The sequence below is a fragment of the Amphiprion ocellaris genome, chromosome 10 (genome assembly GCF_022539595.1).
Source record: "Amphiprion ocellaris isolate individual 3 ecotype Okinawa chromosome 10, ASM2253959v1, whole genome shotgun sequence".
Classification (NCBI taxonomy): domain Eukaryota; kingdom Metazoa; phylum Chordata; class Actinopteri; family Pomacentridae; genus Amphiprion; species Amphiprion ocellaris.
The window spans coordinates 13,587,543-13,697,550 of NC_072775.1; the positions used below are offsets into that span (position 1 = coordinate 13,587,543).

The 110,008-nt window shown below is 40.2% G+C and overlaps 5 protein-coding genes and 1 long non-coding RNA gene across 12 annotated transcripts; 2 read left to right on the plus strand and 4 right to left on the minus strand.

Annotated features, from left to right (window-relative positions):
* Positions 1-10,369: 10,369 nt before the first annotated feature.
* On the minus strand, positions 10,370-11,858 carry LOC111565507 (C-C motif chemokine 2-like). The gene is made up of 3 exons (XM_023265605.3): positions 11,526-11,858; positions 11,307-11,421; positions 10,370-10,833 (listed from the first exon to the last, which is right to left on the minus strand). The coding sequence occupies exons 1-3, from the start codon at positions 11,590-11,592 to the stop codon at positions 10,569-10,571; spliced, it is 447 nt and encodes a 148-aa protein (XP_023121373.2). The 5' UTR covers positions 11,593-11,858; the 3' UTR covers positions 10,370-10,568.
* Positions 11,859-16,746: 4,888 nt separating this feature from the next.
* LOC111565511 (monocyte chemotactic protein 1B-like) lies at positions 16,747-17,691 on the minus strand. Its single transcript, XM_023265609.3, has 3 exons — positions 17,489-17,691; positions 17,271-17,379; positions 16,747-17,123 (listed from the first exon to the last, which is right to left on the minus strand). Exons 1-3 carry the CDS (start codon positions 17,553-17,555, stop codon positions 16,994-16,996), a joined length of 306 nt encoding a protein of 101 aa, XP_023121377.2. The 5' UTR covers positions 17,556-17,691; the 3' UTR covers positions 16,747-16,993.
* A 10,984-nt stretch (positions 17,692-28,675) lies between these two features.
* On the plus strand, positions 28,676-30,392 carry LOC118469976 (uncharacterized). Its single transcript, XR_004846967.2, has 4 exons — positions 28,676-29,038; positions 29,712-29,820; positions 29,976-30,075; positions 30,220-30,392. It is a non-coding gene; the product is annotated as an uncharacterized LOC118469976 (long non-coding RNA).
* Positions 30,393-30,985: 593 nt separating this feature from the next.
* LOC111565510 (C-C motif chemokine 20-like) lies at positions 30,986-32,711 on the minus strand. The gene is made up of 4 exons (XM_023265608.3): positions 32,566-32,711; positions 32,335-32,452; positions 31,566-31,643; positions 30,986-31,423 (listed from the first exon to the last, which is right to left on the minus strand). The coding sequence occupies exons 1-4, from the start codon at positions 32,645-32,647 to the stop codon at positions 31,303-31,305; spliced, it is 399 nt and encodes a 132-aa protein (XP_023121376.1). The 5' UTR covers positions 32,648-32,711; the 3' UTR covers positions 30,986-31,302.
* A 4,379-nt stretch (positions 32,712-37,090) lies between these two features.
* On the plus strand, positions 37,091-65,741 carry LOC111565508 (ephrin type-A receptor 4-A-like). Of its 2 annotated transcripts, none has more exons than XM_035946118.2 (19): positions 37,091-40,770; positions 41,481-41,548; positions 44,088-44,285; positions 44,555-44,665; positions 45,066-45,420; positions 54,469-54,624; positions 55,280-55,801; positions 57,072-57,196; positions 57,336-57,495; positions 57,599-57,710; positions 58,585-58,643; positions 58,853-58,966; positions 59,084-59,269; positions 59,347-59,408; positions 60,356-60,565; positions 60,933-61,109; positions 62,957-63,159; positions 63,303-63,488; positions 64,737-65,741. In XM_035946118.2, exons 1-19 carry the CDS (start codon positions 40,455-40,457, stop codon positions 64,852-64,854), a joined length of 3,438 nt encoding a protein of 1,145 aa, XP_035802011.2. In that variant the 5' UTR covers positions 37,091-40,454; the 3' UTR covers positions 64,855-65,741. The 2 variants fall into 2 exon arrangements, with proteins under 2 accessions (XP_035802011.2, XP_023121375.3); XM_023265607.3 differs by having other exon boundaries at positions 37,096-40,770; positions 62,957-63,144.
* A 9,969-nt stretch (positions 65,742-75,710) lies between these two features.
* LOC111565489 (phosphatidylinositol 4-phosphate 5-kinase type-1 gamma-like) lies at positions 75,711-90,789 on the minus strand. Of its 6 annotated transcripts, none has more exons than XR_002745910.3 (18): positions 90,475-90,788; positions 85,535-85,563; positions 85,262-85,351; positions 85,005-85,135; positions 84,791-84,908; positions 82,962-83,114; positions 82,160-82,459; positions 81,632-81,840; positions 81,469-81,552; positions 80,873-80,921; positions 80,596-80,680; positions 80,320-80,490; positions 79,304-79,460; positions 79,142-79,210; positions 78,508-79,060; positions 78,288-78,322; positions 76,925-77,011; positions 75,711-76,798 (listed from the first exon to the last, which is right to left on the minus strand). XR_002745910.3 is itself a non-coding variant. In XM_055014817.1 (18 exons), the coding sequence occupies exons 1-18, from the start codon at positions 90,560-90,562 to the stop codon at positions 76,796-76,798; spliced, it is 2,448 nt and encodes an 815-aa protein (XP_054870792.1). In that variant the 5' UTR covers positions 90,563-90,789; the 3' UTR covers positions 75,711-76,795. The 6 variants fall into 6 exon arrangements, 5 of the variants coding, with proteins under 5 accessions (XP_054870792.1, XP_035802014.2, XP_035802015.2 ...); XM_055014817.1 differs by lacking the exon at positions 78,288-78,322 and adding an exon at positions 77,783-77,857 and having other exon boundaries at positions 76,925-77,008; positions 90,475-90,789; XM_035946121.2 differs by lacking the exon at positions 78,288-78,322 and adding an exon at positions 77,783-77,857 and having other exon boundaries at positions 90,475-90,789.
* Between the last annotated feature and the right edge of the window lie 19,219 nt (positions 90,790-110,008).

The window sequence follows — 110,008 nt, forward strand, 5'->3', positions numbered from 1 at the left end:
CTAACCGAGAGAAAGACGACAACCGTTCACACTCACACCTACAGCCAAGTTAGGATCGCTAATTAACCCAGCATGCGTAACTTTGCACTGTGACAGAAAGCTGGAGTACCTGGAGAAATCTTAAACTCCACACAGAAAGAATCCAGCTGACCAGCAGCTTCAAACCCAGATCCTTCTTCCTGGAAGGTGCCATCGTTAACCACTGCACCACCAAGCCTCACTAACTGAAAGAAAAAGTAAAGTAAATATTTGATATTTTAAGAAAATGACACCAGTGCGCAGTAACTAAACATAGCAGCATGGCGTCTGTCAGGAATTGGAGCTGCGTTAAGTCACTTCTGTGCACTTAAAGGTAGTAAGGAGCAAAAGCAGAAGGCTACCCAACATTATTACATTTTCACTTAATAGAGAGCCAGTCAAATTTCCTGCTGTGCTGACTTGATTCAATAAAGTGAAGTGCAGGTGTGGAGAAAGTCTGTCTACCTCTAAATGTCTTTTGGAGTCTTGCAGAAAGCAAGGACTCCAAGCTGCACATGCCTGTTCACGTCACATAATATTTGATTCAAAGTTAAAATCTAATTGATTCATGTCTTATTAAACTGTAAATAGACACAAGAAGCACAGTTTCTTTCACTTTTTCTTCACACACACACATACAGTTGCAATTATGTACACAGAGCAGATACGCACGTTGGAGTGATTTGTCACCAGCTCCCTTGGCACGAACAGGCCTGCGCTAATGGACAGACACTCTCTGTGTGCTAAACAAATTAGCTCCATTACTAAGAATCAGGCAACAAGAGTGAGACAGACAGATAGAGAGAGAGGGAGAGGGAAAATCAGAGAGGTTCGAGATACGGGACAGAGGAGGAGATAAATGTCGCGAAAGGTAAATACAAGAAGGAAGCAGCAAAGGAAGCGTTCATGTAGGGTGCACAATGAATGAGGGAGAAAGCTGTCTTATCAAACACAATTTGATGTGAGTGTATGTGTGAGCCAGACTAGACATCTAAGCACTTGGAGCCCTCGTGAGAGAGGGCAAATGTGCATTATCGTCCATCCATCACTCACTCATTACTCATTCACTTACTTACACTCAGACACACGCACACACACACACACACACACAACACATGCATGAATGCTGATACGTCCTAATACGTGCACTTAACACCAGACTGGATGCGAGTGAGACACATTTATCTCCATGCAGCTGTGTGGAAACGATGCTGAGTGCGTCTGTGAATGTGTCTATGTGTGCAGGAGCGAATGTGATCCGCCAGGTTTCAGGTCAAAGCGATTCTCTGTCAAATGACTGGTTCATAATCTGATTGACAGTGAGACTACCTCCTCTTCATGTCCTCTCCTCTCATTCTCATCATTTATCATCCTCTGTTATTCTTTTTTCTCACTCTCCCTCCCTCTGTCTTGCTGTATCTTTTCTTTTTACAACCTTTTCCTGTCTGCCACTGTTTTAAATCCTCTAGCACTTTTTAAAACCATGTTTGTCCTCCCGTATGCGTCCCCCTTATCCTTCCCTCCTTCCTGTCTCACTCTTGACGATATAAACACATCATTCTGTCTGTGCCGTGATCACATTACCTGTGGTAACACAGCTCATAACCACAGCACCTCTGCCTCCTGGAAGTGTATTTAGATGTGTGTGTGTTCCTCAGTATAACCAAGTGTAAAAATGTCCTTGCCCTGAATGTTCAAAGTGAATGGAAACACAAAGACCTTTTCCTCAGTGACAACAGCACTGTAGTGGCCTTGAATGCTTTCTCTGGAATTACTACAGTCACACAGAGTTGTATGAAGTGGGAGCTTGATGCTTTTCAGTGCTGACACTCTGCATAACTACAGAAATATTATCTAGACCACCCAGTGAAAACGGACTCCTATTACATTCATAGTTTCAGAGGGTTTCTGTAAATGCTTGCATGGAATTATCTTTGGCTTTTTGAAACCTGCATGTAGTTAGGTACATTTGCATACAGCCAGGATCATTTATAGTGCTCCTCAAACCAAACAGATGGAAGAATAATCCATCCTGGAGTGTCACGATGGAAGTTTCCAGATCAATTCTGCATGTTCTGTTGCATGTCATCCTCCCTCTCTCTGAATTTATGTAGGCTCACTACTCTTCTCTATCGAATAAGGGCTAAAATGCATTAAAACACTTCATCCATCTGGCATAAATGGAAGGTTCAACATGAACAGACAGCAAACATATTCATCCTGACAGGTCACTTACTTACTCCTGCTATAGATGACATTGTTCATCTGTCAGTCCATCAGTTTGTCTCACATTGATATATCTCAGTCTGAGGCAAACTGATCTATTTGTTATCTTTCCATCAAATTTGAGAGAATTGTCTTGACAAGCACTAGATATGTTGTCATAAAAGTTGATACACATACTGCTTTTGTAAGCCAGACTTACCAGCTAATCCTGGCAGGGTGGGATACTGCGATGAAGATTGCAATAGTAATGATAATAATGACAGTTACAAATATAAGCTTTTATGGTACTAATGAAAAAGGAGTGAAGTGCTTTCCAAGAGGAAACTTTAAAGGCATTTTCCTGCAATTGAATCTTCATTTACAGAATTGTTGCATCTTTAAGAAAATTAGCTAAGAGATAAAACATCAAAAGAAGAAAAGATATTGATCCTGTGCACAAAAATCTGCCACAAACAAACACAGAGCCATTGAAAGCTCTGCAGGAAGAGATTCTCAGGGTGGCTTTGAGTTTCTCTTGTTTGTGTGTGCTATTTATTTATTTATTTTTTGATTAAATGCATGATAGAAATGTAGAAGTCTCTGACTTAGAAGTCAGAGTACGCTGATCCTCTGCTCCTGTAAGGTTGAGGCCATTGTACCCTAATCAGCAGTGCTTCCTTACCTCTGGCCAAACAACCTCTAACCTCTTCAATAGATTCATTTACAGTGACAGCAAGATGAGAAAGCAACATGTACACATAGATTTACCTTTGTCCAGAGGGGGCATATATGGAGAAACACTTTACTGGTGTCTCCTTTGACATTATCATAGCAATTTAATGATATGCTATAGGCCTCATTTAAACTCTTAGCAGCTGCTTGGGATCGATACCACCATGTCACTCAGTAATCAATATCGCTTACACACACACACACACACACACCCTGGGAGGAATTTCTCTTATCGGGAAACATCAGATCAAGCAGATACACTTGAATGGCTATCGGGGCCAGATTGACTCACAGTTAGGGGACTCATGATCAATGTTTTTGCTTGCAAGCCAAACTCATCCTCTTGTTCTCTCTCTGTGTGTTTGTGTGTGTGTGTGTGTGTGTGTGTGTGTGTGTGTGTGTGTGTGTGTGTGTGTGTGTGTGTGTGTGTGTGTGTGTGTGTGTGTGTGTGTGTGTGTGTGTGTGTGTGCTGGAGCATGTGTCCAGGGAGTGTTTGCCTGCTCAACCAGCTGTCTGCTCATTCACGGCATATTAATATTAAGATGGCGGCGGCGAGGATCAGAGGACAGACCGGCAGCTCCAGAGCAGGCCGAGTGCATCCGTGGACTCGCCTGACAACAGAGGCCCCAAACTGAGCTCCCCTGCTGGGTTCAAGAGACAAAGACAAGTGCCTGTGTTTTCAAACACAGGCCCCTCTCACCACCCAGAGGTCAGGAACTTGGAATAATCTAGCTCAAGCAGGAGGCACCGCGCTTCCTCGTGCACGTGCACACACACACACACACACACACACACACACACACACACACACATACACACACACACACACACACACACACACACACACACACACACACACACACACTAACACACACACACACACACACACATATTTAGGGATTAAAGCTTTGATATGACCCTGCTTAACCTAACAGAGGAACAAATGGTGGGGTGTCACAGGGGGAAGAGAGGGCTGTACGAAGAAAGTTTTGAAGGGTGGGACGACTACGTGGGCAGAAAAACAAAAAAGTGGTGGTGGTTGGGGGATGAAAGGGGCAATCATGTGACATGTGCTTAACAGATGGAATGCTAGAAAGCATGTTCGCTAAAAGAGATAAAGAAGAAGCGAGGGGATAAGATATGGACTGAATGGACTGTATGATCAAAGCAGACAAATAAAGAGAGGACGAAGGGAGAGGGAGACCTTGCTGCAGTGAGTTATGAATGAGCTCTGGTGGTCTGAAAGGGACTTGTGCTCTTTGATCCTCCTCTAATAATGTTGCTCAAGCACAGCCTCATTAGAAACGCCAGCACCGGAGAGAGACAAATGACTGTCGATCAGATCCGAAAACCAGAGCAAAAACATGCACAGCAGATTTTTCAACATTTTTTTGGTATAATACCAAACTAGTAGCCTATGTTTTAGCACTGTATTATCCAGACTGGGATGTCTAAATTATTCAGAGCCAACTGGCATTTTATCTTTTTGGCCTCACAGTTTATTGTATTGCCATGAAGAGCAGAATAATGTCAGCTATAGCCTAGGGGTTGCAGTGGTTGTATTTTTGCCACAATAGACTACTGGGCTAAATTTGGATGACTCTCTCAGAGGCTGTCAAGCTGCTGGTTGTCTCTCTGCAGGGAAAGTACGCCATCTAGCGCACCCATATGAAGGCCCACAAAGGAAACTGCAGAGAGGGATATCAGAAGTGTAGATCACTGTGTTCATCAGTCGTGTAGAGCGAATAAGTAAGAAAAGTGAAAAGAAGATTGAGGACTGAGCGCTGTGCTGTCTCATATGTGTTTACGTCAAGTTCCATTTCAGTGGAGAAGCAGTCTGTTGGTGATGATTCATAATGCCCTTTAAATAGTTTCTTTTTCATATAAGAAATCTCCAGAATTTAAAAATTAGCATGAGTCCTGCATGTTTTCATTCTGTTATTGGATGATTACAACGTGGTCAGACTTATAACAACGGAAAGAAAAAGAGACAACAGATGGAGGTGGTTTTGTAAGTCTTGATTTAAGGTCAGTTGGACACTCTGAGGAAGCAAAAAAGCATAAAAATGTATATATGAAAAATATTAATACTTTGTTACGATACAAACTATTGTACATCTTCTGTAAGATCCACAAAAGTCACATTCAGGTTCAGTACGGCAGCGAAGCAAGTCATTTCTGTTAATGTTAATGCGTGTCATACAGTCCTGATTTTCTTCTCACCTTTGGAAGGAGAGTAGATTTGAAAACTGAACTGAACTCTACTAATACACATTCACATCTATTCAAGATTAAAATTTCCCTAATGGAAAAAAAGCAAAGAAACTCGTAGAGCCTGTATGGAAGTCTTTAAGTTCACATTTTTTAAATGGTAAATGCACTCAAATTGTATGTTGTCGGGCAAAATTTAGTTGTGTATGTATTATGTGATATATAAATTCCACACCAAAACCCCCAAAACCAGCCAGTAGCTGTTCCCCCTGCCTGCCCAACTTCTTCCTACGTGCTGGGTTGAGGCACTTCATCAATTTTAATAATCCGTCAAGGAGGCGGAGCCTTGGCAGAGTCATGTGACGATCGGCGTTGATTTGTCTGTCTGTCTATCTGTTAGCAACATTACTCAAAAACCGACTGACAGATTTGGATGAAATTTTCAGGGAAGATCAGAAATAACACAAGGACCAAGGGATTAGATTTTTGCAGTGGTGCAGCTTGTAGTCTGGATCCACAGAATTGTTAAAGATTTCTGTATTGTTGTGAGATAGCGGCATGGCGTCGCTGTAACTATACAAGTGAACTACAAGTGAACGCTACATCAGCTGCCTGCTGACGATCAAATGATTGCGATCCTGCTAAAATTTGACTGTTGCGGACCTATCGGGACTTAACCGTCCGAAATTATACAAGGAACAAGTGTTTAAATTGTGGGAGTGTTTCTGAGTCTTATCAATTCCTGCCGCCCGCTACATATTTAGGTCACGCGATTTGGTATCCATACACAATGTACACATGCATAACACACGCCTGTGCTCAGTGCAAGGTCATTTTGTTTGTGGGTACATCTATATTAAATGGCCACATTCTATAGTGACGTTATTTCTGCCACAACTTTTGTCAAGATTTCAGCAATTGGAAATGATACGACTGAGCAGCATTGGCAGAGTACTGCACTCTCTGAGTGCTTTTCTTGTTTGTAAATGTGCACCACATGAGAAGCTGCAACATTATGGATAATAAAACTAGATTTCAACACTGGCATCCTCTGGAGGACAAAAGACTTGCAAAATCAAGAAATAATGTAAGTCCTTTCTCAGCTAGTATTGTTTTTTTTTCCTTATTGTCCTTATTATAGCAATACAGTCTATCAACAGCAACAAATGTTATTTCTAGATGAATACTGTTGGAAATGTTACAGAAGAAACTAGGCCAATCCCCATTAACAACACAAAACAGTAACAGAAGAAAAAGAAAAGAAAATGCACCCCCACCTCCCTTCTAATGGGCCCATTTTACCAAATCTGTGAGGAGGAGTGGACAATTTGCTGTCTATAATAGCACTGGCCAAAAAGAGACAGGTTACTGAAGCGATGAAAACCCACTCCATCTGAAATGATCGTGCTGGATCAGCTGTGGCATTGCGCGTCTCCCAACCGTGAAGAACTGCAGGCAGAGGGCCGTTGTAATTAAAGCGCTTATTGATTAGTCTTTGCGCTCCTGCGTCCCCTGGACCGTGAGCCAGAGGCACAGGGCGGGTCAGCCCCTCTCACAGACATTCAAATCACCTCGGAGCCACGAGAGCAATGTCTATGCTAATGTCTATGGTAATACAGCCCCCAGTTTAAGTCGATTATTGACGCTTTGCCTAAATGGACGGTTGATCCACAATTGAAGCTTTATGTGAAGGGGTCAATGTGAGAGAGATTGATACCGGGGCAAGGGGTCAGCTTCATTTCAACCCCACTGGTTTCAGGAAATGAATTGCGAATTACTTAGTTAATTGAAATATTAATTGGGAAGTAAATGACGTTTCTCAACTCCAAGTGGGATTTCTGTTCATCCCCTGGTATTGAATAGAAATACACAATATCTATCCATGGAGGCCCTGGGGAGCAGGTCAAAGACCCTCATTTGCTGAGGATCAACCTCTCGCTGGTTTAATTTCGGCATTTATATAATTTTTATAACTTTTTTCAGCCTGTGTGTGTGTGAAGACAAGACAGAGATAAAATGAAAGAAGCAAACACAATATAAGTCCCACAGTAAGATAAAAGAAGAGAATTGGTCATACATATTTGGAGCAGAGAATAACAATGGTTGATGGACCTCTGGTGGGTGCTGGTGCTGGGGGGCAAAGCAGAACATCATGCAATCAGTCTGAGAAAGGTCGGCGTATTGATCGGTGTGTATGGCTCCACTGTTACAGATCAAAAACATCTCTGCTCACTTCTGCAGCTCTAAGAATGACCTGGAGTGTACTGCTCTTTCCAACAGTCCATCCCCAGACAGCCACTGTGCTTGTAGCACTGAGGCACCAACATCTTTCAGACCCAAACCCAGACATATAGCTCCTTGTTGCAGCCCTTTATGGAAGTTTTCTGTCTGTTTGTTCTCACTTGAAACGAGCTGGAGATGAACAGGAAAGGAGATGTCTATCTGATTGTAGTATTTCCAACAAAAAAAGATGAGAAAGCCACATATCTTTATCTTCCAGAATGAATCAATAACATTTCCCTCAGTGTTGGATAAAGGATGAAATTAAAGCTTGATCTGACAGGAGCAGATCCTTTATTAAACAGGGAGAGCAGACACAGTTAAATATATCCATCTGATGAGACAGTCCTTTAATTACTGGTCTCATTTGCCACATGCCACTCACGTTGTGTCTCCACCTGTAGGTGTGTGTTATCTGCTTTAAGCTGTGCAGTAACTATTGATGTGTTTCATATCACGAAACATTCTTTTCTGATTAAGCCTGATCCTACAAGTCCCATATCGGCTGTAAGTAAGGTCACACAGCCACGATTTAGGGTGTGTGACTCATGCAGGAGTAGGTGTTAATGTATACAATGTGAACAGAAAGTAGTGGTTTGAGGCAGGGGAGTTTGGTTTTCCTGATTCCATTTCTCACATGCTGATGATGTGGGGTAGTGTAGTTTTTTTTTACAGCCCCGTGTATGCACATATGTAAATGTGTTTAAGCATGCCCTCGTGTCCATGTATAGGGGCTCGACAATGTGCTTCTCATTGCCATTTGCGGTCGATATCGGATGAGGATATGAGAGTCAGTATTGATTGTAATTTCCTGCGACGCTACGTTCCACTCTCTTGCTTTATCAGGAGACGAATTCCTATCAGCCACGCTGTCAGCCAACCAGCAGCCCTGGCTGCTACCCAGGACAACAACTAATGAATAAGAGAGGAATGAATAATCCAGTAAGGCATTTCTCCTCTGACAAACAGGTTGCCACAGAGGTGATAATGATGAGTCTAGGATATTAGGTGTGGAGAAATGTGTGTGTATATAAGAGTGCAGAGTACATCGGTACAGGCAGGTCGTTATGTGTGTGTCTGCTTGTTTGTGTGGGTTTGTGGATATAGTATGCTCTCCACTGTGTGTATATGTATGGTTTTTGTGCTTGGTGATACACCAGTCAAGTTTTCACTGACTTTAATGATTGGACATTTGGGACGACAGCTGTTTGTGTGCTTTGGGATTTGCTGAGTGAAGCAGTCAAGGGCACGAAGCCAATATTTGCCCTCCATCCTGACAACAGGTGGGCAGCCAATCAGCTGTTTGCTTTTGTTGTCATTGCAGCGCCGGTATAATGATGTGCTGAGGATCATCAGGCTGCAGATACTGAAGGTTTCCACTCTCTCCTGTCTTCTCCTCTGATTCTCACTTGTCTGTCAGTTTTTCTTCAACATTCTCTTTAATGGATTTCAATGGATCCTCTCTGAGCTGCTGTTTATCTCTCACCTTCACCCCTTCTGTATATCCCATTCACTCTCTTCCTGTTGTTTTTTTTTAATCCATCCTCTCTTTCTGTCATTTTAAACTATAAATTGAGTCCATTTTATTGTGGGTTTGCCTGGCTGCTTGGGTGAATGCCGTGTTAAAACTCCAGCACTGACACGTACCACCTTCTGGACACACTATTCATGCCCAATCTGTGCTCTATGTGAGCCCTTAAACTACTATTTCCTCGCTCCATTCAGTTTTTATGCCTTTCTTCTTGGATGTGGTCATGTGGCACAGAAATAAAACTGTCTTGTCTCCATCAAACACTACCATCCCTTTCATCAAAGGTCATGCACAGGTGTTTTCACTCATTCTGAAAGTGAAAGCAGCAAACAGTGTAAGTCCCGTATAAAACTGTTTTTTGTGTTCATTTGGGATTTTATTTTAATGTAGCAGCAAGTTTTGATGCATTTTTAAACATTCTAATAACAGTTTGGTGACACTTCTGCAGTTCTTTTACAAAATCGATAAAACTGTAATTTCTTAACGTATCTGTCTTTGAATTATGAGCCAGAGGGTAACTTCTTTTCTTTTCTACCCCTGAAAGTGAATTAGATTGAAGTTTGGCATTAGTATATAAGGAATTATATAAGGTCATCTCACAGGATTCCATGTTCTAGTTAGAGCCCAACCAAGACTATATCACACACACAAATACAGATATGATTCTTGCAGATCTACTTTAGTCTTTTGGGACTGAATCCACTGATCAACAATCCCAGTTTAACTAATTAATTTCAGTTGAAGTAGTTGTGAGTGCTGATGTGAAACCAGTACATGAATAAAAAAGTTTTCCACACACCGATTAAATCATGAGACGGATCCAAAGATGATTTTAACCACCTGAGTGAATGTATTATGGATGTGCAGCTCCATTAATAAGAAGTTCTGTTGTACTTTGGCGTAAGCTGATGCGTGTACACTATAAATCTCTGGCTTGCTGCAGAGTATACTGTTTAATGTGGTGAGGTTGGCATTCAACGATGCAGCAAATGTGTGAGGCTTCAGTAGTATTTGTAAGACTAGTGAAGCTCTATAAGAAGGGATGATGGACCACAGCGCCAAACAAAATACTGGGTTCCAATAGAAATGGTTACCCAGCTGTTTTGGGTACTCGCACACAACTGTACAAGTACTGCATAACAATGCTACTTGCACTGTTGTTAATAGGCTTGCGATATTAAACAGTTGCTGTGATGTTTCTATTTATCTAGATTGTTATCGCTGTCTATGGGTATGTCTGTGTTGGTTTCCTTTCTGCATGTTTGTTCCTGACATTTGTGTGTGAACACAATGAGGTCTACTAACATGCAGTTACTAAGAAACAGAGTTGATTCCTTGTATTTGTCAGCTTGCTCTGATTATGTTCCAGTTGTTTATAACACAAACACAAAATTGGCTGAAAAATATTTTATTGCCAACTAACAGTAGAAAAGCTCCAGATACATGATTTTCTGTTTTCCATAAACACACACACACTATCACATAAACACACAGCAAGATATAGTCATAATATAATAAAAATATATAATATTTTGCAGATATGTAAGTTTTTGTGACTGTTCATGGTCACTTTGATTTGTCTTGTGATTCCTCAGGCACGTTTTCTCTGCCCCTTCCTTCCTCTCCTGAGGGTTTTCCTCCTTCCTTTGCTGCCTCTCTTTTTGGATGCATTCTTTGATGTCATGGATGCTGCTGGTGTCATAGATGCTGCTGGTGTCATGTCATTTGTGGATCCTTCTTCATTCCGTCCCTCCTCGAGCAACGCTTTTCTGTCCTTGTTCACCTTCTCAATAGCTTTTTTTGCCTGTCGGCTTTCAGGGTCCCAGCACAGTGTCTTTCCAAGCACTGTGTGTAACCTGAAATTGATGGTGAGCTGTTAATGGCATGGCAGGTGAAATGTGGCTGGTGGGTGCAGTACAGTCTGAACAAAATCGTTTATCCTCACTTACGTTTATTGATACCTAGTCATGCAGATAGTTGGTTAAGGTTTTGAAATTTCTTAGCTCAATGTAAGAAATTTGGCATTTCAAAAATTCTCCTGTTACTCAGGAATCTATTGTTCTTGTTATGAACCTATTTTTTTACAGTACAAAGTCGTTCCAATGACATCTGTTGATAGTTTGGTTTTTGAATTTTTAAGAATGACAGGCACACTTCCTGGAAGGAGTTGTTGAATCTATTAGACATATATTTCTTTAGTGCTCTGAGCAGGATGACATATAAAATATTATGCGAAAATATACATGGGAGAGTACATGTGGACAGGGATAGTTGTTTTAAGTTTACATATGGCTAAATTCAGTACAATGTGAAACTGCAAGACACTTACAGAACTGCTCTCATGGGACAGATCCCTTCAAGCTGAATGGTGTAATTCACAATACGACTAATTGGCACTCTGGTGTCGGACCATCCGAGACAACAGTTTTTCGTGGATCCCTGAGCTAAAAAGGTCACACATAGAAAAAGGCAGATTAGGTACCATTCATTTTACTGAGACAAACATTCAGACCTCAGTCAAAAACTCCAACTTTTCTGCAGTACTCACTTGCATTGGCAAAAGTCTCCCATGTGGTGAAACAGAGGAGAGCGGCTAAAACCAGACCGAACTGCATCTTCAGAATTACACCTTGGCTTTGTCCGTCAGAGGTTCAGCGTAGAATCTTTCAGCACTTTTACAGCCTGTATCACTCACAGCATATAATCTCGCTGATTTCTGGGGTAGATATAAACGCAGTGTTGCTCACACGGCAGGCCTGATGTGTACGTTCAATTAGCGCAGCTCTCCGTGTCTTTATGAGTATTAAAGTTTTGATCTTGGCTTTTTATAAAACACAAGCCCCTTCTGCCTCTCCCCCTGCTAACACCTAACCTACCTCTATGGGGGGTAGTCACTGCAGCCACACAATGGGGAGTGGAAACTATGAGTTCACTTTTCACAAGACAAAGATGAGAAACAGTCCATTCACCACAGCCCTGCCCACAATGCAACAAGTACGTCTGCAGTATCACTGACAACTACAAACAACTATAAACACACATAGCAGCGTGCACACATACACTGATACTCATCACTTTCCTCTACACTTCACTCTGAAAGCCACAAACTGTTTCTATAGAAGTCAAAAATTTCACAGTTTGAAAAGTTAGAGAGCTGAAAGGAACCTTAAATGTTATCCAGTGTTCTGTCAGGTGAGGGAAAGTTTCTCATGGTTAATCAATTAAAGGCCTCCTCTGGTGGAAACCAATTTTTTTTCACCTTGCTTACAAGTCCATGGGGTGTTTTTATAAATGCTGCAAGACGTATCATGGGTCAAGTAAGCAGTCAAAGCCACAGTGGAGCATTTCCACCATGAAACTGCAGTTTTTCAGTGACAGTCACATGGATTCAGACTTCCACGGTTTCATGCATAACAAACCAAAGGAATTGAGTCTGTCTACTTGCAGTGTGGGGCTTTCAGTATCATCATTCGACAGAATCAGTTTCAGGTTCGAACATGTATGGCTGAATGACTCCAGTATTACAGCTTGCCACTGTGTAATGCCAAGTAGATTTACAGTGGTTGAGCAGAGTTGTAGGTGAGCTGCTATGCTGAAGCTGCCATGAGTAGATAGGGTTGACTGGAGAGAAAGGCAGGGACAGTGTAGATTCTTGAAAAAGCAACAATGTAGAACTTCATCTAATCCACTTTAAGGTCGGCAATAAATATCGGAGTATGTAACTCTGATAAGCAAGATGAAATAAATAACGAGAGAGAGGCTTCTAGATAAATGACACAACTTTGGTAAATTCTTCCCAGAAACATCAGCTTTCATCCTGTCAGTACTTAGCAATCCAACTGATATTGAAAATAATTTCTAAATTTCGACCCTTGACCTTTCTTACCAAAGATAAGAACACTGTTTAAATGCGAATTTGTGTGTGAGTGCAGGAGTGCAAGCGTCACCTCAACAGATTTGCACCCACTAAATACCTGCTGACTTAGACATGACACCAAGAACGCTGAAAAGTGAAAAGTGTTCCAATATCCCGTCACTACCCCCTCTTTACTGTCACCCATATGCTCAGCACAGCTCTCCACAGCAGGCTATATTCACTATAATATCCAGCTAATATCATCAGCAAGCAACAGCTAACAACATGTCAAGCCAGCTAGCATGTTGCTACCTGCAGCACAGTATGTTTGCATCATATGTTTGCACCAGCACTTCTGTTAAAGGTCTGCAATAATATTCTTTGTCTGTTTGCTGATTTAGTAATGCACAAGTCCAGCATGTGATCAGGTCACCACTGACTGTCTATTAGAGCCTGCATTTGTTTGGCACCACATCAAACCAAGACCATGATGTGGTAATGTGATGTGCAGAGAAAAAGACTCTGTGATTGCTGTGATAATTATGGTAATTTTCCTTTGAGGAATATTAGAAAATGTTATATACTGCTCTAATTATTTACTGCCTTCAAGAATGATCAATTATAGAATCAGTATGTTTTCTCTGCATATCACAACATCTGTTCAGTCAGTTTGCTGTCACACAAAATGCCACAAAAACAGCTCTGCAGGTGACAGTGAATAATGTTAGAGTATAGAATATATTTTGCAGAAGTTGGAACAAGTTCTTCTACTATAAGTGAAGTAAATTAATAATTGCAACATATTTTTGATGTATTTTATTATATATTAATGAGCATTTTTTTTGTAGCAACTGTTCTGTGTAAAATCAGTAAGACAGCAAATTGACACTATATTTAGAGATAAATAGAGGCGTAGTAAACAATGTGAGTGAATAATGTGAGCACTATTTGTGTGATATTGTTGCTTTTCTGTTTCAGGGCTGGGTTTGGCTTTATCTGAACCCGTGGGTCTGCCATTCTACTACAACCACCACATCCTGAATGATCACACAAGCAGGTGTATGCGTGAAAATGCATGCTTGTGGTGGTCCGTCTCAGCAGAACATTAATAGGTGAGCTGTTTCCTCTCTTCTTAGAATGTTGAACGCAATGCGATGAAACCTCTCAGTGGGGATGGAACGCTAAATATATGTGATTAAAACTGCTGACCGCATACACCTCTGGGTGGAAAGAGAAAAGGACATAATAGTTTAGAGGAAGACTTTTGTACTTCTGTATTAATAATGGAAAAAAAACTTCTATGAGATGTAAAAGGTGCCAGTTATAGAGATGAATCTACAATAATTCATCAGACATGGCTAATTTTTGCATCTTTCAGCTCATTGTTTTGGTTTTGCACCGCTGTTCTCATCTACAGTGTTTCCAGGTATACGAGACACTGAGTCTGAAATATGAAACTCTTAGTTTGCTACTTGCAAACACACGACAGGAGTAGGGAACATTGTGGAGCATTTACAAAGCTCTTCACTTGACTGAATGTGTGGATTAAAGGCAAAACAGGCCTGCATGGATTTCATTGCATATAAAGGAAGATAATACAACATTGAAGTTGTTTTCAGTAAATATTTCGACATATTATAAACGTTTAAAGCATTTCAGAAAGTGTAATTTGTAGAGATGCAGGATTATGATTGTGATTAAAAGTGACTACAAAATCTTAAATAAGCAAGCAAGTATAATATAATGCAGCTCTTCTGACATAAGGTACGTGTGTGTCTGTTCGTAACGTACAATGCAGAGGAGACTTTTTGTGGTCAAACCATCAGGAGGAAAAAATGTTCTTTCACATTGTTTCTCTCAGCTCCACGCCACATCAGTCTGATGACACCGAAGAATGGGAAGAAGTTTGTTGTCATCTTCCTACCATTTACACACACACACACACACACACACACACACACACACACACACACACACACACACACACACACACACACACACACACACACACACACACACACACACACACGTACACACACACACACGTACATACCAAATGATAGTTTCACATGACTTCACAGGGCTTTGTCTAAATCTTATACTATGTTTTATACAGCACTTTATAAAATATTGGCTCAAGAATAACAGATACGCTGATATAAAACAAGTCTTCACACCAATAGTTTTATACCACTAGGTTTAAGCTCATACTATACATAGCAACCATACTTATACTATGCTCACACTTTTGTTTATTTACATTTTAAGTTGCAAATTACATTTGCATTCAAATGCCCAACCGCTCAGTCTTATAAAAGGCAACATAAGTGGGCCACTAATTTAGTCAGAGGGAAAACCCATTGCACTGTGGTTTGAGCAAACGTTGCATCGACCCGACCTCAAACCCCCTCCCCCCTTTACTCTCAGCCCCTTCAACCTTCTCCAGCTGTAGCGCACAGCGAGACCGAACTGTACTTTCTGTTTCAGCCCACACATAGTAAAGAGTGTCTTTTTACAACCTTTTTTTTTCTTTTTTTAGAATGACACATCACAGTGTTACTGCCGCTAAATGATGGAAACATGCTAACTGAAAGCCCCTAAAGCTTCCACCTGGTCAGCTTGAAGCCCACCATGTGGTAGCATCACAGTGAGGGGAGGTGGAATATGGCAGCTACTATTACTGTTGAAAATGATCGAGATGAGAACGCAGACAATGACTCACTATCGGTCCTGAGAACTAGCGGAGAGTAGATTTTAATTAAAGAAAGGTTTGTGGTGGAGTTGACATTTTATTTAGGGGTTTTGTGTCATGAGAGTGGAATAAGAAGGTAATGACACAGTTAGAGAGCAGCTCTGATGTTTCTCATAATAAGTATATTTTTTAATGTTTCATCACAAAGCATAAACATGATACAGCATAATTTCTCTCTATCACCTGGTAGCACCTTGTAATGAAACCTTGTAGCTTCAAACATTATCATAGAGAATAAACACTTGCCAATATTACAACTGTTGTAAAACAAAAACCTTCTATTGTATAAAATGCAAAAATTTCAGATCGATGCTTTGGAATTACAGTATTTTACAAAAACATGGATCTGTTTGCTGAAGAGAATATTATAACTCGAACATCAGAGCTTACAGGCTTCTATTAAGGTAGAACTCACCACGCTGTGTTTTGAAATAAACTGCAGCAAACAGCCAAATATTCTCCTCTTTGTTAAATTTAAATATGTTAAAATGTAACTAAGAATTGGACCAGGTAAAGAAAACTGCTGAGGGCAGTGGTGAAAAATATGTTTGTTTTTTAAATACTGCACATAAGTGCACTGTAAATGTCAGGCACTTGTCACTTTAAGCATTCACTCGGTTACATTTACAGACGTAGTTATTGGCTACTTTACAAACTGTACATAGAAAATATCTGAAATACTTGTCACTTTGTAATAGATTGAACTGCCTACAGTAATAGTATATCAGCAAGTTTAAGTAAGCTCTGCTTTGTGAACAGTAAAAAGGTAATTACTAAATAATGCATCATTGCTGATGATCTAATAAATGAATGTCTAATAAAGTAACACTCTTCGAGGATGTTACTATGCACTGGGCACATTTAATTTAGTTTTATAACTTTTTTCGTAAATTTCATTTATAGTGCCTACTTAAGTAACATTTTGAAAATAGGAATCCAGTCTAGTCTGTAAAAGCTTTCATATCTCATGTCAAGAATCTTGACCATCTCTTCTCAAAGTGTCACTGCATCTTTTGTGGTCTTTAGAAGGAGATGAAGGACTAAAACAGATGAGAAATCAAGATGAGGAGAGAGAATGCTGTGACACAGATTGTAGTTCTGCTCTATCAAACACCTCGACAGCAATCTATTTTAAACCTTCCAATAAACAAACTTTAGCCATTGCATTCAGACCATTTTTATTAGCCAATGTCAGTTAGTAATAAAATACAGTGAAAGTTATATACATATTTACATTCATGCAACAGTTTAGATAAACATTATTTAACAGAAAATCATACATAAAAAGGCAAATATAATAGAGGTCATTATTAGTTCACAAACATTAGGAAAGGTAGGATATAGGAAGACATTCAACGTCTGTGGTTCTTTAGTTTCAACAGTGCTAACGTTCTGGGTGAATGTGTAGTCAGTGGTGCAGCTTGTTTCGGGTGACATGTTGTTTCTGCCAATTCTTTCCATCCAAATAGGCCATGCTGGTCTGTGTCCACAGCTTCACAGGGTCAGAGCAAAGTCTGTTGCCTCTCATTGTGGTGAACCTATAAAATCACAGCACAATAAACAGACATTTACTAACATGCTGCAGCAAGAGTAGATGATTATTTAAAACGTTGTGGTTCATTCTGAAATACAGTGTGTTATAACACAATAGATCACTAGAAGAGAAGTTAGTTTTTCTGACTTACACCACTGCATGTAAAGGACAAGACGCTGAATCTTCTATGTAGTATTCCTTCAGCCGGTCTCGGTGGATTTGATTGTCTACAAGTTTGCGACAGCAGTTTCCAATCCCACCTTTGAATAAGAACACAAGATTCTCATATTACCACCATCATCATGACAAATGAAATAATACACCAACAAACTAAAAGCTCATGAATACAAATGTATTTATTGTTCTTACCTTGAGCGGAGGCAGTGGACACCATGAAGGTTAGGAGAAAAAGTGAGATGAAGGAGAGACTTGTCATTGTGTGTCTTTAGCTGGAACAGATATGATTTGTGCTCAACACTGCAAGCGCTTTTAAAGACCACCGACTCTGTCAACGTTCATTTATGCTGCTTGCAAATCAAGTTTGCTGCACCTACAGATGCGCACACGCTTGGAAAGTAGAGTGTAAGACTTCCTCCCACAATGCGGCGCTCGTCCTTCCACACTCATAACGAGTGGTCTGAAGGTGTCAGTACATTTTCCCCTGTAATAGGATGTGGTCTTTGTATACTTTTAATGTTTGCATTTCAAATTACTATGTGGAAAACACTTGTAATGCATGCACCTGTGATATCTGGATCTCAGAACATCTTAATTATTATGATCAGTGACAGTCATTCTATCATTAGTTAAGGTTTTTTTTTAGAGGGATCAACAAGCATTGGTTGGTGCTTTTTTACACAGACCACTTCACCGGCTAGATTTTAGTTTATTTGTTGAAACCATAAAAGGGTGACAGAGTAGCCGATAACATTTCTGAGTCAGTGTGTATGAACTATTCAGTTCAGATTAAGCCTATGTAAGTCCAAAAGTATCCACCGAAATAGAAAATGTCATGGATCTTAAAACAAAACCCACACAACAGGAAAATCTTTAAGTTATACTGAAGTGAGTGGGAATTCCTACAGTGTGCAACAGCTGCCTGTCTCACTTTCTAGCACGGAAGCTTTCTACTGTTGGGTTTTTGAGGTGAGTGACTCTCGATGCTACATGCGCTGCTGTACTCATTTCTGCAACCACACTGCATGCAGACAGGCAAAACACATTCGCCCATGTTGACCTCGTGGCATTTGCAATCAACTGTGAGGTTATACACAATTATACATGCAGACAGAGATGCAGCAAATTCCACTGAAACCCACATGGTTTGTGGTCACACGTTGTGTCAAACATGTGAGTAAGTCATGGCAGCGGAGACATTTCAGTCCGTTCCAAAATCCTGAATGTTGTGTGTTGAGTTGTTTGACAGATAGAGCCATATAAGTTATTGTGCTAATATGGTAAATATGTTTCCTGCTAAATGCACCTAAGTCGCAAAAATGTCCAGATCAGCATGAGGTAGCAGTGACAAGGATCCTGATTCAGTCAAATTAGGAGAAATTATTTGCAACTAAATCAATCAATACTTGTACTTAGTGGCTTTAAACAGGGCCTTCACACTAGACAGCCACTGTAAATGCAAGTGGGTGGCAAATTGAGGGAAAGATCAACCCAAAGTGTCTTAGTAAGGTGTTGGGCAACCACATTTTGCCAGAACAGCTTCATTGTTCCTTAGTCGGTTCCTTGGTTTTTAGTCTCAGAAACTCTACTGAAAAGAAGAAACATCATTCCTCCAAAAGCTAATTCCTCCTTTGTCGTTTTGGTGATGGTGGAGGAGACGCTGTCAGTCCAGAATCTTCAATTCTGCTGAGATCTAGTGACTGTAAAGGTCAGAACATATGATTCACGTCATTTTCATACTAACCAAATCATTCAGTGACCCCTCAGTGCCCTTTCAATGAGATCATCATCATCATCATCATCATCATAGAAGACTTCTTTTAACAGGATAGAAATGTTTCATCACAGGATGAAGGTGATCACTCAGAATAACTTAGCATTGCCCCTCTAAGGCAACAAGTTCACGCAAACAAGGGTTCAGGTTTTTCCTTTAATTTGTCACCAGTTTTTACACCCATGTATGAAGATCGTCAAATATAAACTCCATATATTTTGAAAGGGTTTATTTATTATATGTGTAGTTGCAGTTTCCCCATATGTCAAACAGATGGAGCTAGTACATACAAAGAAGGGATGGAATGAACAGAGCTAAAGATGGATGCAAGTCATGAGCGATATGAGAATTTCAGTACAATGACTTTCCAGTTTACTTTAAAAAAATGTAAACTTCGTGATGGTTTCCTTTACTGCATATGTTGCAATATGTATTTTTTTTCTTCACAGTCAAACTCTTAAGAGATGCTGACCAACGCTGCATGATGGAAGAACCGAGGTATCATCCCAGGATTTGGGTTTTCCAGGTAAGCTTTAATACCTGCTGCTGAAAATAACCTGCAGTTATGTATCTATTTATCTGCAATTTGTACAAAGTTGCCATTTTATATCTCATCCTTGCTGCTGTGGCTCTCTGGCCTGTCCTTAACACATTCCAGCAACTATTAGATACTTCAGGAACCCCAAGCCAGATAGGAAATACTGTATTTGTCGTCAGTGCAGCACAGAAACATTTATGCGCCTCTATAACATTAAGAACATCCTCAATCATTGTTTTCTATTTGCTTACTGCAACTTGCATTTTGCGGAGTGTCTAATTTCTGTTTTATTAATTTCTCTTTGTTATGCTGTGAACTGCTAACAGGCTATAAAGCAAACTTCTCTCTGTATAAACAAAGGTAAAAATACTGCGATTAACAAAAGAAAAAGCAACTGATTTCACCCTCATTAGTTAAAATACACCAGAACTTAAAAACTGCCTGGAAAGTGGTAATAAAAATGGGTGCCAGTATGTTTTCTTCTGGTTTAATTTTTCAAATAAAAAGTCACAGGAGTCCAACCAAACATGGTTTAACAGCTCATATGTTTAGTTTACTAAAGAGAACTGAATTGAAGTTGTGAAGGGGGAATTCAGTTGTACTTTCTTTTTCTCATCACAAGAAATATTTGTTTCCCATTTATTGATTTTTTTTTTTTAAACAAAGCTTCTAAAGCAGCGGTGAAAGCTGAGATTCTTGTTGAACAGTAAAAATACTGTAGGTTGCCTAATGTATTGATATCATAAAGCATCGTCAGTAAAATTTGCTTAATTTTTTGCGATAAATGTAATAATATCGTAATCTTAAAGTTACTCTACAGAATGATAAAGTGAGTTTCGGTGAGTGAGTCTTCTTGCATAGCTGACTGTTAAGAAAAAAAATAAAAACTCACCGCACACGACCTACTTGTTACAGCAGACAGAATATTTCTGACTTACTGGTGAACATAGCTGATTATTTAGCAGATAAGGACACTGTTTTATTTTGCAAAGCTGGGTGAGAGGAGAAGTATTGCTTAATATAACTAATCCAGATTAAAATGAGATTAAACCTCTAAAGTGAGACCAGATATTTCCCCTCAGCTGCAGTGTCTCTGGTAATTACCTTATAGTCAAAACGGAGCTGTCATTTGGTCGATTTTAAAATGACATTGTAAGTAGAAATTTTTCGATGGGTCCATTAGGCTTAATTGATTCTATCTTTTCTCTCTCAATGACAGTCTGTTATTGCTGCATGACGCTGGAATGATAACAGATACATCCCTCAGCTGTGCCACAAAGTGCTGAGGTCTGCAGTGCAACGATTCACTTTAAGGTTGTTCCAAGTATTGCAGCATATTGTCCCTTCATTTGGCAGCAAGTTGGAGCCCAGAAAGATAATGATTTTAGAGAAGTCATGACATCGTATATCTGTCTCCTGCAATCACGCCCATTATCATGAAATAGTGACTGCAATCATTTCATCCGTTAGACCAACAACCTTGATGTAAGATTTAACAAGAAACTTGTGAATGAGCTGCATGTAAAAACTGACTTTTCTTTTTCAATTCAAGTGTTTAGCATTTTAATGAAGTCGATCACACTCTTCCTGCTTCCTTCCTCATTTTAAGCTATCATTTCTGCTTTTTATTGACAAGGAATTTAATTCAGAAACCCCAAATCCAGTAAAGTAGTTTCTGTGTGTTTCACTATCAGCTGACACTGAATGCTGACTCTTCATTAGCCTGTACAAAGTTAGAGGTTTTCACATGCATTAATACAGATTTTTTTTACAATATAGTTTATCACCTTAGTGGAACATCTTAGTGTTAAGAGTCTGACACGTCTCCTGAGGAATCCCATTCTTTTTTGGCAAATCTTTCAAGTTCCTCCAGATTTGATGGTCTTCTGACATGGACCCTGGTCTTCAGTTGACCCCCCAGATTTTCAATGGGATTCAAGGCAGGGCTTTGTGCATATGGATGTTTTGGGTCGTTGTCATGTTGGAAGACAAAGCGACAACTCAGACCCAAGTTTGCAGCCGACTGCTTGATGTTTTGTTTCAAAATCTTCATATATCCTTCTTTCTTAATGATTCCTTCAACCTCGACAAAATTCCCAGTTCCAGACACACTGAATCATCCCCACAGCATGATACTGCCACCACTATGTTTAACTGTGGGGACGGTGCTCTTTTGTTATATGCCTCTCTCTTCTTTCTCCAAACATAAGCAACGTCTCTGTGGCCAAAGAGCTCTAGTTTGGTCTCATCTGACCAAAGGACACGCTTCCAGTATTCATAATCTTTCTCCAGGTTGCCTTAGCAGACTTCAGTCTGCTAAGGCAACCCTAAACCCTCCACTTCTGTAGAAGTGGAGGGTTTAGGGTTCAGTCCATTTCTGTGCAGGGCTCTAGTGACTGTCTTCTTTGACCCTACAATTCCTGACTCGGCTACGTCATTAACTAGTGTTTTGGTGGTTGTTCTAGCATCTCTCACAAGTTTTCTTTCCAGAGTCTTTGAAATCTTTTGCTTCCTACCTCTGTCAGACTTTTTCTGTACTGTGTGGCTCTCTTTGAATTTCTTGATGAGACTTCTCTCTTCACTTCTTGACACTTGGAAATGCTGTGATGACTTTGTATACCCTTCTCCTCATTTGTAAGCATAAACAATTCTTTTTCTCAAGTCTTAATGGATTCCTTTTGTTTTTGGCATGATGCTTTCTCAAGTGACAGCTCAAATCCTTAATGAAGTTTTTATACTGTGTGCATTACAAAGTTAAAGCACATGATTGCACAACAGTGGTTTGGCTCAATAAAAAGGTCAGTTCTTTAGGGGTGTAATAATTTTGACCCTGGTAGTTTTTGTTTTTTGTTAATAATTTTTTTTCTGTTTGCAAAGTTAAATAATGTAAGCATCCAAAATAAAACCAGGACATTTGGAAAAGCTGTGCTAAAAATTCCTTGACCTGTTAAACAACACTTGGGATGTTTTTTTTTTGTTTGTTTTTGTTTTTTTTTAAAAAGAAAACAAACTAAAATTTCATTGAGGAGGAGGTAATAATTTTGTTTTCAACTGTAGGGGCGGCACACATGAATCCCTTGCTGTTTTCTTTTTACCTTGTAGTTCTTGCACTGTGACATGCCTTGATAGCGTACTAATTGGATTTTATTATACCCATCCCGCACAGAGTGAAGTACAGTAAACTTACACAATTGAGTCTTGTGTACACTTCTCCAAATGAAGCAAAACTATTTTAGTTCCTTCCTTTGGGGCATTTTCCAGTCATGTCTTTCTTGTAAAAATAATCTTCAGGCAGCGTCGAATCTTACTGAAAAAGATCTGAGATGACAAGTTCTGCTTCTTTGACAACCAGTTTTAGAAATTATCGCTAAAAGACGACATCTAAGCTCAGCTGCACTGTCACTGTGTTGTTCGCATCCTGGTGTCACGTATTTATTTCTGTGAATTGACTCTGGACTGACAGAAAACTACGATAGGAATCATCATCACAATCTTATACAATTCACTGAAAATATACACAAGTGGATCCTGTGATCACTCCCCTGGTTCAAATGCAGTTTTCTGTGATAGATTATGAGCCTGTCCTTCACCTGTTAACTGGAATCCAGCACTGAGGTTGTAACTAGAGATGAGTTACAGTCATGTAATTGCTAGTCGTCATGAGTAGATCTCTAACTTCCCCTTGAACGTAGGTGATTTTTTTTTTAGGAATAAAGGTTTCTAATGTGTTGATTAAAGCAACATATTCTAAGAGTATGAATAATTATTGAACACAGATAGAAGCCAAAGAGCTACATTCATTCATTGTTTAAACCAATCTGTTTCTTCTGGGACAAAACTGACTGAAAAAACTCACTTCTTCCTCTTTTGTGTGGCATTTTTTTAAATTATTTTTTTAAAATATGAAAATGCAAGTTAAAAGTGAACCCAGTATTTATTGTGTCAAGAAATACATTTCTGCTTCCATTTGTTTTAGTTTCTCATTTGGTTAAATCATAATAGTCTCATTGAACATGTTGAGACTTGTATCCGCAGTGACAGTACATGCAAGGACAAATGACCAAATTTGGCTGGAGGATGCTCGGAAACTTGTGGTTTGCGGCGGAAAGCCTTAGGATCTCCTTCCTTCCCCTTTTCTGCCACATTCTAATGAGCATGACCGTCAGCAGCAGAGAAAGAGGACGGATAGAAAGTGATAGAAGGATGACACACTGGGCAGAGTGACCAGCACATGATCCTTCATGTACATTATTGCTGAGATCAGCAGGGTTTAAATGCAGACAATTATTGTTTAGATGGAGCTTAAATATAGTTAACCAGTCAGGTTGAAAAGAACTTTACTGTTTGTATAGTATGAATTCCCATCATTACAGTTTTTCTGCTCTCTATTATTGGTTTTTCTGTTTAAAGGTGGAGTATATCCCTTTAATACAACACATAGAGAGATACAGAAACATTTGCCATCTTTCATCTGCAGGTTTAGACAAACTTCACACAGAATATTATAACACGAATGCGACAATATTAAACAAAGCCTACCAAGTGACCTAAACTTGCTTTGATTGATTACCAGTATATAGGTAGAGCACAGCAGGTCTAGTAGTTTGTGAATGTGTATTTCACTTCATTTGTGACTTTTCTGTTGGATCATTCCATCTCAAATCATCACATTTTTAGAACAATTCATCCTTTACCATCTCTGATCTGCCTGAAATTTGTAGGTATTTGTAAAACTTTAGCTTGATATATCAAATCCTTCTTGAGATGTATATATATTTTAAAAATATCCCATCAAATCTCTTTCAGCACATTTTTTCCCCACATTTAAATTTGCAGCTATACTTGAACCACAATATCTCAGGCATTATAAAGAATGTGAAAATTGCACTGTTATTGCTCCTCGTGCCATTGATTTAGAATCTGCCATAATGGACAAGAAGATTAAATAATCTCTGATTATGGGTGAGTTAAATTATGAAGAAAAGAAAATGAAGCCATCATGAAAAGCCCCCCATCATCCCCAAAAATTGAAAATGTAGAAGTCAGTTAGGGATACTTTATGAACCACATGTAGCTGTATGTCACAATAAAACCAAACAAAACAAAATATATCAAATACTTTAGAATAAGAAATAGTTATAGACAGCCTAATCCAAGTAGAACAGAGTTCTGATATTTCAAAAATGATTCCCCAAATATAACTCAAATTATTATGATCATTATTACTGGCCTTTTATTCTTAATAGATATTGTCTTCCAACCATAACTTCAATTTTCAATGTGTGGAAAATGTGCTAAAGGGGAACAAAGACCAATTTTTTAAAATGCTTGGAAAGTATTTTATATATGAAGCTAAAAATTCACTGATACCATTTGAATTCTCCATAGTTTGAGATTTAAAAAAAAAAGGTTTTATGCAAATCAGAGGTGGTCAAGCAGAAGGCAACTGATGATTTGTGATGGAATACAATGCTGGTAAGAGGAAAAAATCATGAAAGAATTTTCCTGAGAACAGCTACATAGTCTGTGTCAATGCCATGATGAAATCACAAAAAAGGGAAATGGAGTCTGCAGCGTCACCCAAGTGCATCCTCTCCCCACCCTGATACGCACACACTCTGTAGAAAATCCAAAGACACAATTCATCCGGTCAGATTGTCCTGGTTCCTCTTTTCACTGCATAAAACCTGGAGGTCTGGTCAGAGGAGATCAGTCATCTCCATCTGCCAGATCCACCGGTCAGCTTCTGCAAAGAACCTCTGGAACATCTCACACAGAAACCATGCAGCTGTGCATCAGAAGACTGGCTTGTCTGGCCGTCCTCGCTGGGGTTCTGGTGATGGCAGCAACAGCTTCTGGTAAGTTTCATGTCACAGATCCATCAATATATTATAGTTCTGACCTAAGCTTTTGTACACGTGCCGCTCCGTCATCAACCAGGCAGAAACTGTACTTTGGTGTGCATTTATAAATTGGTTACACTTTGAAGGGAATGTAAAGATTGCGCTTGTTTTGCTTCCTGAAACAGAAATGAAGATAGCAAAGTGCTGCACTGAGGTCAGTGTCCAGAACATCACTGCTCCCATCATCGGCTACAGGATCCAGAGGAAAAACCTCCCATGTGTCCGCGCTGTCATGTAAGAATTATCTCCTTATTTTATGACACACAGTGTTGATCCAAACTTTTATACAGTCACAGTTTTTATACCATCCAAATACAAGTTCTTACTTTGATTGTTTTCTCTACCCAGATTTGAGACCTCAGAGGGGCAAGTGTGCAGCCACTGGAAACAGGACTGGGTGTTTGACAAGATCAAGGAGCTAGAGTGAGTATTATATCAGTCAGTGTCCAGCATGGAATAATTATTTGGTTGTTGTTTCATTTACTTCTAAAAAATGTGTTGTTGGGAAATAGCACAAACTGTTATTTTAACCACTGTCTACTGTTTGTGTGTTTTATAGGCAGGCCCGCAAAGCAAAGAAAACTACTGCTGCCCCTACAACCTCCAGTCCATAGAAACTTCTCCTCCTCATCATGAATATCTACAGACAGATGTATTCAAATAATTTAAAAAGTCCTCTAATGTTATCAGTATTTATTATTTATTGTTAGCTGTATTTATTTGTCTGTTGCACCATTTTCCTCATAATTTTATTTCTATGCTATTTGTAAAATGATGCTCAACAGAAACAGAAGATAAAATATATGTATAGATATATATCTCCAGGATGTGTAGCACAAAGTATTACAACTGGAAGTTAAATAAATATTTTTCATCAATTATCCACGTTTGTCAGTGTTTTTGGTTTATATTGAAATTCAAATGTACAGTGGTAGGAAAAAAATATGTCAGATCTTTCAAATGACCAAGTTTTCTGCATTAAAAGATCAAAAAATGTGATCCAAACTTCATCTAAGCCACAAATACAAAAACAGTGTGCTTAAATAAATAACTGATAAACAATTACAATTTTAGGTGAATCCCTGGAAGGAATTTGAATTCTTTCTTGTTCATTCTTGCAGAACTGCCTCAGCTCAGCCATATTCTGAAGATGTAAGTGTCTCTTGATGTCGTTCAACAGCAATAATTGTTCCTGGAGGTCATTGTGCCAAGACCGGGCTGGATACTTTTATTTTTGAAATGTAGTTGCACTTGAGAATTTTTACAACAGATCCAATAATATCAGCTCACTTGTTGCTGCTTACTCTCCGAATTACAGGTTTGGTTAAGGTGGAGTAAAAATGTACATTTTTGCTGCAGTTTTTCTAATCTCACTCTAACCTGGTGATATAGATATAAAGATATATTTTATTTCTATTGTCTTTTATCCATAGAGCTCAAATTTGTCTATTCTGGCCTCACATTTTTGCAGCTGCCCCTAACTAAACCTTAGGATGTTTTTTTAGGAGGAAAAAAATAGACAAGCGCTTAAGGGGTTAAGCTGTGGGCTGCCCTAAAAGGTGAGTTTTCTTTCTTTGAAGTCCTCAGTAGATTCACACAGTGTTAAAGGTCATTTTCTTGCTGCATCATATGACTTGTGCTAAGCTTCAGATGGCAGACAGTTGTCCTTAAATTACCTTATAAGATACTTAGATGAATTTCCTCACCAATAATGGCAAACGGTCAAAACTTAGAGGCAAAGAAACCCCAAAGCTTGATGCTCTCTTCCTCCTACTTTACCTTTGCAGTATTATTTTCATTCATTTTTCATTCATATTTTCTGCCTTTTTTTCTAGCTACCACTCATTTTATGCTCCTGTATGAGCCATAGTGTCCATGCAACAGTGCACTATGTTCTCTGTACTGCAGACTCTGGAGCAAAGATGTTAACCAACTCCAATGATTGTTTTCGGCCTCTGGCTTTACGTATTGATTTCTTTCACCTCACTGAGAACTCTGCACTGAGCTGGAGGGAGTCATCTTAGCTGGGTGCCTTCTTCTAGGGAAAGTAGTCACAGTAGTAAATCATCTCCATTAATACACAGTTTCTCTAACTGGGAATTGGTGAATATCTAGACTCTATGAGATTACTTTGTAATCTTTTGCAGGTTTATGCAAATCAGCAGTTCTTGATCATAAGTCTTCTGAGTGTTCTCTTTTTAGTGAGCATGGTTCACACCAACAGGAGCTTCTTGTGAACAGCATTTTAAAAAAATCTCTAAACCACATCTCCTGCCTTGTTTTATTATCTCCAATCAGCTTTAGGTCGTCATTAGACTTGAGGTTCACATTCTTTTTCCAATGCAAACTAAGCATGTCTAAATGATATTTTCACTATAGGCAAGAACAACCACAACAACTTCTGGTGTGTAATGAGTTAAAATAGGCGTTTGTTCATAATTGCAGCCCACAAAATCATTTTTTAACAGATTAATTCTGCCATCTAGTGGGTGCTTAAAATGACTGCAGTTCACTTTGCATTAAAGGAGTCTGTCAGTGAGGGAGTCACTTTGTCGGACCGGGCCACCAACCCCTTGGGGTGTTGATCTGAAATAGCGCAAGAAACTCCCTCCCTGTCACTCATGTCATGCATTTGCATGAGCTCAGAGGTCAGAACAGCTCATCGAAAACTTTTTAGACACCTTCCAGCGGATATGCTGCCAGCATCCTTGCCTAAGTACAGACTGGCATATTATGCCGCTAAAATATACACCATCTGGAGCAGCAGTCCACTCATTTTCCACAAGTTGTCAACCTTATGTTATCTACTCATTGGAAAATATATCCTTCAATGATGAATATATGAATGAAAGTCGGAATATATTGAATGAAAGTCTGAATATATGGAATGAAAGTCTGAATATATGGAATGAAAGTCGGAATATATATAATGTTCAGACTTTCATTCCATATATTCAGATTTTCATTCCATATATTCATAGTTTCATTCCATATATTCAGTTTCATTCCATATATTCAGAGTTTCATTCCATATATTCAGTTTCATTCCATATATTCATAGTTTCATTCCATATATTCAGAATTTCATTCCATATATTCAGAGTTTCATTCAATATATTCCGACTTTTTTTCCTACCGAGCCCCGGAAGGGACATGTCGGTATGGCGAAACGACAATGGCGGACACCCACCTGTACGGGAGTTTTATTGAGGTTTATTTTGAAATCGGCCTAAACACAAAGACATTCAAGCAGTGCTTAACAAGAGGCACAGTTTTCACATAAACGATACTGCTTTTCGAGCAAGCTGGTTCCAGTGCAAGTTCGGAGCCAGTGTCTGACTGAGCACCAGTTCCTTGTGTTTCCACCAACTAACCACCGGCTCCTGGGGACGCAGCAGTTATCGGCCAAAACAATCCCGCTTTGACCGGCTGCATTCTGTGATTCCAGCCGGGGCCCTGAACGTCACAGTCGTGCTGGACTTGATGCACTTGTGAGTCTGCCATGCAGACCAACGATCCTGGTCCTGGTAAGTTTTATTTCTCCAACACCCTGCTGTTAGCCCGCTATGAATACACAGCTACAGTAGTCCCACATTAATATTATGAAGGCTACACCAGCTAACGTGGTAGGACACAGCATCAGTGATCAGAGGTTGGCGTTGAACTGTTGTTTGCTAACCAGTTAGCCGCCGCTAAGATAACAATTATGAAACAATTCCTTATAAAACCTGAGAAAAGGAGCAGCAGTATTTCCTAACAAGACCTGTATCCAAAACCTCCCACGTTGTTACACAACGACCCATTAATTATATTACTGAACTATATGGTAATCATTGAAATTTCTCTTGAAGAATCAATGAACTGTTTGCTAACATTATCATTAATGTAAGTCTAAAACTAATTCAATTGATCAATTTAACACAATGAAGTAAAGAGTACTGGTAATGTGCAGCTATTTTTATCATTTCAAGGTAAAATGCTGATTGTTCTTGAGGTTTCAGCTTTGCAGATGTGGAAATTCAAAGCATTGATTTCTTATACTCAGATTTTTTTGGGTGGTTTTCAGTTGTGCCTCAAAGCAAGGCATTTAGCACTGTTGGAAATTATTACAGGTATTTTTGTAACACTTTCTAACATCGTATGGACAAATGGTTTTAAATTACAGATGCTATCATCAACATTTCTTATTCATTTATTTAGTTGTCGGCCTTGGAGGATGAGGTCCAGTTACCAGGATCACTACTCTGCAGCTCACAGATCCCATCCTGCAGCTCATCCATGCCGTCCTCCTCTCAACAGACCAAATCAAGTAAGATCTGTTTAGACTGTGCAAACATGAACATGATCAATATGTTACCTTTCGGCCCATCCTAAAATCACAAAACAGAACATTTACTTTAACTGTGTTTATGAATATAGAAGTAATTACTAACAACTAATACCTTTTTGGGTGCTTTTATGCAGGAAAACTAAGCAGGATGCTACTGTGGATCTGCTCTTCAGATTAGCTCTGCTGTGATTAACAATCTGCCTTCATCGCAGTCACAAGCAACGGAGAAGGCAGGTAATTGTCAGAGATGTTTTGACTCTTAACACTGAACATGTTAGCGTTAGCTTAGTTACTTAGCTTCGACTATGTTTGCATCCATTACATAACAGTTAAACAAACGCAATAAGTTGATGATAATATCTATGTTCATCTTTACAGATGGTCTTAAGGTTAATTGTAAGGCAGAGGTCAGCTGTTGCCTGGATATCCGGGATCACGCCACTGGTGGGACACAATTGTACTGGATTTCAGCTGAAGGCTGCTGTTCTGTCCAAACTGTCATTTGTTTTATAGACTTGCATTACTGACATAAAACATAATCAACACAAAAATTAGAATGTGTTCACAAAGAGTTCATTCTTCAAGAGAAATTTCAATGATTACCATATAGTTCAGTAATATCATTAATGGGCCGTTGTGTAACAATGTGGGAGGTTTTGAATACAGGTCTTGTTAGGAAATACTGGTGGAAGGAATTGGTTCATATTTTGTTATCTTACCAGCGGCTAACTGGTTCCATATATTCCGACTTTCATTCCATATATTCCGACTTTCATTATATATATATATATATATATATATATATATATATATATATATATATATATATATATATATATATATATATATATATATATATATATATATATATATATATATATTTTTTTTTGTCAGTTTTTTTTTTACGTATATAGTGTAATTGTTTTTTATTCAGAATATTTTTTTTGTTTTTTCATCATTCCAATGGTGAGCTTTTTTGCATCAAAATTTCAGTCTGATCTTCACCAACTAGTGTATGTTCTGGTTGACAATAAAGTGGCTATTCTATTCTATATATGAGTTAAAAGTGCTAATTGCCCTAAAATCACTTGGATTCATTTTAGTGAAAGTTGCAGTTGTAGTTAAATAAATCAGGACACCAGTGTTGGAGTTCATTTATTTATTAGAATCCCGATAATATCTATCTTTCAGCGCATTAACTTCATTAAGCAGCAGAACTATAGCAGGAAACAAACCAGGGTAATTAAAAAAACAAGAAGATTTTAAAATCATAGATACTCATTATAAGCGTTCTCTAAGCGAGTCTACATGAGTTTCCTTAAAGCTGTTAGGTTGCCCTGAAGTCTTGATGAGGGAGTATTAGGGTCGAAGCTGTAAAAGTAAAAAGCAATATCTCTTGTTTAGAGATAATATTCTTAAACATTCCATCAAATTGGCATTGCTGCAACAACCTGGTTTTGGCTAATTAAAGATGTCGGTGTCGTTGAGGAAGGGCTCGGTTTCATTGTAGAAAGAATCACTTTCACTTTTTGGATTTCCACTTGCTGCTGGGCCAGTTTTGGACATCTTCTCCAGTTTGAAACTTTAAATAAACAAACAAAAAAGTTGCTTTTATTCACAATGCCCCCAAAACAAACCCGTCTATTCATACCCCCCAAAGTCTTGCACTGATTTAAGGTCCATGTCTGAACTGCAGCTAGCTGATATTTAAAAGCATGTCATACCTGAGGAATTTCAGAGCTTCCTTCACCCAGTCAGCCTTTGGATCTGCACAAACCTTAGCCCTGCTCGCTGTGAAGAAACTGTAACAGTGAGATATATTATCAGAAACGCATAGAGAGCAGGAAACAGTGTTGAAGTGTGTGGATTTGTGGAATGTGGGCACGTCTTTTGACAGCGTTACTTTACACTGTTCTTTTCCAGCCTTATTTATCTCACTTATGTCAGTAATTTCAGTAATGTATCGTGTATCTTTATTGCTTTTTACATTTTAAGCACAGCATGTTATGTTGTTTGTTTTTTCTAGGCAATATCTGGCACAAGAGTTATTTTATCCTATCTTATCTTATCTCAACTTATCAAAAATTCAGGGCTAGGTTTCAGAATTTCACACTGTTTGATATGTGATTCTATTTAAGTCATAAAACATGAAGTACTGAGGTTCAATACCCAGGCCTTTTTGTATATGACTGAATTTTTTCAGGCTTTAAGTCTAGACACACTGAAAACAAATCATGTGTAGCCAGAATTTATTCCAATAGGAAATCAAACAGCTTTAGAGTTATGAAATTCAAACAGCAAAATTTTAAAATCTGAACTGAGCTCGTTAGTTTCTGCAAAAGAAACATCGATATAAAAAATTGAAAAATCATAATTAAATGACTTTGTAAATTATTAAATCACCAATGCAAAAATTTTGTCATACTCCGACCATGATATTCACATATTCTACTGAGAGACTGAGATTAAGACAGGTGAAGCTGGAAGTCTTACATGATCGCCTTGATGCGGCAGACCTCCGTGTCATTTTGTTCTCTGTAGCCCCTTATCACCTGGAAGTCCAACGGCTTTCTGGTGTATTTTGTGCAACAGGCTGGTCTACGAGCACCCACTGCACACAAACACAGAGACACCAATTCATTAACTGTTCAGTTGACAGTCCTATTGTCAGACCTATTTTCATTTAATCTGATTGAGCAGTTAAATGTGATGAAATTAGCTTACGGGCAGCTGGAGCTGGACCGAATATGCCCAGCATGAAGCAGAGGAGGACGGCCGTCAGGGTGAGGATACCTGTGGGAGCCATGTTGTCTTACTGAATACTTAATCTCTGTATGTCTCTGGTATTTCACCCCTGGTTTTTTTATAACCTGTGGCTCCTAAATTGAGGACAGGAAGCCCTCTATTGCATCATGGCAGTTGAAGATGCAGACTTTGCACTTTGATTTCACATTAAGCTTCCACTGTGCCACTATACAACACCCAGATGTGTTTATTTGGGCCTGTGACTAAGAAACTGGTGCACTGATGCATTGGGTTCATAAAATCTCCTTGGGCTCTCATCTATATTTATATTTTCTGGGTTAATAATTGTGCTGTGAAGTTCTTCGTCTACAGCTCAGCAGATTCTCATCATCTCACATTCTTCTTTTCATTTAGATTTCTCCAATATTCCAATGTATACTTGCATGTAGCTCTCAGTACATATGTCATCTAAATATAAATTGTTACATAAGATCGTGCCCTTTTTTTGCCCTGCATGATGTTTAATTTGACATTGCAGCTTAAAGCAGCAGTCAGGGTGTTTTTAGAGGATCAGCAATCTTGAGATTGTTTTGTGGTGAGAACTGATGGAGTACCAGAGGCTTGTCAAAACCCCCCACTCGTTAGCATGACCTATTTAGTGTGCAGAAAGCTGACAACTCCAAATCTAGCTCAGCTGACCTAGATAAACGCAACATCTCAAAGTTGTAAATGCTCTCTTACGTACTGTACATATCAAAAACTATATGTAGAAGCTGTAAATGACTCGTAAAAAATCTGCACCTCCAGCACAGTAAAATACTGACAAAAGCTTCTGCAACATTCATGAATGAATTTATGAATTTGGATTCACCATGGGGTTTCCATTTACTCATACACTGTGTGATTGCATCTAGCCGTGTTGCCAAGTAACATAAAAATTCTTAAGTGTAGTTGTAAATTGTATACCTCTATACTGTTGGGGAGAAAACCTGAACTCTGCAATGTTCCCACAGGCAGAAATCCATGGGTCTTTTGCCCTTTTAACTTTAAGAGTGTAAAGGCCAGCAACTCATTAGCCTCCACAGTAGCAGATATGGATTCAGTCTTCATATTTCTCTCTCCCCAACCAGCCAAGGCAGATGCCCACCCCCACTGAGCCTGGTTCTGCTGGAGGGGAGTTTTTACTTCCCACTGTTGACAAAAAGCTGCTCAAAGGAAATCTCTGGATTTGTTTTGAGCTTCCCTCTGCAATAGGGCTTTGTTAGGTCTTGAACTTGTGCGTGAAGTGCATTGAGATGACTTACGGTTGTCTGGCTTGTTTTGTTCAAACAATGTGCTGAGCAGTGGCACCATATTGACCACAGCCCTCATTTCTTCTTCCATAGCAACTTCTTAGCTCCGCTCAACTCTCTTTCTTGGTGCTATATAAATAAAACTAAAGTGAATTTTATTACATTGAATTGAATTGAACTGAATTGAATTAAACTCAAATGAACTGAATTTAAGTGAATTAAATAGAATTGTACATAATTGAATTGAGTTAAAAGGATTTGAAGTGAACAAAAATGAACTGAGCTGAACTGAGTTGAACTAAACTGAACTGAACTCCAAAGTCTCACCACATAAGCTGCAAACAGTGTGATTAATAATCACATGCCAGAAACACAGTTTTCTGCATTGCTTCTACTGAATGACTAAACTTAATAGTAACCTTTTCTTCCTCCTAAATTAATGTTTGAGTAAACAGGAATCCACTGATGGTAAATAGAGACAAACAGAATCACAATTTAGTGCTGCTATTCTGTTCATAATGTTCATACTGAATGTCTGTGTATCCAAATAATGATTATAATCACTATAACTAATAATGATTGTGTTGACAGATTTAGTAGAAATTCGCTCAGACATCATCTTGGCTGACCTAGTAATTGTAAATTAGTTTGAATTGTTGTGAGTTCGTTGTGACTTACTCAACTTGTGCACTTCCTGAAACCTTCTCTTTCCTCCCACTTGGCAGCCGGGACCACACAGCTTCATTTAGCACATCACACAAACTCACCCACATCTGATGGTGTCCAACAGCAGTTTTTGCTCCTTCCACCCATATGGGGGCAGTGTTGGCATGAACCACTGATGGATGTTCAGCAGGACATTATAAATAGAGCAAATCTGGCCACTTAGTGAGAACCACATTAGCATGAGTGTTTGTCACAAGGAGTCTCTTCTTGTGCGAGTGTCTGTTTGTTCATCATTCAGCAACAGAGAGACAGAAACTTCACCAGCACACAAGTAAAAGTTTAGAAGTCACCTAGACAGTCACACTCAACAATCAGGTACAAATAATATCGGGCACAACAAAAGATTAGTTGCAGCCGGTAACATCCTGGCTTCCGTTTCATGTCCTGTCTGTGTTTGTGCATATGCAGACCTGTTTTGCATGCTGATAAAGGGAAAGGTGGTGTAATAAACTGGACAACTGCTTGGTTTGACAGGCTAGTCCCTGTTAATCCTCCCTAAAACACAGCCTCTTATCACCATGCCTTTCTCTGTGAAAGACACACAAACATACTGTGAGGTTACACCCCTCCAACAAGCAGTTACCTTCACTATTGTTTATTTACTGTTAGTGTTTTTAATGTGTAGGACGTGTCTCCCAGTTGATTCTTTACTTGCCATGCAGATGCTTCAGGCATGTCACCCTTCTTGAATGTATTGGCAAATTCACACATCCTGAACCCTTTATGTGGCCATAAAAAAGTCAATTTGGGGTGTTTGCTAGTCTTTTATTTTATTCTTTGCCAGGTTTAGGATCCAGCACCTAGTTTTGATGGTAATATTGTGAGTTATATCTTATTTTTGGAACAAAATCATAAACAATCGAAATCAATGGGAAATAACACTGATTTTGTTCTATCAATTGTCTCAAATTTGCAGATTTTATTTTCTATAATTGAACAATGGAAATTTTCTAAACAAATGCTTATTTATTTTTATGTTTATTTATTTTTACTATTTTCAAGTTTTTTATTGGCTAAACGATGCCAAACTGATTATTTGAAAAAATATCTGCAGGATTAATCGTTGATTAAAGTAGTCATCAGTTTGAACCCCCCAGAAATGTGTCACAAATGACCAAAATCATGTCCTAAAATAGCTTTTTTCTTTAAAAATATTTAATTATTCTTTTATTTTTATTCATCTTCAATGTTTACTGTCCTTTTTGCTCTCTTTTGCTCTTTACCAACCACTAATATCAACTCTTTATGTGTTGAATTCTCAACCATCGTCATCAGCTGGTTGCTAACATTATCTGCTGCAGGACAGGTAGTGCACAGTCGGTTTGTAAAAAATGTTCTCACTGGAAACGGCTTCTTTCTGAGAGTGGAAACAAAGCTGCTGAGAGAAGTGAACCACAAGAGTATTGCTACAGCCTCTAAAACGAACACAGACACCTCAAGGATGCTGAAAGCTTTGCAGCTGAGGGGAAATTCTGCGTTCTTTGTGAGCTTACCACTATGAGAAACTTGTCTCATCACGCGTTATTTGCTCCTTCCTTATTATAAAAACTACTGATTAGTCAGCTTTAACAATTAATGCTTTATCAAAATAGGTATTGACTAATTTCTAGCTAATTGTTTCTACGCAATTTTACAAGTAACTTCTCACCATCTGTCAGTGCTTTGTCTCTCAATCTCCTTCTTCGTGATCAAAAGACCCGCATGTGTTCTAATAACTTTTCCTTTTTTAAACGTTATTTTGGTGGTTGTTTGCTTACTGGTGGGTGTGGAGCAGAGTTTTATTTTCCACTTGGGCCCCTCTCCTTCTTTTTGAACTCATACTGGTGGACGGGGGAGATAGACAGGAGGGTGAGGGTAAAGAGAGGGGGTCGCCATTGAGTTGTCCACCCACACAAGACCCCCTCTGGTCACCTGCGTGGGTTTGGGCCGAAAGAAAGGCGAGGATGCACATGCACACACACACATGCACACATATACACACGCATACACTCATGCGCACACGCACGGACCCACAAAAAGAACAAAACAGCAGCTTTCTAACCCCGAATGTCAACTGTGGCAAAGTATCTCGAATAAAAGCATCTTAAATTAGCAAGAAACTTCCTCGAACCTACAGAAAGAAGCCTTTTCTGTATCATTAAAAGCACCTCACATCAGAGAAGGCAGTGAGAGAGACAGCAGAGAGATTAAAAAAATCTCCCAAAGAACTTGGCTAGTGTTGATCTTCCAAAAAAAAAAAGTTGTTTATCATAATTAGCATTGTTCCAGACCGTCAAACCCATGAGGCATGAAAAACAATGCACTCTTCAATATTTTATCAGAGAGTTATGGTAAATGACTTGATGTATAATAATGTGAGCCGGGCAGATTCTGTCCTCACCGTTTTCCTCCTACATGCCATCTGCCCTGTGTGTCCAGACTGTGGGTGACTGAAGTAGCTGAAGGCGAGGGGGGAGAGCAGGGTGGTGGGTGAGGAATTATTGTGGAAAATTATAAGAAAACTTGTGATGTAACAGACTTTTTATTGTTCAAACCAACGCTCCATGGCCTCCGATGGACTGAACGGTAAGAAGACGAAAAGAGAGGGGGGAAAATATAGAATTAGAAGACCTCTGTGACATTAAGAAGCGCCCAGAGGTATTTTAGTCTGGCAGAGCTAACTCCTGGCCAGGGAGACCCCGGAGGGATACAGTGAGCCAGAAGAGGTGAGGAGAACAGAGGGGAAGAGAATGGAGTGGTAGAAAGAGGAGTATTTTTAGGGTGGTCTGTTATCTGTGGAGAGGAGGGCGTGTGGTATCACAGCCAGGTCACATCGCTGAGGGGAGAAACAGCACGAGCTCTCCGCTGAGACGCTAGATAAGGAGGAGCAGAACAATGAGATCTCTCTCCGTCGCTCGTACATGCACTTAAACATCCACACACACACACACACATGTACACGCCGAACAATCAGCAACCACATCCACAGGAAGACACGCTGCAGCTCTCACACATCCTCTCGCGCATACTCAGAAACCCTCAGCTGTGTTAAAAGATCACATCAGGATGGGTCCTCAGAGCTCCACAGGTGACTGCAGAGAGTGTTATAGCTCTGGAGGCCGGCAGACAAAACCAACATTATCGCTGAATCTCTTCACCGCGTCTTCCTCGAGCTCCCTCCATCTATCTCTCCTCTATTCTGGCCCTCTTGCGATGTAAATGCCAGCAGAACAGATGGATGCGGAGAACATCTCATCACTCTGACACCATGTTTATGCAATCACATGCAAACACACCACGCAAACACACTCCACGTGCACACACACATATACAGTGCAAGATGGTTGGTGGAGATTTCTTCAATCATCAAAGTAAGCGCATGATGCATGGTACAAACACACACACACACACACACACACACACACACACACACACACACTTTTGGTGTTTTGGTGATTTGATGAAACCTTCTGTTCGCTTCTTCCTTTGTTTATACTGAACACACACGCACATAAGCACGGACACATATACACACATGAATTGAGTAATTCACCAGACTAGCAGCTGTTATGGAGAGAACCGGGTTCTAACGGACGCCTCTGACATGCTAATGACGCTTTGTCGACCCAAGGACTTCAACCACACACGCTCACACCGTACAGATTTAGAACGTCTGACTATTATCCGTCACAGAACCCAGAGAATATCGGTCTAGTTGTGTGAATATTAAATGGTTTTAGCTCCCAGAACGATGTAGGCACGCCGTGTAGGACTGCAAGCCAAATGAAACCCTAGCTCACTCCAGGAATATCTTAGTGAGGCTTTGAGGGAAGATCCGTTTTCAACACCCAACACCCCACAGCACTCCACCAGCCACCCACCCACCCAATCAAATCCTCACTGGCAATGCGCTGCTCCTCATCTCTCTTCTCTGCTTCTTTTGTTCATCTCGCTCTGCCGCCCACACACCTACCGTCCCTCGGGCTTTTCTCTTTACACTCTCACGCACATGCACAAATTTACATTTGGCTACTTCATACTTTGCTTTATTTCTTCCTGTCCTTTCTCTTCTCTTCACCACTATCAGACACTCAGAGATTTGGTATGAATGCAGGTTCACATGTGTGCTAGCAAACACACACAGGGCCTATATTTAGTGCTTTACAATACAGATGTGTGGGCAGCAACCATCTGGGGCCTCAAATGGAACAAAAAAAGTCTGTGTCGATGTGGGTTTGTGTGGCACAGGGCGAAGGGCCAAACTTAAAGTAGGGGTTCGAGGCAGGGGGAATCATTGTGGAAACCCCCTCCAGAGAGCTGGGAATCTCTGGGGAGAGTGGGACAAACATCCTGACCGTCATCAATCAAAACTTTGGTGACACAAATGACCAGAAACAACGGAGTGTTCTCCATCCATGTCACTGTGTCACCTCCGCCCCACAGCCATGTCCCACCCACCTGCGCCGCCGCCCCATAGGCCCTCGCCGAACGTTGCTCGATGCAATTGGACCGTCGGTCCCCGAGCGAAATCGTGATCCCCTCTCGGCTAATTGGGTCTTTGTGATTGCGCAGTCTATCGTGGCGCTGGGGGAGAATGAAACGTGAAAACGGTATTATGGTGGAGGGGGGAAGAGTGGCAGCTCGAAGCGGGGTGATCGTTTTTGGCGTCTCAAAGTGCCAGATGCTCTTCCTGGGTCCATTATGATGCCTTACAGGGGATTGAGATGGTTTCGGCGTAGCAACTGTGAAGACACAAAAGCAAGATGGAGACCAAGCGAGATGGAGAAACACACAAACACGCTTGCGAATGCAGGCGTGCACATACGCTTACGTATGCGCTTAGACATACAGATCCTGGTTTAAAACACTCCCAAAAAACCAACCAAACACTTGATTTTGAGTTCTCTTTGTTGGTGATTGCAACAGAGGGTATCAGAACTTACATTTGTACGTGTTAATAAGGTTTGAACAAGGCAGAACATGTTTCTGTTGCACCTTTTGACGTTAAACTGAACAACAGATTGGGGGAAGCCGCACTGGATCGATGCAAATGATGCAAAAGTGTTCATCAAGCTGTGCCTCCATGGAAAGGGAGGCAGCGTGTAGGAGGACGGGTCAGGAGGCTCTTTGTTTGCTCCACCACAAGTCTGCACGAGGGCTTTATGGTTGTGACTACGCCTTGCATCAACTCCATCTACTTTATTTATTATATCCATATGGGATTACAACTATTTCAAACTGTAGGTGACAGATGGTGGGGGACTGATTGAAGCTGCCTGTCCTCATGTTAGCAGCTTTAAAATATCCTACTGCCTGCTATCTAATATCCCTCACCATCCATTGGGTCTCTCCTCCTCTTCCACCCAACACCCATCAACAGGTGGCGCTGTAGTCACACTCTTCACTGCTGCTCAGGACAAAGAGCTTCCAGCAACCTCAAGCCCCAAATCAGGCTGTTCAGCTCTTTATCAAGAAATTGTAACACATTCATGTTTTGAAATGCATGTGACAGACTGTAGGATTTTTTTTTTTTTTTAAAGGGTGATGTTTTATGACCACATGCCTGCTGGGGTTCTTTAGGTTATCTTCTGACAGTGAGAATACATAACTAGAGCATGTCTTTCCTCTATTATAGTCCTCATTAGTGGGTTCAAACAGGGGGCTCTGGTAAAATCAGGGAAAACATATGTGTTAGGTTTTACGCAGATTAAAGTTATAGTACAAACAGGAAAGAGTGCCTTTGTTTTCCTTAGTATTTCAAACACAAGAGCCTCCAAATAATCATTCCAACTGATTGCAGCTATTTCCAAAATTCTTCTTCTCACTGTGGTCCACCTTCACTTGCCTTTTTGAGGAATATTAACAGTGTGGATGCACCACGCTGACACAGTACTGTATGTCATTTGGCTCATGTCATTTGAGTTACCATTAAGGGAAGCGTCTGAGTGTGAGAGACCGCCCCGGTATCCGCTGCTGCATCCAACTCAGCTTTCACACTTGGGTTCATTCACACACACTTTTCCCACCGGGATGGAGCCGCTTCAGCCAGCGCGCAGAGCCAACGGGGGACGCACTCGTTTCCACTCGGCACACATGGCAGCGAATTTGTGGCGAACGCTCTCCACGTCCATCTGGATAATAACACTAGTTTCAAGTTCGAGGACGAGGATTTATCCGCCCAATGAAGGTAAGTAAGGAGGGAATCGTATCTCTGTGTGACACACAGTCGGGTTTTCTGCTGCCGCTACCGCACGCTGGTGGGGACGCTGTGCGCTCCAGGCGCGTCCTAGGATGGAAAAGAGCAGAGCAGGGCAAATATGCACGAATCTTGAACTGTCCAAAAAGTTGGATTTTGGGAACATTTCACAGATGTTGATATTTGTACGTGTTCCTTGTAGAGTTGTGCCCTGAGGCAGTTCAGCTGCATAGTTTCTCTTTCTAGTGGTGGCACGAAATGTTTAGTTTTTTGGATACATCCACATGATATGGTCGCTGTACAGTTTAAGGAAAATATGTTTTTATGACTATTCATGAGCATTTCACATTCTAATTCATACTCTCTGGTTGTTGTTTTATGTATAAATAAAGCTTGATGCTGTCAAACCAGTACTAGACTAGACTGTATTTTATGTTTTCATAAAATACATAGATTTATCTGACACTATATATTTAAAAAAAAAACAGTTATTTTAAAACTACCTATATCAAATCACGTGATTTATACATTCTGCTGTTGCTGTAACTGTCCCCAGCTTATTGGTCACCTATTTAGTAATGATTTTGTGGTGAGGTGAAGTCATCTAACTTAATTTTCACTTTTTTAAAAACATTTTTTTTAAAGCACTTAAGGCAATTTTCCCTTAAACCACCTGCAATTGTGTATATGTGCAATTTTAGTGACACTGCTGGATACCAGGACAGTGCCAGGAGAACTGAAATGGGCAGCCAGTCCTTCAGAGGGAGGGGTGAGTGGGAGCTGCCTTTCTTTCTTTCCTTTTTTTTTTTTTTTTTACAGATACGCTGTTTACAACCTGTTCTCTCTTTGGAAAACACACTCACATACATGCACACACATTTGAACACACTTGGTCTGGAAACTGTAAATAATCATCCCACAGATTTTGAAATGTGCTGTTGTTCACCAAGCTTAAGTGCTAATATGAGATTGCTGGCTTTGTGTTTGGCACAAGTAAAGGCAGAAACCAGCTTGGTGGTGGGTGTCAATTTTTAGGGATTTTTACTACCATGCAGTTGCCAGAACGAATCCTGGAGATGTCTCTTTTATATTTTATCTCCTCAACTTTTGTACTTTTCGTCGTTGGTACATTGTGATCTGCCATCAATACGCCCTCTCTCGCTCTATCTTTTGCTTAGTGTCTCCCTCACCTCTTTGTTGGTTTAAGAGTTATTGCTGAACTTGACTCTTATTCCTGCAGTCGCCACGCTCTCATTCGCTCACATGCTGCTTGATTGACAGGGTCCTGGTCTGCACGCACTGAGCTTTTGATTACAGACACCCCACCACCTTCCTCATCCCTTAGCTACACACACATAGAGATACAAAACTCCATTTTTGTATGGTGGGGCGAATGCAAAGCTTTTTTTTTTTTTTGCCTCTGACAGCTGTGATTTCTGTCTGCTGACAAAAACTCCAAAGGAGACTAGACAAGGAGGCATCATACCCCGTGTCAGCTTTTATACAGCTGTTGTCCTCAGTATACACTTAGCGCACAAAGGCACGACAACAACACACAAACACTCACGATGCACAGCGACGTGGGTCTGTGCACATGCTCTTGCTCATGCATACCCGCTCTTACAAATACTGTACACAAAGAAACACCATAGAGCAGAGCAATGCTGGATATTTGGGGCCAGTAGCTGGGTGGATATTTGAGAATAAGAAAAGCCTTACTATTATGCAACTTTATTGCCAAATATGACCTCAGGACAGCACATTTCCAACATTAGATTGCATTGGCAATTAAAAATGATTAGAACTATTACAAAGAAACGCAGAATTTACTTGAATGTACATGAAAATAAAAACTGCATTGCAATTTCTTTGTGCAAACACACACATCAGTATTCATTTATCAGTATATCTGTAATAAGCCTACATTTTGAGGCTAAAATTGACTTCATGACTTATCAATCAGGCTCAAGACACACTCAAACTCACACACAACCCCTCTGCTCCTAACGCACACACATCCTGTCATTCTCTGACTATCCCTTTCTTTTTCTCTCTGTGGACACGGTGCATTTAGTGTGTATACAGCTCTCACTAGTAGGGAGAGAGCAGATTATTATTCAGTGGCAATAAAAAGCCAATTTGGAGTTGGGAGGCTCAGCGGTCATTCGAAGGGTCACAGTACAAGGCAAATAATCGGCTCTATTGAGATGGATGGTGTAGCGAAGGTTGAGCCTGCTTCACTTGTATGGAAATGTGCCAGCAAAAACCTTGGAGTTGCCACAAATCTGGACCACTGTCCACTGCAGAATATTGATGCAAGAATGAATGTTAGCATGCGACGCTTCGAATGACAGCTGTGAATTAGAGGATGCACACTAGCTTCTGAAATGTACTTTATGTTGGATTTGTTTGTATTTGTGAGGACAGAAAGTTCCTCAAGGGGACAGAAAAGGCTGTTTTCCACAGTGGGCATGTTCAGCTGGTCACCACTAGTGTATCTCTGGGCATAGATTTAGTTTCAGCATTGACGGGCAACACATTCAACAGGGGTCTCAGCGTCTTCCCTTGGGAAATTATTTTCCTGCATTCTGGTGTATTTTTATGCACCATTTTCCGCATGTATGTAAAGGAAAACACCAAATTAAGGCGCAAAGAGTAAACGCTAAATTGATTTTTCAAAAATAAAAGTCATTTGCTTCTTAAATGTTTTTTTATTGTGTGAAATGCATATGTGCTAAATGTTAAGGAGCACATAGCACCTGCGTCCCCCCTGAAATATACTCCAACGTGTATATGACTGTTAAAGCTTGGGTCTACAAGGGCTAAAGAGTTATGTTAGGCAGTAACTTTGAGTTCATGTCAGTACAGCAATGAAAGTCAACTTTGAGACATTTTAACGCTGCTGCCAGCACAGTGGTCATTTAAGTGCACCTCCCAGTGGGGGCTGCTTTGTAAATCCTTCTTTGTTGGGTGAAACTTGAGCATCAATAACTTTTTATATGAAAGGTCTGCAAGATTACTACAAAAGAAGTGACTCTTAAATTTTAGATATCAAGGTTTCTCGAATAAGGAGAAGTTTTGAAAACCTGCTGTCAGTGGTTCAAACACATGACAGTTTAATGGAACATCTGCATTTTACAAGTGATATTATTGGCATGAACTAACAGCAGTGGTTCCCTGGGAAATTGGAATTTAATCTAAATTTCTAGGAAATGCATTGTAAAGCTGTAAAAATACCCAAATTGCTGTTAAGCATGCATGCAGTGTTGCCCTCAACTGTGTAGTGATACAAATGTGTGTATTTGAAGTGGGAAGAAGTGAGCATTATGGACGAGAAGAACATCCCCATCAGAACGTACCAGGTGTGCAACGTCCTGGAACCCAATCAGAACAACTGGCTGAGGACAGACTGGATCCCTCGGTCCGGCGCTCAGCGGGTCTATGTGGAAGTCAAGTTCACCCTGAGGGACTGTAACAGCCTGCCAGGAGTCACCGGCACCTGCAAGGTACATGAAAACATGATTTCTAAGAAGTTGGCAGAGCAAAGAGATTGCCGTTTAAAGCATTTCAGATGAAAGTTTGACTTCTTTAATGTGTTAACTGTAAATGGACAGACTGCTGCTAATGGGCCTCATTATATGTTATAGCTGCTGGTTGCTCAAGCAAAAGCTGCACTTTGGCTCGTTTTCATGTTAGGAGTAAAGATGAGAGCTGATGATGATAAATAAACACCTCAGTGTTTCTGTTTTTGAAAAATTCCCCTCTTATCTTGCAGGAGACATTCAACCTGTACTACCATGAGTCAAATGAAGTCAGAGAGAGCTACATCAAAGAGAGCAGCTTCATTAAGGTGGACACAGTGGCAGCAGATGAGAGCTTCACCCAGGTAACACCAAACGACTGAGTCAGGCTTTGTGCACTTTATCCTCCCTCCTCCACTCTCTTTAATTTGCTCCTATCGGGAAAATACAACCTCCTGGCACTTAGCTCTAATTTTTTTATTTGTTTTACAAGCACTTTTATCTCGGATGTCTATTTCGCCGTCCGAGGAATGTTGGCAGGGTGCTCTTGCATAGTCTTTACTAGAATTACTCCTTATTTCAGTGTTGCAGGCATTAAAGCTCGTTTTACCTTTGCAATCAATAAAAGTTCATCTGAATGAGCGCCAACTGCTGAAAATGTGAAGATCAGCTGTGGTTCAACTGAAACTCCCAAACGGAATTAAAAAGGCCTGACATAGTTTATTGCACATTTCATTAATGTGACTCCATTTTCCTTCCATTCAGGTAGACGTGGGAGACCGCATCATGAAGTTAAACACTGAAGTGCGAGATGTAAAAGTGACGACCCGGAAGGGCTTCTATCTGGCCTTTCAGGATGTTGGCGCCTGCATCGCTTTGGTTTCTGTCAGAGTTTTCTACAAAACCTGTCCGCTCACCATTCGTAACCTGGCGACTTTTCCTGACACCGTTACCGGGGCCGACACCTCCTCCTTAGTGGAGGTCAGGGGGTCCTGTGTGAACCAATCAGAAGAAAGAGAGGAGCCTAAAATGTACTGTGGCGCTGATGGAGAGTGGTTGGTTCCTATTGGTGGATGTTTCTGTAGCCCCGGATATGAAGAGAAGGGCGGCGCCTGTAAAGGTAAGTGATGCTGGGTGCAACATTTAACAACCTACTCAGCAATGATGGAAAACATTTGGTTTGTGTGGTTTTTAGCACCTTCTTGATTAGTCTGTGGACTGTTTTAATTACTTTTGAGGAATATGTTTGGAAATTCTGTGTTAACTGGACACTCATAAGTTTGGCAGAGTTGAATCTTGCTGTATTCAACTGATCTATGCCAATGGTTTAAAGTACTGGACTGAATTTGGGTTTTTGATGGCAGATATGATTTTTTTGACAATAACACACACCCACATATGTTGGAGGAATAATTCAACATTTTGTCAAGTATGCATATCCACTTTCTTGCCAAGAGTTAAGTTTAAAAAAAAAAGAATGAAAAAAACTGCCACCATTCTGTCTGTCTGTTAAAAATGAAGCTGCAACAAAGAAAGTTCGCTAAGCTTTGCACGAAGAAGGGAAGTGGGGGAACAGCTGATATGGCTATGTCTAAAGGTAGCAAAATCAGTTGACCAACAACTTTCTACTGACTACTTGGCAACCTTGTGGTGATAAGAAAACTCAGGGAAGGTGCTGTGTCCAATCAAGAAGTAATATGTCATTTACACTTATTTTTCAGTAGAAATTAAACTAATAAAAGTGTAAGTCCAGGAGCTTTGGAGGTGGATTTTGGTAAAGCTGAGAGCCGTGCTAGTTGTCTCCAGTTTGCCTTAGCTAAAGTAAAAAGCAGGTCATATTAGTACGCTTCTCGGACCAACACAGTTGCGTAGGTTAGACCCATCTGTAAGGACCAGCCCACACCAGACACGTTTCCAGCCTTCCTCTGGACCACACTTGATCTTTTCCAAACTGTAAACAGTATTTTTAAGTGTCAGTAGAAGCTCTCAGGTCTCAGTGTGAGGTGTGCTGACATAACCGCAGCCATCTGGACAAAAATGTCTTTCTAGCACTTACAAATTTGGTCTGAACTTTACGGTAACGAATATGCAAGCTGTTCACACCTCACTCACCAACATACATGTGGCCTGGATGACGTGTAATATTTGGATGTGACTGTTGTGATAGTGAAGGCTACTAAATGTGCGTGTTTGGGAAGCAAAGTTGGGTGAATGGAGGAGGGGGCGAAGAGGAACAACAGACTTGGTGGAGACACATTTACAACGTGGCTCGACTCCCTCTATTCGGTCACACAACATTGAAACACACACAGATGGACGGAGACCAATGCAGAGACAGGGGAGAAAGACTCACTGATCTGCTCCCTCGGTTTTATTTATGAAGCCTATCCCAGCAGGCTAATTGTATAACAAACAGACCCATAATTCAAAGAGAAAAAGAGGAGGCACTGAGGGGGAGAAAGAGATGGATATAAAGAGAGGGATGCAGTTGGCGGTAAAAAGGGAAAAAACTTGACTTTTTTCTATGCGATGAGAACGGTAGCCAAAATACTCCATGTGACAAATGTGCTCTAAAACCTTCACCCGGCTTGCCCCGTTTGTTCCCGTTGAAAAGAGGAGGAGGTTTGCGGGGTGGTCCCTGAGGCCTGAAAGATGTTCCTCCTCAACGAGATTTAGGAGAGACCCTTGACTCTGTTGAACCTCCAGCAGATGTGAAGTGCCATCTATCTATCTGCTGCTCCGGCCTCCGTCTCCTTCCGCTCTCACTGCCTGTCAGGTTGTTGGCCGGGCGCAGTTGCCTGGGTGGAAATCCATCAAAGTCCTGGAAGAATACCGAATGGCGCTCAGGAAAAAACTGACCCTGCAGTGTTAGATAGACGGCGTAGTTCTTCTCTCATTTTTAAGCTCAGAATTTTCAGACAGATAGAGGTGGGGGAGGGCAGAGCGGGATTGTGGGGAGACAGAGAGTAGAGATATGTCAGTGAGGTCAAAAGATTCCTGGATCTTTACGTGCCTTCACCCAGCCAGCAGAGCGAAGCTGGGATAGAGATGATTTTGATTTCACTTGGAGCGTTAAACACAGGGAACAATAATTCACGCATGCAAAGAATAGTTTAATGTTCTAGATAATGCATAAATTCACAGCTCCTAAAACAACAAATAGTCAACATAACCCCCTACACAACTGCAACTTGTTGTTTTCGCACATTGCTTTTTCTTCAGGTTAAAGAAATGGGCAATAGTGTGGTTATTAGTGGGTTTTTAAGGGGGCGGGTATATTCTGTTACCTTTGAATGGAGACAAGCTAGCTATTTCCTCCATTCCCATTCTTTATATAAAAAAAAGCTAAGCTAACCTTCTTCTTGCCCTAGCCTCATTTTCAACAGACAAATGCTCACACATCATGCTGCAACAACTTTTCCTGCTTGATAAATTTTGGATGAAATTATCATTATTATTTTTTATTTTGTTTCCCAGGCACATAGTTTGTTGACACACAGGCTCCACATGGGCACAAGAAACAGGCAAGAAACAGGAGAGAAACATCAAAAAGCAAGATTTGGTTTGCAAAAAGACACCCAATATGAGTTGCATGAAAATATTTTTGGCTACAGAAAAGATGATGTTGACCAAAAATAAATATTTTGTCAGCAGTGTCTCGCAATTGTTGCTACTTCACAAGGCAACACAACCAATTTGAAAAACACCCTAAAGCCACCATAAATATAGTTATTCGAGTTATCTGTTAAAAATGTGTATATTTTACAAATCATAATATACATTCCAGCAAAGAAAATTATCACAATGTCAAGTTTGTCCAGCATTGTTAGGCTCCAGTGGTAACTGGTTCTGTTCTAGACGGACAAAGTGGCTTTCATTTAATTTAATTCCAATATTCTTTAAAATATACACTGATAAAGGAGAGTTGTTGGACCAACTTTACTTAATTGTTTGAATTGGTAACACACAATTGAATTAAATTAGTCAAAAATAAGATAACAATAATAAAGCCACTTGTTCAAGTTATATGTATTTACATAATTTGATTTCTCTCTCATAAACAGTTTGCATTGCTGTATTTCAATTTTAAGGAAAGACAACTTGAAGTTTCCAATTTTGTAGCTAAACTATTTGCTTTTCCAAAACGTGCAAAAAGCAAAACATGATTTTGTCCCTAGACTTCCCTTTTCTTTACTCCGTAATCCTTCTCAAGGAGCTGAGTTGCAACAGGAAAGTTTGAAGAAATGTGAATGTCAGAAGTCAAAGGAGCAGTAAGGCTCATTTTTTGCGCTCTTGCTGAAACTTGAATTTCAGTTTAAAGGGACAGTGTGTAACTTCAAGTTAACAGAATCCACAACAGTAAACTGAAATCACCTAAACAGAAAGAAAAGTGAGATTTATTTCAACCATACTTTACTCAACTACAGCTCAAAGAGACTTTTTACAGTGTAGCACAAGCGCAAAACAAATTCAGACCTTGAATGTGAAACACCAGACAAATGCACAATAAAAGATATCGTCAGTAATAGGTTCAGAAGTTCAGGCTTGTGAGTTGTACAGAATTGTTTTGCATGCTTGACGAAAATATCATTTCAGATGCTGAAAATGTTTTGTAGTTATATATACCACCTGGTGAGATAGGTTCTTATTTGAGTAAATATTATCTGCATAAGCTCTTTTAGATGGTTAATGCATTTTTGCATCCCCCCTAGAAACTCCTGTTGACTTGAACAGATTCAAGAGTCGACTTAGTTAAAGAAGTAAGATGTGAAAAGTTCATTTTTAGCATTGACACGGAGTAATAAGGATGGAGAGGATGAGAGCAGGAGCTCTGGAGAGGAAGAAGGGATTAGATGTTGAATAGGTTGAAAGAAGGCCACTGACAGCAGAAGGCATCAATACAGAGTTGCCCCTCCCCCTGCTGAGGGTTCGTCACCGGGTGCAAAGGGGACGAGCAGAGAAACACAAGAGAGAGGGAACTCCCCCTCTTTTCTAAACCCCTGGTTAAGACCGAGGTCATGACTGAGCCTGATGAAGACGTCAAAAACTCTGACTGACAGCCACACACACACACACTCATACAAGAGAGAGTTTAGCTGCAGAGTGCAGGGTCATGACCGAGGTAGATGAAGACGTCAAAAGTTTGACAGCTGCGATCCGTCTGGGAGGATAGGAAACGAGGGAGGAGAGACAACAGAGAGAATGTGAAATGTGAACGGCTGGAGAGGCAGAATGAAAGAGGAGCCTTCTGCTTTTTGTTTCACCGTCTCTCCACTGGCCTCCTTTTTTTTTCTCCTGTCGTCCGATTCTCCTCCATTCTGCTCACTGCCTGGGAGGGTTGGAATGTTTCTGAGAGCGACAGTGTTTGCCTCTGAGTGTGTGCGTTTCTGTGTTCCCCTCCGTCCAGAGATATTTCATGGCTGCGCCTCTGTCCAACGCACCTGCAGTGTCTCGTCAACAGCAGAAAGCGTTTGGACGGAAAAGAGGGAGAGACGAGAGAGGCAGATAGCCACACTGAAAGAGAGATGACAGAAAGAAAGAGTGAGCGGATGATAGAATGAGTGTGTAATCGTTGTATTCAGTCCCCTCTAATTATTGCATCGCATTTCTGGACTCTGGACATGTTGGACTGCTGATTTGGAGTGTGTGCGTGCGTGTGAACGTGTGTGTGCTGTATCTCTGATTTTCTGCCTAACAAAGCCCTCCCTCCAATATACTCACAGTTTGGAGTGCTGCCCAGGAATGCCTAGAGAAGAGTGCGGTGGGGCAAATCAGTGAGGGAGGAGGAGTGTGTGCATGTGAGAGTGTTTTTGTGTGTATACGTGCAATGCATGGCAGGTGACATAGCAAGCAAAGACCCCGGAATGGCACGAGCAAGTGTGTGAAGTGAGCCAAACTCAGGTGGGGGGGAAATGGTTTGCATTCCTTCATCACAATCAAACTGTGTGTGTGCTATTGTCTCCATCTCCCAGGTTGTTCCTAATGTAGAGGAGGTTCTGCCAGCTCCACCAGGCTGTCTGCAGCTCTCTGGCACCCGAACAAGCTCTGCTCTCTCCCTCTTTCTCTCTCTGTCTTGCTCTCATTATCCCTCCTTTCTCTTCTTCCAACTCTTCTCCCTGATCCAGAGTCAGGGGGTTTGGTGGGGGGTGCTGCTGCTGGTGGTGGTGGCAGGAGGGTGGTGGATGATGTGTCTCTGATAGGGAGGGGAGTTATTGTTGTAGAGACCCTTTCACATGCTAATGCTCACACTGTTGGCTTTGGGCACACTCACAAACACACGCATTTCCCTTCAAACTGTGAATATTTAAATGTAGACAAACCCAAAGCTGTGTCTTCCACCGAGCGCATACCTCAGGTTTTAAATGCTGTTCGAGATAAATCTGGCACCAAATTTCAGAGGAATGTCAGGGTGATTTTGAGGGCACCCGGTTTGTTCAATGAAGACATACAGTAGGGAAAAGATAAGGATCACGTCTTATCTCGAGCATTTCCCTGGGCTTTAATTAAAAGGGGCATGACCCCTGTGATTAATAGTGTCCCTCCTTCTCGTGTGGCGGTCTATCAATCTGTCAATCCATCCCTCCCTCCATCCATCCATCCATCCATCCATCCATCCATCCATCCATCACTCAGACAGGTGTCAGACTGGAGCAGTCAGGGGTACTTCCTCCATCTCCACCCCTCAGCTGGGAAGGAACAAGAGATGATGACAAATAACACGGGGGTCAAGGAGAATACACACACACACACACACACACACACACACACACACACACACACACACACACACACACAACCACACACACCTTTGCCGACGAGGCTCTTAGTTAGGATTTGCTGTGAGCCACATTTGCATTTTAGGTAGCAGAAGAATGCATATGCAAATGAAGACAATGCTGATAGTAATCAAAGGACACCTTCCCCCCTCCGAGTATCTCTCCCTCCTCCTCCTCCTCCTCCTCCTCCTCCTCCTCACTTTGTCTTTTTCTCTTCACCTCTTTATCTCTCACTCCTTGTCAGCCTTCTCCTCATGCCAGGCAACTCTCCCCATCCTTTCACGCTCTCTGTCACTTTCTCTTACTTGTCTCAAGGAGGCAAACAGCTGATTACAGTGTAATTATTGTCCCGTCTAACGGGCAGAATATTAATGCACCTACCAGCCTTCACCTTATCTCATCAGTATGTGTGTCTGTGTCCATAACCCTCCCATGTTGCCGGTGGGGCTCAGGCTCTTGCAGGGCCTTTCGGTAGCGTAGGGTTAATGTCGGGTTAATGACACCCTCATGAGCTCTTATTCCAGGTCACCGGCACTCACCGCCACCAGCCCCCCCTCTGTAGAAAGCAGCACTAAAGACGGCACAAAAGACTACAGAGAACACTGAGAATAGAGACATGAGAGGGCGCTTAAGGAAGTTTACAGCGTCAAATACTTGCTCCTTTCTTTTTCTTCTGCCTTCATTCTGTCCTCTGTGTTGGAGACCAGGATAGAGGATTGGATGGGACAGAAACAAAGGCTGTGTGTTACCCCCTTGGCAGAGTCTTGCTGAACCCTGTAATCAACTTCAGAGTTCTCAGCACTTTTCTCTTGACTGTCTTCCCCACTCATGACTTATGTACCTACATTAATAATTGAAAACAAAGGAATGCGCAGAACAGCTGGAGACCGACGATACTATATTTTATCTTGCATTTGATTGTCGACTGCCACGATAAGATGAGTCAGTCGCCAGATGAAAGCCACTCTTATCAGCTGTAAATGTGTTTATGAATTTACAGGTTTCGGCTTCACAGTTTTCAGCTGTGTGTGTGTGTGTGTGTGTGTGTGTGTGTGTGTGTGTGTGTGTGTGTGTGTGTGTGTGTGTGTGTGTGTGTGTGTGTGTGTGTGTGTGTGTGTGTGTGTGTGTGTGTGTGTGTGTGTGTGTGTGTGTGTGTGTGTGTGTGTGTGTGTGTGTGTGTGTGTGTGTGTGTGTGTGTGTGCGATCTCATTTGAATTGGTATCGATACAGAGCTTTGAATGGTGATAGCTGGCTTCAAAGCCATTCTCTTGGAGAGGAGAGGGATATGTGGAGATAAAGCAGGAGTGAGAGAGTTATCAGAGACACAAAGACAGACAAGTGGAGGTCGAGGAGGAAGTGCATAGGAAGCGAATGAGGGAGATTGTGAAATGTGAAAGGGAGGGCAAATGAGTGTGTGAAAGAGCAAATCTGTGGAGGCTCTCACAGATGGGGCAGGATGGTTGGTCTGAGTAGATTACAGAGGAGACTTCCTCCCTCTCATCTACTGATGAGAGAGTCATAAAGCATACTGACACACTCGAACACACACATCTACGCATACGCATCATTCCCACATTCCTATTCATTCCCACTGGGATGTCTTCATCTCCCTTGGAAATGTGAACGAGTTAAAAAAAAGAGGGGAGAGCTAGGAGAGATGGTACGATAGAAGGAGAATGAATAGGGTGTGATGATGAAAAAGAAGGTGTTGAGAAAAGGATGCAGCAGAAACAAATAAAGGATTTCCTTCTGAAATTAACGAGAGAGAGAGAAAAAATTGCTCCAACCAGTCACGCTTTGCCATCTCTTTTGCTTCACCAGTGGATGTCAAGCAGTATAATTATGCACTCATTTATTGCATTGTTGCTCTGTCAATGCATGAACTCCTTGATATACAGAGAGAAGATTTCTCTCCCTCTCTCTTTCTCTGTTTCTCCTCTTTCATATATTTAAATGTCAATTATATTTGTGTGGGCTGCCGGCACTGTGGAGTTTTGATGTATTCAGTTCTAGTGTTTCTGGTTTCTGTGTGTGAGTGGGAGCTGATCAGTAAGTGTCCTTTTAGGTGTTTCTTTCTTTGCTCATCAAAATTAAAGATAAAAGAAGTCAAAGTGCTCCTCCTCCTCGCTCTATATCTATTTCTCTCTTTAGAGTTTTCTTTACAGTTGTTTGTCTTTGGATCCAAATGCTGCCCAGAGAACAAAATATTCTGTGTGTGGATTTGCATGGTGTTCAGGCTGTCTGAGCAGTCAGTACCAGAGACAACAAAGACTGTATCAAAGGTCAGGGCCTGACTGACCTGAAGCCAGTGTTGACTGCACGGCTTGCAGCCTGCAGCACCTCTGCTTTATTGCTAGGAGTCCGTTAATCATTAGTACTGTTTTAAAGTTACCTGGCAGGTTACAAAGCATGTAGTGTATATCCTTGATACTACAAGCTAAGAGGTATTTTTTGTCTTCAGTGAGCATAATAACCTTTCAGTATATTGTAATTTGTGCAGTGTGAGATGCAACTATGGTTTTTGTACCTCCTCTTGGCTCCATTTTCAGGATTTACAAAATATAGCCCCCGACGGGAGACTTCAGCCAATCACAGAGGTTTTCACCCAGATCAGGTGAAAGAGTTTAAAGAGCAACAAAACAGTGGAAACAATCTGTGGTGGTGCAATGGGACAAACTGAGGACTCTCAGAACAGTTGGGGTTGAATCCTGTGGAATAAGTAAATGTTGATTTTCAGCTTCACTTTTTTTTTTTTGCATATGCTGGTGCTCACCTGGTAGAAGGGCTTAGTATAGATAGGACAGTGAGGGAAGGAGTACGGTATTCTTGCATTCTGGTGTATTTAATATTTTTATTTTCTGTGGTTATTGTTTGGCCTCTTCAAGATTTTCTGCTTACTGCCGCTTTAACAAATGTGTTGATTTTTGAAAGCAACTTTGCTTGGCATCTTATCAATGAGACAACATAAAACCAGAAGATGATTGTGCGCATTGTATGGGCCTGTACGCACACCAGCTGTACAAATCCCAAACAGATTCAGTTTAGTACCACAAGAGACCAGGAAAACCAGACACTATTTGCATTTCATCTCATTTATTTGGCATTGTAACAATTAATCAATTATCACAACTGCTGCAGAAATGTTTTCTGATAGTGACTTAATTGTTTCAGCTCCGGCAAGACATACGTGATTGTTCCTGTATACATACAAGTGAAGCACAAAAACACATAGTTAAACATTGCTCCATAGCGCCACTAGTGGTCAAAACAGCCACATGGTGCCCTTTAATGAAGTGCCCTTTAGTATATCTTTCTGTAAATCAATGTGAGAGGTTTTTATTTCATTTTCTGATACAGGTATCAAGTGTGTTTTTGTCTCCGTCTCTCTGCAGCCTGTTCTGCTGGTTTTTATAAGGCAAAGTCTTCAGATGCCGGATGCTTTAAGTGTCCTCCACACAGCCACTCGGTCAGAGACGGAGCAACCGTCTGCGACTGTCACTCTGGATTCTTCCGTGCCGATAGTGACCCTCCCTCCATGGCCTGTACCCGTAAGCACACACAGACACACACCTAGCTGTAAGATAATACAGAAGTGACAACACAGACAATATGTGCATGCATTTTTCCACAAATAAAAGCAAAACCACAATCATTGTTTCCCAAACTCTCTATCTCCACCAAACAGAGGGAGACACAAACGTGTCTGAATGCCACCCCTGTTTCATGATCCCATTACTTATGACTAAGCCACCATCTACATCCTGTCTGGCAGTGATAACTAAAGACATTGAGGAGTGAATAAATGTCCTCTCTCTCTCTCTTGCGCTCTCCGTCTCTCTCTCTAAGTCTGTGAGGAGGTTCTGTGTGACAGACTGGGAGACCTCGGTTTGTGTGTCTTAAACTTAATTATGCCTATATACAGCACATGGTTTCCTTGGCTTGGGAAAAATGAAAACACACTCACACACACACATACACAGTCTCTCACACACACACAAAAACATGCCACAGAAGAAAACATCCAACCCATCAAAAAGATCTTAGAACAGTATGATTTTCAGTCTAATGCCAGATGTCTACATTTCAAGCCCTGCCAAGAGCCCCTCCACCCCCAACTCACACACCACATATACTTCCACTTTCCTTATGTGCAATATATTGGTTTTTCTCTTGCTCAAGCTCACCCCCCCTTCTCTTCCTCAGAGCCGCCATCAGCCCCGCAGCAGCTCATCTCTGTGGTGAATGAGACCTCGGTGGTCCTGGAGTGGGCCCCCCCTCGCCGGCTGGGAGGCAGAAGTGACACCAGCTACAGTCTGGAGTGTCTCATCTGTCAAAGCGGGGGCCACAGTCAGACGGGTGGCAGAGCCCTCCCAAGGAATCGCAGTGTCTCCCTGCCTGAGGCCCAGCATGGTGGCCCGGCGATGCAGTCAGACCAAGGCATTGTGGGACCTGAAGTCCAGTTGGGCAGAGGAGTGTTCCAGAGCAGAGATTACCCCCGGATGGGCTCTGGCTCCATCTCCAGCTCTCAGCTCTGCCTGCCCTGTGGCTCCGACGTGCTCTTCTCCCCAGGCCAGACTGGCCTAAAGACCACCAGGGTGGTGGTGAGCGAGCTCCGGGCCCACACACACTATACCTTCATTGTCCACGCTCGCAACGGGGTCTCCCAGGCCAGCGGCGCAGGGGCGGCACAGAGCGTGTCGGTCAGCGTCACCACCAACCAAGCAGGTGAGAAGTGTTTGTGTGTGATAAATGTGTTTGTCAGATTGTTGACTGTAGCAGTAACACAAAATGTGCTTATAGATGTTGTCGGGAAGTGGGTCAGCACAATGCAAAACTGCTGGTGGGAGCACGAGGGCCTGCAGGGAAGCAAGGTCCCGAGAGGACTGTTTGAAACTGCAGAAGCATGATGTGTACAAGCTCTGTATGTACATGTAGATGCACATAGTGAAGGCAGTATCAGCGATAAAACACTTGGTCAAAATCAGATTTTCATTAAAAAATAGTGTTCAGTCTAAGTTGCTAATGTAGCGACACAACTCCATGATGCTTCTCTTGTTCCCTGTCAGCTAGAAACTCTTGCTCGTACTATGACTGTAATAGTTGCCATAGTTATTACTCTGTCCTCCTACACCTAACAACAGCTGAATTAATTATAGGGGTGTTCTCGAGAGGATGCCAGAAAGCATTCTGGAAAATGGAAATCACTGACTTAAATACAAATAAGACATAGATGGTTGACGTTAAAGCAGATACAATAAAAAGTAAATCGTAACACTCAATCACGGAATGACTGAACAGCATATTGACACTTGACAGCCCTGGTTTACCTACGGGTGGGATTTTCCTTGTCCCAGTGTTTAACCCCGGAAGTATCTGAAAAATCACCCACATTTTATGAAGTGTTTCATTTTGCTTGTGAAGGTGTCAGCTGGTGTGTGGCGTTCCTCACACATGCTCTCCATTAGTTTTCAGCGAGTGCACGTTTTTTTTCTTTTGCATGCTGTTACATCTCAACTGTCATTGCTTTAAGTCTTTAGGGTGGCATTTAGAAACCGGCACACCTGCTTAGTTGTGGGTGCCCCGGGGAAATAACTTAGCTGTGTGCGCACAGCGTGAGAGCATGCCTGGGAAGTGTCAAGTCCAACCTGCACTACCATATGGCCCGATATCATATGAACAGCCACAAAGGAGGACAAACACGGATAAAAGGAGGGAAAATTGAGGGCTGTAAGAGGAGAGAGCATTGAGAATGAGGCTTTTCTCCATTGAATATGAAGGAATGAGATGTAGGTCGGTTCTCAGGTGCACTGGGTCAATGGGATTGTTGATAAACAGGCTCTATACATCTGCTTTCAGCTGAATTCAGGGCTGTGAAGCTATCACAGATGTTATCTTATGGGCAGAATTGTAGAATCTATAGTAAAAACAGCCAAACTACATGCAAGTTACACTATTGTCATTCTATTATCTCTCATCGTGTGCCTCTCTCTCTCAGCTCCCTCTCCAGTGTCGTCCATTCTTGCCATTGATGTCACCAGACACAGCTTGTCGTTGTCGTGGCAACAGCCGGATCGACCCAACGGGGTCATCCTGGAATACGAGGTCAAGTTCTATGAAAAGGTGAGTTGCCGGCAGGTTAATGCAGCTCAGGCGGTTTGTCTGGAATGTCAATATGTTGGTACGCTGTTTGTATTTCACCGATGGCAACGCTGGATTTGCATTGAAAAGAGAACCCCCTCTTTGTGTCCCGTCTAATCAGGATCAGAAGGAGAGGTCCTACCGCATAATGAGGACCTTCTCTCGGAGCGTCGATGTCACGGGCCTCAACCCCCTCACTGTGTACGTGTTTCATGTGCGCGCTCGCACAGCTGCTGGGTACGGAGAGTTCAGCGCTCCGTTTGAGTTCTCCACCAATTCAGGTATTCACGCTGTAAAGTTCAGCAGCTGCAGAGCATGCATTAAAGTTTATGTGCAGAAGTTATCAGTTTTATGGTTGGTGACTTCTGTGTCCTTCCTCGTTAGATCCCTTCCCTCTGATTGGAGAGGGAGTTAACTCTGCCTTCCTGCTGCTGTCTGTCAGCGGGGTTGGAATTTTACTGCTGATATCTGCAGCTGTCTTCATCATTAGTCGCAGGTATACACACATAAACGCACCCACACAAACACGTACACAAATATTAAAGAACCCATACGGGCAGGCACCTATAGACATGTGAGGTTGGTTAGAAGTTTTCCATCAGTGCATCACTGACGTAAACATGTGTGCGGCTTCTGCCTTAACTACAGCTGTTTGACCAAACTGCCACAATGCGCACAAACAATCCACACACACACACACACACACACACACACACACACACACACACACACACACACACACACACACACACACACAGTTCCCCTGCTATTGTGTCACTAAATAATGTGTGTGTGTGTGTGTTACCTGGAGCTTTTAAAGGGGATTAGAGTGGAGACAGTGATAATCCCTTTGTCCCTGACTTGTCATTACTGTCTCTTCAGCAGCACAGCTTGCATGTCAGCTTCCGCTGCCGTGCACGCTCACAAGCATGCGCAGGTGCCCACGGACACACACACATTCACACATACACACACATCCACACCCCTGCTCAGCCACAAAGGTGTTTTTGACAGTTTCTTTGTTTAATGGAAAGCACCTTTTATCTTGCGCTACCTGAGGCATCGCCCCTCCTCCCTCTCTCTCTTTAAATGCTTTCATCTGGTCATTCTGTGCTTCCCTGCAGCCTCTGTTCTCATTGTCACTGCTTTCTATTGCGGCAAATCCTTAAAAACCCCAAAGAAGGCACAGGCCTGCTAGAAAAGAAACACCCAAAGTTCAAAACAATATGACAAATATGCCCCTTTGTCAGTGCGTCTAACTGTAAAAATCACAACAAAAACAGGAGAAGTGAATAAGAAATTATTGCACGGATGTTGTCGCTTGTCTTTTTTATCTGTGTGTTAAATCTCCATCATTTGTGTCTCATAAGGAGGAGCAAGTACAGCAAAACAAAGCAGGACTCTGAGGAGGAGAAACATCTAAACCCAGGTACTGCACATGCACTCACAGAGAGACAGATGGACGCTCATTTTCCTTCCCTTCCCTCAGATCCACCTGCACATATCTTATACACATACTGCCAAAGACATTTACATAACATATGCAGTTATACAACTCATATTTCTCACCCACCTCTGCGTTTCTTCTTCTCCTCCCTCATTTCTCTTTCCTCTCTCGCCTCCCCTCGACGGCGGCAGGAGTCAAAATCTACGTGGACCCGTTCACCTATGAGGACCCCGATCAGGCCATCCACGAGTTTGCCAAAGAGATTGATGTTAGCAGCATTCACATTGAAAAGGTTATTGGCATGGGTAAGCCTGGCACTGGAGCTCACACACACACACACACACACACACACACACACACACACAAACCCACACACACATGCTTCGTCGGCGCTGACGCTGCTGTTTGCTCCGTGTGAGTAGGAGAGTTTGGGGAGGTGTGCAGTGGTCGGCTTCGTGTTCAGGGAAAGAGGGAGATCTACGTGGCCATCAAGAGTCTGAAGGCGGGATACTCTGACAAACAGAGGAGGGACTTTTTATCTGAGGCCTCCATCATGGGGCAGTTCGACCATCCCAACATCATCAGGCTGGAGGGTGTTGTTACAAGATGTGAGTTGTACTTGGGTTACTTACTTAATGTGCAAGATACAATTGAACACTTTATTTATAACTCTTTATCCATTTAGGCAAGCCACTGATGATCATCACAGAATACATGGAAAATGGATCCCTGGATGCATTTCTTCGGGTATGTGCTTTTTATCAAGCTGTCCTTACATAAATCTTCTCTGTAATGTAATATCTCAAGAGCAGCAAAAGCAAATGTATTAGATTTTTTTTATTTAATTAGGTTTTTGTGGCCAAAGGTCGAAGATAAAGGCCACTTTGACCTCACATTACCTTTTATGTAATTTTTTCAAAATCTTCTCTTCAAAAAAAAATCTCACCAGAAACCGTCACAGGAGAAAGATTGTTCTTGCATTGCTTTGGAACATGCTCTCCTTTAACTTTAATGCACGTGGTCTACAGAGAGATGTTGAAGCTTCACTAGAATTCGTGGAGGACAGTCACCTCTTTGAGCCTCCAGATACTCCTTAACAGCATGCATGGCCTTTTCATCACTCTGAAAATAGTGGTTGTGCAAGTGTGATTTCAGTTTCGGAAAGAGATAGAAGTCAGACAGTGCAGGTCTGGGGACTAAGATGCATGGAGCAACAGTTCAAAGTCACATTTAGCTGCATCTGCAGCCTCCTGTGCTGTGTGGATGAGCACATTGTCCTGGAGCAGCAGCAGTCAGCTTGAACTTTTCTCCCTTTTTTCCTTGATTGCTTCAAACATTTCAGTTTTTGTGGACAATTATAGAAGGTTTTATAGTATACAGTTGTGCCCCAAAATGGGAGTTATGCCACTTCTTTCCAGATGAGGCAAGAACCTTTTGAAGTACCGTTGTGTTTACATGACATTGTGTGAGTTGGATAATGGTGAATGCACATTGCTAGAAGGTGGAGGCAAACAACCACGAGGCAGTAAATCTAGTTTTCTGTTTTTGAAAGAAACAAAATCCAGATCTGTGTTGCGTTTTTGAAAAATGTGCTGACAGCAAACTAAATCACAGTCAAAACGCAGTCACTCGTGACTGTGCTGTGGGTGTCCTTATTAACCTGCCCCTCTGTCACTGAAACTTTAACATTCCAGAAACACGACGGCCAGTTTACAGTGATCCAGCTGGTCGGCATGCTGCGAGGCATCGCCTCAGGTATGAAGTACCTGTCAGACATGAGCTACGTTCACCGAGACCTGGCAGCTCGAAACATCCTGGTCAACAGCAACCTGGTGTGCAAAGTGTCTGACTTTGGCCTGAGTCGAGTTCTGGAGGACGATCCAGAGGCCGCCTACACTACAAGGGTGAGACGCATGCAGAGGTAGTCTAAAGTGGATGTGAGCATACAGACAAAATGTTTTGCTTTTGTGATAAACCTGATTGCAAATTCATTATTCTTTATCACTTATATTAAATATTTACTTTCTACTTATGTGCTGTCACAGCTTCAGTTCACACATTTATTGCTGCTAAAGCTCCATGACTAACTGAAAACACATTTATTGCAGAATAAATACATAGAGATCCTGCAAAGAATCAAGCCTAGAACTGAAATTTTTGGACGTGCAGATGTTTCTTTTCCCAATTATATAAATGAACCAGCGAATCAATAACTGAAATCCCTTAAGTCAACTGTTCAATGAACCTGTGTGACTGTTGCTGCTGTTTTAGGAGGCCACTGGGACTTATCTCTCCCCTGGAGGGAAGATCCCCATCAGATGGACGGCTCCAGAGGCTATAACCTACAGAAAGTTCACCACGGCCAGCGATGTGTGGAGTTACGGTATCGTCATGTGGGAGGTGGTTTCATATGGAGAGAGACCCTACTGGGACATGAACAACCAGGATGTGAGTAATTTTGATGCCATCTAACCTCTGAGATGCCTCATAGACAAAAGAATGAGCTGTTTCTTGAAATATTGGATCGTCTTTACACAAACACCTTCATTTTTCTTAAATAAGTGGTTTATATAAGATGCTCAATTGATTTTTGAGTGTGCTTAAAAGCTGCCTGTGTGACTGGGTGTGTGGTCACTCTCATGTAATTCATTGCAAAGCTTACTGATAAAAGACAACAAGTATTCATTTTTATCATAGATTTAAAGAGATACAACAACCCATTAGCATCCCTTGCATAAACAACTGTTGTATTCTCTGAATTCTCAGACAACCACGAGCATGAACATTAATCAGATTTAGTCTTAAATGTAAGTTTTGTACTGTGACTTTCTGCAGGAGTCAAGTAAAACTTCTGTGTGCTCCACAAATTGGACCTAAATTAATCTAATTTAAATAACCGAATAAATGAAACAGGCACTGCTTCTTAAGCATATTGTGGAGAAAATAAACTCCTCTGCATTCTGACCCAATGTCTTTGACCTTTGTACTGCTTGGAAATGTGCAAATTTTGCTTTGAAATCTTCCAGTGGAAGGGCAGCAAGCCAAGGTTTAGTTCTCCAATCAAGGGACGTTTTATTGAAGATAAATATTTAGACTTCAGGGAATCTGCTGCTTAGTGTTATCCCTCAGCCAAGCACACACACTTTATAAAATTAAGGGTGATTTAGTACATTTTTTTTGTCTGTTTTGAACTGTTACTGAGATCTGAGGGAAAAATCCAGTTTCAGAGCAAATTTGCTGTGTGAGCAATTCCTTTGCTATCAAAGCTTCTTCAGTTTGATGAGGTCAAAGAGCCAGTCTGGAATGGATTATGGAAATTTTGGATTGATCTCATCTGCAGTAAATAACTCTTCTGGTGGGCTGTTCTGTGGACATGTTGCACATCATACTTTTTCTTCTTTTATACTTGAATAAGCAGAGCTGCTCTGTTTTTTTTTAGCTTATTTGTTTTAGTGAAACACTGGAGTAAGACTTTACAACCAGATACAAGTGAAGCATCTTTAAAACTCATTTTTGGCAGAACTCCTCAGCTGTGACCCAGATACACGCTCGATACCAAAACAGATTGTGAGTATGTAGGATTTTCATTTTGGGGAAAGTTTTACCAAATCTGCTTGATTTCTGAGCGTGCTGCAGATGTACATTACGGGTCCACAGCATACACAGGAAACAGCGGAGCTGCACACAGCTGCAAAAAATTAGAATCAATTGCAGTTGGTGGTGAGACAACTCCGGGAAGATGTTGGAAAACAACAAGAAAGTAGTAAATCTTCAGGAAAAATTTTTGCTGTCTTTCGTTGAAGTTTAATTGGCAGTGGCAGTTGTGTTTGCTGGTGGATGATTTTCATTATCTACTGTACAAAACTATGAAATACACTGATGTGAAAAGAGTGTGCTGTGACAGTAAAGAGCATGCACTCCAGCATAGCAGGCTTTTTTGATTTCTTTCTCTTTTTTGAATGTCTTGACATTCATGGTTCTCAGTGGATAAAGGACTTTGGTGATTCTCTGCTTTTTTCTTTTGGAGGAACTTAGCAGGTTAAATTTTAGACTTTTCATCCAAATTAGTACATTTTACTGGGAAAATAAGACGAAGAACATTATGCATACTAAACATCTGCAGTTCTAGTGTTTGTATTGTCACTGGGGAGATTTTAACATGTCAACATCAGCTCAAAGCAGAACTGTATGGATTTGGTAAGTGCTAACATTTATCAGATGTGGCCCAGATTTTAGAAAATCTTTGGATGTAGTCTGATGAAAATGTAAAAACTTCACTTGTGTTTCTCTTTTAGGTGATTAAAGCGATAGAGGAGGGCTACCGTCTGCCTGCTCCTATGGACTGTCCTGTGGTGCTGCACCAGCTCATGTTGGACTGTTGGGAGAGAGAGCGAGCAGAGAGACCCACCTTCAGCCAGATACTCAACATGTTGGACAAACTCATTCGCAACCCTGGGACTCTGCGTCGGACAGGAGGGGACAGGTACATTATGCACATGTAAGCCCAACCACAAGGGGACAAACACAGGGATTGCTCTATGTTCAACACTATATTCATTATTCTGTTTACATGCACAGTTTGCCTGTAACTCCAGACTGTTTCAGTACGCTTCAACCTGCTGTCTCTTTCTGCGTTTACAGACCCGCAGGGACCATGTTGGAGTCGGGGATGGGTTCAGAGGTGTGTGTGTCGGTCTTACCGGAGGTGTGTGTGCCGGAGTGGTCGGTGTGTGAGTGGCTGCAGTCCATCGGCTTGGAGAGGTACAGAGACACCCTTGCAGCGGCAGGTTACACCAGCCTTGACAGCCTCCTGGCTCTCACACACCAGTAAGTGCACCTTCGTGTGAAAATGGATTGAAGTGAGAGTCAGTCTTGCATTTACTCATCAAATTTCTCTTTGCTGCTTTTACTCAGTAATCATGCTTGAGTTGAAACTAGTACCAAAAGTTACTCGATATGTTTGAATCATAATTCAGGATCATGAAAATGGAGAAAATCTTACTATTTTATCTATGTAATGCAGAGATAAAGTCCTGATGCCTTTGCTGTATTTTAATTTTAGCCTTTTCACTTTTTTACTGCAACTTTTGCTCTCTCAGAAACACAAGTGCTGTTCAGTCCTTGTCTGTTCTTATTGTTTTTGCTGAAATTGCTTACTGACATGTAAACAACTGTCTTGGAAGTGTCCACGAAAGGCCACTGAAGACTGAAATATTACATAATCGTATTGTGCTGTTAGTTTAAAATGGGTTTCTCGCATCTGTAGTAGAATCTGAAATGTTCTGGTTTCACTTTGGCTCTTAAGGACATTAACACTGACTGTGTTTTGCATTACGGCATCACATAAAATATGTTAAAGTGGTTAGAGATATACTGTATCTGAGGCGTGCTTTTGATTTTTTTTTTTTTGCCTTATAGCATTTGCATTATTTTTAAAATTCCTTTACTCCTAATACCTCACAAAAACAAGCCATAATGTTATTACATTATTATATCCTATTTAAAGGAAAATGTGTTAAAAGTTTTCCTGAAGAAACCAAATCCACAAGTAAACTTGGTTAAAGATGTAGACTATGACCATTTCCCAATGTTGCTCATTTATCAATACTATACAAACATTAATTAAATAAATTATTGCAGACATACTATAAAAATGATTGCCAACTCTGCAAGTCCATTTTCAAGTCACTGAGCATGCTTGTGGTTTTATTCTTTGCATTGCTTTCCTTTGTTGCTTTACTCTTTTATGTGTTTTAATAGCTCTGACAGACAATGGACCTCTATAGCGGAAAGGCATAAAGTATATTAGGATACACAAACATCTTCAAATTATGGCTGCAGCTTAATTGGCGTAGAGGGCTGGCTTGTAATCATCAGGTGGTTCAGATCCGGAACCCCAAATAGCTCCTTATGTAAGCGTATGGGGAAGTCTGCAAGTCATTTTGGATGAAAGTGTCTGGCAATTTTCATCAAATTGGTGGTGAAAACCACAAAAATAGCACCTGGGTTTATCCTTTAAATACTGCATGGTGTGCCTCGGTGTCTGAATATATACCTTTGTCTGTGCACCCGCAGGGAGATGGACAGACTTGGAATAATCACACCGTCACATCAGGACATACTAATTGCAAGTGTGCAGCAAGAAGTGCTGTCTCAGATGCAACACATGCAACACTCGATGGTTCCGGTCTGAGCCGGCGAACAGATACAAAAACCTGTTTTTGAGAAGAATTTCATTTACCTCATCTGTGCACTTTAGAGGGACTTTTCACCAGTGGAAATACAAGGAGCCGAGGAACGTAAGAATGCGAAGTGAGGAGAAGAAGATGAAGAAGAGAGAGAAAAGCAGCACTTTTGTGAATTTCCATCCTGTGGAGTTTTCTATAAACCATGATCTGGACGTGGCCACAGATAGCATTGAGCTACAGAGAGCTGAGAGCGACGCCTCATCCTCTTATCCAGTTCTATTTTTTTCCCTTGTTTTCTTATCTGTTTCGTGAAGGCTGACGTGCATAAGCAGAATGGCTTCCAACTTATTTTCTTTTGCTGCTTTGTGCTTGACTTGAATAAACTGTGTTTGCTCGTACGTCTGTGTGTGTGTGTGTGTGCGTGCGTGCGTGCGTGCGTGTGTGTGTGTAGCGTGAATGCATCCAACATGGAATCTCCCTTGTTAAGATGTCAGCTTTTGAATAATCTTTGAATAATCTTAATATGCAACGTTAAAGAGAGTGGGAGGAGTCAGACAGAATGTATCATTACAAGCTCTTAATAGTTTCATACTGGAGGATCATGCTAACAAACTGTATGATTTGCTTATGTTTTGTTTTGTTTTGTTTTGTTTTTTAAATTTGAATTGTATGAAGTATTGTTTCTGTTAAATTAGACTTTTAGATTAGAATGTCCTCCATTGGTGTCTGTGTATACTTCTGTTGTTTAATGCTAAAAGTTAGCTACATGAAGCATTTTGTTTATTTATGGTCCTTTTTCTATCTAGTTTGTACATTGTAAAATAGAAACACTGAGGAGATATTGTAATGAGTGCCATATTGCATTGCAATAAATGCCAAACCCATCCATGTATGTAGGTTTTAATTTTGCTTGAAAAGCAGCTTTTGTGCTGCGGTGTATTTAATGTGGACCATATACTGTAATTAGTTAATCAAATGGTGCTTTGAGAGCTCTATGTTTATCGTTTCTGAGTTTGGCAGAAGAAAGTGTCCCCTGTGAAAACTGAGACTTAGTCAGAGGTGGCTGTATCAAGGAAAACAACTCCAGAAGAACGCCCAGCTGAAATGCTGCTGGTGTAATCACACATAGTGTTGGGTTGGAGTGTGTGTGAAAGAGAGAACCGACACAGAGAGCGCAGAAGAAGAAAGCGACGGGAGGAAAAAAAATGGAGAGCAGAAAGAGAGCCTGAATTAAAAGGAGAGAAAATTGAGAGTGGGCTGTCACCACGAGCGTCTGTGTGGCATCATGTTTTTTGTCAGCTAAATTGGGCTGAGTTTGCAGTGCAAACTTGTCGAATCAGCAAACATCTGTCTCCCACTACACTGCCATACACACATAAGTTTTTATTTATTTATATATATATATATATATATATATATATATATATATATATATATATATATATATATATATATATATATACATACATATATATATATATATATATATATATATATATATATATATATATATACATACATATATATATATATATATATATATATATATATATATATACATACATACATACATATATCTCACACACACATGCACCAGACACCAGGGAGTTGATTGGAGGAAGCCTTTGATATATAAAGGAAGAGAAGATATGATCTGGTTGCTGGCACAAATGTCAGTGTTTTTCCAGCCTAATGAGAGTTCCCTGCATACACACAAGTGAACACACACACACACACACATACGACCCCCTGCCTCCCTCTCAATACCTCCAAATCGCACACAGCCAACAAAATGGTGATGGTGGTTAATGAGGCAGATGCCTCTGAGTAAGACACAGAAAGAGAGATAGAGTTGACGGAGTCATCTTGGCTCGGGGCAATGAAACACGCAGCTTCTGTCAAATAATGAGGCACTGACACTACATTTAGCAGGTAGCCTTTACTGATGATGCATCAACACAGCGCTTTTTAAAAAATAATAGAATGGCAGACATGAAATGCAGGCAAACGGAGGATAAAGTCATTGTTTTGTGTGGCTTTAGACTAAGCTGGTAGCGCGGCTCTGTGGATGACAGCGTTGGTTGCATCATCATTCTGGTCCGGACTGAAAGACATTCCTGCCTCCCAGAGGATGATTCCTGCCAACTGTGGATCTCTGGCATTTCTTCTAGTACAGTCATGAGGTTGACATTTTTGTTCAGTGAAATGTCAGCACGCATTTGATGGATTGCCATGAAATTTGGTGCAGATTAGCATGGTTCCCAGAAGATGACTCTCAGTGGACATCTTCTGACTTTTACTCCAGTGAGGTTGACATTATGGATTCTGAGCGACATAGAATTTGACAGAGACTTTCACGTGCCCCTTAAGATGAAGTGCTATCACTTGGGTGAGCCTTAACTTCTCTGTCTTTGCATCATCATCAAGTCAAAAATGCAGCTTGTGCACTCCTTTGGTTTATGATCAAATGTCTGCAGAACTCAATGACACTTCCAAGCAGCCTCAGCTAAACAATGTGATTAGTTCCAAGAAGCAAATATTCACGTTAAAACACTAAAGCCCCTTTCAGACACGCTTGCAATCCTTTCCATTAATGTGAAGGCATCTGAACGTGTCTGCTTCAACTTCGTGTCAACTTTTCACTTTTCCCTTAAAGTCACTTCAGCAATCTTACTAGGTCAAACATTAGATACTTACATGCTTACAGATCTGATCTGCGTGCAGTCACATTAACACATGGACAAGATCACGTGGGCATTGTTACATACAGTAGCTGACACTACTCATGCATTATATGTCACTTGATGTACTGTTCAATCTTGCATGTATGACAAATATTACGAGCCTACCATGGCTTTCTCCATCCCTAATGTGGGTGTGTTTGAATGAAGCTATGAGAAACATTGATGCACAAGTGATATATGTGTGAATGACAGAATGCCGTCACATTAACAGATTGACAACAGCAGCAATGTGATGCATCTCATGTCTGAAAGAGCCTTAAGATGGTAAATTTTGAGAACAACACTTGTGAAACATCAGCATGTTAGCATTAGCCCATTTAGATGAAGTGTCTCAGAAAAACAGCTGCGGACTTTTGAAAGGATGCACCAAAAAACCTTTTCCATTTGCATTTGCTGCCACAAAGCAGTGCCTGTAGGTGTTCCAAAGTTCCAAATCGCCATAACAGGGATCGATCACAGAGATTAAAAGGGCACAGTTTAGGGCTGAATCCACATTGACTGATGGTAGAGTGAGCAGTAGTAATTTTAACCCTAAAAGACACTCCTGTTATATTGAGAAGGGTAGATCAAATTGAATCTTTCTGCCGTCGTGTCTCAGTGGGAGGTGATTGTGGGTTTTTGTCCGCAGATTAAGGCGGGTATAGAGCTGGCTAATCCTGGCCGCTCTTCCATGTGGGAGTGGCAGTGGGGTGTCTTTGCTGTGCGGCCAGCCGTAATCTAATGGGTGCGAGATTTGGCTTTGTACACGAGCACGCTCACTCACACACAGCCACAGACACACAACACAAAGTCTAGATTTGTTTCAGGATTAAAAGCATCACCTCAATAACTGACATAATGCCACAGGCATTCCCACGCTAAGCCTGATGAGGCTGTCTGTGTGTGTGTGTGTGTGTGTGTGGGTGTGTGTGTGTGTGTGTGTGTGTGTGTGAGACTGTGATTGCCAAGCGTATGGGTGTATGTCGATGTATTTCTAGATGCTGCTGATGAGAAATGTGTTGAGGAGGGAGCAGAAAGAGCAAAGGAAAATAAGAGATGGATGTGTGAGCGTTCACACACATGCACGCACACACACACACACACACACACACACACACACACACACACACACCCCTCAGTCCCACTAGAGAAGCAGCTGCCTAAGTTGGCAGGCCATGTCCCTCTCATTATGCTGGCCAGTCACTCGTGTCCTGGCTCTCTTTCCCTGCTGCTGCTGCACTGGACAGGTAGCATCTGACACACATTAGCCCGCTATTAATGACTTCTGTTGCAGCCATTATCACACACTTAGGGAGAAACATCCCCAGGGTGCCATTTTTGCAGGGACATGCATTATATATATCCAAAACCACCCAATTTTCTCTAAAGTTCTGCAAGCAAAGCAAAAGTTTTTGTAAGACAAGGCTTGTTTTGGATTCGGTGAAAGCTCTTCTGGGTTGCAGTGGCATGATTCAGCAGTTTGCTTGTTTCCTTTCCTTTTTTGTGTGTCATTTGAGTCAGATGGTACCTTAAATTTAGTGCAGGATGTGTGTGAGTTGTTCTCAGAGGTGACTCCTAAGGAATGTGGGTGGGTGTGACCCACAGATCTCCCCCATGAGAGAGTGAATACCACTGTGCTTAAGATTAATCCTACAAGTGGTGCACAAACACCACAAACACCATCTCAGGATCTCCAACATCAACAGCAGGTGTTCCAGAACCTCTATCTGCTCCTTACATTCTGATTCACTGTTTGACATTGTGTCTGTTCAGATTTAGGCTTGACTAGGTCCATAGAAGAGCATTGCTTGCAAGGTTCACGGCCAGTTTTGATGTTACTTCTTTCAAATCATATTGTGATTTAGAACGATGTGAAGAGGTCAAGCTTTTATCCTACACTGTTCTGCTGTATTTCATGTCATGACCAGCATGGGTTAAAGAAGAATTTTTGCAATAAAGGAAAAAAAATATATATATATATATATTTTTTTTTTACCGTGTTAACCTGCTCATATGGTGTTTTTTTATATGCTAGAAGAGATAGAGATGGGTTCTTAGTGGTTAAATCAACAACCAGAGAGGGACTTTAAGAATGTTATTTTCTTTTCAAAACCAAAGGAGCCTCTTGGATGAGAGCGGAAACATCTTCAAAAGCCTAAAAGAGAAATCCAGTTGCTTTTTACTGAAGTTCCTAGAATGACCTGAATGAGTGGTGCCCTATAGCCACTTAAACAAGACTAATAAGAACACAAGGACCAAGATAAACATTTTTCCTCACCAGAGAGTACTAGTAACTGTCTTTTTTTCTGTTGCAGTATTCTGGGATCAAATTTTTTGTGTTATCAAGTTGCTTCTGGATCCAAGCTTCTTATTTAGTGTTAGAAAAATAAGTATTTTACTAAACACCATAACATGTAGTGTAAGCAACCCTAACTTGATGCTGCCATAATGCCCTAACTATGCTAAATGTTCTGTCTTAATACAATTTAAATGAGTGAGACATAGAAAAAATTAAAAAATAACTAGAAAAAAAACAAACAAACTAGATGGTTGTCATGAATAGGGAAACAAGCTATAGAGACCAAAAATGTTTTTGTATCTGGCTGTAAACATGTTTATTTCTGCTGTAAAGTTGAACATTTTAAGATGGGAGTCTTATGGGGTTGTCTCATTTTTGGAGCCAACCTCAAGTGGCCACTCGAGGAACTGCAATTTTCTGCATTACACCTAATAATATCCCAACAAGACAATAACAATATTCAGACAAGAAGTGCCATGAAACACTTGAACAAATGTAAAACATTTTTTAAAAAGGTGTCTATTGCATTACACAGCTACAGTATAGCTTTTGCCTTATTTTGAATAATAAATTTAACCTAATTATAACTTTATAAAGCTGATATGAAAAACATGCCATGCAACATGTTTTTTTTACACAGCAACACTGACATTATTTATTTGTTTTCACACTTTTAAGATCCGCCAAGACCCGTGGGAAACATCAGGCATGTTATGTGCTAAATAAAACCAACTCCACTGTATTAGACAGAGAAATAGGCCTTGGAGAGCTACCAGGAGGAGGGAATGATCCACTCCACAGCTTCAACAATATTTGTTTTGAGATCAGGTTGATGAGGGAAGGTACGTTAGACTCTGTGGAAGCAAGTCCAAGGGGAAATGGGACATTATGAGAGGATATCACAGACTCAAGAGACATGCTACCACACAGGCAGAAATATAATTAGCAGTGTTTGGACTGAAACTCAATCCAATCTCTCTGCTTATGCATGTATGTGCTTCTGTGTGTTCAGCACAGTCATCCATGCCAATCCAATTTCAGCATACAGGCAAATCTTGACAGCTCTGTAAGCCTCCAGGATTGACAAGCCTCCACAAAAGTACCAGGCTGCATATATTTGCTATTCCACCATAAAGAACACCAACTTAGTGAAAGCCCCACGAGCGAGAGAGACAGATTGAAAAGAGATGGGTTGAGGCGAAAGGCGGCAGCACACCGTCAGGGAAAGTTTTGTCCTTCATCAGCCCTCCATCCCTCCATCTCATTAAGGATGGATAGATGATCAATAGGAGAGAAGCAGTGGAAGGGGATTAGGATTAGAAATCGATGGCTTTGTTTTCTTCAGCCTGCCAAAGATAAACACTGCCTTAAGACACTGACAACGCAACAGAGAGACTTTCGCGGCTTTTCATGTGTGCGTGAGAGGGCACGACATTCCCTCTGTGCGGACAGACAGACATCTGTTTGCAGCTTCCCACGAAGAGTTAAAAAGAGATGCTTCGATCCCTTCACAAGACTGGGAAAAAGGGGGGATGGGGCTCTGATCCAGATCAGTAGGAACCTTCTACAGGGAGATTTAACTGAGACTGTCGACATTTTGTATACTTTTTGTTCGGCGCACTATATTGTCAGAACTATCACATGTTGAACTGTGTGTGGGAGATACGGCTCATGCATCACAGATCAGAGATGGAGAGTGAGATCAAGTCGCCATTTCAAGAGTCTCTGAGAATATCTGGAGATGACTGATGAAGAGGTAGTATCATAATATTGCTGGCTGCAAAGGAAAAGTGATGCTCCTAAAAACCTGAGTGGGCTGGAAGGAGTGAGGCAAGGCATTCTGGGTAGGTGAGGCTTCACCTCCCACACAGACATTCAAAAACATACCCCCTGCTTTGATCTCTCTCTGCTTTCTCTCTCTCCGTCCTCTCCTTTTCTCTTCTTTCCATGTGCGTGCACACACACACACACACACACACACACACACACACACACACACACATTGCACACTCACCCTGTTGTTTGTTGTGGCTTTCGCCCCTCTCTTCTTTGAAAGAACAAAAGCATTTGTCTGTGTGTCCTGCAGATGAAAGCTCTGCTCTGCGATGGCCCATTCACCCCTGGTACAGATGCTACCTGCACAATTTTTCTTGAAATAGTTTTTAAAAGGACAACTTTATTCCTCTGCTTTCATGGCCATTTAAATTACTAATTTGAGTCCTTTATATTAAACTGTTTTGTGTGTTTATTTATGATAATTATGATGATATTATTCCTTTTCATCGTCACAGCAGTCTGATGCCTATTCTGGCTTGCCTGATGGCAGAAAGCAGGGGGTTGAGGAGGAGCAGAAGTAGACTGACAAAGAGAGATATTCATACAGTCTCCCATCCATCTGACATGCATGCAGTTGGGTTGTGGAAGACAACCAGAACACTGGGTGCCAGGAGAACATGCAAACTCGACCCATAGAGCACCATGCCAGTCTGATGAAAGTCCTAAAAGAATAAGGGTAGGTATATTTTATGTCTTACTTTCCTTGTTACCCCTGTAGCTCTCAGCCTCATGTCCATTTGTAGCAAACATTTTAAAAAATGCTCAAGACTGTATGTGTTTGATTTAAAAAGGAGGCTAGCAGTTTCCTGAAACAGCTGGGTGCTGTAGATTTTGGCAAACAATAGTCAAAGTGGGGTAAATGGTGTAGTTGTTGAGGACTGTTTTCAGCTGCGGATTGATACACATTTAGTGAGCATTTAGGGCAGTGTATGTGTACTATCAATGCAGAATATATGTAGTGTCCCAAAAGTTTATTCTACCCAGAAAAACATAGCTCAAAGATTTAATATGCAATGTAATCAGTTTATTCAATAACCAGTATTTCTCCCTTTCACTTTGATCACGGCTTTCAGTCTTTCAGGCATGGAATGTACAAGGTTCTTGAGTGTTGATGGTTCTATTTTCCCCCACTCCTGCACAGCCGTAGAGTTGAGTTGTTTCATGGTGGTCACTGGTGGACTGGTAAAGATGCAACAGTTCAGGATTCCTCAACTGTTCCCAATTGGGTTGAGGACAGGGGAGTTTGATGGCCATTCCTCCTTATGCAGAAAGCCAGGTAGATGCTGAGAACACAACTGCTGAGTCAGACAGGCAATGTGAGCAGGGGCAACATCTTGCATAAATACCAATTCCAAACGTCTGTTAAACATTTTCCATTCAGTCACAGGCCCCGATTTTTTCCTTCTGGCCAAAAGTAGTTCCATTTCTAGAATGTTGTTGGTCTAATATTGTGCATTAACAGTGGTACCTTGAGGCACAATGTGCAACTCTGAGAGACCTGAAGCAGATGTAGCCCCCCAAACCATACTATGGGCACTGAATTTCACTTGCTCAAAAGATGGTACTTTTTTATGATCATCTGTATAGATATGGTCGTTTTGGCTGTTAGGTGTCGTAAGTAAGTAGAGAGGGAATTCATCAGAGAAAATCCAGTTCTCCCAGTCTTTTGGAGTCAGAATTATGTACTTTTTTGCGAAAGCTAGGCCTTCTCCTTTTGCATTTTGGTGAGTCATGGGATATGTTGCCTCTTGTAAGCTTTCAGCCCCTATGTTGCTGTTAAATAACGATGCATGGTGCTCTTAGAAACATCTTCAAGATTTTTCAGCCTCTGATTGAGTCGCTGGCATGACTGGTGTCTTTTACTCTTGGCCTTTCTCATCAGATCCTTGACTCTTGCAGTTAGGTCTGATGGACATCCTGAGTGAGGCAAGTTTATGAAGGATCCTCCTTCTCCCTGTGTGGGTTTTCAATGGGTACTCTGGCTTCCTTCCACAGTCCAGAAACACGCTGAGGTTAATTGGTGATTCTAAATTGTCCAAATATGAGTGTGATTGTTTGTCTTTATGTGTAGTCCTATGATCTGGTGACTTGTCTAAGGTGTCCCCTGCCTTCACCCTAAGTCAGCTGAGATAGGCTCCAGCCCCTCCGACCCTAATGAGGATTAGTGTTTTAACAGTTTATAGGCAGCAATTATGGTACCCTGTGTCGGTGTCAGAGGAAAAACATACTTTTTGCCAAACTTTGGCAACACAGATTTGTGCCATTTCTTGGAAACAACATTTTTAGAATACCACAAGCCTTATCCTTTTATAGTTCTCTGCGTGTAGTAAGTGGCATCTCTGAATTGGTAAAGGAATATCCACATAGCCATAAACCAAGGAGAAGGCCTTAATCTGGCTGGAGAAAGAACCAAAGGATTGCGCGCGTGCGTGCGTGCGTGCGTGCGTGCGTGCGTGCGTGCGTGCGTGCGTGCGTGCGTGCGTGCGTGTGTGTGTACATTCAAAGGTAGAAGGACAGAAAGAAAGTGGAAAAGCAAGGTGAGGGACAATTTCATTGTAGGACAATTGGGAAGCTGGCTATTGATCCTTGTCCATCACACATTCCATCATGGCCCGACATGGTTGACTTGTTACCCTGAGTGATCTTCACAACTCTGGTTTACACAAAAGCATCACACATGCTCACAGCAATTCATGTGCACGTGCAGACACAGTCAAACATGTACATATATGATCATATGCTGTATGTATTTTGAAATTAAGTGGCTCTGTATTATTGCAAATAGCAAGATAAGACCCCAATCGTCTGTTTTGGTTGATACCGTTTGGAATCTTGACCCTTTTTTTATGCTATTGTATTTTTAGCCGGAATGTGCCTACTGTTTTTTTTTATTATTATTTTTAATGCAGTCCCAAGTAAGGCAATCAAGATTTCATATCATTATGTTTATACACGTTAAAATGTCAGTGTGATGTAAAGGGGTGAGGTAAGAGGCTTTAAATATGAGCCTGTCTTTTATGGTCTATCAGGAACACAATAAAATAAATCATGACATACAGGCAGCTCAGATTCTGGCTTATGTCTTTGTGCAATTTAATTTTACAATGCAACTAAGAGGAGTAAATTTTCAAAGCTGAAGGCACTAGATGAGATTCCAATCAAGAAGTAGAAGGATTGAGAATTTAATGTTTTCTGAGACATTGTGGTGCCATCTAGTGGACTAATTCTAACAACTTCTCTGCATCGCCTTGGGGAAATTGGTTATTTTAGAAAACAAAATTCAAACAACTTTTTACACAATATAATTTTTATTATCTTTTACACAGTGATCAGCTACAAACACTGTTGCCTACAAACAGGCAGGTTAACTTGAGCAGACTCAAACAATACAGTAATATGGTACAGTAGTGTTTTTGGACACAGTCAGGAAGTCTTAGTATGGTGAATCCTCTTTTACCATACATGGAAGAAGGACGGTACTGTCTGCTTTTCTTTTTTGTAAACTGTATATAAAACTGAGGATGTTTAAATTTAGCTCTGTTTATTTGGTATTTTATGATTAATCCAGTGTCACTAAAGACTGGGACACCTGCATTTCGTTTTTCTCACACAGCCAACATGCTTATAGCTGGTTCAAACTTTCATGGCCTATAACAACAACTTTTGACAATTTGACAAATATGCAGAAGGCATATAAGTCTAATAAAAATCTCAGACTCATATGTCCCTCAATCACACATCATATGCATGCAAACACATGCACACACAGAGACACAAGGGCACGCACAGACTTACATGCATGTGCTGCAGCACATACACAGTTTATCGACAATTTACAAAAGATAATTTCATTCATTTTTTCCTTTACTCTCTCTTCATCTTCTCATCCTAAATTCTGAAAAGTTATAAATGCATTACTGATATATATATATATATATATATATATATATATATATATATATATATATATATATATATATATATATATATATATATATATATATATACGGTTTTAACTCTGCTTCAGATATTTGGTGTTTACTCACAATAAAATATTTTGCATGTTTGTATTTCTAAGGATTTTTTTCTTTGTTTTTTGCAGAATGATTACATGTGACCAGAAAATATCAAAAACGGTTACAATAATGAGTTTGTCAGTAAGGCAATTTGAACACAAGCATTCATGGTCAGATCAAAAATCGTTAAGTGGACCACCACACACCACTGGAAGAAACAGAACACTGTGTATACGCAGCACACATAACATTAACTGTGTTCGAGTGTGTTTTCAACCAACAACTGATGACAAATTAACAAAACATACACAATTTCAAAGACCTCAACCACATGTACATTTATAAAGTGCTAAAATAAAAGTACAAACAGCTCTGACATGCCCCTAGTGAAAAATAAATATGTGAGTAGTTCACTCAAGTTGAGTCAAAAAAAATGTAAATAAAATCAGCAACTTAAATGTCCAAATTGCATAGCCTGAGCTGGGGAGAGGAATGTCTAGACAACCTAGCTTAGCCTGCTGCCATGGCAACCCAACTCTGGAATAAAGTCGCAGAAAATAAATGGATGCATGTTTGCAATGTTCTGAAACTTTGGAATCGGCACTAGAATTTAAAACTTTATTTTGTGATTAGCTGTGTGGGTTGAATCAAGGTTTCTGTGTGAGGTATTAGTTTGAACTGATGATGCCATCGCCATGCCAGGCTTGTTATGAAGAAACGCCATAAAGATTCACAGTGCCACTCAGCGGATTGTACCATTTTAGCTTTTCCACCTGATGTCAGTCAGATTGTCCTGAACCAATGCTTTGTAATTGTTTTGCACAACAGTTTGATAACATGTCAGTATATTTGTTTGGATGCATTGTTTAACACTTTTATACTTGAATGCTTCCTCCCAAAGTTCATTCATATAGTTTTTGTTGCAATTGGCAAAGCAGGCTCCCACATGCAGCATGGGTAACCAGCGATTAGATCTTCATCGTGTCCCGGTGGCTTTATAATTAAAACCTGTCGACTTTCGTACATGGAGACAGCCTCTGACTCCACCCTTCACTGCTGTCTCCACTGTCGGTTACTGAAGGACAAACAGAGAAACAGAAGATAAATATTAGATCTGCTATGAGGAGAGCAAGCACACATTCATTCATCTCATCCCTGTTCTGTGAATTAACTGTAAATCATGAATGAACTGCACACTTACTGTCTCACTCTCCCCATCTGAGCCCCTTCTGGACTCTGAGCTGCAGTGCAGAGGAGAGTACACCCAGCTCCGATCCTCCTGAGGCTGCTGTTGTCACATACAGCCAGCAGAGGGCAGCACAAGAAGAATAAAACAAGAGAGGAACTAAATGAAAGAGGAACTGGAGAGAAACTGAAGGAATAGTTTAAAGCTGCACTGTGCATTTTTTGCACATTTGCAGCTCTAAAGGTGTTATTGTTTCTGTGCACTAATCAGTCAAAGTCTATAGTACTTCCCCCCTTGTTGCCTATGCAGAGATCTCTTCCATTATTTCATCACTGCTTATCAATATTTAATGTAACAAAGGATTACTTGTTTATTTCATATTTAAACCACATTCTCGGGAGCTTTGACAAAACATAATCTCCAGCATCAGAAAGTGAGGTCTCATGCTAGGGAGGCATTGGCAACATTAATCAGCTTGTCAGCTCCTGTGTTATGTGATTGGTACGGAGCAGACACCTGAGGGATCACTACAGCTACAAAGCTGATATATGCTACAGTTAACTAGCTGCAGTTTCCAGATCCTAAACATTTTAAATTACTGTCTGCTACTAACATTTCAGATAAGAATGCATGCTCCATTTAAGTGCAGATGATGGAACTTCAGAAGCCACAGTTTTCATATGCATTTTTGCACAAGTCAGCACTAAATAAGTCATGAGAATTGCACTGGGGCTTTGTTGTTAAGCACTTCTGAAGATCCATAAGCAGCTATGCCTGTAACAGTCCCCAATGGAACAGTTACCAGCAATGCAATACACATAGAAACATCTCCTAGAGTTACAAATGACTCTATCTACCTTGATGGTGACTTACATTGTAACTTGAGCTAGAGTTTAGCTTACGACGGCCAAGAACTGGAGAGTACACCCAATATCTGCCATCTGCATACTGATGGATGGGCACACACACACACACACACACACGCACACACAGATGAACACACAGGTGTATGGAATGCGTACATGTGAAAATGAAGGAATTTCATTGAATTAATATACAAGAAAGAAAATAGATATGGTATATGGGATGATAGAAGCAGTAATGACAGAGAAGCAAAAGTAAAGAAAATGAATGTAATAATGAAACAGAAATTCCCACAAAAGACAGTCATGAGAAATGACATTGACAGGACGCATGACTGCAGATCGATAGATATAAATCATGCTGTGCAGGAAAGACAACCTGTGTTTTGCTGATACATTCAAAAGCATGATCTATGGCTGTTGGCAGCCTCATGCTTCAGAAAAAAAGCATTTTGCACAGCAAGAGCAACTCCCATAGTACGTGCACACTGCAACACACACAGCACCCCCCTCACCATCATAACTCTACCACGCTGTCCTGACTGGGCCACTGCAAAAAACCCAGTAAATCAAAGAAAAACAGAGGGAAAACGATCTTTACTCCCTGGAAATGTATTTATTTAATAATTCAATGGTATGATTCAACTTTTAACTCATTTTGGTTTGCTCAACGTCCTTTAAACTGGTTCATTATCTCACTTGTCAGGGAGAAAAAGCAGGATAGTGAGAACTTACAAAGTATATGTCGGAAACCTGCACCTCCCCGTCCAATGAGTTGTGGCTGCTGGACACAGACAGCTGATTGCACGACGTTTGCGCCGCCTGCTGAGGCACCTGAGGGCTCGGAGGGACCGAGGCAGGGGGCGTCGAGGGGAGATGGTGAGAGGAGCTCTGGGTGGAGGAGTGAGGAGATGCTGGACAGATAGGAGTGAATGCGGAGGCAGGAGGGAGGGTGGAGCTGCCTGGAGTTGAAGTGGGACGTGTGGAGGGTGTAGCTGGATGAGAGACCGGAGAAGAAAGAGTGGAAGACTGAGCTGCTGTGGGAGAGGCGAGCGGTTTGGTGGATGGACGGATGGATGAAGAAAGTGTGTTGGAGGAGGACTGGCCAGTAGGCTGAGCAGTGGAGGACACAAAGGAAGGAGGAAGGGTAGCGGAGGAATGTGCAGAGGATGGACTGAGAGAGGGAGGAGTGGATGAAGTGATGACTCGAGGCAGGTGGTCAGGTGATAGATGTTTGGGGGATGTTTTTTCTGTCATCTGCGTGAGCTCCGTGCTCTTTGGGATTTTACTGTACAAAGAAAGACAAAGAAGACTGTTAAAATACTACAAAGACAGATGTGGACATTATCCTGGCATTTTTATCCTGTACCTGAGCTCCACCTCCACTGTGATGGTGTCCTGTCTTTCACCGTGAATCTCAACTACCTCTTTTTGTGACCTGAGTGACAAAAGCAGAGTGTGCATGAAATTAGTAGAATATTGTAATTGGTCAGTTACAATATTGCATGTAAATAGATACAATTATTGTCACCTGGCCATGTTTGGGGACTGCATTTGTCTCCTGTAGCGTGGGTGCTCCGGTGTATCGAATGGGGTGGTCGGTAGGGAGTTGTTGGATGACAGAGTGGTAGCAATAGATGCTGTGGTAGCATCTTCAAATGAAGGAGGAGTGCAGGGAGGCTCCCTCCCTGAGAGACAAAATTAAGCAAGAGATCACATACAAGGGAGATGAAAATGCAAATGTAATAATTAACAGAACACAACATCTTTACCATACACCAGCTTTGACTTCCAGCCATCTAAGTGTACAACACTGCACTGCAAAGCTGTTCCCTTTGAACTCTATGCATCTTATTCTTTCTACTTCACATTCTGTGTTCCCTTCCCCCATTAGCAAGTATGAATATAGACAATAAATATTACATGTTGGCCTCTGCACATACTGCATGCTGCTCTGAACTCTGCTGTATATCTTTTTACTCAATGCCTATTTTTAGGATGTCAACTCCCTCTGTATCTGTATTTATTGTAGCATTGTCATTCATGACATCACTTTTCTAAAGCTAATGCATATCTAGTTATGATTTATTACTTTAACTTTTGCTTTGTTTTTGTTTTTATTGCTGCTATGCTGCTGCTTCATTTCTATTTCCCCACAGGGATCAATAGCGGTTCGCTTTATTTTATTTAAAAAGAAAATGGAGCACTCAGACGCAGCAGGCAATTGAGGCTAACAGTGTGTTCATTTCCAAAAGGCCCGAAGTAACGGAAACAAATCAGCACCTTCTGCTTCAGTCTTAACTTCTACAGTTTCACTGAAGTAACATTAGCATGTCCGTGGACATTTCCACACTAGCCTTGACGTGAGGGCAGCAAGCCTTGATAAACACTGATGAAAGCTACATGGCCAAACAATCCCATACCACTGGGTTCAGGTGACATGAAATAAGAAAACGCTTTATGCACCCTGTGGGCGACATTTTACTGCGTTTTATCACCTAATTATATGTCATGATTGTGTATCATTTTGGACTATTCAAGTCATACCATTGTCCTCGAGCATGGGGAAGCTGCGAGCTCCTCTCAGGTTCTCCAAGTTGTCCAGGTTTTCCTGCCTGTCATCAGTGAGTGAAGGACGATGCCCAGTTGAACTGGCTCCAGCACTGGACTTGGACAAGAGCACCCCTCGTCCCCTCTTAGACGGAGACGATCGCAGTGCTGTGAAACAGGGATGTGGTTTAGTTGTACTCATTCCCAACAAATGAGCTGAAAATGTTTAGTTACATTTCTTTGCATGAATCTTACAGACATATGTGAACTCACAGTTGCTCTTCCTGAAGACAATTGTGCTGCAGAATTTGTAGAACCTCTCAGCATAGAAACCCGGTCTGTGAACCGACACTGTGTCCTGTGAGGGAATGAAGGCAGCAATGAAAAGAAGAGACATAATCAAGACTGGTTTGATTAGCTTTCATGTTTCGTAAATATTGAAGGCTCTTTGCCAATTAGACAAATACAGTGAAAAATGTGACATGGTTTGATGCATTTTCTTTTGCTTGGATACAGACTATTACACAACAGTTATATGGAAGCTACTCACCCCGTCATGGATGAGAGATTTCCAAGAGTGCTCCAGTTTCTTAATCAGTCTGTCAGACAAGACAATTAAATTATTTATTCAGTCAGAGGCTTGCTGTGGTTACCTGGCAACCCAGTGCTAAATCAGTGGCAACAATCCCCATTGCAATGTTTTAAAAGACTGGAATTCATTTTACACGTCTGCATGTCATTATACATTTAGTTACTGACAGACAATATGATATGTGTGGCAGCACTTTTACAGTTAGCCTCGGCTTAAACACATCTTGACTTTGAAGCCACAGAGAAATGACATTTTTGTAGTTTAATGTGTCAAACTGAAAATCAACCTTCATGTAGTTGCTCAGACTGGGAAAGCAGAAGCAGTGTCAAGAAGAGTAGTTAAAACACCTACATATTATTATATTTGACACTTACTACCATAAAAATATGAGACCCAAGAAGACTGTCACCATTCAGTCTTAGAACTGCATTTCCTATAAATCGTTTTGCTTAGAAAAAGGAAGATGGTGCAACTTCTGCTTCTGCCTTAATGCTTTGTTTGTCCCTGCCTATTGCAACTCTATTTGAAATGCACCACATGGGTTGACTGCCTACCTGTAGGACTGCAGAATGTCAATGATTCCAATGAACAGCAGGAGGCGCTCTCCTTTACTTCCTACAGCTGGAATACCGCCCATACTAGAAAGAGAAGAAAAATTACAATCTTGTGTGGATTGGATGTGACAGTGAAGTCAAATAGAATGAAATAGTGTCTTACGTGTCGTCGTGGTCCAGTGTGTCCCTGCATGTGGAGCCTCCCTGTATGGACTCCATGGCGGTGGTGTACAAGGCTCTCTGCCCTGCAGGCTTCTTTTCATCTCCACCTCCTGCAGGTGAACCCTGCGACTGCTGCTCTCTCTCTGCTTGGGTCTTGTTATGGACTCCAAGCAGTAAACTGTAGTCCATGATCTTAAAACTCTCCAGAACCTGGCGTGAAGCACACACAATATGTCAAAACATTTAACACAAAGCTTAAAGGATTATTTAAGCTTTTTAAGTATGGATTTCCTTGCACCGAGCATGGTGAAAATTAGCATAAGCAGCTTCTAATTCCCTTTCTCTCCCTTCTTCTCTTTGTTTTTATTTCTTTAACTGTGCCTTAATTTGCTTCCTGCTTATTTATGAGTCTGCTGCTGAGCAGATACCGTGTGAGTGGTCGGCTTCATTAAAATAAAATTAAATGCACAGTGTTATACTTCTTTTACAAATAACTGTTCATCCACCTCCTCCTTGTTCTCTCTCTCACCAGACAGTCTCTTTGCAGGGTTTTGACCAAAGCACTGAACGTGTCCTGGTCCAGAGTGAGGCCTTCAGGGACATCATTCAGAAAGTCCAGGTCTTTAAAAGTGGGTTTGGACTTCTCCCTTTCCTTCTTGGATGCTCGTCTCTTGTATGTGGAGCCCTTCAAGTCGAACTTAAGGTGCATGCGTACGGAGCGCGGCAAGATATTGTTCATCACAACAATTCTGATGTTCTTGCCGCCACACTGGACGCAATAGAGGCCAAAGAACTTGGGCAGCAAAGTCCGGGGGTTCTGGTTCAAGTTCTGGAGGCAGGAAAAAATGAAGGAGGAGAGAACAGAGTGTATTAGAGGTTAATTAGGAATGAAGTCTGTGTGTTCCAGCCCCAGTTGCATACACCTGGCAGACAGCGTGACCCATCCTCAGGCCTCAGCACACACCTGTGTGTCTGCTGTGTGCACACTTAACCTGTTAAGGATTACTGAGCATGGGTCTCTGCTCTTCCTCTCACAAAGCCGCCTGTTACGTCACTGCTGACTGGGGCCAACCCCAGGGGGTTAGATAAAGAGGATAAAGATGACTAGAAGTTTCAGCTGCTGCTTTGCTCTTAAGCGTGTGTCCCTGAAAACACCTCACACCCACACAGGCAAAATACAAAATATTACAAAGCCTACAGCAAGGTTTAATTTTCCAAATACTTACAGGTGCAGAATGGTACCATTGGCTGTGTTTACAATTAATATGCATTAGCAGCATATAGTCATGACTGAACTGATTCTAATGAGTGAAAGGCGTAGTTTTTCTTACCATGTAGTATCCAGGGAGCAATTTCTGTAGAAACTCAGCTTCTTTGTGTTGGACAGTTTTGATGATGAACTCATCATCACGGGTTACGTAGAATATGGAGCCACTCGCTCCTGGATTCGTCAATTCAATCAGTGGCTCATTACATAGAGAATACTAGACAGAGACAGACAACAAACAGATTAGAATGTTACATGGCATCCTGCCTCAAGTGTGGCAATCTAAACCACACTCTGAAAGGATTGTTTCAACATCCAACAGAACTGAGATCTGATTCATTTTGCTACGCTTGTGTTGCCTGTTTGGAATGAAAAATCTGATAATTTCTGTAATTTCATGTTATGTTAGATGTTTGTTTCATGCTTGTTTGCAGCCATCCCAGCTTTATCACTTCTGTGGTCCATTGCTACAGACTCATACATCTACCCACTTACGTCATGATCATCAGCAGCAAAAAGGAAGCTTTGTTTTCGAAGTACAAGCGTGTAAAGACTGTTGACTTCATCACTTCAATGAAGTTAACGCCAAAACTGTGCAAATGCTGCATTCAACACTTCTTGATATTCCTAAATCCTGTGGTAATTTGCAGGAATCAAGTTTAATCAAAGCTAACCACATTAAACTGCACATGTACCCAACATAAACTCCATTAACATCAGCAGACTTCAATTTACACTAAATATCTACTAGTGACGTGCAGCCATTAGGACCTTGTACATAAATAGAGCTTTTAGCTGAGTGTCCTTAGCTTGTAGTTTAATTGTCTGACAAAGTAATTCAATTTTCTAAAGCGTAGTCAACAAAATGCAATTTACTAATACTCTAGCCCTCCCACAGCAACACAAACACACACAGACACAAACACAAACTACTCTGACTGTCTGCAGCCACTATGTGGAATTTAAAAAAGAAAGCTTTAGTCTGCTAATCTCCCTCTGGCAAAGGTAGAACGTGAGCTTAAGTGGGTTGCTCAGTACACTGCACATGTGGGTGTGCGTGAACCCTGACATGCACAATATGCAAAGGCGTGTGCAACAGTGTGCCATTGTGTGCTTGCGTGTGCACGGTTTTCCTTTTATGTGTGTAGATGCCTAATGATCATCCACAGAGCAGCACAGATCTGAGCATGCTTTTCTTTGATAAATCCACTGATGTGAGGCAAATGCTTGTGGAGAGAACTTCACACACGTTTATATTTAGTGTACGTCGTGGTGCATCATACAGCATGGTTATTATGGTATTATTACATTAAATTAAATAAAGCAAAATGTTTTTTTAGATCTCTGAGCTTATTTAATGAGGTTCACATTGTGTATCATGGGTTTTCTTTAATATGAATTGTTCAATCTAATATTAGAATATAGAGAATATATTACATTAGTAGTAAATGTAAAATGCTTAAATATAAAATGTAAATTTGATTATTAGCTCTTTATTGTTATTGAGTAATGACATTAAGACATTATTTTTATCAACATAAAATATTTTTGCCATAGTTTTTTGAGTAAATTCAAGAACAGGTTAAAGAAATGACAAATAATTATAACATTATTATTGTCATAGGAAAGAAAAATGGCTAAAAATACATTCTAATAACTAATTTCTGATAACAGGTTGAGATAATAAGCACATATATTGCCATCAACTGACAATAGTCCTGCTATTATGAATAATGTTGTAGTTTCATGATTTTATGGAGCCCAGTATATTATAAGAAGATCTCCCAAAGCAAGGGACAGAAAGTTACAGATAAAGTTTCAAAAATCTTCTTGACAGCTGATGCAACTGCATTGGCCTAACACTGAACATATAACAAAGAGTAAGTATCTCACCAGGTAGTCATCTGGTCGGATCCCAAACAGCTCTCTGAAGTAACGGAAGGCCACAGGAGCGTAGGTTTTAAACCTGAAGTCTGGGAAGTGGTGGGCTGGTGTGAGGTTACTGCCTTCACTGTATGGAGTAAAGAAGCACTGAATGAGTAAAAGAAGATCAAAGATTACATTGAATATTTCACACATGCGAGCACATCAACTCATGCAAACACACCTGGGGAAGAAGATGCTTTCAACCACGTAGAAGTCCTGCATGAGAACATCTCTCTCAGGCTTGGAGCTGAGATTGCCAACAGTGTATCCAATACCCAACTGGATAGCCCCTTTCAAGGCAGAGGAGGTGGTCTGGAGGCGGAGAACAAAGAAAAGCATAACAGACTAAGGTGTGGGTGGAGAATAGTGCATGAAACCATGCTGAGAAAACCTAAAAAAATTCTGAGACAAAAGACAAAGACAAGCAGAAAAGCCAACCTTCTTATATGTTGTTTCTCCAGAGGCATCGACCCTCCTGTGACCAATCTTCTTCTCATGAGCTTGGCCTGCTCCAAATGGGGACGGCATCTGCCACAGGGAAAGAAAAGGCACAAGCAAATGCATATGTGATGTAGGTATTGCATATTTTATTTACTGTCCTATCTTAGATTATGTCAAGCAGCAAACCCAGACAGACAAAGGAAGGGAAGGAGAGGAAGAGAGTCACAGAGACAGCTGATGGACGGTGTCTAGAGTGAAGCAGCCTCTCACCTCTGTTATTTGAGCCTTCCTGGCTGAATCTGTAGACAGAGACATAAGGAGACATGCAGTAGAAACAGGTTAAGAAGTGAGTACATTAGTACATTATTTAGCATGAGTTAGTGCTTTGGCAGGGTATGCTAGATTGAGCATCAGATTTACACTGTTAATGGAGGAAATAATGTGCTTTCTACCTCATGAGACTATGAGTTCTGATTGATAGCTGAATGAAACTCCAGCGCTTATGAAAAGTATTCACCAACTCCTGGAAGTTTTCCATTTTTACTGCTTTTCAGCATTAAATCATGGTTAATTTAACTTAAATATTATTATTTATTTATTTTTTAACGGAAATTTACAGAAAAAGACTCTTTCGTGTCAAAGTGAAAACAGATTTCCACATAGTGTCAATTAATTACAAATATAAAATAAGTGATGGCATAAGTATTCACTTTCTTCAAAGTGACTCATCTAATTTATCACAGGTGCTGCCAACTGGTGTTGAAATGGAAATCATCTGAGTGCAGTGAATGTGTCTCAAGTGATTTTAGTGTAAAGACACCTGTATCTGGAAGGTCCACTGGTGAATCAGTACTTCTGGCTATAACTACAACATGCACACACAAAAACATTCAAAGCAACTCTGTGAAAAGGTTACTAGAAAGTATACGTCAGAGGATGGATACAGGAACATTTTCAAGCCACTGAATATCCCCTGTTGTGCAGTTAAATCCATCATTAAGAAATGGAAGGAATATGGCAACCATACATATGCCCAGAACAGGCCTTCCCCAAAAACTGAGTGACCAAGCAAAAATGAGACGAGAAGTAAAGGAGGCCACCAAGACACCTATGAGTCCTTCGCAGGAGTTAAAGATTCAGTAGCTAAGATAGGAGAGATTGTGCATACAACTACTGCTACCTTTTCTACACCAGTCAGAACTTTTTAGGAGAATGACAAAGATTAAGCAACTGCTGAAAAGAGATCATGGAAACTAAACTACAAACTTGCAAATGGTGTTGTTTTTAATCAAGTCTTGACAAAAAAGCCAAATTATATTGACCACGACTCGTTGTTGAAAAGCAGTAAAAGTAGAAAACTTCCAAGTGTGGGTGACTACTTTTTATATGCACTATACATAGATCATAAGTGCATGACACTGTACAATAAAACAATTTAAACTTAAATCAAGGTGTGCATGTCAACTCTAAAAATTTCATCCATAGATCTCCTCTGATCTAGTAGTGGACCTTGTGATTGTAAACATCCTGATTTTCATCTCCTCGGTTCAGTAGGTCCCTTTTATTTTACAGTTTTTTTTGAAAGGAAAACTGCATTTATTGCACCTTAAGCATCTAAGAGGTAATTTTGCAACTTTCCTTTACCTTGTTCTAAATACATTTGTGGTTAACTCACCAGCAGAAGAGTTCAGGCACTACAGGTTACCAATTCTTTGATAATCCCAAAAGAAAAAAAATACTCTGAAAAACTGAGCAAACCAAACTGGCATTCAGTAGTCAGACCACTGCTGTGTTTTCTATTCCTGGATCAGTGAGATTTGCTCAGAGAACGTAAAAACTCTATTGGATTGACTTTCTCCTAATCTGAGTGCTGTCATTGGCAGAGGTCTACGGATCACAAGCTCAACCAATCACACGCAAGGATTAGGAAGAATCTTTCCAACTGACATACAGGACACCACTGGACTGTATCTGTTTAAGAGGATGAAGGAACAGGAAGGAAGTGAACGGAAAAAGAGACAGTTCACAGAACTTCACAGTACCATAAACTACTCAGTTTTCATCATCATCATCATCATCATCATCATCTTGCTAACTTTCAGTTTGTATGAGGATGAAGATTAGGCATGCACTGCTGGCAGAGCTGGGATAATGACTCTTTAAGCCATGTTAAAGTACTCAGCACACACTGTAGCAGATGTTGCTGCCACTAAAGCATCACAAAGCACAATAACAGTTTACATACAACAAGATAATACCTTCTCTGACAGGTCAATAAGTGCAACAAAAAATCTAAGAATAATATAAATGGTAAAAATGCAGGCTAGCATACAGCATATTTGATCCTGATAACAGAAGCTTAGTTTAGTCCTCTGGATCTATGGACTGTACAAGTACCCCTACTTTGACTTTTTTTTAACTGCTTTACAAAGGCAGCTATAGTAATAAGAGTCTGCACTGACTCTACTGGTTCAGAGCAGCAATGCTTTGAGCTAAATGCTAACATCAGATTTCAAACACACTCCTAGGAAGAATGATGTTTACCCTGTTCACCATCTCAGTGTAGCATCTTTGCATACAAGCATTTGCTAATTACCACTACATACAAAGCAAAGTTGAATGTGATTAGTTTTGCAGGTATTTGGCCATAAACCAAAATACTGTGCAAATCTAAAATTTTCCCTGATGATGATGATGATGATATGGTAAAATTCAGAGGCTCATCACAGTGGGCTGCATGGTGTTGCAATGTTTAGCACTGTCGCTTCACAACAAGAAACTTGTGGGTTCAAACCTGATGGTGTGGGGAGTTTGTATTTTAACTCTGCTCTCTAGCTCCCTCCAAAGCTGATACATGGCATGGTTGGTTAACTGGTGATTCTAAAGTAGACATCGGTGTGAGTTTTCTGCGTACAAGCCCTGCAATATACTCGTGACCTGTCCAGGGTGTACCCTGCCCCCTGATCCCTGTCAGCGAGGACAGACTCTAGACCTGCTGTGACCCTCCACAGGATAAAGCACAAGCTAAAGGATGAATGGATCACAGCAGTGTTAGCAGCTCCTCATGTGGAGGACAAAAATGTACCAGCTCACGTGGCAATTCATAGCTGTTGACACATTTCATTCAAAACCACAAATGTGTGTGCATTGGATGGCATTCAGTTCTGACTGTGCACTCATCATGCAGAGCTGGTATAAATCATCAGACTAATTAATTGTGTTGCCTCATGTGGTGGCAACAATTGTAAGACACTGCTGACCGAGTACCTATTTTTTTTCAACATCATCCTTTCTGTAAAAGAAATATTTCCATATAACTGCCACTGCATTCATTTTATGCACCCAAATCTCATTTTTTATTGTTTCTCTTCTGTCCCTCGCTAATTTTTCTGCATGGAACCTGCATGCCAACAAACTCAGTGTTTTATAATAATGTTACAAAAAAATCTCAGTCTGTTCAAGAACCTTTAAATCAGAGGAAATTACTTTCTATCAGACAAACTTGAAAATTAGAAAGTTGTAGCATGATGTGCTTGAGTTAAAGTGCCTCTCTTAACATTTCTCTTGCTATGATGCAACTATTGCACATGCAAACATCATGATGCTGATGCTGAAAACTACACATGTGGTGGCCCGACTAACTGACAGATATCACTACTGTGCGGTTCCTAAAAACATAAAAAGGTAGAAGGGAAAAGGTTTGTGTGCATGGAAAAAATACTTCAGACAGGAGAGAAATTGTACAAAGATAAGGATGAAAAAACACCAACAAAATTTTGCATGAAACTACATAAACAAAAATGAATATCCATCCATCCAAGTGACAGAACTAAATGTCATGTCTTTCTGCAGGATGCCCACACCTGCAACCAGCAGATTAATACTGCAACAAAGCTGTCAGGCAGAACAACAGACAGGAGCATCCTAGGACAGACAGACACACACAGAGTGTCTCTGTGGGATTAAGGTCAGGCCAGAATAATGTGTCATTGAGCTGCAAGCAACAAACAGGACAAACTCATCGTATCACTTGTGATTAGTTGTGGGCTACCTGTTAGGCAATTTATTTTTGTGTTAGGGGTCAAAACACTAAGGAAATGTACAGCTTCTGAAAGCTCACATCTTGTTATGAATTTTGTGTCAGCGTTAAGAGAAATATGCCTTAAGGCCTGTGCATGTGTGTTATAGCAAAGAGGATTAGATCTCTCCTTTATCAGCTGAGAAAATGGCGGCCTGTTGCTGTGACATTAATGTGACACTAAACACAGGAGTAGATTTTGATGCCCAGAGGCTTTCTGCCTACAAGTATAATCTGCAGGACTTAATAATGATCATCCGTGCACAAACATCTACTGTAACCGTGTGTGTATGAGCATGCACATGCAAAGACAACTTGCTGGAAATGCTAAACTGATGTGGATCACATCTGCTTTCTTTTCTGCAACATTTCCGCATAAATAGCATCAACATGTCATGCTTGCCACATCGTATTTGTAGCAACGACATCCACGGCGGTGGTTGGAATTGATACAAGGGATTAGTGTGTGATTTATGTTATAATTCCACATCACATTACATAAGGCACTCTTCAGATTTAGCCGGGAAGAGGACAAGAGAGATGGTAAGAATTATGACGACACACAGAAGCAGAGAAGAGGCACAAAATGACACCTGAAGATCACAGGATGTTTACCAGGTAAAGCTCAGTAGCCCTAATTGTCATGCAAAAGTGACTATAAATCCTGTGTATACGTGTACACAAACAGCTCCACAGTCACTCAGGCTGAACAGTCATCATAATAATGATCCCAGCTCGTGTGCAGCAGCTCTAGTGGGACTGTGAGCGCACATCTCTAATGTGGACCGACCTTGTATTTGTGCCAAACTGCAGTGAGCCACTGACATTTACAACTGAGCACCATTGACTGGAATCTTGACACTGTTATCTAACCAAGCCATTTATTATTCATTCCCACAGCTGTGTTCCTCTAACCAGCCTATTTTTCCGTGTCTTGGTAGGGGAAAAAATGTCATCTAACCTTTAAAGTCTCCTGCTTTAACATAGAGTGCAATTGCAGGGTAGGATGCTGCCCACTCGGGTCCAACTTCCTCTCCTCAGTGCAGCTGATGCCACCAGCTGCTGGGTTTAAATAAGCCCATAAAAATGACCACTGTTTTGTAGTTTGTTTTCAAGCGAAAGACATACGAACCGGTGTCCCCGAAGTCTAGCTGTAGACAGAGGCCGGCGGCGGCTGCCTCGCTCCCGTCATCCCCCGGTTCCGCAGTCCCTCCGTCCATGTCCAGGAAGGTTTCCCGACGACGACGCGCCGCTTCCTCACTGAGAACCAGATGCTGCGGAATGCGCTTGGAAACAACGTAGGGATCCCGTCATTTCAGCCTCACTCGGTATTTGCTGCTACTACTGCGGACCTCATAACTCCACCGTGTGCGGACGCTCAGATCCAGCGGCGCGGATCATCTCTGCCACCGCTGTGCGTCACTTCATCCCACGCAAAGGCTGCTGCTGCTGCTGCGCGCCGCCACAGCATCATCTGGTGCTGCGCTCACAGAAGAAACTCAACACCGGAGAAACACACGACAGAGACCTGTAGGCCGAGATATACCTGACGATTTAGGTTTATATTTAATCAGTCAGATCGCCGTTATTTATATAGAAGGTACAAAATAACAGCTGCTGTTCCAATGTTCTTTCTAATAACAAATAAGGATTGGCGTCACAGCTGGACCTAGCAAAGTTTTAATATTGAGATAGTGTTGTTTATGACGTGACTTTATCAGAGTAACTTTTTAAAAATAAGAATTAAAATCACACAAAAAATATATTTAAAAATTGAACTTTACCTGACAATGATAGATATAAATTTTAATATTTTAAAATGGTCCGTGTACGGATCTGGCAATTGGATTTTCCGTTCTGAAACGGGTATTGAAAAACAAAAAACGAGTGGTTATTTGATTTTCGTTTTAAAATACAAAAATTAAAATTGAAATACAAGGCGTTTTTCCTTTTCATGATCAAAAAGGATATACGATTTTTTTTTAAATGCTTTGATTTTCGTTTTATATTTAGAATAACAAGAAAGTAAAATCAGTAAGAGACAGAAACGAAAAAATGTCCGTTTTTCATTTTCTGAGCCCGGAAGTGGTCATCAGCAAGTGTGGAGCCAAACGACAACAAGTTTCTCAGAGGGCGGAGCCAGAGAGCAGTGATTGGTCAGACCATAGAAGACAGCGCGCTAGCGTATCTAGTCTGTGTATATCTATGGTCGGCACGTCTGGTAGCATCTCTGGCTGCTGTTGATCTTGTTTTTGGAGTAAAACACGGTAAGAAGATAAGTACTTCTAACCAGTAGCGTTGTTTTTTTGTACGTTAAGTCAGCGATTTGTGAAGAGTTGTGTTTTGTCGTGTTTGAGCAGTTGGTCCGGACGCGTTAGCTAGCTAAGCGGCTAAGTTAGCTAGCGGGCTAATTAACACAGGTGGCTAACTTACCGCTGACCATCTGTGTTATGACTCCTGCTCCTGTCATCTCTAAGCTCCTCACACATCTTTACCTGCACATGAGGAAAATCACTCCTGTAGAATGCAGGTATGTTTGTCATTATTATAAAAAGATGTTGCCTGGTGACCTGTCAGAAACCCATTATACAGAGTCAGCCAAAAAAATGTTTACACACATCAGGAAAAGAAAAACTTGCATAAATATTTCAATACCAAATTTATTCAGACATCACGTGATTAATAAAAGTTATCTTTGGCCTCTACAATTACAAGAGGTGCTCAAAGTGGTGGCCACTGGCTTCCAGACATTTCTGTTGTGTTGTAGATGTCACTTGTTGATGCTCCATTCATGAGGGTAAAGCCATCTGTTGGGAAAACATCGTACAACAGGACACAGAGTTATCGTGATTTGATCAAACTTAGAAAGAGGAATCTATATGTATAGAAGTACTTATACAAATGAAATATTTATAAAAGTTTTTCTTTTCCTGATGTGTGTACATTATTTTGGCCGACTCTGAACTTAATGAGAACAAAACTGTCATTTAATTGTTGCTCTGAAAGCTTCTTTAGTGAAAACCAGCTGGTGTTCTGCTTTAAAACAAACTGCTGTTGAGGTCTGTGTTTTTAGGTTTAACCCCACAGTTTCTGAATGAACTGATAGTTGTTTTTCCTGATCATTGTGGATGTTATAATTGATGGTAACATTTACTGATCATATAATCAGCATGACAGTATAACAGTATAACATTATGACCACCTGACTAATACTGTGTTGGTCCCTTCATGCTGCTAAAACTCCTCCTGAATCCTGTGGATTCTGTGGATCCTGTGGGTTGCAGGGTGGGTCCTACCTGGACCAGGCTGATCCTGGACCATCCCACAGATGCTCAATCAGATCTGGATGTGGGGAGTGTGGAACTCAGGTGAACAGCTTAGCTCTGTCGTGTTCCTCGGACCACTCCAGAGCAGTTTTTGTTTGTCCTGCTGAAGGTGGCAGCTGGCATCAAGGACTGCTGTTGCCATGGAGACTAGGGGGTTGTTTGTCGTGCAGTGTTTAGGTGGTGGTACATGTCAAACATCCACATGAATGTCAAGGTTTCCCAGCAGAACATTGCATTAGAACAAGATGATGGATGTTGTTCTCTTCAGCTGTCAGTGGTCAGAATGTTGTGGCTGATCAGTGGATCTGTCTGCCTTTACTCTGACATCCAGTTATACAAAAGTGTAGTATGTGTGCAGTGCAGAAGAGATTTACTTTATTGTATGCATTTTTTTTTAAAGGGAGAGCATTTTTTTTATCCACCTGAAGAAGACCTAATCTTTCCCTTCAAAGGATAGTTAATTGATACTACGGCTTCCATAGTGGTCCCATCAGAGAAAATCATATCCATATACATATTTTTATTAATTCCAGGGCTGGTTCAGTAAAGATTCTAATAACTACATCAGATAATTCTTTTGTTGTGGTTGGAATATTGCAGACGGAGATGGTTGAGAAGGTTTGCAGTTCTTGTTTTAGCAAAATATGTTATAATAGAAGATCTTTATTGTCATTGTACATGAAATTATCTGCAAACCAGCAAAGTGCATCAGTCTGAGGTAGTGTTGCTTTCGTCAACGAAAATTATGACGAAATATCGTCATCAACGAACCTTTATCACTTGACGAAAACGAGACGAAACGTAAATGGTGGTTATGTGACGATAACTATAATAAAGTATATAATACAATATTGTTGACGAATAAAAACGAGACGAAATTCGGTTTACAAAATAAAAACTCTGCTGAAATGTCTCTTCATTTTCGCTGACCAAAACGAGACGAAATAACATTTAAATGTTTAGTCGCGTTTACTTTGCGGTATTTCTGTTCCCCAGGCTGTGACGTCGCACTGCGCTGACGCAGGCGACGTCACTTCCTCAATCTTCACTCGCGACATTATTTAGATGCATCTGCGGTGGGATCATGGCTGGGCACTGTTCCCCAGCTTTCGGGCAGCTGGAGAGAAAACGAAGAAGCGATATATGGACATACTTTGTTTACATACAAGTGGAAAACATCTGCCATCAGTTGTGGTGTTCTTTTGAGTTTCAGTTTACAAGCAAGACAGACACACATTTTATTATGTTATTGTTGTGAATTGCATTCATGCACTTTATTTCTCTTTATCTTAAACTTGAATGTATTTTTTTTTTCTGCCAGTCATGTGATGCTATTTTATTTATTTATTTATTTTATTTAAATTTATGTGTGTGTACCTACATGTTTGGTTGGTAAAATAAATGTGTTGACCAGAGCATCTTCCATGTCTGGAGTGAGTATATTCTTGAGTTTATAAGTTAACAGTAATATAATAATAAGATAACCATGTTTAATTTGTGAAATGGGTTTGACTAAAAGAAAAAAAATGGTTTTGTCTATAATATACAAGGAAATTATACTGTATTGATTGGGTTAAATAGAATTGCATTACTAAAAAGAGAGTAAAACAATTTTTATTGACTACAACTAGACTAAAATGTCATCAGTTTTCGTCGACTAAAACTAGACGAAAATAGTCATAGGTTATTCTGACTAAAATAAGACTAAAATGCTCAGACTTTTAGTCGACTAAAACTTGACTAGACGAAAAAGAGAATGAACATGACTAAAACTAATAAAAACTAAAATGTCAGCTTGACACAAAGACTAGACTAAAACTAAAGTCAAAACAGGCCACCAAAAACAACACTAGTCTGAGATATCTAAAAATAAGTAAAGAAAAATGCTTCTAAAGCCAATAATAAACAGAATATTTTGATGGCATATTCTAAAAAGGAAAGAAAAGCTCCATTCTCACTCCTCTCAGGATTAACTGTTATTAAAATTGACTTTAAATTTAGCTTCAACACGAGATAAAAACATTTACTTTCATTACTGATATTGTCAAGTTTTAATAAAGTTCATGCTACTTTTATAAAATGATGAAAGTGAATAAATTGTATTTCTGTGATCTGTGTTTGATTTCTGTCTTTTCTCCTGTCATCCAGATGTTCAGAGGGAGATGATGCCACATCTGGTCCAACTGATGGAAGGTCTTGAAGTTCTCTGACTGGCCTCGACTGAAGACGGTCGTCTCACTGGATTTAAGGTTCAGATGCTCAGTAACAAACTCCACCAATGTGCCAACAGGGAAGCTTTAGGTTTATTAAATGTTGCTATGAAGGTTTCACTGTTTTTCTTTGTGAATGCAATGTGCTCCAACTGAAACTTGAATTAGAACTTAGAAGTAAATCCTTCCATCTGAAAGGATTTAGTTGCATTAATAACCTCATAACATTCTAATTTTTATTCCAGTCTTGGTTGGAAATAGAATCTCTGTATTGATTCAGGTAAAAACTGAACTTCACAGCATGTTGGAGCAAAACAACCAGATGAAAACTGTGATGGTGTTGGATTGTCAGACCGTAATGTTGCAGCTCAAAGCAGCTTTTCTATCTCAGTTCATTCTGACATTCAGCTATGAATCAACACAGCAGATGGTGATCCATGCTGTGGAAGTCTCACATCTCCTGATTTAATGGAGCTGCTTTGCACTTTTTACACTGTTTATTCACCAACACTTTATTTAATAAAAGTCCCATCTAGTTTTTATGAGGAATGTGATGTTTTAATTTCTCTGAATAACTGCAGTCTAATGCAACAGCTGGAACTGTAACATCTGTCCTGATATTGATCATGAAGTATTGATCAGAATACTTGTGGTCAGCAGTCATCCCTGAAGTTTTACATTAAAATCTTTACTTGTGTTGTGAACTTTGGTAAGAAGCAGAAACCTTTGCGTTGCTATGGATACATGAGTGTTAAATTCTGTCCATGTTTCCATTTTGGAATGCAGTCCAGCAGATGAGTTTGTTTTTACTGACAGCTACCATTCAGTCTGAGATATTAAGAATAAATAAATTTGCATAATGTGGAAATGAACACATTTTATTTTTATTTATTCCTACAGCTGCTGCAAGGAAAGTTTGAGAATGTGGAGGAATTTAGTCTCACAATCACAGACAATAAATATTATCTGAAAGTTGGGTTATTGTTGTTTATCAGCACAATACAAAAAGATTAATGTTAGAAATATTCCAGTTGAGACTCTAGAATATCAGGATTTATGTAAATTTACCTCAATAATATGAATGTTCAGGTTAAGATTGTGCAGTGATATTTATTATGTAAGTTTAGCTTATTAAAATTTATGACTCTGCACTAAAATATTATTTAAATTGACATCATTATTATAATATTTAGGGTCAGACCCTACAGTATTGAGATTAAGAAATCAAATATTCTATAAACTGAACTCATTTGGATATATTTAAGTGAGACTCTACAATATTATTTGACACAAATCTATCTAAATCTAAATTTTAATAATTTTTATTCCAAACATTTACTGGCCTGATTTAAATATTAAAATCACTCCTTTCTAATCCTCTGCTGTACGTTCAAACCTGAGGCCTTAAATAGAAACACACAAGTATCTGTTTGAAGGAACTTCTGCAGAGTCCTGGTTCCAGAACATGATGATAGAACTATAGACAAACTTTAACAAAAGCTGCATGAGAGTTTACAGGTTTTATGTTGGATTTCTAAAGTAATTTAATGAGAGTTATCAGCAAAAATCAAGTGTTCATTTGATGAACTTCATTTCCTAAAACATCCAGAATTGGAGCTCATATCTTTGGCAGCTGTAAAGTTTCTGCTCCTTCAAAGTTCACAACACAATGAATGAATTCCTAAAACACTCTCAATGCTGGAGAACGTTTGTGATGCTGAAGCAGTGATCAGTTTTTCTGTTTCTTCTCTGGAGATGCACAATGAGGGACGTCTGCAGAGACTGAGAAAGAGTCTCAGGAATTCAATAACGGCAGCATGAGCTTCATTTCAGTCTGTAGCTGCTGAATTCATGGATGAATCATCTGGCACTAGAGAAGAAGACCATCAAACATCCACGTCAGCTGATGGAGGTCCAAGAGTCTCACCGAACAACCAACCTACAGAGTGAAGACCTCGAATCTGATTGGACGGCCTCCTATTCAGCCACATGTGTGAACAAATGCCTCTAAGTTGATTTGTTTTCTAAAATAAATCTAGTTTGAGTCCTAATCTATGCCTGTGTGTTTGCTTCTTTACACCGCTGTTAACAGTTTAGGCTGTTAGATTGTTCCAGATAAGACAAGTACAAGATTCTTCAGAGCCATTCTACCACGAGCCTGACAGGAAGAACTCCAACAGCTACTGAATGTTCCTGTGGTTCCCTCAAGTCTACATGAGGAGCCCTACGAGGATGAGCCGGTCCACCTGATGGCGGCCAGTCACTGCGGTTCAAAGCCAACACCGACTACGTGGACTTCTACTGGACCACACGGAGGCCTTCAAACCGGACCAACAAGTTCAGTGACTCCCCGACTCGTGGGTCTGAGGACGCCGCCGAGCCTCGGCCCAGCCGGCCTCCTGTCTGTGGGTGTTTGAGTGCTGAGAGGTTTGTGGATGCATGTGAACGTCTCTGTGTTGAAACGGCAGCTTTGGACTCACTAACGCCAGGAAAAACCAAGAGCTCCTTTATTTGTGACTTCCACTAAAAAAAAAAAAAACTGATGAAAATAAGTTTGCCAGGGTTCTGACTGATAACAGATTATTAAATAATGAAAATAAAAGTTTAAGTATTCCTTTAAACAATCCTTTTAGATCTGCCTTTCCTTTACACTGACTTCTTGGTATATGTACAAGTATTTTGGGTGGAATATACCAATAAGCCTGATGTTCAAGGGTTCTTCTGTGAATATACCATTAAACCAACCTTTTAGGTAAATGTTCCAGGATGTTGAGTAGAATATACTATCAGATAAACCTTTTAGGTCTACATTGAAAGATTTCAGAGTAGAATATTACTCCAAACCATCCTTTAGGTCTACATTTAAGGTGGAATACTCCTTTACACCAAGATTTTTATGGTCTACATTGAAGGATTTTAGGTGGAATATTCCTTTGAATGAACTTTTTAAGTTTTTGTTCAAGGATGTTAGGTGGAATATACCATCAGACCAACCTCCAAGGTCTACAGTAGTGAATTTTAGGTGGAATATACCATTAAACTCACCTTTTAGGTCTACAATAGTGAATTTTAGGTGGAATATACCATTAAACTCACCTTTTAGGTCTCCATTGGAGGATTTTAGGTGGAATTTTCTTCCAAACCGTCTTTTAGTCTACAATTAAGGATGTTTAGGATGGTATATTCTTCCGAACCAACTTCTCAGGTCTACATTTCAGGTGGAATATTCCTCCATACTAACTTTTTTGGTCTACATTGAAGGATTGTTTCTAAACCACCCTTTGGGGTCTGTATTTGAGGTTTTAGGTGGAATATTCCTTTTAACCAGCCCCTCAGGTCTCTTTGAGGATTTTGGATGCAAAACTGGGTTAAACCAACATTTTAGGTGCATGTCCGAGGATTTTTGGTGGAATGTTCCTTTAAAGTGGATGTTTGAGGAACTTATAGGTGGAATACTTCCTGAAACCAACCTTTTAGGTCAAAATTCAAAGATTTAAGGTGGAATATTCCTTTAAATCAATCTAAATTTCATGTTTTGATCATTATCAGGTGAGAAACCTCAATCCAGACTCCTCATAATGACGTTTGAGATTTATGCTGCTGTTATTTGTTTAGTCCAGACTAAATGACAGAAATCCACAACTGTAATTTTATTTCAGGACTTGGTTATTAAATGTCAAAACAATCCATGTGACTCTAAAAACTCAACAGCTGTACAAACTCTAAGATTAAACTCTCCACAAGGATTCAAAATAAGTTGGACTTATACATGAGCGCTTTAATTATTCTTCATCTACTTCCTGAAAAGTTTGGCCAATAAAAAAGACAAAAACTAATATTTTCAGCTGAACTAAAGACAGACTTTTTGATTTTTCTGCTCACATGTTGTTGTAAACTTACTCTTTCAAATAAATAGCCTCCTAACCCCCTGGAAACCAGCGTTCGTCCTGTTTTTGTGTTGCTCCTCGGCGACCCTAGACAGCCGGGTCCTAATGTTTTTTGAGCAACACACCATACTATGACGTTTTTACAATGATGGTTCTACTATGAAACCAGTTTGACAAGTTCAGGTGTTCTTTGTGTGAAAACTCAGAGATTTCAGGTATCATAAGGTGGTTTTCAACTTTCTTTGTTAACTTTCTGCTTCAACTTTAAATTAAATTTCCTTCACTAATCCAGCCCTCTGGACTTCCAGTAAGCTGTGTTCCTATTGGCTGTCCAGGTGGCTGCTTGGTGTTATCAGGAACACCTGAGCAGCTCAGTGTCTTCCTCCTTTATTTAGTTGCAGTCAAACATTTCCTCTGCTTCTATTTACCACTGAACTGGGTTTGGCTCCGTTGCATTAGTTTGTTCTTTAGGCGTTGACTTGCAGCTTCCAGCAGTAAAATCATCTTTAATGTGTTTCTTGGTGTGTTTTAGGACTTTGTACTGGATAGTTGTCTTGGTAAATGAGGTTCTTTAGCCACAGTTAGCACATGGTGCTAATGTGTGCAGTGATTAGTGGGTTTGGTGCAGCTGAGTTGTGTCTTCATCTTGGCTGTAGTGAGTCTTTAGAGGTTTTTGGTCAGACACATTCTGTATTCTTGTTTGAGAACCAACGTTGGTTGTCCAGAAGGTAAGAGTTCCTGTCCTGATTCTCTGTTCTCAGAGGTTCTCTGGTAGGCTGCAGGAGACTTTAGCGTTTGGGTTGTACTAGTTTGGTTTTTGTATGGTTTCATTTGGACAACTATCTTGAGGCCCCTCCATGTGGTTTAGTGAGGTTTTCTGGAACAGTTCTACAAAGCAACCTGCAGCAGAAGAGACTTTGAGAGTTTTTAGGAAGTTCTGGAGAGCAGACTTTAGAGCAGCAGAAACATTTGTCAGCAGTTTGAGCAGGAGAAGGTGAGCTTCAGAGTAGAAATGAGAAGAAAACCTTCTTGACCCGTGTGGTGAGGTCCTGTACCAAGAGTTTGAGCAGGTTGTGAAGAGTCTGTAGTTCTTTGGACTGAAAGCACAAGAAGAGTCGACTCATTAAAGGAGAAAACAGGAGATATTGTTGGTTCTTCTGTCACTCTGCAGTTTCCTTAGACTGAATATCAAGTTTATATTTTAAATGATTTCCCATGTGAGCCCAAGAAGACTTCAATAAACTCCCTCCATCCCCTGGACACAACATATTTTATTACCATGTTAAATCTTTCTTTTGAAATGTTTTTGAGTTTTAATCATAATTTTAGTGTAGTTTTTTTCTCTTTGCTTGTTCAGTTTTGTCATCTGTGTAAAAGGTGCTAAACAAATAAAGTTGAATTGATAAATTGAATAATTGACCAACTCATGATTGTGACAACAGAAGTATTTTCATGGTGATTTAAGGGTTTATTTCATTTTTAAGGTTGGGGTTAAAATCTTGACAGAAAAAGAAGATTAAAGAAATAAACTACATAACAAAAAGCAATGGAATCAAAGGAAAAAAAATAATACAAAAAACTTTTAAAAAGTTGTATTATTAAAAAGATTTAAGAAATTTAAGATGTAATTTTCTAATTAAACATTTAATTTTTAAATTAAATGTTTTGTCTTTTTAAAGGTTTAATAATCTAATTAAATGTTTTGCATTTTTTTAAATGTTTAATATGCTTCTTGTTTAATTGTATTTTTAAAATGTTTAATTATGGAAAATATTTTATCTGTAATTTTTAATATTTGTATTTTAAAAGTTTTGTTTAATTTCATAATGACATGTATTGTATCTTGTTGAATTATCTAATTCAATATTTTGTCTGTTTAATATAATTTAATTGTATTTAATGTTTAACTCTCAAAAGACACCAGTTAGACTTTAGAAGATCAAATTCAACAGAAGAGACAATAAAACGATCAAAAAGAGCAAAAACAGATAAAGGTCTAAAAGCGTTTTCTAGTCTGAAATGAAAACATCAAGTTGTTTCTTCAAACATTTCCTCTTTCTATGTTCTTGGTTTGATTGTGGATAGATTTACTAAGAACTAATTTCAGAAAACTGCTTTCCAGATAAAGTCTACGAGTAGTTGAAGGCATTTATCAAACTAATATTACCTTCTGATCTCCACAAACTTTACTGTTCAGTGAAGAGAATCAAAGTTTGTTGAGGATTTCTAAAAAACCCACAGGTGAAGGTCTGAGAAGAACTCAGATGGATGGTCTAAATGTGAAATCAAGACTCATGGTCACAAGTTTTAAGGCTTCTGTTAATCAGAAAGTTCAAACTAACAGAGAAGTACTGAGAAACTTTTCAAATTTCAGTCCTCAGACTGTCTGAAGGTTCAAACTAACAGAGAACTACTCAAGAACTTCTAAGATTTCAGTCCTCAGACTGTCGAAAGGTTCAAACTAACAGAGAAGTACTGAGAAACCTTTAAAACTTCAGCCCTCAGACTGTCGAAAGGTTCAAACTAACAGACAGCTACTCAGGGACTGAGAAGATATCAGTCCTTGGACTGTCTGAAAGTTAAATCTAACAGAGAACTACTGTGGGACTTAGAAAATTTCAGCCCTCAGACTGTGTGAAAGCTCAGGTCCTGAGGACTCGGGAGGTGTGGAGGCTTTGGAAAGTCTTGGAACTGAGGGTTCAAACCTCCAGCACAAAGGCTGAAGTCCAACCTCCTGAGAAAAACGGTCGAGTCGAGACTCGAGTTAAAAAAAAAACTCGAAAACGACAAAAAATAGATGATAAATGCGCAAAAAAAAGAAGAATTAGTATCTGAGCGAGTAGCTCAGGGGATAAGAAGACGGACTACCAACTGGAAGGTCGCCGGTTCAAGACCCACCACCGGCAATTTTCTTTCTTTGTCTTTGTCAGGATTTTGATAAAACTTAAGAAGGGTCTGGTCTTGAACCAGCGACCTGCAGCTCCATAGGCAAATCCTTAACTCACTGAGCTACAGATCAGATAAAAAAATATAATTTCGTCGTCCCTTTGTCATCGTAGTTTCTGAAGTGACCACATGGGCGGAGCCAGGGTGGAGTCTGGGTGGAGTCAGGGCGGAGAGTAGGTGGGGAGGTGGGTGGCGGCCTCACCCCTCTACTCCCCCACCTCCCCCCACCACCCACCACACCTTCCCCCGCCGACGAGTTCTTCGAGTCTCCACGAGTTCTTCGAGTCTCCACGAGTTCTTCGAGTCTCCATGGGTTTTCCCGAGTTTCTGGAGTTTCCACGAGGTCAGAGGCAGAACAAGTTGTCATGAAGAGGTGTTGAAGTCGGCCAGGATGGAGTGACTTTTTACAGCGACTAGAAGGACGACGACTAGAAGAGCAGGTCTTTAACCACCATCCATAAAATCCATGGAGTCGGCTCCAGAGAAATGAAAGGTCAACTTTTATCAACCTCCATCCAGATGTTCAACTTGATATCTTTACTTTGACATTTTTAGCACCACAAACCTTTAGTATCACACTTTATTATCATTTATTAGGACTTCAATGGAATCCACCAGCAGATGTAGTTTTTGTTGACAAACTTTATTCTTGTCATCGTGGGACTGCAGTATTTAAAACTGTTCCTTCTATTTGACCTCATGTTTCTTAGTTTTAGTGGAGAAAGTTATTTTAGTTGTCGATTAGTCTCTTAAAAACCATGTAATAAATTGGATTAGTCAAGAGCTTTAAATTTCTTTGTCATATTTTAAATATGACAAAAAATATAAAAATAAAGTGTCTTGAGACAATTTGACTCAATTTTGTATTTGTATTTGGCGTTATATAAATAAAATTGAATTCAAATTGTATGTATCTTGTAATGTTGGAGTAATTCAGCCATATATGTTGGAAAACACATTTTCTTTGTCCATTAATCTGTTGATTGTTTTCTCCAGTAATTTATTTCTTGTTTTGGTTTATAAAATGTCAAACCCAAATATATTCAGTTTACTGTCATAAAAACCAAAAAGATTTACATTCATGATGCAGGAATCTGGAAGTTTTTCACTTTTTATCTTAGTTTAGTCAGAAAGATAGTTGATAATGTGTGAATTGTTGCAGCTTGTGAGCCGTAGAAGGTTTTAATCTTTGGGGCCGAGTGTCAAAAAACATTTAAAAACAAACATCAGCAAAGTACTCAAAGATTTGAACATCTGCATGACAATGTCAAATTAAAGGACATTTATTTCCAACGTAAATGTGTGATATTCATCCTCTGGAGCTTTCTCTTCACATCGTCTTCCACCTGGACTGGTTTGGTCGGGAGCATGTGCAACAAACATTTGAAAAACTGCACTTTAACATCAATGAATGACACTGAAGTTTAATCTCTACATAAATGAGACTGAGTCTGGATGTGCTGCTCTGTCATTAACTCCTAAGTTTAGGGAAAGTTCAAACAAAAGAGGACAGTTCAGATAAGACTTGAGAATGAGCTTATTTTGAACAAACATCTCAGACTTTCTGAGCTTCAGCACCTACAGCAAGATATTTTAACAAGAAGCAACTCAAGAGATCCAGAAGTTGGAGAGAGTTAGCTTTAGCTGAGCCAAAGAACATGTGGGATGCTAACCTAGCAAACATTTCAGACTTTCCTCTGTGAATTCTGAGAAATAATTTCGTATTTAATGACAAAGCTACACATCTTAACTCAGTCTCATTAAAACAGACTCTAATTCAGTGTCATCCATCCATATTAAAGTGCAGTTACCCAAAATGTTTGCTGCATGAGCTCCAACAAAACCTGTCCAGGTAGAAGGCCACTTTGACAAACAGGAAGTGGATGATTCCAAGCAGATTTATAGAAGGGGGAACCGGACTGTACTAAGTGTGGTCGAGTATAAAGGGGTGTTTTGTGGGTTTTTAAGGCTGATAATGATTATTAGTGAGACATTTGGAGTAGATATTCATTTGCAGTAAATGAAAGTATTTAAAATCTTGAGTTAAACTTACAAGAACACAAACTTTAACAGAAAACTTTGTTGATACGTTTTTGTTTTGTTTACAGATGTTAAGTTAAAGGAGTTTTATTTGTAACATATAACCAATCAAATTACTCCAGAAGACAGAGCGACCACAGGTAGATAAAGGTTCAGAGCCAAAGTAGCGTCATTTTTAAATTTATTTATTACCGTAAATCAGTAAAAAATAAAATACTGATAATCAGTAAATCAGTCAGCCCACAATTACTACAATTCTACAATGTATGTCTCTTTCCTTTGACTTGTTATTTGTATAATATACGATGTACATGATGGCGTTTTTTCATACCAAAGGCTATACTATGATCTTTTCTAAGAGACACACGATGCTACTGTTTTCTGGATTGTACTCAGCTGCATGCCTTCGTCCACCCGGCCTCCGTTGACTCGTCCCGCCTGCCGTCTGGAGCTGAAGCTGGATTGGAACAGACCAAAGTACAGTCCAACCATGATGTCAGCTGCCTCTCAAAAGGCTCCTTCATCTGGTGGAACTTCTTCTGAGGGGAAGCTGAGCTGGCCCAGCAGAACTTTGGAGATGTGTTCCAGTGCTTAGTAGATGTGTGGGGAGATAGAGAGGGATCGTTGAATTGTTCAGAAAGGAAAACAGGAAACCCATTGGTAGTTTTAGTTTAGGGTGCTAGAAGAAGTGAACAGGAAGAGTTTTTTTTTCCCATATTGATTATCTTTTACTTTGTTCCTGGTTGGAATGCCCATCAATGTCAACATGAAGTTCACTTTTAGTTCTGTTTATTTGTTTTTATTTTACTACCACCCATTTGCTTTTAAGCCCCTCACATGTTGTGTTGTTGTAAACTTCCTCTTTCAAATAAATACTTATCTAACCCTCTGGAAACCAGCGTTTGGAGTGTTTTGGTGTTGCTCCTCACCTACTTCAGACAGCTGGGACAAAACAACGTTTTTTGAACCAAAGGCTATACTATGATGTTTTTAGAGTGACATGCTATACTTTGACGTTTTTAGAGTGACATGCTATACTATGATGTTTTTTGGGCGACATGCTATACTATGATGTTTTTAGAGCGACATGCTATACTATGACATTTTAAGAGCGACATGCTATACTATGACGTTTCAAGAGCGACATGCTATACTTTGACGTTTTTAGAGTGACATGCTATACTATGATGTTTTTTGGGCGACATGCTATACTATGATGTTTTTAGAGCGACATGCTATACTATGACGTTTCAAGAGCGACATGCTATACTTTGACGTTTTTAGAGTGACATGCTATACTATGATGTTTTTTGGGCGACATGCTATACTATGATGTTTTTAGAGCGACATGCTATACTATGACATTTTAAGAGCGACATGCTATACTATGACGTTTCAAGAGCGACATGCTATACTATGATGTTTTTAGAGTGACATGCTATACTATGACGTTTTTTGGACCAAAGGCTATACTATGACGTTTTTAGAGCGACATGCTATACTATGACGTTTTTTGGACGACATGCTATACTATGATGTTTCAAGAGCGACATGCTATACGATGACGTTTTTTGAACGACATGCTATACTATGACGTTTTTTGGACGACATGCTATACTATGATGTTTCAAGAGCGACATGCTATACGATGACGTTTTTTGAACGACATGCTATACTATGACGTTTTTTGGGCGACATGCTATACTATGACGTTTTTAGAGTGACATGCTATACTATGACGTTCTTTGGACGACATGCTATACTATGACGTTTCTAGAGCGACATGCTATACTATGACGTTCTTTGGACGACACTCTATACTATAGGCTTTTTAAATTGACATATTACTATGACGGTTTTTTTTGTTTTTGTTTTTTAGCAACATATAAGAATTTGAACAGTTTTAAAAATTACTATACTTTTACTTGTGCAATGAAACATTATTCTATGGCATTTTTTAGATGACATATACTCTGATGTTTTCTTGAAAAACATACTATTTTGACAATATACTGCACTATGACATTTTTTGAACCACATATCATACATGACAATTTTAGGCAACATCCTATCATTTTGCACTTTTTGAACCACATAATAATCAGTTGGGGGTTTTTGCCGACATGCTATACTATGAACTACAGGCCATACTATGTTATTCTTGAAAAGCATACTATACTTTGACACTTTCTGAACTACATCCTATACTATGGCGTTATACACAGAGTGCTTTGGTTACATGTTGATTTATAATATAGATTTTTTTGTTTTGTTTTTTGACGGGATTACCACAGACCTGACCGTGAACACCGTTGACACCCACCTGAGGGAGACGCTGCCTAAGATCTCAAGGCTGCTTGGTCGTGGTCTTTCTGGTCCTGCTCCAGAACGCCTTCATCAGCTACGTCTTCTTTTGAAGAGGCCCTCAGATGCTGCAATCTCTGACCTTAAGGAGGAATTGCTGCTTTCACTCTGTAACGAGACAGCGGTTATTTTAAAGACCCAGCTCCTGGCGGCTTTGAGTGAAAGTTTAACACCCATCAAAACGGAACTACAGACAGTTAAATCTGAGCTGTCGGTCAGTATTTCAAACATCAAGTCCGACCCAGCTGCCCTAAAGCACGCTGTGGGTGAAACAGAAACTTCACTCTCCACATCACCGACGACATCGTCACACTACAAAGCAGAGCACCTGTCAGCTGAACTTTTAAAAGTGGACTATAAATGTGAAGAATGTGAGCAGCAGCAGCCTGTGAGCAGCGGAACAGATGTGATCAGAAAGAAGTCATTTTCTTTTTTCTTTTCTTTCTGGTTGACTTGATGCTGTCAGATGCAGATGTTGGAGCTGATTCTGATCTTTCAGGATAAAAAAGCTGCTTTTCCTTCACAGACTTTTCAGGAAATTATTCTCTCAGGTTTTCTCTGCTATTTATATTTTTATTATCTGTGATTATTTCATTATTTCTTTATTGTAAAAATAAAGTTTGAGGCATAAAGACCCATTCAATTATTTTAATCCTGAAATCTTTGATGTAGCAGAACTAAACTTCCATTTTCCTTCTTGTACTTCTGATACTAGAACTAAACGTATCTTCAACATGGATCATCTGCTTTTAATGAATCAGCAGCAACATCACAACAACAAATGAGACAATTTTCAACAAATTAATGAAACTAATGTCATTTAAAACTATCAGTCTGTTTTAGTGTCAAATTAAAGCTGATTACTGACAACTAGAACATTAACGTTACTGTTTTAATCACATTTAAGTTTCCTGAACGTTACATTAATGTCAACCAGCCACAGTTTTATGAACTTAATGAACCACATTACAGGAACACAACACACTTCAGCTGTTTACATGAAACTCAACACATTAGCTTGATGCTACGTTAGCTTTAATCAGGCTACGACTGAGCAGCTAGCTCGGTTAGCATCGCAAACATTAAAGCTAATATTTATTATGCTAACTTTCTTCTCTGGTCAACACACACTGAAAAAAACTCCACCAACATCTGGAGTGCATGGCACACATTATATCTGACACTAAAGCTGCATATAAAGTGCATTAAAAGCGGCACCGATACGAAAATAAACATTTACTTGCCGAACTATCAGAGTCCTTTCAGTGTCTGCTGGTAGAATCAGCCGAAGGTAGAAAACTGGTTAAAACAAGCCAACGGGCAGGAAAACTGTCTGTGGAAAATGTTCTGCTGCTCCACTGATAAATAAACCAACAGTTATTATATCAGAATTAATCCAAATGAGTAGAGGAGAGTCTCTGCTGCTTCCTCCATAGGACCTGTCAATCATTCCAGACCGGACTGTCAATCAAGTAGTCCCGCCCCCTGGCTTCGCAAAACTTTAACGCTCTATAAAAAAATCAATATTGATTTATTTTAAGATCGGCCACCTGATCTCTCATTTTGACCATGAAAACTAACGAAAAAAAATGTATATACAGTCTATGCACCGTAGTCAGTGTGGCTCCACACTTGCTGATGACCACTTCCGGTCTCAGAAAATGAAAAAACTTACCTATTTTCGTTTCTGTCTCTTCCTGATTTTACTTTCTTGTTATTCTAAATATAAAACGCAAATCAAGGCATTTTTAAAAAAAAAAATGTATTTACTTTTTGATCATGAAAAGGAAAAACGCCTTGCATTTCAATTTTAATTTTTGTATTTTAAAACGAAAATCAAATAACCACTCGTTTTTTGTTTTTCAATACCCGTTTCAGAACGGAAAATCCAATTACCAGATCCGTACACGGACCTAAAATAAATATTTTTTTGATTTTTATTTTTTCACATTTTGGACGACATACTAAACTATGAAGTTTTTGTCACATTTTGGACGACATACTAAACTTACATTTTTTCCATGTTTTGGACGACACACTAAACTATGACATTTTTTTCACGTTTTGGACGACACACTAAACTATGACATTTTTTCCACATTTTGGACAACATACTTAACTATGACATTTTTTCCACATTTTGGATGACATATCAAACTATGACTTTTTTTCACGTTTTGGATGACATACTTAACTATGACATTTTTTCCACATTTTGGACGACATACTAAACTATGAAGTTTTTGTCACATTTTGGACGACATACTAAACTTACATTTTTTCCATGTTTTGGACGACACACTAAACTATGACATTTTTTCCACATTTTGGACAACATACTTAACTATGACATTTTTGTCACATTTTGGACGACATACTAAAGTACGACATTTTTGTCACATTTTGGATGACATACTAAACTATGACATTTTTTCCACGTTTTGGACGACAAACTAAACTATGACGTTTTTTTCACATTTTGGACGACATACTAAACTATGAAGTTTTTGTCACATTTTGGACGACATACTAAACTTACATTTTTTCCATGTTTTGGACGACACACTAAACTATGACATTTTGTCCACGTTTTGGACGACATACTAAACTATGACGTTTTTGTCACGTTTTGGACGACATACTAAACTATGACATTTCTTGTCACATTTTGGACCACATAGTAAACTATGACGTTTTTTCACCATTTTTGACCACATACTTAACTATGACGTTTTCATGACATTTTTGACCACAACCTAAACTGTTTTTGTGACATTTTTGACCACAAACTAAACTACGACGATTTTATGACATTTTTGACCACATACTGAACTATGACGTTTTGTGTGGAAAAAAATCATCATGAATTTTGGCCTAGTATACTATGTCAAAAAAAGTGCGATTTTTCAGCATGTTGTAAAAACATGCCATATGATGAAATAATGTAAAGCAGGCTGTGAAAAACACTCCAGAAAGGTTTTCTTTGAAAAAAAATCATCATGAATTTTGGCGCAAAAAAACACCTTACTATACTATGTCGAAAAAAAATGCGATTTTTCAAACGTTTTAAAAACACGCCATATGATGAAATAATGTAAAGGAGGGCGTGAAAACCACTCCAGAAAAGTTTTCTCTTTTAAAAAAATCATCATGAATTTTGGCGCAAAAAAAAAAACGCCTTACTATACTATGTCGAAAAAAGATGCGATTTTTTAAACATGTAAAAACGTGCCATATGATGAAATAATGTAAAGGAGGCCCTGAAAAACACTCCAGAAAGGTTTTTCTGTGACAAAAAAATCATGAATTTTGGCGCAAAAAAAAACGCCTTACTATACTATGTCGAAAAAAGATGCGATTTTTCAAGCGTTGTAAAAACGTGCCATATGATGAAATAATGTAAAGGAGGCCGTGAAAAACACTCCAGAAAGGTTTTCTTTTAAAAAAAACAACATCATGAATTTTGGCGCAAAAAAAACGCCTTACTATACTACGTCGAAAAAAAATACCATATTTCAAACATGTTGTAAAAACGTGCCATATGATGAAATAATGTAAAGGAGGGCGTGAAAAACACTCCAGAAAGGTTTTCTTTTAAAAAAAACATCATCATGAATTTTGGCGCAAAAAAAACGCCTTACTATACTATGTCGAAAAAAGATGCGATTTTTCAAACATGTTGTAAAAACATGCCATATGATGAAATAATGTAAAGGAGGGCGTGAAAAACACTCCAGAAAGGTTTTCTGTGAAAAAAAATCATCATGAACTTTGGCGCAAAAAAACGCCTTATGTCGACAAAAAATGCCATTTTTCAAACATGTTGTAAAAACGCGCCATATGATGAAATAATGTAAAGGAGGGAGTGAAAAACACTCCAGAAAGGTTTTCTT

Coding starts and splice junctions, on each gene's coding strand:
- LOC111565507 (XM_023265605.3), bottom strand. CDS start 11,592: ATGCAGTTCGGTCTGGTTTTAGCCGCTCTCCTCTGTTTCACCACATGG. Junction 11,422..11,525: donor GGAGACTTTTGCCAATGCAA/GTGAGTACTGCA, acceptor TGACCTTTTTAG/CTCAGGGATCCACGAAAAAC. Junction 10,834..11,306: donor TGTCCCATGAGAGCAGTTCT/GTAAGTGTCTTG, acceptor CATCAATTTCAG/GTTACACACAGTGCTTGGAA.
- LOC111565511 (XM_023265609.3), bottom strand. CDS start 17,555: ATGACAAGTCTCTCCTTCATCTCACTTTTTCTCCTAACCTTCATGGTG. Junction 17,380..17,488: donor GTCCACTGCCTCCGCTCAAG/GTAAGAACAATA, acceptor TCTTATTCAAAG/GTGGGATTGGAAACTGCTGT. Junction 17,124..17,270: donor TGTCCTTTACATGCAGTGGT/GTAAGTCAGAAA, acceptor GTGATTTTATAG/GTTCACCACAATGAGAGGCA.
- LOC111565510 (XM_023265608.3), bottom strand. CDS start 32,647: ATGGCTCCCACAGGTATCCTCACCCTGACGGCCGTCCTCCTCTGCTTC. Junction 32,453..32,565: donor CGGTCCAGCTCCAGCTGCCC/GTAAGCTAATTT, acceptor GTTTGTGTGCAG/TGGGTGCTCGTAGACCAGCC. Junction 31,644..32,334: donor TGCCGCATCAAGGCGATCAT/GTAAGACTTCCA, acceptor TCACTGTTACAG/TTTCTTCACAGCGAGCAGGG.
- LOC111565508 (XM_035946118.2), top strand. CDS start 40,455: ATGCACCACGCTGACACAGTACTGTATGTCATTTGGCTCATGTCATTT. Junction 57,197..57,335: donor AGGTCAAGTTCTATGAAAAG/GTGAGTTGCCGG, acceptor CCGTCTAATCAG/GATCAGAAGGAGAGGTCCTA. Junction 61,110..62,956: donor GGGACATGAACAACCAGGAT/GTGAGTAATTTT, acceptor TTTCTCTTTTAG/GTGATTAAAGCGATAGAGGA.
- LOC111565489 (XM_035946121.2), bottom strand. CDS start 90,562: ATGGACGGAGGGACTGCGGAACCGGGGGATGACGGGAGCGAGGCAGCC. Junction 85,564..90,474: donor GCTAGACTTCGGGGACACCG/GTTCGTATGTCT, acceptor CTCTGTCTACAG/ATTCAGCCAGGAAGGCTCAA. Junction 81,553..81,631: donor ACACTGGACCACGACGACAC/GTAAGACACTAT, acceptor TTCTCTTTCTAG/TATGGGCGGTATTCCAGCTG.